At 51.0% G+C, this 132,455-nt stretch overlaps 4 protein-coding genes and 1 non-coding gene across 10 annotated transcripts; 1 reads left to right on the top strand and 4 right to left on the bottom strand.

Annotated features, from left to right (window-relative positions):
- The first annotated feature begins 22,608 nt into the window (after positions 1–22,608).
- DMBX1 (diencephalon/mesencephalon homeobox 1) lies at positions 22,609–44,604 on the top strand. Its single transcript, XM_044945052.2, has 5 exons — positions 22,609–22,643; positions 38,245–38,410; positions 41,731–41,909; positions 42,165–42,513; positions 43,444–44,604. The coding sequence occupies exons 2-5, from the start codon at positions 38,257–38,259 to the stop codon at positions 43,884–43,886; spliced, it is 1,125 nt and encodes a 374-aa protein (XP_044800987.1). The 5' UTR covers positions 22,609–22,643; positions 38,245–38,256; the 3' UTR covers positions 43,887–44,604.
- On the bottom strand, positions 40,588–40,659 carry TRNAF-GAA. The gene has a single exon. It is a non-coding gene; the product is annotated as a tRNA-Phe (tRNA).
- A 16,952-nt stretch (positions 44,605–61,556) lies between the features above and the next one.
- On the bottom strand, positions 61,557–74,741 carry TMEM275 (transmembrane protein 275). Its single transcript, XM_025288808.3, has 3 exons — positions 74,288–74,741; positions 73,451–73,604; positions 61,557–63,308 (listed from the first exon to the last, which is right to left on the bottom strand). Exon 3 carries the CDS (start codon positions 63,218–63,220, stop codon positions 62,687–62,689), a length of 534 nt encoding a protein of 177 aa, XP_025144593.1. The 5' UTR covers positions 63,221–63,308; positions 73,451–73,604; positions 74,288–74,741; the 3' UTR covers positions 61,557–62,686.
- Positions 74,742–78,171: 3,430 nt separating this feature from the next.
- KNCN (kinocilin) lies at positions 78,172–82,435 on the bottom strand. Its single transcript, XM_006052523.3, has 3 exons — positions 82,108–82,435; positions 80,232–80,306; positions 78,172–78,251 (listed from the first exon to the last, which is right to left on the bottom strand). The coding sequence occupies exons 1-3, from the start codon at positions 82,256–82,258 to the stop codon at positions 78,172–78,174; spliced, it is 306 nt and encodes a 101-aa protein (XP_006052585.1). The 5' UTR covers positions 82,259–82,435.
- A 5,911-nt stretch (positions 82,436–88,346) lies between these two features.
- On the bottom strand, positions 88,347–132,239 carry MKNK1 (MAPK interacting serine/threonine kinase 1). Of its 6 annotated transcripts, none has more exons than XM_006052520.4 (14): positions 132,082–132,239; positions 122,605–122,785; positions 114,379–114,485; positions 112,107–112,208; positions 109,540–109,637; positions 106,759–106,838; positions 104,749–104,822; positions 102,575–102,679; positions 99,206–99,261; positions 94,751–94,846; positions 93,048–93,242; positions 92,228–92,392; positions 90,996–91,039; positions 88,347–89,674 (listed from the first exon to the last, which is right to left on the bottom strand). In XM_006052520.4, the coding sequence occupies exons 3-14, from the start codon at positions 114,392–114,394 to the stop codon at positions 89,425–89,427; spliced, it is 1,281 nt and encodes a 426-aa protein (XP_006052582.1). In that variant the 5' UTR covers positions 114,395–114,485; positions 122,605–122,785; positions 132,082–132,239; the 3' UTR covers positions 88,347–89,424. The 6 variants fall into 6 exon arrangements, with proteins under 6 accessions (XP_006052582.1, XP_006052581.1, XP_025144591.1 ...); XM_006052519.4 differs by lacking the exon at positions 114,379–114,485 and adding an exon at positions 112,533–112,693; XM_025288806.3 differs by lacking the exons at positions 114,379–114,485; positions 132,082–132,239 and adding exons at positions 112,533–112,693; positions 131,739–132,047.
- Between the last annotated feature and the right edge of the window lie 216 nt (positions 132,240–132,455).

Here is a 132,455-nt window from a genome sequence, read left to right as displayed (position 1 = left end):
TCTATATAAAGGAGATGTAAAGCATGTGGCAGAGTGGCTAGCAGAGTGTAGGTGCTCAAGCTGTGGGAACTTCTACTATTGTTATTATTATAATTAGTTTAGAAGAGGCAGACCACAGAAAAATCCAGCAGCCAATGAAATCTCACATCCCTCCTCCAAAGGAGGGAGGCTGGGGAGAAGGGGGACCCCTTGGGACCCACTACAATTTCCCTCCCCCATTCAGGTTTATTACCTAGGAGAGCACAGAGAGGATGGGGAGCCAGTCTGGGCAGTCTGCCCTTAGGGGAGGGGAGCCCAAACCCCCTCCCTCCAGCCCCCAAGTACATGTATATGAGGAGTGAGTGGGGAGAGGGAGACCGATCTGAAGTGGCTCAGCGGCTCAGTTGTTTCAGGCCAGAAGCCATTACCTTCCTGGAGAGAGAAGCCCATGGCCCATCTGAGGCTGGGGGCAGGGGCGAGTGGGATAAAGATTGGAATGAGACCCCACATCTGCCTGGGGCCTCCTAGATATCTTTTCTTTGATCAGATGAAGAGACGAAGTCCAACTCAGTCTTCTCCAGTTTGGGCATGTTCCATGCTGGCCCTGGGGGAGAAGGTGGGGACGGACCAGCAAAGAGGAAGGGGTCCCTGCCCACAGTGCCTTGATAATTGATTGCACCTACTGTGTGCAAGTCCCCCAAGCATCTCATGTTTACTTTGTACCCTCGACACAGCTGGAAACCAGCAGGGATCTTTTCAAGAAAGGCATCCAATTATCTAGCCTGGGGGGCAAGACTTGGCGGCAGGAATCAGAGGATTTCCATATAGGGATAGCAGGGGCGGCCAACCAGAGGGAAAGGGATCGCTCAGGACACTGCCTGCTGAGTTTCCACTGCAAGTGTGCTGTTTTGGGAAGATTGCTTGCCTGTGTGGGGTGACTCGGTGCGGATGATGGAGGAGAGCGCTGAAACATCAAGCTCAGGGAACGCATTCATCTACCAGATTCCATGCCTGGAGCCCACTTGAGCTCAATGTGCCAATCTCTTGATCACCCACAAGGTGGTAAAGGGGGACAGAGATAGGCATAAACCATGGGCTTGGGCTATGTGCCCAAGGAATGGGGTAGTGTCCAGCAGATTCTTTCATTCCTGTATCCAGAGCATCCTGGGAAGGCCTATTTAATAGGAGCCTCCCCCACCTTTTCCAGGTGCTATGGACCCTCTGAGTGGGGCCTGAAGAGGTGCTCCTGCAGACTGATGCCCTGAGCCCTGCCCCATGTCATGCCCTCCCAGCTCCTACCCACTGTCTCTGCCACTCCTGGGCTCTCTGTTTCTCAGGAGTCTCCCTGTGTCTGATTTTGTCTATCTGTCTCTGTGACTCTGTCTCTGACTTGTCTATCTCTCTGAATCTTGATGGTTCTCATTCTGTGTCTCTCTGTCTCTAGGGCTTGTCTCTCACCCTGGACAAGCCTCTCTGTGGCTCTCTGATGTCTTCATGCTCAGATTTGAAGGCCATGGGAGCTTCAGAACTGGGTGGAGAGAGGAAACTGGCCTGTGCCAAGGTGGGGAGACAGGATGTCCTAGATGCTCAGTGGACTGCTCGGTCCCCTCTTGGACTCAGTCTGCATCAGGCTAGGGGCACTCAAAGGAAAGCTTTCAAAGGCCTACCTCCCCCTTATGACTGTTTCAAACGCAGGGCATTGTCTATTTTTCAAACAGGTAGCCGGCCTCTCTGGACCCTCTCACCACCTTTTCCCTCCATTTTACCCCATGAAAAGCAGGAGAGATGGTTTTTGGAGACAAACAAATCCAGGTTCAAGTTCCAGGCCTATTAACAAATTCTATGGTGATGGGTAAGTTATTTAATGTCTCCTAGCCAGGGACATCCTCCTTATCTCTCTGGACTATAGTTAAGATAAAATGAGATCATGACTATATATCACTTAACACAGAGCCTGATTCCAGGACAATTGTATCATGCCATTTATTTGTTTACAGAGCCCAACACAGACCTAGGCCCATAGGAGTGTTGTTAAATTAACACAGATTTCTCTGTTGTTCATTTCCTTTCTTTCCTTTTGACTCCCTTTCCTTCTGTCTTTCTCTGACTCTACACTTGGGGAGGATGGATCATAAGAGCTGCTTGAGCACCCTGTGTATACTCTGCCTTGACCTTGGCTCTGCAGATGGTGACAGGTCTGTAAACCATGAGATCTAAATGTGGGGTTTGGCTCAACAAATAAGGATGTTGTTGTTCAGTTGCTCAGCTGCATCCAACTCTCCGTGACCCCATGGACTGCAGCATGCCAGGCTTCCCTGTCCTTCACTATCTCCTGGAGTTTGCTCAAATTCTTGTGCATTGAATCAGTAATGCTATCTATCACACCGTCTGCTGTCCCCTTCTTTTGCCTTCAATCTTTCCCAGCATCAGGGTCTTTTCCAATGAGTCAGTTCTTTGCAACAGGTGGCCAATGTATCGGAGCTTCAACTTCATCCATCGGTCCCAATGAATATTCAAGGTAAATTTTCTTTAGGATGGACTGCTTTGATCTCCTTGCAGTCCATGGGACTCTCAAGAGCCTTCTTTAGCACCGCAATTCGAAAGCATCAATTCTTTAGTACTCAGCCTTCTTTATGGTCCAACTCTCACATCACATGACTACTGGAAAAACTATAGCTTTGACTATATGGACCTTTGTCAGCAAAGTGATGTCTTTGCTTTTTAAAATGCTGTCTAGGTTTGTCACAGCTTTCCTTCCAAGGAGCAAGCTTCTTTTAATTTCATGGCTGCAGGCACTGTCCATATCAATTTTGGAGCCCAAGAAAATAAAATCTGTCACTGCTTCCACTTTTTACCCTTCTATTTGGCATGAAATGATGGGACCAGAAGGGGCTTCCCAGATGGCACTATCAGTAAAGAACTTGCCTGCCAATGCAGGAGAGACAGGAAACACGGGTTCAATCCCTGGGTCGGGAAGATCCCCTGGAGGAGGGCATGGCAACCCACCCCAGTATTCTTGCCTGGAGAATCCCATGGACAGAGGAGCCTGGGAAACTGCAGTCCATGGAGTCACAAGAGTTGGACATAATGGAAGCAACCTAATATGCATGCACTATGGGACCGGATGCCATGATCTTAGTTTTTTGAATACTGAATTTTAAGCCAGCTTTTTCACTCTCCTCTTTCACCTTCATCAAGAGGCTCTTTAGTTCCTCTTCACTTTCTGCCATTAGACTGGTATCATCTGCATACCTGAAATCATTGATATTTCTTCCTGCTATCTTGATTCTGGCTTGTGATTCATCCACCCTGGCATTTCCATATGATATACTCTGCATATAAGTTAAATAAACAGAGTGACAATATACAGCTTTGTCATACTTTCCCAATTTGGAACTAGTTAGTTGTTCTATGTAAGGTTCTAACTGTTGCTTTTTGACCCACATACAAGTTTCTCAGGAGACAGGTAAGACGGTCTGGTATTCCCATCTCTTGAGGAATTTTCCACAGTCTGTTGTGATCCACACAGTCAAAGGCTTTAGTGTAGTCAATGAAACAGAAGTAGATATTTTTTATGGAATTCCCTGATTTCTTTATGATCCAACAAATGTTGGCAATTTGATCATGGTTCCTCTGTCTTTGAAAGTTCTCCATTCACATATTGCTGAAGCCTGTCTTAAAGGCTACCTTTAAGGCTACCTTAGCACTACCTTGCTAGCATGTGAAGTGAGAGCAACCGTGCGGTAGTTTGAGCTTTCTTTGACATTGCTTTTCTTCGGGATTGGAATGAAAACTGACCTTTTCCAGTTCTGTGGCCACTGCTGAGTTTTCCAAATTTGCTGACATACTGAGTGCAGAACTTCAACAGCATTATCTTTTAGGATTTTAAATAGCTCAGCTGGAATTCCATCACCTCCACTATCTTTGTAGTAATGCTTCCCAAACCCCACTTGACTTCACACTCCAGGATGTCTGGCTCTAGGTGAGTGACCATACCATCATGGTTATCCTGGTTATTATGACCTTTTTTGTATAGTTCTTCTGTGTATTCTTGTATTTTTAATCTCTTCTGCTTCTGTTAGGTCCTTACATTTCTGTCCTTTATTGTGCCCATCCTTGCATGAAATATTCCCTATTATCTCCAATTTTCTTGAAAAGATCTCTAGTCTTTCCCACTCTGCTGTTTTCCTCTACTTCTTTGCATTGTTCATTTAAGAAGGCTTTCTTATCTCTTCTTGCTGTTCTCTGAAATTCTGGATTCAGTTGGGTATATCTTTCCCTTTATCTCTTGCTTTTCACTTCTATTCTTTCCTCAACTATTTGTAAAGCCTCCTCAGACAACCATTCTGCCTTCTTGCATTTCTTTTTCTTTGAGATGGTTTTGGTCACTGCCTCCTGTACAATGTTATGAACCTCTGCTCATAGTTCTTCAGCACTCTGTCTACCAGATATAATCCCTTGAATCTATTCCTCACCTCCACTGTATAATCATAAAGGATTTTATTTAGGTCATACCTGAATGGGCTAGTGGTTTTCCCTGTTTTCTTCAATTTAGTCTGAATTTCGCAATAAGGAGCCCATAATGTGAGCCACAGTCAGCTCCAGGTCTTGTTTTTGCTGACTGTACAAAACTTTTCCATCTTCAGCTGCAAACAATATAATCAATCTGGTTTTGGTATTGACCATTTGGTGATATCCATGTGTACAGCTGTCTCTTGGGTTATTGGAAAATGGTGTTTGCTATGACCAATGTTTTCTCTTGACAAAACTGTTAGCCTTTTCCCTGCTTCATTTTGTTCTCCAAGACCAAACTTGTCTGTTACTCTGGGTATCTCTTGACTTGCTACTTTTGCATTCCAATCCCCTATGATGAAAAGTAAGTACATTTTTTTTTTGGTGTTAGTTCTAAAAGATCTTGTAGGTCTTCATAGAACTGGTCAACTTCAGCTTCTTCAGCATCAATGGTTTGGCATAGACTTGATTACTGTGATGCTGAATGGTTTGCCTTGGAAATGAAGAGATCCTTCTATTGTTTTTGAGACTGCACTCCAGTACTACATTTCAGACTCTTTTGTTAAATATGAGGGCTACTCCATTTCTTCCAAAGGATTCTTGTCCACAGTAGTAAATACAATGGTCATCTGAATTAAATTCACCCATTCCCATCCATTTTAGTTCACTGATTCCTAAGACATCTATGTTCACTCTTGTCATCCCCTGCTTGATAACATCCAATTTACCTTGATTCATAAACCTAACATTCCAGGTTCCTATGCAATATTGTTTTTTACAGCATTGGACTTTACTTTTACCACCAGACACATCCACAATGGAGCGTCGTTCCTGCTTTGGCCTAGCTGCTTCATTCTTTCTGGTGCTATTAGTAATTGCCCTCTGCTCTTCCCCATAGGAGCATATTGGACACCTTCTGACCTGGGGGTTTCATTGTCTGGTGTCATATCTTTTTGCCTTTTCATACTGTTCATGGGGTTCTTGTGGCAAGAATGATGGAGTGGTTTGCCATTCCCTCCTCCAGTGGACCATGTTTTGTCAGAACTCTCATGACCCATCTGTCTTGCAGGGTGGCCCTGTAAGGCATGACTCATAGCTTCATTGAGTTGTGCAAGCCCCTTCTCCACAACAAGGCTCTGATCCATGAAGGGGAAATAGGATGGTCTTTGTGAATTCTTGAACTCTAAAACCAGTAACATACCTTGCAAATTATGATGGGATCTGTAACAGTGACACTCTCAGGAATCAGTGATGGGATGTGCTCTGCAGATGGTGATGAGCTCTGCAAACACTGATGAACTTGGTACATAATTAAGGCTCTGCAAATAGTGATAGGCTCAGCAAATAATAATGGGCCTTGTAAATAGGGATAGGCTCAGGGAATGGTGGTGGGAGTGGCAACTTGTGATGGGCCCTGGAAAAATGACAGACTGGTTTTTATCTGTAAAGGATAAGAGGGAACTTGTGTCCCTAAGGGCTTCCCTGGTAGCTCAGTGGTAAATAATCTGCCTGCAATGTAGGAGACACAGGAGACATGGGTTTGATCCCTAGGTCAGGAAGATCCTCTGTAGGAGGGAATGGCAACCCACTCCAGTATTTTTCTGGAAAAGTCCCATGGATAGAGGAACTTGGCAGGCTGCAGTCGATGGAGTTGCAGAGTTGGATATGACAGCACACATGCATGCCCCTGTATCCCTAAAGAGCAAGGCTGTCTCAGGACCATGGACAGCAAGATCTTTCCTCCCCTTCCAGCCCCAAGGGGAGCTCCTCTGTCCATTTATTCATGGGCACTGGGTGTGTGTTGTGGAGTGGAGGTGGGAGGTGAAGGATGTACTGGAGAAGAAATGGGACAAGCAGAGGAATGCAGCTGTGCCCCCCGCTCACTTCCAGAGTTTCAGTAGGTTGAGAAGACAGACTTCTAAGTAGCCTAATGGGGTGGGGGTTGTGTCTGTGTAGATAAATCTGTTCTCAGCCCACCTATTTGTGAGGTAGAAGGTGTCTTTTAACATCAGAGGCTCTCAGAATGCTAAAAGGGTGTTTAAACCATACTGGGCCTCCTGGGGGGAACTGAGAAGTCAGCATTGCAAAACGCATCTTGCAGGCTCCAGCCAACCTTAAATTCTAGCTGGCACCTGAATAGCTCTGTAGCAATTTAAATTTCTTTGTCCTTTCCAGATCTGACCACATGAACAGGTCTGTATCACTGGGAACATTCACACCTCTTAGGGCACGGAGCCTGGGGAGGACAGAAGCAAGACTGGATTCTGGGTAGGCTGTGCGTAAGAGGGCTGAGAAGCTGGTGGTGGTTCAGATTGGCATAGAGTTGATGATCATGGAGATGGAGATGGTCATGGAGGGAGTGGCGGTGGTGGTACTAAGGAAAGAGCTAGGGTGCTGATAATGAGGGAGGTGGTAGGGAAGCATTGGCAGCAGTCAAAAGGCAGCAATCCCATAGGTAAAGAAGCAGGCCCTAGTGGGAGACAGCTTGGCATAGCAGATCAGACCTCGGCCTGGATTTGACTTCTGCTTCTGACATTTGTGAACCATGTGGGCTTAGGCAAGTTATTTTATAACTTTTCTGTGGTTCAGTTTCCTCATCTGATAATAATAGTGTCTACCTCATAGAGTTGTCATAAGGATGAAATGAGTTAATATATGTAAAGTACTTAGAACAGTGTCTGGAACCTGGTGAATACTATGTACATGATAGCTGCTGCTATTAAAGCAGGCAGTGGAGGTGGGGAAGATGAGCATGGAGATGGTGGTAATAAAATTGATCATGGTGAGAAGAGGAATTATAATAACAACAACACAGAGTATTATGTGCCCTGTGCTAGTCTAAGCTCTTTGTATGTAGTAACTTGTTTAATCATTTTAACCCAATGAGCCAGCTAATATTATGCCCATTTAAAAGATGATGAAGGTAACGCAGCTAGTAATTGGAGGAGCTCCAGAGTCTGTGCACTTAACCACTTGCTGAGGGGCAACAGTGATGGAGTTGGGGACAGAGATAGTGAGGCTGTGTACTGTGGGGATGGTCATGGAGGGGGCTGGGCAGTGGCAGTGCCGGAGGAGTGCAGGGGCAGCAATGTCCTCTATAACAACATCCACTAGCCAAGCTCCCAGCAGGGCTTTGGCTCCTGAGAAGAGGCTCTGGCAGGTTTCCTTGGTGCTGGGTGTGTATGTGTATATGTGCGTGTGTGGGTGTGTGGGCATGTTCTTAGCCTTTTGTATGGTTCCGCTCTGAAGCAGGTAGCATAGCAAGGACCCCCCCTTCCCTTCCCTTCAGCATCAGAGACTTTGGGTCCCAGGCAGTGAAACGGGATGGGAGTAGGCTGACTCTCCAGGCACCATGAGGCAAAGCGGTGGGCTGGGCTTCCCGTTTGTCCTCCACCCACTTCCCTGGACTGGCGTCCTCTGACCCCATCACTGCCCAGACCTCAAGCTGCCTGCCAAGGGCCCGGCCTGCGCTAATGGAGCAGACAGCGGCAGAGGCAAGCTGCCCAGCCCATCACCGGACTCTCTCTGGCCTGCCTCCCACACTCGCTGCCTGCGCTGAGGGGGGAAGCCTTAATAGAGAATCCGCCTCTGCGCCGCCGCTCCCGCCCGCCAGCCGGTCCCTATTATCAGCACCATCAACGGCGGCAAATGACACTCTCGGAATCTTGACTCCAATCTGATGCCTGGTCCCCGGGGCCGCGGAGAGGCGCAGGCCAGCCAGGCTGGGGGGCTGAGGAGGGGCTGCTCGATAATAGGATGTGGCCGAGGATGGTCTATTAGCAGCCCCGCGACTGCTGATGAGCCCCCCTCCCCAGCCCCTTGGCACACCCATCCCCCACCTAGTCAGGCAGAGCAGGAGGCTTGTTGGAGGTGGGGGAGCTCGTGGAGGGGGTGGCTGCAGGGGTTGGGTTGGGCCATCTTTAAGCTCGGACTCCAGGCTCCCTGGGTGAACCTGGGGGTCGGGGGAGGGAAGTTGGAGAAATGAGGCCACTCAGACTCTTCTGACTATGCGCTGGGGATTGGGGAGCAAGGGGTCCCTACTTAGGGTGGGTGACTTCCCATTCCTACCCAGAATGTCGGGGGCTCCAGGACTGGAAGGACTTTTCAAGAGCATCCCATCCAGCCTCCTTCTCCAGCCTCTTCTTGAACTCTCTGAGACACGGGAAGCTCAGCACCATCCTGGCCATCTCATTGCTTTGTGCTTCCTCATCTGGGGTCCTGAGTAGCCGCTCTTGGTACCAGAGCCCTGAGACCCCTTAGGGGCATTCACTTTATGACTAAGACAACCTCACAGGACTTGGGGAGGGGGGTGGGTCTCAAGTCTGCTTCCCCAGGACCTTATCCCTCCTTATGGTCACAGATCTTTTGGCTTCTGTGAAATACGTGTCTGGAAAGGTTCCAAGAGGCTGGGGAGCAGATGGATGAACCCACCACAGGGCCCCGGATAGGGCAGGACACCCAGGTCCTAGTCCAGCGCATCTGCTGGGTGGCGATAGGAGAGCTACCCACTGCCCACCGTAGCCTGCCTCCCTCCTGCTCCCCAAAGGCCTTTGCTGAGAAAGGGAGATAATGAAGCTGGCTTTTCTCCTTCAGGGGACAGACTGGGTAAGTGCTTTGGGAGGCAGAAATCATGGATTTGGGGTGGGACAATCTGTATGTATGGTCTCCTTAACAACAACCCCCCCCCCCCCCACACACACACACAGACAAAACAGCAAGGATGTGGAGGAAGATGGGGCTGAGAGTAGAGCAGGAGCTTGCCCCTTCCCCTCTTTGGGCCTGGCTATCCCAGGTGGGACACTGTGTGTGTGTGTGTGTGTGTGTGTGTGTGTGTGTGTGTAGTGGGAGGAGGAGGTGGTGGTGGTGGTGAGAACACAGGGCTCTGTCCTTTCCTGAAGGGGGCCCAGCAGACTGGAAGCCTGAGCACTCTGGACCCCAGCCCAGCGGGACAGGCCTCCCCTCCGGGCTTTGTAACAGGAGAGAGGGGCTAGGCCTGCCTGTGTGAGGACCCCTGGGGCTTGGCTCACAACCATGGTCCCCTAAACCACCCCCAGCTCTGAATTCAATCTGTTCTGCCCACTGCCCCCACTGTGCCCCACAGTCCAGAGGCTACAGACATCCAAGCTGCTTGCCTTTCCTGAGTGCCTGCCCTCAGTGCCCCAGCGGGGGCCTGGCCATCAGTCACAGGGCTGGCTGGACACAAGGGCCGGGTGTGCACCAGTGGAAGGCAGGTGGAGGGGGGCACCGACTCCTGCCCGTGGACTCCCTGGTGGCCTCATTCACTCTATGCCCTCCCTGCCCCCTTCAGTCTTGCCAAGATCACTGGCGCCCTCACCTGTAGGCCTTTTGTCCTTCCATCACCTGTGCCTACCTCACCTGCCCTGCCCACTATGTCCTCTCACCTGTGCCCTTCTGCTCTGTTGCTGTCCCCCATCAGATTCCTTTTCCCTGTTCCCATCCCCTGGGTCACAGTCTTCCCCTTTTTAAGCCAATTTCCTGTGTTAGTCTCTCCACCCACACCCACTTGGCCTCATATTAAAAAAAAGCTAAGACAGCCTGTGAAACTCCATCTCCCCACCAACTGCTCCTACTTCAGCCGGGCCATCCCCTTTTCCAATCAGCTGCCAGTGGGGAATCCGGACCCCAAGGCGAGAGAGGTTCTCTGCGCCAACCAAGGGCATCTGGAGGTGGGGGTGGAAGGAGGAGGCCTTGTGTGATTGGGGGTTGGGGTGGGGTCGCTTGGCCAGGGAGCACCCTGGGGAGAGGGCGCAGTTCTGGAGGCCTGACAGCAGGGGGCGCCCAATCCTTTCTCTACTCAGGCCCCACAGCTGTACCTGCCCATAGGGGTGAGTGTTGAGTACACTGAGGGTTGGACCCCTAGCGGGCCCTCAGCAGAGAGTGAGCTTTGTCCCAGACTGCATTTGGTCTTGTACTGTTTGCATTTTAAAGAAACACTTACCTGTGTCCCAGAGTAACCTCTCTATTTGAACTCCTACGAGGGATGAATGAGCTTGGCCTTGGACCTCCGGGGAACAGGGAGGTCGGAGGGTTGCTGTCGTTCCTCTGCTGGGGGATGGCCACCTCCACTGTCCTCAGCTCGCATGGATACTGGCATTCTACCTTGTAAACCGTCCCACTTGGGGGAGGCAAGGAGTAACGGGTCTCCCCTTGGCCCCCTTAAGAGCTCTCCCTTCCCACCCACGGGCAGTGTTCTCCCTCCACTGGACTCCCCTGAATCAGCGGAGGAGGGCACACACCCAAGCTAACCCCAAGGGACCAGGCTGGACCCTCCACGGAGGAGGGGAAGGTTGGGCCTTCCCTGTGTGATGGTGTGCCCGTGTCTGTGACACACTAATAAAAAGTGAATGCGTGTGTGTGCACAGGTGTGTGTATGTGAGAGAGAGGGAGAGAAAGAGAGAAGGTGAAAACAAGGCTTGTTCTGTTCTTTTCTCAGCAAATCTGAGACAGGTGCTACCGGGCACACCGCCCCCACCCCCCCCCCGCCCCCAACACACACACACACACACACACACACACACACACAAACACACACACACACACACACTTCGGGAAGGGGTTGAGCCTGGGTGTGAGGTCAGAGCAAGTATGTGACATTGACTCCAATTAGGCAGAGCAGCCCCGTGGGGCCTGCCACCACCCTCCTAGTCCTCAGTGCCCAAAAGCTCACCACTCAAGTTTCTACCTTTAGGAAGGAAGGCACTGCCCCAGGATCGCATAGCATCACAGTAATCATGGTTCTGGGATGGAACAGCATGAGGGACCCAGAAGTGACTTGGAGACAGACAGTGGCAGGGGACACTTACTGAAGAAGGTTAAACTTGACGGGAAGGGGGGTCTCAGATAGCACTGTGACCTCAGGCAGGCAGGAGGGAGGGCCTGGTATAGTCATTGCAGGCCCACTAACACATTTCCGGGCCTCCCATTTTGCTGGGAACTGGAACTGAGATCCTCAGTATAACACCCCCCCACCCCCAGCTTGGCCCCAAGCAGGCCATGGGAGGTTGGTAAATATCGTAATCAGATTAGTGAGTGGAGACGGCAGAGGCTATGGTGGGAAAATGCTCTGGGCTAGCCTGGCCCCCACCCCTCTCCTGGGAATCCAACCTTCGTGCCCTGCCCAAGCCCTCCCCTGTGGGCCCCAAAGCCATCTTGGCTCTGCAGTGGCCTCTGCTGGCCTGAGCGATCCCACCTTTCACTTGGCTTTCTGTGGTCTGGTGGAGAGTTCTGCATCCTGGGTCTCCTTACCCTGGGGGATGGAGATGGGACAGCAGAAAGCCCAGCCCTGCTGACACCCCTTCCCCTCCTCTGGGCTTCTTTTCTCAGACAAGTGAGCCCAGCAGGACTCCAGCCCCTTCCTCTGGACATGATATGCTTACCTGTGAGGCTGGGATGAAGCATCGGATTCCAGGGTGATCACAGCTGGTGGGAGGCATGGGTTTAATCAGGGTTGAGTCAGAATCACTCCCCTCCTCAGTCTTCTTCATGAGGAGCTGAGTACAGGTCTGGGCACAAGGGGTGCAGGACGCCTGGCCAGGTGGGAGGGAAAGGGGCAGTGATAGCCAGGTATACCCCAAGAACAGGAGGAATGTCAGGTCAGACGGGGAGGGGAGGGGCTGGGAGAACAGGAGTTGGTGTGCTACGGAGGTTGGAGGCAGGACAGGTTATGAGAGCTGGAGGGCTGGGAGATTGGAGAATTAAGGATTGGAGGCTGAGAATCTAGAAGAGAGGAGATTGGGAAGCTGAGAGTCTGGGGGCCAGGTGCTGGAACTGGGGTTGAGAAATGAGGAGACAGGAGCCTGAGAGCTAAAGGATTGGGGTCTGAGATACTGAGGATCAGGATATTGGGGGGCTGAGGACTTGAGTTATTGGAGAATTTAGAGACTAAAGGTTAAGAGCTGGGGTGTTGGGGGGACTAGAGATGTTGAGATGTTCAGGGCTGAGGCACCAGGGGGCCATGGAGACAAAGGCAGTAGAGAAACATCCTCTCTTAGGCAGGGAGAGGGCTCTGTGGCTGGGTGGGAGGACATGCTGAAGGTCCCAGGCCAGGCCCCCTCAGCCTCTAAGTCCGAGCTGGGGCCACTGGGGCGGGCAGTGGGCCTCTCCTTTTCGGGCTGTCAGAGCGGGTTAGGCTCCAGGAATTGGTTCTCTGGATCATCTCCTGGGAGCCAGCCCCTCCTGGCAGCTTTGTTTGGCGAAAGCGCGCAGGGATTAGTGGGGCTGCCCCCACACCACCTCCCGGCCGCCAGCTCCTGGCTCTTTCATCCCTGAAGGTCGCTAAAGCCGCAGTGCTTTGAGATTAGGCCCCACAAAGGGGCCCCTTGTGCTCCAGCCAAGCCTTGGGGGCAGGGACAGGAGGGGGTCCCGAGAACTCAGCACAAACCGAGCCCCTGAGACAAATCCTTCTCTCCCTCCCTGGTGCATCACGAAGGTCTCCCTGGCCAAAGGCCGAAGACCCCTCCCGTCTCCCTGCCCCCAGCTCAGAGAATGAGTCTCCAGTGGACCCGGTGAAGGGCATTTCAGGGCAGTTAGAGGTGACTTCCAGGACTTGCCTGCCGCCCCCAGTACATCAGCATCCACCTGTGGTTGTCTCAGGGTGAGGAGGGCTGGGGCGCGCAGGGTAGAGGCCAGAGCTGGTCTAGACCACCTGTGCAACAGGCTCATTGAATGGGTGGGGAGACCAACCAGGGCTGGAGAGAGGAAGGGCCATGTCCTGGGTCACACCACTTTGCTGGTCCAGCTGGGTCAGGAATGTGGAGAGAGCCCCCTTTCACCCAGGCTAGTGGTCAGCAGGCCTTCTTGATGAGGTGGGAGACAATTTTGTGCTTCCTGCAGGGAAGACAGAAACATTTAAAAAATGGAGGTTCTAGCATAAAGTTGCCAGCTATTAATTTGCCCATATAAGGACACTGAGAAAAACTACAAACTGCGGTCAGAATCATTTCATAAAAGAAAGGATACTTTAGTGTCAAGAGAAGTGAAGTCAAGTGAAAAGATATAATCCCAAATAGAGAGGTTAGAGCCTCATATTGAATAGATGTAGCTTTAGGAACAATGTCCTACAAAATCCTTATTTTCTCTCTTCTTGATGTTTGGGTGAAATGTCTTGGGATTCCTAGACCAGGTGACCCTGCGGGGAGTGCCTGCCACAAGAGGCTGAGATCTTATGTATCCAGGTCCCCAGGATCTGGGTCTTCCCACCCCTCATGCCAGGGGTTGGGGGGGCCATAGTTGCTTCAGGTCTGGCCCTGGGGTGACTGGGGGAAGAGGCCCTGAGGTTGGGCTGCTCCTCAGGGGCTATGCTGAAAGGGCCATCTTTGCCTTGTCCCCCTCATTGCCAAGGAGACGCATGAAGAGGAGGGGGAGGGAGCAGGCCTGATTGTGGGTCGATAGAGGGAAATTTCTTCCTGTCCTCTCGCTCATAAAATGTTTGTGGCCAACATATTGCACAACATTCCCAGAGAGGCCACAAAAGGCAGTGCTGGGCTGGCGGGGTCAAATGGAGCTCACGGAGCCCGGCGACCTGCCCAGCCTCCCTCTGGGCCAGCCTGTGGGGCTGGGGCTACAGAGGGGCCCAGGGTAATTGGGGTCATGGGGGGCGGGTGTATGGCGTCAGTCTGAGGAACACTCAAGGTGCTTGATAAATCCCTTGTGAGAAAGAACCCACAGGCTGCCAGGGAGGTAGGAACTGACAGTATTAGCCAATGCTTATGTGTTATTTACCACTTGTTAGGTTCTACACTAAATGTTAACTCATTTAATCCTCACAACAGTCCTAGGGGTAAGGACTAGTAATTTCCTCATTTTATAAGTAAGAAGAAGAAGCATGGAGTTAAGTGACTTGCTCAGGGTCACAGAGCTTGTCAGTGGCTGAGGCTGGATTTGAACCCAGATGGCCTGGTTTCAGGGTCCATGCACTTCATTACTGCTCTACTGTGGTCCTGAGCAAGGATTACCTCTGAGTCCCTACCACCATCTGGCCATGCCCTCCCCATATTAGAATGCCCCACTGCTTTTCTAGGATTTGGAGCTGTCAAGAGGTGTTTGTCATTTTGCAGATGCTGGGTAGAATGCAAGTGTCCCCTGGCCTAGTCATGGTAATTTAAAAAATATGTCCACAAATTCTTTGATAACTTCCTCCTTTGAGTGCATGTTGCCTGCTTAGTCTTTCAGTTGTGTCTGACCCTTTGAGTCCCCAAGGACTGTAACCTGCCAGGCTCTTCAGTCCATGGAATTTTTCAGGAAAGAGTACTGGAGTGGGTTGCCATTTCCTACTCCAGGGGGATCTTTCCAACCCGAGATTGAATCCATGTCTCTTGCATCTCCTGCATTGGCAGGCAAATTCTTTACCACTGCCACCTGAGAAGTGGTGGGGCTTAATTCTACTCTCTTTGAGTATGGGTTAGACATAGTGATGTGCTTATAATGACTAGAATTTAGCAGAAGTGATGAGATGTCACTTTTAAGGTTAGGTTACAAAAGACTACAGCTTCTATTAATACTCTGACCCTTCTCTCTCTCTCTCTTTTGGATATCAGCCACCATATAAAGAAGTCCAGGCTATGCTGCTGAAGAGACCACAGGGAGGAGAACTGAGACATCGTAGCGGACAGCCAGCACCAACCACCAGCCCTGTGAATGAGCCATTTTGGAAGAGGACGCTTCAGCTCTAATAAGACTTCAGATGATGTAGCCCTAACCAGTGTAACTGCAACCCATGAGAGATCCCAGGCCAGATCCCACCCAGCTAAGCTGCTCTTGGATTCCTGATGCTTAGAAACTATGATATAATCAACATCGGTTTTAAGCCACTTAAGTTTAGGGTAATATGTTTCTCTTCCTTTTTTTTTTTTTTTTGCCATGCTATTTGGTTCATGGGATCTTAATTCCCTGATCAAGGATTGAATCTGGGCCCTGGCAATGAAAGCACTGAGTCCTAACCTCAGACTGCCAGGAAATTCCCAAGGGGTAATTAGTTATGCAGCCAAAGATAACTGATACACTTGGGCATCCTCATGGTCTGGAATCTCACCATCAGAGCTTCACCTATGGATAGGTTAAGTCACTGTCTCCTCCATGTCTCTCCCCAACCCTGAGATGAATAATAACTGGCTGATGCCGAGGTAACAAGCTAAAGGACACATTCAGTCTGGTTAGGGGGATGTCATTTTGGGAATGGTATGTGGCCACTTCATCGTTCTGAACCCACCCAGGCCAGGGGTGGTTACCAATGAGCAGTTTTGACACAATTGATTGACTTCACAGCTTTCCTATATAGTGGCTTCCAGAAAAACCACCCCCTGCTTTGTGTGTGTGTGTGTGTATGAGTTGCTTAGTCATTTCCAACTCTTTGTGACCCCAAGGACTGTAGCCTGCCAGGGTCCTCTGTCCATGGGATTCTCCAGGCAAGAATACTGGAGTGGGTTGCCATTTCCTTCTCTGGGGGATCTTCCCAACAGAGGGACCAAACTCAGGTCTCCTGCATTGGCAGGCAGATTCTTTACCAGCTGAGCTGCCAGGGAAGCCCACCCCATGCTTTAATTGACAACAGAGGCGCAGGGCTGTCATGGGGATGAGGACTTGAGGACAGCTGGGCTCTGACAGGATAAGGCCATGGTTCCACAGATCCCTGACATTCCTGGGCTGTCTCCATTCCTTGCTCAGGAGTTCCCAGAGCTGCATTCACGAGGCTCTGCCTGAGCACCTTCCAACCCCTGTTTCAGAATCTCCACCCTTGTCTGGCCACTGGTCAGAAGTTAGCACAATGCGACTGCACATCTTAGTGTCATGGTGTGTACGTGTGAGTGTGTGCTGGTGACTTTCTTGCAGCATGCATTTGTGCCTGTGTGCATTTGATTTGTGGGTTTCTGGGTAGGAAGGTGTGTGTATACTGCTATATTTTTGTGTGTACCTGGGAGACTTTTTGTAAACATGTATAAGAATCAGTGTATCTGCAAGACAGATACCCTGGGAGTGGGGGCCTATGCACTTCAGTCTGTGTGCCTGTGTTTGCTTCAATTGGGATGCGTGTCTGTGTCTGGCTTTCCAGAGGCAGGTACCAGAGCTAGGAGCACCTAGGCTGTGGACCTTCAAGGGTTAAGAGAAACAGGCACCGCCATAACTCTTAATCATAGCTTTGCAAGCTTAGCCAGTGCCCCTGTTGAAAAATGTTTCAAAAAGCAAAATAAATGATCTTTTAGTTACAGAAGTATTGATTTTGCCCACATCTAGTAATAAAGAGCAAGTCACCTGTAGCTAAAACTCTTGTAAAATATATTTTATACTCTAATAGTCTGCAGATAGAGTCACCCGCTGAGCACAGATGACAAATCTCCCCAGCGCGGCCTGCGCCCCCATATTTCACATCAGGGACGCAGTGGTGGCGCAGGCAGCGACAGAGCTGGGCCTCCCCGCGGGTGAAGGCTTGGCGGCCTGGTTGGCCAAAGAAAAAGAAAAAAGCCAGGTTCCGGGTACAGGGTCCATTCCCCTGCCCCCACTTACACGCTAAGCACCAACCTGGCTTATGGTGGAGGTTCCCGACTACCTGCCCTAAAGAAAGAGCACCCCTCCTAGATTCAGGACCTGCAGAAGCAGCTCCTCCAGACTCATAAAACAGGGCTCTGTCTCTCCTCACTGCCCAGCTGCAGAGGCTGACAGTTTGGGAGCACTGAGGCTGGATCTAAGAGAAGAGGGAGCAAGGGGCTGGGGGCGCCTTCCTGGTTTGAAGTCCAGTTACCCTAATTGTGCACAGACACATTCGTACAGTCACACGGCTGCCACACACTGGCCTCTCCCAGACCCCCATGTACATACAAAGGGACATACTTAGCCCCCAGTGTACCCATACACAGAGACACCCTCCATACATTCAGAGAGACACACTTAACAGATCCCCACCTGTGCAAGCAGGTGGATACTTGGTTTTATCCATGTACCCAGACACACACCCAGGAGCTCATCCAGTGTACGTCCAGTCTCCCCACGCAAATCCACCATGTATCTAAAGAACCAGGCTGCTTCCACTCTACCTAGAGAATTCTTTTAAGAAATAGACTTGTCTGAAATGACCACATAGTTACTTCACTTTGGAGATCTGAATGTATGATTCGGTCCTCTCCCATGTTATCTATGTTATCCACTGATAATTCTGGCCCAACACACCCCCACTCACAAATATAGCTCTCCTTACCCTTCTCTGCAAGTGGGAGGTGAGTTGCTTAGTAAGGGCACCCTGGTCTCTTGGCCTCTATTACTTCCCAGAGCTGTGCAGCCAGGAATGCAGCCCAGGCCTGGGAGGCCACACACTTTGGTTCCAATCCCTCTTCTGCTCTGACCTGCTGTGTGACTCTCAGCAAGTTTCTGCATCTCTCTGAGCATCTGTTTGGATGGGGCCCAAACTGTTCCCCCCAGCATTCGTGGCCTCCCCTCAGAGGAAGTGCACCAAACTTATCCCTGGTCAGGGGACCCTTGGAGAAGCCCCAGTGTCCTCCCCCCTCCATAGCCACCCAGCCGGTCTTGGGCCACCTCACCCCCACAAGGTTACCTAGGGGCAAAAGTGGTCAGAGGAGACTCAAAGGCATGGTAGGAGAACTCCTCCCTGAAAAGCTGGGAATAAATAGAGTTTTCCAATCCCTGAATGCAATGGGATGGGTAGAGGAGGTGAGGAGGGAGCCTCGGGGAGTGAGAAAGTGAGGAGCTAAGTCAGTGCAGGCGGAAAGGCTGAGAGATGGTGGGAAGGGGCCAGGAGCTTGTAGGGGATTTGGGGAGCGGTTGGAGGCAGGAACTGGTGGGAGGAAGGGGGCCCCCAACAGGTAGCGACTCCAGCTAGGGGGAAGGACCCAGGCGCACGGCAGCTAAGTGGGTGGGGGGGGGCACTTTGGGGTGGTCGGGGATGGCCAGGAATCCACAAGGGTATCTTAGGCCGTGAGGGGGCAGTAGCCGGTCGTAGGGAGGGAGCAGAGCAGGTAGTTGCCCCGCGCTGGGGTAGGGGCGGGGAGTAGGGCTCTTTAAGCGGCGGCCGCGCTAATAACCTGTCCAGGAGATGGCTCGTGGCAAATTGCTTTGTTAGTCTTGTCAGCGCGGCCGGGGCCGCCGTCAGCGCGCGCCATGGATCAAGATGATGAATCGCCGCGGACCGCGCAGATGCGGGCGGCCCGCGGCCCTGCCCGGGGCTGGGGGTGGGAGTGGGAGGGCGATGGAGGGGGCCGCGGGGGGCCGGGCCGCAGCCATTAGCTCTCGCATTAACTCTAAGCCGCCCCCCACCTAGCCACTGCCCCCGGGGAGAGCCAGCCGTGGGGGTGGGAGCGGGCCAGGACGGGGAGTGGCACCGGCGCCCCCACTCTTCCTCCCCAACCCCAAACCGGGATCAGGCCTCCGACTCCCGGCAGGTCCGGAACGTAGACAGTGAACCTCCGGGAACGAGCGCGAGGCGGCTGGGTCTCCAGTCTCCGGGCCGAGCCTCCGACATCCCGGTCGGGTGTTACCGAAATTCAAGGGTCTCCTCTGCCCGTCTGGGGAGCTCAGAGGGTGGCCGCACCCGGCATCTGCCCCCTCCCCTCTGGTGCTGTGAGTGGGGCTTCTCTTTCAGAATGTGTACACTTGCGGGGGCGGGGGAGTTGGGGGGGTTGGGTTTGGCATCGCTACTCTAAACCGAGCCCAGAAAAGGCAGGGCTGGGGTATGACCTGGAACTTCAGGGGAACCTCGGATGCAGATCTTTGTCCACAGGCGTCTGGCACCCCGGGGGTGTCGGAGTTTCCAGGCCTCCCAGAAGCCCTGTGAGCACCCGCTTTTCCAAAGTTCTCAAGTTAACCCATCCCTGGCCTACCCATCACCATTGTCCAATTTAGGAACATCTCCCAGAACACCCATGCTCATGGCTCACAAAGGCGCAGTCTGCATCCATGTATTACATATTAATATTTAAAAGTGTACACACATGTTACACACACATATAGGATTATGTAATGTAACCACAACATACATGTAACTCACAGGATAATGAACACACAGAAACATACAAGCCTATCCTGAAAAGCCCTTGCTGCCTCCTCTCTCAAGCCCCTGCACCCCAGGAAAGTCTATTAGGGGCGGGTCCCCAGTCAGTCTGGGACGCCTTCCTTTTAAGCCCTTTGAAGGTGTCAGCCACAGCCCTAGGGCGGGTGGGTGGGGAGGCTCCAGGAACAGGCTAGAAAGGGAGGCCTTGAATCATTTCCACTTCTTAGCTCCTGTCTAGACGGTGGCACCTTAGGAATCATTTTGGTAAATCAGTAAAACCCACCCACACTGTGGCATGCTGAGCTCTCCATTGCCCCAGGCCTCCCCAGGGACATCTTCCCTTTAGCCCTCCTACCCTGTTTTCCTCTCTGATTTTCTGTCCCGGCACAGGCCAGCTATTTTTGTGCTCCCCCTCGCCATAAGAATCCACCATCAACTCAGAGCCCAGCACTGTGTCACAGTGTCTCTGGAAGTGCACAGGGGTGGAGTGTGATTGAGTAGCCCACCTGTGTGTGGAGGCCCAGAGTGTGCCAGGAGACTCCAGGCATACTGGCCACCCCACCACCACCTCCAGACCTCAAGGACTGGGAGAACTGATGCTGGCAAGGGTCTGGGACAGGAGGCAAGCAAGGGATCCCCCCACTGGGCTCAGAGTCTGTGTGGCAGACAAGTCCCTTCAAAGAGCAGGCACCTAGGTGAGCCTTGTGACCCACCGGCTGGAGCCTTCCATAGCCCTCAGCTCACTAGCAGAACCTGTACTATCCTCAAAGTCTGCTCCAGGAGTCTGGGCTGAGCCCCGCTTCAGGCCCAGGCAGGGGTTGGGTTCTCAGCCCCAACCCAGTCTGCCCACCAAGCCCTCTCTAGTCTGGGGAGGGGACAAGGGAGGGATGGGTTGGAGTTGGGTCCCTGGGCAAAGAAAGATGATGCTCCTTCCTGCTGGAAGGGGAGCCCCAACTGAAACCAGGATTCCTTGGGGGGAGTGAGCTCAGCAACTCCCACCCGCCCCTGGACTACCAAGTAGGAATGACTAGGGGCAGGGAGGGACTCCACATCTGGCTTACCGCTGGAGAGACTTTGGTGACCCCCTCCCCTTCATTTGTGTGTCTTTAAATGTGACTCTCTATGTGGGCACCTGTATCCAGGTCTGTGAGTGTAACTGACTGGTGTGCGTTGAGGTTGATCTGTGTGTGTGTCTGTGTGTGGAGGGCAGCCAGGTGGGGGCACGGTGTCCTTCCCACCACTTCTCCAGCCTGAGAAGCATGCCCCTGGCCGCTGTCCCAATCCCTTAAGCCAAAAAGTCAGCCTGTGGTACCCTTCCTTTCCCTTCCCTTCCCTCTTTTCTCCTCTCCCTCACAGGGCCAGATCCCTGAAGGGAAATTAAAAGGTTATTTAAAGCCCCCGCCTCCACCTTTCTTGTCCCTTTAAATGGAGCCTAAACGGTTTTGCTTTGGCAGAAGAAATCTTTTCTGGAGCTTGGGGGTGGGGGTGGGGGATCCTGGTGGGAGAGAAGGGTCTAAGCGGCCTAATCCTCTTACCGCCCCCTCCTCTCCCCTCTCTTCTGAGGCCCACTGCTCCCCGCCCCACTCTGAGGCGCTCAGTCCCTAACTCTGCCTGGGGATCGACCCTCAAATCAGTCTGTGCCCCGTTCTGGCCCACCCAGGCCAAAATTCCTGACCTCTTCCACCCAGGCCAGAACTCTAAAATCTACTGGCAGCATCAGCCAGTCAATACCTCCTGCATCTCCATGCCTTTGCCCCCAAGGAAGCAACCAGCTCCCAGGAGCGAGACTCAGAAGTGTCACTCACAGACCAGAGGGAATGCCAGAGTCAGGGTCCAGCTGCCCTGCCCTGAGTGTCAGACCCTGGGCTTGCCCTGTGTCCATCCTGCACTCAGCCATTCACAACCATGCTTGAACTCACATCTGCACGAGGATTGGTGATACCCACACAAGGACTTAGAGCTGTATGAGGCTCCATGGTTACTCCACGGTGGACTTGTGGTCACAGGGCACAGGTCACAAGGACACAGTCCACGTGTGACTCACAGTCGCTGCCACTGTGCCCAAAGGCAGCCCACACAGAATTCACTATACAGGGGCACACGCAGCATACCCCCCACCCTACCCACCCTTGGCCAAGCACTCGACAGTCACCTTCACATAGAGCAGCCACACACACAGTCTTAGTGCAGGCCCTTGCCACTCCAACAGCACCAGCAGTGTGGGCGTTAACCTGCCCCTCTGGCACACCTTTCAGGAGGCCGGCCTTGCTCACTGCCAGGCCAGAACATGTCTTCCTGTGAACTGGTCCTGCCTGGAGGGAGTGAGGCGCTAGTAGGCACGGGAGGATCCCAGGCCCAAGGCGTTCCCCATGTAGGCCAGGCACCGGGTGTCCCTTGCCCTTGAGACAGGTGGGTGAACTTCGTGTGAAGCTGAGTCTCAGGCCAGCAGCCTCTCTAAAAGGCCTCCAACTGACAGACAGGTGACCAGTTGCTAGGAACGCAGTCCTGTGTATGGGCTGAGAGTGTGGGCGGTGAGCTCTGATCGCTGTTGTGGGGTGGCGTGATGGCATGGCAGCACGGTGGTGACAAGGCTGCGGGTAGTGCGAGGCTGATAGGGGGAGAGAGAAGTGTGTGTGGTGTGTGCGCATGCATAGCTCGGGACCGATCCTGGAGAGACGGTGAGCGTGTGAGTCAGTCAGGGCACCCCCAGGCCATCACTTGCTGACCCTGTCTGGTGCTAAGCGTCCAGCCGCGGGGTTAGGCTTTTAAAGGGGAAGGTTTCTCAAGATTCCTCCTCGCCCTAGGGATTGGCCTACGGCTTCTGAAGACCCGAGAGAGGCAGAGATCCGGGGACCGGGAGACGGAGATTCGGAGATTCGAAGGAGGTGACCGACGCGGCTGGAGCCCACCGACCCACGGACGGTCGGACCCTGGCAGTCTAGGCCGAGAGCCGCTCTGCAGCACCAGCGGGGCGGGGCGGGGGCGGGGGCGGGAGCGGCGCGTGATTGGCAGCCACCCGGGCCATTGGGGAGCGCGTGGGCCCGCGCGGGGCGCCCGGGAAACGCCGTTTAAAACTCCAGCCCCGGCCGAGGCGCGCGTAGATGGCAGCGGCGACGGCGGCGCGGGCCTGGGAGACCAGGTGCGAGCGGGTACGGCCGGCGGGGCCGAGCTGGGCGGGGGCGCCGGGACGGGGAGGACGCGGGGGAACTCTGGGGACCGCCACCACTCTAGTGGTCCTGCAGTTCCCGATCCGCCGGGAGGACCGGAAAGTTTGCTTGGGGCCAGGGACTTGGAGACGGACAAACAGACTGCGAAGGGACAGAGAGGAAGGAGGGACAGGCCAGGGAGACAGAGGCAGGGAGAGATCGGGAGACGCGTAGGGTGAAACGAAGGGAGTGATACCTAGGGCTGACGACGGAGGCAGAGAGAGGGAACAGCCCAAGGAGCCGGACCGAAAGCAGAATTCGAAATTCCGAGGCAGAAAGAGGGAAAAGAGAGAGCCGTGGGCAGAAACGCGCGGAGGCCCAGACGGAAGCCTCGGCCCGCGGAGACGCAGGCACCCGCAGAGAACGCTTCGGATCGGTCACGGTTTTGCCTCATTTGGAAGATATTACTTCGCCCCTGAAAAAAAATAAATACAAAAAAGGTTTGGATATTAAGCGGAGACAAATCCTTCTCAGTTTGGAGGGGGGCGGGGAGGAGGTGGCTGGGGGTAATGTGGAGCAGATGCGGCCTCGGGGCGTCGCGGAGCCCGGGGCCAGGACTGGGGAGGGGGCACGGCCCGCAGCCCAGGTCCCCGCTGGGGTAGCACAGGGGTCGCCCCCACACCTCCCCAGCTTCCGCATCCACGCCGCCCAGCGAACCGCCCGATGCCCCGGGCATTGCCCGGGATCCTGCATCGGTCCGGGCTGCGCGTCCCTGGTTCACACTCCACCCGCGGCGAGTGAGCCTTTTCTCTCCGGACTGCGATTCTGCGAGAATTCTCCGGTTGGGGGTGGTTCAGCGCTCAGCCAGCTTCTGTCCTCGTAAATGCAGCCTAGGGCTGGAGTCCCCCAGGTGGGTGTTTGGGGCGCAGCGGGCCTAGTCCCCTGGAATTCGTTTTGCCTCCGCGGCCTCGACTGGCGTGCGTCCGGTGAGCTACGTGTGGAACGGCAGGCTGGGGCCAGCACCCGGAGCCTCTTCGTGGTGCTTCGGGTGAAGCTGTCAAGGGGCAGGGGGCATTGCCAGGGACTCTCCTCCTTGGGCCTCCCATGGCGGGTAGCTGTGACCCAGTTCTGGACGGGGACAGGCGGTGTCCCGGACTCTGCCGGCTGAACTTTCTCGTCCATCAGGAGTTTCCGGGCTCTCCGCAGGGGCCGCTGCGGCCCTGGTGGTGCGCTTAGGGGCCGAGCGGAACCTCTCCTCCTCTAAATTCGCCCCAGATATGGGGCCTGAACTTGCCCTGATTCTGGTGGTGGTGGTGGTGGTGTGTGTGTGTGTTCCTCAGGTTCGTTGTTTGTCCGATGAGGGAGTCCCGCATTGGGGAGTGGGAGGAGGCGGGAATCGGCGCCCTTTCCACCCTTTGCTCCTGTTTCGAATCCCCCAAAGTAGTGAACCCGTGGAGCCTCGAGCGCTGGTCCGCCCAGGGCATGGGACTATCTTTTTCGTTTTAGAAAATTCTGCAAAGGCACGGAGTCGATCGGGCTAGGGCTGGTTTTCTGAGGTGGCCCTGGGTTAAGGACGTCGGGGAGAGCAGAGGGCTTTACTGCCTGGATCGGCCTTGCGAGCTGGCCGGAGGAGTGGCCCGGTTGGCATCCTGGAGGCTGTTTGCGCCGCAGCTGCGAAATTGCATAGGTTCCCAGTTTGCAGTCCCGACGGCTGGGTGGCCCGGTGTCTTTCTTAATGCAGCTCTGGAACCTATGCACTGCAGGCGGGTTGGCCGGACCCAGCATCTTCTAGGAGGTCTTGTTGCCTATTAGTTTTAGGTGGAGTGGGCTGAAGAGTTGTTTTCAATTTTGCAGGGATTTGCGTTTCACTTCTCTTCATCCTCAGTCTTCCCCCAAAGGAGAAGACAGTCTGACCAAAGGGTCGGTGAATTTGGTTCCTACGTCCTCTCTCTGCAAACCAGCTGTGCTCATGTGCGTGTAGGAGGTCAGAAAAAAAATTAAATTTGTTGCCCAGTGAGAGCAAATTATCCGAATAATTGGTTCAAATTTCCGTGGCTGGGGCAGATACAGTCTCTGGACAAGAGGCAGGGATTCACTACTCAGGATGGGGGTAAACAGCTTCCGCCACCCCCTCAGATGTTATGGGCATGAATCCTGCTGGGAAGCGGGAACCATGCAGCCACACAGACTCTGCGGAGAAAGTGGAACAGAGAGCAAAAGTGCATAGGAAAGGAAACCCGCCCTGGGCGAAGGTGGCTTCAAAGGTGAGCACCCGGGCCTCCACATGGGCCCCACCGGACCTCGGGCTGGCCAGTCAGCTTCAAGGGTGAAGGGTGAGTTTTGGGAGAATCCCTGCACTGGTGCCCACCACTTTCACATGCAGAGTCCTGTGTAGTCTTGAAACTGGAGCCGTTTCTCTGATCCGATGCGAACAGAACTGGCTCTGGAGACCTGGCCCCATACATCCCATCACAAGCCGCTTAGTGAATCTTTCAGAAACAAAAGCTTCCAGAGGACCCTGAACTGACAATACTCTGGCCCTGTCAGGTCTGAAATGGAGGATGAGCCTACCACCCTTAAACCTGGGTTCCGAAAAAATACCCAATTGAGTTTGGTGGTTAGAGCACTCGGACGTGCCTATAGGTTGCAGAATCTGAAGGAGGGGAAGAAACTCCCCCTCAATCTCTGAGCTAGTCCTGTACACACACATTTTGTAGCCATCCAGATGGACAGACACACAGGGACACACACACATGTACAGCTGACCACCACCCAGAGTCAAAGGCATGGGTTAGTGTTACCTGAACTATGGGTGGCTAACAAGGACACACCCAGGTGAGAAGTCACATAGGTAGAGAACCATACACATAGGGGCACACAGGTAAATCTGCTGGACACACACTCACAAAACTCCTTAGACAGACACTGCTGTACATATACAGGTTGAACTCATACGAACACTCAGGCATATCACACAAGACACTCCCAGGGCACCCATCTGAGGCCCAACAGCTCCACTTCTCTCCTCAACCGTTTCAGCCCATGGGCTTCAGTCCATAACTCCTGCCCTCGCTTCTGCTCCCCCCACCCCCATTCCCACTGCTAGCCTGGGGAATCGCCACTCACGGCCTCTCACCCCTTCCAGGAAGTCTCTGGTCTTGGTGGAGCCAACCCCCACTTTCCCCAAGTTCCCAGTCCTCTCCCCCTCCTTTCCCCTCCCCTTCTCACAGTCCCGCTCGGCCGCCCTGCGGTGCCCATGTAAATGACAGCAATAAATATCTAATCAAGGCCCCGGGCGACGCCGCCCGCGGCCCGCCAAAGCCCATTACTGAGTAGGCGGGCGGTTTAGGGAGGGGTACTGGGGGGGACGGTGAGTGGCGAGCTAAGCGTGTGGTCTGGTCTGGACCTTCGTCCTGCAGTGAGTACCCTAATCTCTGACCTCAGGCGGGTCATTGCTCCTCCCTCCGCCTCAGTTTCCCCTTGGGTAAGACGGGTGAGCTGGGCTCTCCGTTATCCTGTTCTGTTCCCCACCCCCACTCCCCCTCCCCCGCCATCCAGTGAGCTGTCCTTCCACTTAGTCACCCCTCTGCTCTTCCAACAACTTATTTGACTCGGCCCAGTGCTGCCGGATGGGTGGACATCCCAGCTCACACAGTCCCAGGATCACAGCTCTGGCCCGTCTGTTCTTCCAACTTAAGCTGGGTTTCTGGCAGTGGCAGGGAAGAGTCCCCTGGATCTGCCGTCACTTGGCCAGAGTGCATTTTCCCAGACGGAGTTACTACTTGCAAATGGTTTACCGCTGCCGCAGGCGCTGCTTCGGTGTGTCCCTAGGTCATTGGAGCCCACGGGGTCTGGAGGCCCCTTCCAGCTCCCACAGCTCTATGCATCAGGGTTGTCTGAGTCCCTGTGGCTGCGTGGCCCTTTACCTACTTATCCATAGGTCTGTCTGTGCACAAAGTAGGATCCGGGGTCTCCAAGTCAGCAAGACACCCCACCAGCTGCCGGAGGCCCAGACCTGACCCTGGAGCTGTGGCTCTGCGGAGACTCTGCAGTCTCTGTTTCCGGGCTGGCCAGGCCTGGGTCTCGATGATCCTGGAGCGGCCCAACTCGTCCCTGCGGGCCTCCGGACCCGGGGCAAACCAGGCGAGTAGGGCCGGCTCCTCCAGGCAGGTGAGACGCGGAAACGTGCTGGCGGCCGACTGGTGCGCCGCTCCACTCCGGGTCCGTCCAGGTCTCCTGCGTCTTCTCTGGCTTTCCAGCTGCATCTTTGCTGGAAAGGAAGCGGAGAATCAAGCGATTATCCTGCCAGTTCGATTCCCAGGGCCTGCGGTCAGACCTCCCCTGAGCCAGCCTGTGCTCCAGATCACACGCTGGATGGGATTCGAGGAGAAACAAAAATCGGCCCTTTTCATCTTCCCGTTCTTCCCCTGACGCATTTTGCTGCCTTAAAACAAAACAAAACAAAACTCCAGCCGCCTGATTTCTTTGCGCCGCACCCCACCCCCAACATTAAGCTCCTCAGAAAATCCGAGAATAGTAGGTGGAGGGGCCTCTCTCAGTCTCGGCCCATTAGCCTGCAGGGGGCTAATTACCCCAATTAGCGGCTGATTTATAATTAATGGCTCGGACCGAGGGATAATTGGATGTTAATGGATAACAGTTTGTGTAGGGAACTAAGCCCTGGGCTCTTCCAGAGGGCCCTGGGGGTGGGGTCTGCCCTGAGACCCACCCAGAACTCGGGGGCTGTCCCTGATGACGTTCTTTCCCTCCCCTCTCTGTCAACATCCCAAACCCCGAGGCTAGGTGAGCATCTCCTTTGAGAAACTGAAGGGCTCTAGGGCTTGGAGATCTGACCCTGGCAAAGCCACACAGCCTGAAGCTCACCGTCTGAGGTCCTTGGCTCTAACTTTGGGGCCACTTTGGGGTCCCTCAGCTGAACTGGAAGGAGGATGCTGGAGATTTTGGACCCCAACAGCCTGTTCCCTCAGCACATGGATCAAGCAGTGAGGGTTAATGGTAGCAGTGTGCAAGTCATGGTGTTGGTATCAAATGCCACTTGGGGAAGGGGGCCATGGTCAGGATGGGAGCAATGGCCAGGGCTTGGTGTGGGACAGGATCAGGGCTCAGTCTGTGGCAAAATCAGGGCTGAAGCTATGGCCAGGAGGTGGCTTGGCTTCTGGTGGGGTCATGAGGTCGTCCATGGGAGTAGGGCAGTGCAGGCAGGTGAGAAGGAGACTGGGGGCCTTGGCTCACTCAGTTCTGCATTCTGCTGGCCTTCTCACATCTCCCAGAGCTGGTCTCCCCTCACCCAGGACTTTAGACCATCTGACCATTATGCTAGAATTGGAGCCTCTGGAGCTGGTGCTCCTTATATTACCCCAGAGTTTATACCGGACAAAGACTGGCTCTATCTTTACTTGTGGGATGAATGCCTAACATTTTCCTTGCTGGGTACCGAGTCTTGGCTCTGGATCCAGACCCTACCTTGCAGGAGCCCCAGACTGGTGAGGTTAAGGGCTATTGGTGAGCACGGAGTTCATGCTTTGGAGTTAGACTCCCTGGATTCCATCTTGGCTAAGCTGATTAGCTGTGTGGCTTTGGGCAAGTGACTTTATCTCTCTGGGTTCCTTGTCAGTCAAATGGGATGAGATTGTTGTGAGAAATAAATGAGATGCTGCCTGTCGGGTCTCTCTCAGGATGGCTGGTGAAAAATAGTCATTATTATATCTTGGGTGAAGGACAGGCAAATGGGCAACTACATTTTGGTGAGGTAATGCTACCATGGGAGTTCCAAGAAGTCACCTGCCCCAACCTGGCCCATCACGGGGGGTGTCCTGGAGAAGATGGTGAATATGAGGGATCAAGCCTAGTATGAGGGATCAGGAATTCTCCAGGTAATGCTGGTGGAGGGACAGTGTTCCCAGAGGGGAAGGCAGTCACATGGTGACTTTGGGGGTGACTTTGTGTCTCAGCGGGTGAGAGGGTGCTGGTACAGTGGGTTAGGAGGAAGCAAGAGTGGGGGATTGGAAATGATGAATATGTGTCTAGACTGTGTCCTTGACTGTTTTCTGTGGTCTTGCTTTCAGTATCTAATCACTGAATTGTTGGTGCCCAGGCTTACCCTCCTGGGAAGGGTGGGGCATAGCTGGGGAGAATCTGCTGCCTGGCAAGGGGAGAGAGGCTGGTTCCTGGACTTTCTGCACCATTGTGTGCCTGATACTGACAGTGAAGATTCGAGAGGTTGGGGGTTTTGACAGTGACCTGAGAATGGATCTTAAAAATAAATAGCATCTAAGAGGGAGCAGCTGGGGGTATCCTCATCTCGGGTCTGCCCTTAGCCCTGGCACCTGCAGAGTCCCTGGTCAGAGTAAGGCCAGGGTCTCGATGCTGTCTTATAGGATATGCTCCCGTTGCTGATTCCTGGCAACTCAGAAGAGATGTGGGAATAGGGGTGCTTACTGGGATGGCAGCTCATCCTTTCCAGTTCCCAAACAGATAAACCAAGAGTGACTTGGCTTCTTAGAGCCTCAATTCCTCATCTGTAAAGTGGGAATAATAATAGTGTTCCCTCACAGAATTGGGATAAGAAATTCATGAGATTACCAGTATTGAGTATCTGGCATGTTCTGGGCAGAGAGTTTCTCTTAAAATCCTATAAACTAACTTAGTATTGTAAAGCAACTGTAATTAATTAGCTTTTTTGGCTGTGGGGCGGCTTGCAGGAACATCTTAGTTCCCTGACCAAGTATTGAACCAGACCCTGGCAGTGAATGGCACCCCACTCCAGTACTCTTGCCTGGAAAGTCCCATGGATGGAGGAGCCTGGTGGGCTGCAGTCCATGGGGTCGCGAAGAGTTGGACTCAACTGAGAGACTTCACTTTCACTTTTCACTTTCATGCATTGGAGAAGGAAATGGCAACCCACTCCAGTGTTCTTGCCTGGAGAATCCCAGGGACAGGGGAGTCTGCTGGGCTGCCATCTCTGGGGTCACACGGAGTTGGACACGACTGAAGCGACTTAGCAGCAGCAGCAGCTGGCAGTGAAAGCGTTGAGTCCTAACCACTGGACCACCAGGGAATTCCCAACTATGCTTTAAAAACACTTAAAAGAATTATGTATGTGTTTGGCTGCATGGGTTTTAGTTGCAGCACACAGAATCTTCATCACGGAGCATGGACTCTCTAGGTGAGGCGTGCAGGCTTAGTTGCTCCTTGGCATGTGGGATCTTAGTTCCCTGACCAGGGATCGAACCCACGTCCCCTGCATTGCCAGGCAGATTCTTAACCTCTGGACCATCAAGGGAATCCCTAAAAAAATGTTTTGAATAAAAAAATAATCCTGGACCCACCAGCTCAGAGCTGGACAACTTCTAGGTCATCTTGATCAGCTACCCCCACCTCAACACATACACATTCATGTGTGTGCATGTGCACACACACACAAAGGACTCTCCCCCTCAGTGTCCTCAGGTGGCTGGATGGCCTTGAACTACACACTTCACCTGACCAAGATTTTGGTCAGTGTTGTGTCAGAAGAGGTCAGAGATGGCAGGTTCCTAGCCAAGGTTGCACAGCAGCCTGGGGTTGGGGCAGGAGCCCTGGTTTGGACCTCCTGAACTTATGTATTCATGTTCTTCTACCTGCCAAACCAGAGTCCTTTTGGTTTCCCAACTACTCAGCAGCGGGGACGGCTGCAGGGGCCTCTTCCCCAGAGGGTCCTGGGCAAGCCTCTGGTGGTGAAGGGGAGGCAGCATTTCTCAGGGCAGAAAGTCCAGGGCAGTAGGCCCCCTGCAGCCCCTCCCACTGCCCTTGGCACCAGGGCTAGTCCTCACCAGGGCCTAGGTCTTGGCTACACTCTGGAAATCAGTACAGGTAGATCCTCTGCCACCTGGGGTTCCCGTCCTGTCTCTATCCCGTTAGTCACTATAGAGCCTCGGGCAGGTGATTTTACCTCCCTCAGTCTCAGTTTTCTCATTCATACAGTGGTGATAATAAGTCCTATCTGGTAGGGTTGTGCTGAAGCTTGTTAATGTGAGCAGAAGAGGGTTTAGCTCAAGGTGAATGTTCAGTAAAAGGTAGCTGTCATGGGTAGTGAGATAATGTGTCTGACCACACTTGGAACAGAGGAGACAAGTCACTCAGAGTGTTGGTTCCTCCCCTCCTGCTTTCTTCCTTTTCCTTTAAAGACAGTTGTTCTGCTTGGTTCTTCACTGTATGTGGGAATGAGAAGAAATGGAGAGGGAATGAAAAGTTCAGAAAAAGAGGAAAGGTGAAAAGAGAAGGGACAGGCCTGTGGAGTGGCTGAGCTGGGTGCAGCTGAAGGGAGGGTCCACTTTGCTTTTAATCAAAGACGCCTTACGTGTGGTTTTTTAGCAGTGCTGCTGTTAATTTATAAAAAAAAAAATGCCCCCTAATAAAATTCTGCTTGATTCTTCGATTGGCTGGGCATTAGGCTGCAGCCAGCAGCGACGCGGGGACATAACGGATGCATTTGCAGATTTGGAAAATTAAAGCCATCTATATGGCGCCTGTGGCGGGAGATCCGCCGATCTGCTTGCTTAATGAAATATAAAGATTCTTTTAACCAATGTAAGCACAATTCGACAGCTTGTGAAACACGGCCGCGCCATGATGGATGGCTCTCCTGGCTCGCCAGGAATTGCGGGGCGGCACCTTTTAAATATATAATTGATTCTGTTTGGAGTGTGCAGTGGGCTGAGCCCACGCAGGGCCTGGCCTGGGGCCAGAGGTGCTGGGCCCCCTTTCGAGGCTCCAACTGGCCCTGCCGGACTCCAGCCTGGGCGGCTCTTGGCTTCCCCTTAGGACCCACAGCTCTCAGAACTGGGTGTGGATGGAGCTCCAGTTGCTGGGTCTGGCTGAGGACCCCAGGGGGGCAGGTCTGGGCTGCCCTATTGCTGGAAAAGTGCCTGCTGCACAGGGCTCCTCCAGTCCCAGACTCAGAGTCCTGGGGAGAGAGGAGGTGGTGGTACCAGGACCCCGAGGACCATACTGGGCTGTGCGGGCCCTGCCTCCCCTACCGTCTCTTAGGCTGTGCGTCTTTCTCCTCCATGCAAGATTTATTCTTTACTAAGCATTGACTGTTTACCAGGCTCTGTGCTAGGTGCTGCGGAAACCCAAAATGGGTAAGGGAGATCTGTTTATTTTCTCTGTGTTGATCTGTCTTGCCATCTGCATCAATTCCATCTCTGCTTTTATTTCTTTCTCTTTGTTTTTCTGTCTCATTCAGACCCTGTCCAGGGCCACATGACTTCTGAGAGTACCATTTAGTGTATGTTCTTCTGGTCACACACACACGTTCACACACACCGGCCCACAGATGTGCACACCCGTACGAACATGTACATAAGCACAGATGCCCACCTAAACACAGATGCCTGTGGTCAACATGCCCGGTCACAGCCAGGCTATGTACAAGCATGATCAATGTGATGAGCTGTAAGCATGTGGCCGGGTGGTCCCACGTGTGTGCAGCTTGGATGGTAAGCAGCATCGTGTGGCCTCAGAGGAGACCTGAGGCTCTGATGTCCACCTGGAGAAGGAAGAGAGCATGAAGGTGGGGAGAGAGGAACTCAGCTGGGAGGATTCAGGCTGGCACTGCCTATCTTACAACATATACGCACGCTCACGTGGGCACACACGTGAGTGTATGAGAAACACCAGGGGAGGTGCTTTTTCTCTGCTGTTGTCCTATTGCCATGGACCAAACCAGAGATGCTAGGAGTCAGGGAATGGAACATGCTGGAGTAAGAGCCTGTGACTGGGGTTAGGAAATACTAGCTGGTGGGAAGAGCCTCACCTCACCTGTGGAAACCTGTTCCACCACCTCCTAGCTGCATGGCCTTTAACAAATTATCCGATCATTCTCACCTTCCATTTCCACATCTGTGAGATGGGGGTAATAACAGTCCTTACTTCCTAGGGCATTGGGAGGATTGATGGGGATGTCTGATGTATTTGAGGCACTTAATAAATAGTTGTTGTTATTAATTCATTCATCGGATCCTCGTCTCCTGAGCTCTGCCTCTGTGCCAGAGCCTGTGAGTGGGCCGAGGTGGGGAATCTAGAAAGGCGTGAGCTATACTTTCTGCCCTCAAGGAGCTCAGCCTTGTGGGGGAAATGGAAGTGGCACACTGCTCTGGTGCAGGCTACAACTGAGAAAACCCACATAAAGGCTGTGTGGGCCTGCTCAGTGCGCCCAGAAAAGGGCAGCTGCTGCTGTTTCTGTTACTGTTCTTTCTAGGATCGGAGAGTAGTTATGTGGAACCTGAAGAGGAGAGAGATACCTTCTCAGGGGCAGGTGGGGAAGGCCCGGTTTCTGAAGAGTAGGTGTCGCTGGGGCTTTATCAGGTCCCAGGGCAGGAAGGGCAGTGCCATCTCAGGTGGAGGCCCAGTGGGAGCAAAGGCACGGAGGTGACAAGCCGGGGAAGGGGAGGGCATCAGGCTGGAGGGGAGAGGGAGGGTAGATGTCAGACTGGGAAGCTTCTGGAGGCCTTCAGAGGGCCAGCGGTTGAGATTGGAGAGAGGCACTGCTCCTGGGTTCTGTTAATCAAGACTTGTCGTCCATCAAAAAATGTGAGATCAGCAATAATTAAGTCAATTAAAATGTCACTTACCACGTTAACAGCAGCTAGTTTTAAGGCAACATAGCCCCTGAGTTTGGTTGGGGGGGGCGGCATTCCAGCCCAGCAGGGGGATGGGGGATGAATAAAATCACTTCTAAATCCTTCTTCCTCTTTCCCACCTGGCCCTTGTGACACCTTTTGGAGATCGGCTCTGTTTCCACATCCCTGGAAACACAAAGATAACCTTCCCCCATCCCCACTCTCAAAAAAAAGAGAGAAAGGGGACTTCCCTGGGATCCAGTGGTTAAGAATCCACCTTGGAATGCAGGGGACTTGGCTTCTATCCCTGGTTGGGGAACTGACATCCCACAGGCTATGGGGCAACTAAGTCCGAGAGCCACAGCCAACGCAGTCAAATAAATAATTTTTTTTTTTTTTTAAAGAAAGAAGGAAAGAATTTGAGTGTTGAAGATCACCTGTAATCCCATCTGCTGACTCCCAGAGATAACCTCTGTTAGTTCTGTGTTACTTCTATATTTCTTTCCTCTGCATATTTATACATACATACATTACCCAAATGGGATCACCTCATGCATATTGTTACCTGTTTCTTTCAGTCACCAGTATACTGTGAGCATCAGCATATGCAGATACACATCATTGTTTTAAACCGTGGCACTGTCTTCCATGGCGCTCATGACTGTTTCCTCATGTACTGAACTAATCCTCTCTCTATGGACAGTGAGGATTCCAGTTGTTTGCCATCATAAGCAGAACCATCATAAATATTCTTATATCCATATCTCTGCGTCGTTGAAGGATAAATTTCTGGAAATGGAATTGTTGAGTCCAGAGATGCTCTCTCTAAAGACTTTTGATGCAGGGACGAAAGAGCTCTTTTGCCAGTGAGGTAGGAAAAGGACCATTTCTCGCTCCCCTCAATAACCCTGTGTAATCGTTTTTCTTCGTATTTGCTAAACTGGTAAAAATTCTTATTTTATTGTTTCTGTTTTTATTTCTTTGGTTACAAGGAAGGCTGAGCTTTTTTTGTCATATATCAGACAGCTATTTTTCTCCCTTAATAAGTTGTCTCCTCATTTACTTAGCCCGTGTTTTATTTTTATTTTGGTCATGCTGGGTCTTTGTTGTGGTGTGTGGGCTTCTCTTATTTCAGAGCGTGGGCTCCAGAGCGTGTAGGCTCTGTAATTGCAGTGTAATTGAGGTGTGTGAGTTTAGTTTCCCCAAAGCATATGGGATCTTAGTTCCCCAACCAGGGATGGAACCTGAGTCCCCTACATCAGCAGGTGGATTCTTAACCACTGGACCGCCAGGGAAGGTCTTAGCTCATCTTTTATTAAGGTGACCATCTTTTTGTTTCTATATAAGAGCTCTTTATATCTTATGGGCATTCTGTTTTGTTTTTATTTGTGCTATTTATTTTTTGGTCAGTTTTGCTATGTCACGTACAGCAAGTTCTTGCCCAGGTTTGTTGTTTGCCTTTTAGCTTTGTTTACGATATATTCTGTTACACAAATGGTTAAACATTTTATTCTGTCCCATCATTCTCTTCTCCTATATCTCTGCCTTTGGGGTCATGTTTATGGTGCATGGAGTGGGATTCTGTGAGTAAGTGTTGTTGGTAGGTGTCTTGGGTGAGTGTCCACTCAGAAACCTGTAAACCCAAACCTCAGCTCCTGATCTGTAAATCCAGCTACCGGTTTAACATTCTTTTTTCTTTTCTAGTGGTGCTGCGTGGTTTGTGAGATCTTAGTTCCCCAACTAGGGGTTGAACCATGCCCCCTGCAATGGAAGCAACAGTCCTAACCACTGGACCACTAGGGAACTGCCCCCATCTTAACATTCTTACTTGGAAGTCAGCCATATTTTATACCTATCATGTCCCCAAAAGGCTTCCAAGGTGGCTCAGTGGTAAAGAATCCACCTGCCAATGCAGGAGACATGCATTCTATCCCTGGGTCAGGAAGATTCCCCTGGAGAAGGAAACGTCAACTCACTAAAGTACTCTTGCCTGGGAAATCCCATGGACAGAGGGGCCTGGCATGCTACAGTCTATGGGGTCACAAAAGAGTCGGACATGACTTGGCGACTAAACAGCAGCAACAACAATGTCCCCCCAAAGCCTGGTTTCATTCTCCTCCACTCCTTCCCAGGCCTGCTTCTCCCCAAGAGCTTGCAATTCGGGAAAAGATCCATCTTCACTCAGTTGTTCAGTTGCTCAGACGTGTCCGACTCTTTGCCACCCCATGGACTGCAGCACACCAGGCTTCCCTGTCCTTCACCAACTCCCAGAGCTTGCTCAAACTCATGTCCATTGAGTCGGTGATGTCATCCAACCATCCAATCCTCTGTTGTCCCCCTGTTCTCCGCCTTCAATCTTTCCCAGTATCAGAATCTTTTCTAGAGAGTTGGCTGTTTTCATCAGGTGGCCAAAGTATTGGAGTTTCAGCTTCAGCAACAGTCCTTCCAATGAATATTCAGGACTGATTTCCTTTAGGATGGACTGGTTTGATCTTCTTGCAGTCCAAGGGACTCTCAGGAGTCTTCTCCAACACCACAGTTAAAAAGCTTCAATTCTTCGGTGCTCAGCCTTTTTTATGGTCCAACTTTCATATCCATACATGACTACTGGAAAAACCATAGCTTTGACTATTCAGACCTTTGTTGGCAAATTAATGCCTCTGCTTTTTAATATGTTGTCTGGGTTTGTCATAGCTTTTCCAAGGAGCAAGTGTCTTAATTTCATCTTCACTCAATAGCCCAGTCCACTTGTCATCTTTTTTGCCCTCTTTTCCTCACATCTTAAAACTAACCTATCAGCAGTCATGTCAATTCTGCCTTCATACCATGTCCTGACTCTGACCACTTCTCCCCACCTCCACCCATCCTGCCTGAGTGGAAAGCCCTTTGGTCCCTGGGCTGGATTCTTCAGTAAATCCAGTCCAGGGATTCTTGACCCTCTGCAGTCTGATCTCTTCTTGACCCTCTGCAGTCTGATCTCCATACAACAGCAAAGTGAGGTTTTAACAACAAATCATGTTATTCAAGGCCATCCAGGAGCTTCCCATCACAGTCAGGATAAAATTCAAACTCTTTACATGGGCCGTGAAGCCCTCTGGGATCTGGCCCCTTCTCTCCCTCCCACCTTGTCTCATCCACTTGCCCCTCTCCCGCTCTGAGCTCCAGCTACCCTGATTTCCTTGCCGTTCCGCACACACACCAAGTTGTTCATGCCTCAGGGACTTTGTCCTTGCTGTTCCTTTTACCTGGAAAGTCTCCCCCCACCCCAGTAAAATTCACATGGCTTATTTTGAATATCAGAGAGCCCTTTCCTGACCATATGTTCTAAAACAGCCTCACCTTTCCTCTTGATATGCTCTTCCTCTGCTCTGTTTTTCTTCAGAGTACTTATTCCTGTCTGACTTTATTATATAGGTTTATTGGTTTTATAGCCTTCCCTGCTTGGGAGGTAAATTCCATGAAGGTAGGACTTCCTTGGTGATCCAGTGTTAAGACTCTGCAATTCCACTGCAGAGGGCATGGATTCAATCCCTGGTTGGGGAACTAAGATACTGTATGCCTCTCAGTGTGGCCAAAAAAATTCCACAAAGGCAAGGACTTTGGTACTTAGTAGGCGGGTGCTTAATGAGTCTCTGCTGAATGAATATGTGTAATATATGAAAGTGTATGAGTGTCAGGTTTGTGTGTAGATACATCTGCTGTGTGGATAGGTATCTGTGAGAATGTGTATGTGTGGAACTGTGGGAATAATGACATTGCATTTGTGATTGTTGATGAATTTGTGTGTATGACTGCTTATGTGAAGAGTGTCTGTATATGTGTCTGTGCATGAACTATGTGTGTGCATGTGTGCGTGTGTGTGTGCTATGGATGTTTGGTGATATGTCCACTTCAGTGAGGGTAGGGAGCTGAGACACCTGGACATGGTCTTTCTCTTGTCAAATGGTCCACATTCCAAAACTGACATTTCAGGGCAACACTTGGTGGGCAGAAGGACTGGGAGGGTCCGGAGGAGCCCTGGGGCTGGTGGGGCCCCGGCAGCCTTGTGCTGATCCGAGCCACCTCAGCAGAAGGGATGTGCTCTCCGATGCATTGGCCGCCAAAGAATGAGGCTGAAGTGCTATGGGGTGGAGGAGGCCCTGCATGGGCTGTGTGGTCTCAACATGTCACTGCTCTTTCTCCAAGCCTCAGTAGACTCATCTGTAAATGGAGTTCATTTGCTCTTGGCCTGCTTGCTTCTTGGACCTATGGTGAGAATAGAGGGAGGCAATGGCAGTCTGTGTATGGCAGTCATAGTAACAGTGTTCTTAAAGCTGTGTGGTGCATGAGGGTTGTAGTCCACTATCTCAGCAGAGCAAATGCCTCAGTGTTCCCAGTCCAGCTCTGGACTTGGTCCCCTGTGAGCCTCCTTGGCTTTTCGTTGAACAAATAATATGTGTGTGAGGTGCAAATGAGTAGGTGCCTGGGTGATTAATGAAGAGATGACAGAATGAAGCAGCAAACAGATTGTTGAATCCCAATGATTAATGTGTTCGAGCATACCCTACATACCAGACCCTATTTATTGTAAAGGCTTCTCTTAATCCTTGCAATAACCCCATGAAATAAGTACTGTCACCCCATTTTGCAGATGGAGAAACTGAAGGTCAGGGAAGTTAAGTGACGTACTCAAAGCCAGAAAGCCTGCAGGTGGTTGAGAGTCCAGCTCAGGCAATCTGACTCCAGGGCCCAGAGCATTAAGCCCTACACAAGTCCTGCTGTGTGAATCAATGAATGACAGGCTGATTGAATAAATAAATAGAGTCAGGAGCCCTTTGGCTCTTGGCTGTGGGCAAGGCGGGCCTCTTTTTCATGAGATGGCAGAAGCTCAAGGGTGAGGTGGGCATCCAAGGTCTGGGCCAGGGGTGGTGTCTTCCCCAGGGTAGAGTGTGACTGCATGGCCTCACGTCCCTTCCCTTTCGCCCGTCTGCAGGCACATGCCGCGATGCAGCACTATGGGGTGAATGGCTACTCGCTGCATGCCATGAACTCGCTCAGCGCCATGTACAACCTGCACCAGCAGGCGGCCCAGCAGGCCCAGCACGCCCCCGACTACCGGCCCTCAGTGCATGCACTCACGCTGGCCGAGCGCCTGGCTGGTAAGGGCCGTTTGTGGGGATGGCGGCTGCAGGGTGGAGGAGAGATCTGGGGGACAAGGCTCTGTCTGGAAGGTGAAGGCAGGAGGGAGCACTGGGAATGAAACTCAGGAAGACCCAGGTCACTTATGGCACAGGGAGATGTCAATTCAAAATCTGTGTGCGTATCCAGACTACCCATGTTTGCCGGGGCCTGAACCCTGGAGCTGCCTGTGCCTTCCTTCACATTTCCCTAACAGCCCTCTGCGGGAGGGGCCCAGTAGCCTCTCACAGGTGGAGAGACCGAGGTAGGAGGTAAGGGACTAGCCCAGAGCCTTCCAGCTGGGAAATGGCCAGAATGCCCCGGGAGCCACTTCTGTAACAGCGCCCACATTTTGATCACTGATTGTGTGGCCAGGCACCGCGTGAGTTGCTTTTTGTCTCTCCGTGCATCAAACCATTCAACTCCAGTAAAGGGAGGTTATTATCTTCATTGTATGGACAAGGAAACGGAGGCTCAGTGAGGCTAAATCTAGGCAGGGCTGGGGTGGGAGATTAGAATGGGACCTTATGGCTAAAGATCTGAGCTTTGAAGTTGCAGACTTGCCATCATTGTAGGGTCTGCCCACTCTCCTCTCTTCTCTGAACCTCAGCTTCCCCTTTATAAACAGGGAACATGGTAGGGCCCATTCCATAGGATGGTGGGGACATTACTTGAGATAACACATGTAGGGTATTAAGCAGGGACTAGTAGGTGCTCAGAGGAAATTATTATCCAGGTCCTATGGGAAGCACCCATGAGGGAGCTACAGCCTGGTCCCCCCTACTCTTGTTCACCCATGGTTGCTCTGCCGTGAGAGTCCCTCAGTGAACATGGGAAGGATTTGATGGCTTGGGTGGGGAACGTAAGTTCCTGAGAGGTGAAGCCACCCACCCCATCCTGTCCCAGGCCAAACCTCAAGCAGCAGATGAACTGCTTTGGGCCTGTGCCAGATGGTCCTGGGAGGGCTTTAGGGTACTTCCAGGGAGGCCAGGTGCCCATATACCCATGAGAGGGCACAGCAGAAAGAATGCGGCCAGGATCAAGTGGTGGGGCAGACCAGAGAAGCATGATCAGCAAGTGCGGTCAGGGAGGGCTTCCTGGAGGGCATGCGGCAGGAGCCCAGCCTTAAAAGGGTAAGGAAGGGGGACTAGCATGAGAAAGGCAGAGAACTAGGATGAGCTGTGAGGCCTGGGCAGGGGATCTGGCCTGACAAGGAGGGTGGGGCAGCTACCCTGCAAGGCTCTGGGAAGGGCTCAGAGGATGAAACCGAGCCCCTGGTCACAGCCCCTCATCTGTGGATGAGCATCAGTCTCCAGTGTGGGAATGTGTGTGCAGGCCTGCCCGGCTATGGCTGCTTATCTGGTTTGGAGTGAGTTCCCTGTGCCTGGCCTGGTGGTGACATTATAGATCCTGACCATGTTCTGGGGCTCAGAGAGGAAAGGTCAGGGACAGAGGAAGTGGAGTATTCAGTGCTCCCACCACAACTCTAACCTTAAAGAAGAGGCACACGAGCTCCAGGCGGGCCCTCGTATGGAGGCCTTGCCTTCCAGCAGGAGGTTTTGCTGATGTTGCAGACAGCCTGGTCTCCCAGGCGGCAACCCCCTGCCCTCACCTACAGCCCCTGGAGCCAGCAGCAGGATGCTGAGCTGTTGCTCCTGCACCCAGGGTTCCACTGAGAGGGGTTCTCTCCTTCCTCTTCCCTAGTGTAACCAGCATGAGCTTGGGGCTCAGTCCAGGTTGGAATTAGTGCTGGTTTGTGTGGAGTTCAGGGCTCCCTCTTTACATTGAAGAAGGAGCAGCCCAAAGTCTGAGGCCTTCTGGAGACCCAGCTGCCTCCTTCCTCGTTTAGAGTGTTGTGTTGACTTCCCAGTCCCTGAAGTGCAGGCGACCCTGTGCAAAAGCTGACGCAGCTTGGGTTCCCTTCAGCATAGATAGTCCAGGGCCCACTTACGAGTGATGGGAGGCCGGGAAAGAGAAGTTGACTGTCCATCATCCCAGGACTAGTCAAGCAGAAGAGCAGGAGTGTGAAAGTGAAAGTCACTCAGTCGTGTCCGACTCTTTGTGACCCCATGGACAGTAGCCCACCAGGCTCCTCTGTCCATGGGATTCTCCAGGCAAGAATACTGGAGTGGGTTGCCATTCCCTTCTCCAGGGGATCTTCCCTACCTAGGGATCGAACCCAGGTCTCCTGCACTTCAGGCAGATACTTTACCAACTGAGCTATCAGGGAAGAGCAGGAGGGTAGATAGCAACCCCAGGCAGATATATATGCTGGGAGGTTCACGTTCTCAGCACATGGGCAGGACCGTGGAATCAGTGGTCTACCAGGCCTGTCTCCTCTCCTAGCCTGTGGTGGTGGTTAGTACCTGCTCTCTTTGTCCTTACCTCTTGGAGAAAGCAGCTAGAAGGGCCAAGACTGAATGCAACTAGCCTTTCTGAGGTTGCCAGCCCTGCCAGAACCAGCCTTTCTGTTGAGGAGATATAAAACCAAGGCCTCAGGTCCTACCATCAGAGATTCATAGGCTGGGATGATGAAATTCATAGCCAGAGGACATAGGATCAAGAGCCAGTGAATTCCATCTACTTAGTCAGACTCCTCCTAACAAGACCTTGCAGATAGGTCCCAAGCTCACGGCCTGGCTTCTCATGGTCAGGGTGGTATTCTGTTGGTATCCAGAATCTAAGGGTCATTGGCTCTTAGAACCTTTGTGACATGGACTTCCAAATTGCCAGCATCTTGTACTCTCAGAATGTTATATCTTATTATCGTAGGAATTTATGGATTTTAGGGTAAAGCCAACCCACCCACCTACCCACCTCAAACCAAATAAGGAAGATCCCCCTCAGGCATATTCCTAATAGCCATTCTTAGAGATGAATTAAAGCTCATTGGGCCTGATAGTAACTTCCTACTAAATTGCTCAGATGGTAAAGCGTCTGCCTGCAATGTGGGAGACCCGGGTTCGATCCCTGGGTTGGGAAGAGCCTCTGGAGAAGGAAATGGCAACCCACTCCAGTACCTTTGCCTGGAAAATCCCATGGACAGAGGAGCCTGGTATGCTACAATCCATGGGGTCACAAAGAGTCGGACACAACTGAGTGGCCTGATAGTGAATGATAGTGTGGAGTGATCTTGAAAATCCAGCTACATGGAGAGGAAATGGGTGATTTCCATGGGGAAGAGACCAGGGTCTAGCTCTGGCAGGACCACAATGGGTCAGAGCAGGGTAAGATTTAAAACCTATTTCCCATAATTAAATGGGCCCCCTCTCCTTGCCCTCCAACGGCTGTACATTTCAAGACATCATCTTGGAGGCCCGCTATGGCTCACAGCACCGCAAACAGCGTCGCAGCCGCACCGCGTTCACAGCTCAGCAGCTCGAGGCCCTGGAAAAGACCTTCCAGAAGACTCACTACCCGGACGTGGTGATGCGTGAGAGGCTGGCCATGTGCACCAACCTGCCTGAGGCCCGGGTGCAGGTAAGGCCCAGCTAGACCTTGCAGACAAGCACCAGCCCACTGGCTGGTTTCCCACTGCCCAGGAGCCAGCATTTCAAACTGCACCCGGTGTCTCCATGAATGGCTGCGGTGACAGGAGGGGAGGGAAGGGATTGTGGGTGCGTGTTTCCCAGAGGGCGGGTGCGACTTTATCCTGCACATTCCCTTGGGGAGTACCCTGCTCCATGACACCGCTGCATCCCCTCCCATTCCTGCGACCCCTCTCCCGGTCCCCAGGTGTGGTTCAAGAACCGCAGGGCCAAGTTCCGGAAGAAGCAGCGCAGCCTGCAGAAAGAGCAGCTCCAGAAGCAGAAGGAGGCTGAGGGCTCCCACGGGGAAGGCAAGACCGAGGCCCCGACCCCAGACACCCAGCTGGAGACTGACCAGCCCCCCAACCTGCCCAGTGGCGACCCCCCTGCTGAGCTTCACCTGAGCCTGTCTGAGCAGTCAGCCAGTGAGTCGGCCCCCGAAGACCAGCCTGACCGGGAGGAAGACCCCCAGGCAGGGGCTGAGGATCCCAAGACTGAGAAGAGCCCTGGGGCTGAGAGCAAGGGGCTGGGCTGCAAGAGGGGCAGCCCCAAGGCAGGTGAGGCTTGGCAGGGGCTATGGGTGGTCTGGGGCCCCGCCTAGGGAGAATGGCCAGGTCTAGCTGCCCAGGGGCCTGGCTCTGCCAGCGGTGTCAGAGCAGAGATAGAGTTAACCCTGGACACGTGGCACTGGCCCTGACCCAGAGAAAGGACACGGCCAAGCAGGTCCATGCCAGGTGATCCCCCTTTAGTTGCTGAATCATGGCAAGGTCAAGGGAATTTTGGGGGGAGGGGCTATGTGGCAGGGGAGGGATACTTGAGGAGCTCAGGGTAGAAGCTATTTATCAGTGCAGTATGTTAACAACAGCACAGATGTACCAGTGCATACTGAGTGAGTGCTATACGAGTACCAGAGATCCCCACATGTAGCAGAGACTCTGGGCTCTGCTTTTTGAAGGAGCAGAGCTCTGGCAGGAAGCATAACCTCAGTCACAAACCCTGCATCCAGGCAGGGAGGGGACGGGGCTGTGAGTTGAGAGCTGGAGGGGAAGGGGAACCACAGACAGGCGAGGGAAAGGGGAGGCACAGCCTTGGAAAGAACAAGAGTCTTGGGGCAGGACACCTCGGTACCACCCAATTTGCTTATGGCTCAGCCATTCCCTTTGTCAGTCTGATTCTGTTGTAGCAATTTTGAGAGTCAATAGAACTCTTTTGTCCCACCAAACCCAACAAACAGCAAAAACCAAAACAAGAAAAGGAGACTCCCTAAGACGTCAGACATGAGGGCCCTGGCAGAGTCCGTGCCATGAGGAAGCTTGGGTCCCTCCCTCCCAGGATTCTGGGGACACCCTGGCTGAGATGGGTGGATATGATTTCAGCCACAGCCCGTCTTGTCTACAGCGCCAAGTGGGAGGCGAGGCCGGGGGAGCCCCTCTTGGCAGACTAGTGCCCTTGTCCTGAGTCCCCGGTTCTTGATTCTCTGCTTGCAGACTCCCCGGGCAGCCTGGCCCTGACGCCTGCAGCCCCGGGGGCCGGCCTGCTGGGCCCCTCCCACTCCTACTCCTCCTCCCCGCTGAGCCTCTTCCGTCTGCAGGAGCAGTTCCGCCAGCACATGGCCGCCACCAGCAATCTGGTGCACTACTCGTCCTTCGAAGTGGGGGCCCCGGCCCCCGCCGCCGCGGCCGCCGTGCCCTACCTAGGCGTCAACGTGGCCCCGCTGGGCTCACTGCACTGCCAGTCGTACTACCAGTCGCTGTCCGCGGCCGCCGCTGCCCACCAGGGAGTGTGGGGGTCCCCGCTGCTGCCTGCGCCCCCTGCAGGCCTGGCGCCTGCCTCAGCCGCCCTGAACAGTAAAACCACAAGCATTGAGAACCTGCGGCTGCGGGCCAAGCAGCACGCAGCATCCCTGGGACTTGATACGCTGCCTAACTGACTGCTGGCCGCCCCCTGCAGCCAGGGCTCTTGGGCGCCCCCAGCCCAGCCCCAGGGTCATCCCAACATGGCTCTCAAGGAGCTACCTCATGAGCCCAGGGATCCTGGGGCCTTGGAGTCCTGCCTCCTGCCCCCCCATCTCCCCAAGCTCCAGCCCTCGGTGAAGCCCACACCTGCACCCTCTGCATGGCCCTGCTTGGATCCCATGGAGGCCGAATGGGGAGGAGGTGAGAGGCTAGTGCCCCCAGCTTTCCCCAGTGAGAGGTTCTAGCTGGCCAGACCCCTGCCTCAGGGTCGCCTCCTCCTATCCCCTGCTTCCTCCCCTAGTAAGTTGCTGTGTGGAATGTGAGATATAAATATAAATATATAAAGCTATATTTTCAGGCATCTGCCTGCCCCAGGCCCCCTGCCCCGCTCCAGCTCCATCGCTTCTCCACTGCCTCCCCCCAGCTCTGCCTACAGCTTCTGCTCTCCCTCTGGCCTTCCCTCCTCTCTCTGTCTCCGCTTTCCTCCTTCTCCTTTCCCCACCCTCTGTCTTCCCCTCTCTGGATCTCCCCACCCTGTCTCTTCTTCCTGCCCCTGCTTTCTTTCTTCCGTGCTGGCTGTGTTGATGTAGACCGGTCCCAAATTACGTTTTGTTTGGGGATATGGCTTTTCAGTTTTAGTCATTTGGCTTCTTCCTGTTCCTCTCCTTTTGCTTCTTCCCAGCCTCCTGGCTCCTCCCTGCCTGCACCCTCTTGAGGCAGCTTCTCCTTCCAGTAGAGGTGATACGGCCCTCGCTGGAGACCCCATAGCCACTGGAGCGGCAGGCAGGAGGGGGCCCTAGTTCCCACCCCTGACCCGGGCCTGTGTCCAGAAAGGCATGTTCTTTGTCTTTTCTAGCTTTGAGACGCCCCTTCCCCATCCCCAGCCCAGATTGAGAAGGAGGGGAGTGGAGGCAGGAGTCAGGCTGGAGCAGACAGTAGAAGGGCAGCATCTCTGGCTATAAAACCTCCAGAACTGGAGCCTGGGGCCAGCATTCATCCAGGGCTGACCACAGGGTTCTAGACCTCTCTCTCTGGTGTGACTTCCCTAGTTGGAGGGAGGCAGTAGGGCACAGGTGCTTTCAGAGAAGTGTCTTCGAGGAATAAGTTCTTCTGCCCCCCAGCCTGAGGTTCCGCAGTTGGTGTCCGTGGCAGGGTGTGACTGAGCCAGGAGGGAGGGTCCTCCACCTCCGGATCACGCCATGCGGCAATGCAGAGTCTCAGGGCTTCAGCTGGCATCCTGTCTCAGAGCCCACTGTCGAAGTAAGGGCTTCTGTCCAGCGAGTCGCTGGCACGGAAAGGTGTGTTCCTATTTGTGGCCAGGAACCCAGCTCAGCAAACTCCCTTTCAAAGCAGTATGACCTTGAGCTAGCCCATGGCCTCTGTGCCCACTCCCCACCTGGATTAGAGGGCCTGTAACATCCTATCCCAGAGAAGGCAATGGCAGCCCACTCCAGTACTCTTGCCTGGCAAATCCCATGGACCGAGGAGCCTGGTAGGCTGCAGTTCATTGGGTTGCTAAGAGTCGGACACTTACTGAGCAACTTCACTTTCACTTTTCACTTTCATGCATTGGAGAAGGAAATGGCAACCCACTCCAGTGTTCTTGCCTGGAGAATCCCAGGGACAGCGGAGCCTGGTGGGCTGCCGTCTATGGGGTTGCACAGAGTTGGACATGACTGAAGCAACTTAGCAGCGGCAGTAGCAACATCCTATCCAGCTCTAACATTCCACACATCTGTGCTTTCAGCCTTGCAGGGCAGAGGTTTTTAGTTAAACTAACAACCACCACAAAAAGGCTCTCACAAAGCACAGTGTTTAAATTAGAAAATGATTGTTGCACTGCTGTGTAGCAAAAGGTATTGCAGGCACAAGCCTCTCCCTGGGCATGGCCACAGTCTCTGGGCCTCAGTTTTCCCAGTAAGTGTAATGGGTCCCTTTGAGTTGAGACAATCTGGATTTGATCCTGCTTTTCTTGAGTGTTAGTCCAGCCTCTGTGGGCACCCCATCTCCAAACCTTCATGTAGGCTCAGGGCTCAGGGCAAGAGGAGAGAAATGGCTTGCACAGATTCTGGGTCATGATCCCCAGACCCAGCACTTTGTGGCTCACCACTAAGCTTCCTCCCCCTGCTTAGAGAAGCTGCATCTGAAAACCAGGGTAAAGATACCTAAGGCTTGACTCCTCTCCCAGTGGGAGGAGGGGGGGGGGTCCACGAGTAGGACTGGTTTGCAGAGTAGTCGATGCCCATGATCCGTGGGGAGTTCTGGGCCAGGGCAAATGGAGAAGGCTTTGGATGGGGAAAAAGTGAGGGGGATGGTAGCTTGGGCCAGGAAAGCTATTTCAACAAAGCAATGGAGTGAGACTACATGGATGATGGGGAAATGGTGGCTGGCTTCATGAGAGGTGGGGCCGAGGTTCTTGAATCCAGGTTAAAGTCCTCACCTCGATGTGGCAGGGACCAAGGCAGGCAGGTGAGGGTTTATGAACAGGGGGTTAATTGAACCAGGATTGGGTATCTGAGATTTGGAAGGTAAATCCAGCAGCCACTGGAGATCAGAGGAGAGACTTGGTCAGGGAGACAGGAAGGCAGAGAGAGCAACTCTAGGGACAGGAGAGATTTCTGTTTTATCCTCTGGGATCAGGAAGTTCTGTTTCTGAAACGAAAGAGATCTCATCTAGCCCAGGCCTGGGGACTGAAGCTTTTTTCCTGTCCCTGGAGGCAAATGACTATCACTGGACCTTGGAATCTAGTAGCTCTAGACATGCCCACTTCCCCCAAGAAGCCTCCCCAGATTTCCCAAGGAGCAAGTCCACCCCGGAGTCATGTTCTGGCTCAGCCTAGCTTCCCTCAGCGCTTTTTCAAGGTGTCCTCATTCAATCCCGCCAGCCCAGAGAAGGCAAAGAAAGTGTATGTGGTCCCCTTCCCCGGGCAGATCTCAACCTAGTTTAGGGGACCAGCCTCAGTGAATGAAAGCAGTTAGAGAGCAAGAGGGGAGCTTATGTGTAAGCAGCACCTGTACCTCCTATGAGCTTGGGACTGTCCCACCTCACCGGAGACTGAGGCCGAAGCCTCTCCCAGGGCAGCCTGGTCACCTGCAGGTTGAGTCAGGCTCTGACTGTCCTTCCCAGGAAGGTCTTGTTCCTCTCCTCTCCCTCCCACTTGAGGCCTCTGTGTTCCACCTCCTCACCTCCCCAGAGCATGGTCCACGGGCCTGGGTCCCCCACCCCCACTCCGCAGTAGCAGGCTGTACAGACTGCTTTCCAAACCAGCTGTTTTGTGACCTTTTGTGCTTAGAGGTCGTGCCAGCCCGTGGCAAAACCACTGTGTACCGTATTTATTTATTCTGTTAGTTGAGAAAACAAGACTCAAGTGCCCCCTCCCCTGCTCCACCCCCTGCGTAGTGCAGCATGACACTCTGTCCCGTGTACCCCTCCGTCTGTCTGTCTGACTTCCTGTGACGTTGTGACCTGTTCTTTGTCCTACTTGGCTAATAAACGAGAATCTGGCAGCACAGCCCTCAGTCCAGTTCATTTCCAGAGGGGCCCGCGGTGGACTGAGCAGGTGGTTCTGCGCTGTGACCTGCAGGGGAGGGAGGCAGACCTGCCTCATGATTGGCCACTTCCTCCAGGGCCCTCACCTGTCTGGGGCTGGAGTGCCCTCTGGGGAGGTCTCAGGGAGCAGAGGGACAAGGGCAGGGAAGGATTCCATCTCCTCTGGGTTGTTGATCCTCGTCCAAGCACCTGTGATAGGGCAGCGGCGGGTGGGGGGCCAGGGCCACTAGGAGGGTTTCGGGGTGGTCTGGGGAATGGGTCTGTAGGATGGAGCGGATAGAGGTTCTGTGGGAACTACAGGAAGGTACACTAGATCTAAAGCCAGGCTGTTCTCCAATGAGATGGGCAGCCTGTGCAGGTAGGGAGCTCTTTAGTCCTTGGAGGTGAGCAAGCAGAGGAGGAAGAAGGATCTGCTGTGGTGGCTGGATGGACTGGAGATTTGTGAAGGTCCTTCTTCAGCCGTCACGGCCCCTCCCCGAGTGTCGGCACCGGGGCCCTGAGCCAGAAGCGGTGCTGCAAGCTCAAGGTTGGGCTTGGGGGTGAGAGTCCCCTCTGGGAGTTTCCTGGGAGGAGAACCTCAGCAGGCCTGAATGGTGTGCAGGAAGCTGCTTGCTGGGCTCCGTAGGGGTGGGGGGGTGTAGGCCCTTCAGGCCACAGGGACCCACGGGCCCCTGGCCAGCCCCACCCCCCATTTCCCAGGTCACTGCTGGACCCTAGGAGGCACATTCCTCTCTCCCCAGTGGGGCTGAGGATTAGGGCGGGGATCACCCCCTTCACCTTGTCTTCCTACCTCCCTGGGAGGGGCTGGTGGATCAAATGTCTGCCCCAAATCTCCCACCGCCCCTCCCAGACCCGAGCCTTGCCTGACCCTACATATCTCCACCCCAGGTACACACCTTCCCTGGCGGGGAGGGTGCCCCTGGACCTCTGCAGTTCAAATCACTCATGTACTCAGCATTTACTGAGCACCTGCTGTATGCCTGGCCCTGTGCTGGGTATATAGAAACAAGTAAGGAAAAGTCCTCTCTCTCAAGACAGTACAAAAGAGGGCAATTTGGGGTTCAAAAAATAGAAAGTTATGGGAGCACAGGGTTCCAGGAAGCAGGGTTCCTGGCTTACTTAGCCCAGGGAGATCAGGAAGGCCCCTTGGGAGGGAGACTTTTGGGCTGAGTCCCATAGGTCCAGTGTTCACCAGGAGAGCAAGAGAGAAGAGAATCCTGGGAGGTATAGCACCCACAGAGCTGCAGGACCTGTGGCTGGTGAGTCCCAAGTTCTGGGGGATCAAGGGCAAGGATGGGGTGGGTGCTGTCAGGAGCTGAGGAGGGAAAGGGAAGCTGGGAGCTTGAACTCAAGCTCCAGGGAGATTAGAAGCTGGGGGAGTTGGGAGGGGGGGATCAGACTTGCATTTTAGGAAATTCTGCCCTCCCATACCTTTGCTGAATGGTGGTTCTGGAGGAGGCAGGGAGACCAGAGAGGAGGCCATTGTCACATCCTGATGAGAGCAGGGTGGCATCTGTGTGGACTAGGGGAGGAGGGGTAGGAGAAGGGGTCAGACTGATGAGAGATTTAGGAAGTAGAATTACCATGGGGACTACAGGCTTGGGAGGGATCAGGGGTGCTCGGAGTCTCTGGTTTGGTGCAGGGGGAAACTTGGGCTGGGTTGAGGGGAATGAGCCTGAGCTCAGGCTGGTCTTTGGGGTGTCTTTAATTTGTTCAAGGGAAGATATTGGGATGTACTGGATCAAGGTGCAAGAGAGGGACCTGTCTATACTGTTTTAGATTTTAATCTATTTAATAATTACTCACATGGCACTTTCTCTGTGACTGGTACCTCACAGATATTAAGTCACTTAATCCTCACATAACGCTATGTGGTAGGTATTACTGTTATCCCCATTTAATAGATAAAGAAACTGAAGCACAGAGAGGTTAAATAATTTGCCCATGACCACACAGCTAGTGATGGGCCAACCAAGGTGTGAAAACCCGGCTAATCTCAGAATCCACGCGCTTCACCTTGGCGGTTGTCAACAGAGATGGAGAACGAAGCCACGTCACTAAGTGAGCTCACACAGGGGACGCCGAGGATGGGGCCTCAGGGAAACTGACTACAGAGCCAAAAAGATTCTGTTACGGAGCTGGGACAAGCTGCTCTCAGCTGCTTTTGCCTTTGGTCTTCTATTGACTGGGTATCATTAACCGCGTCCAGCCTGCTTCCCGGGAGGCTTGGATGAGACGAAGGGAAGATGAAGAGAGGGTCTGGAGGAGGTTGAGGGGCTGAGTGATCTGTGCCCAGCACGCAGTACGTGCTCAGCAGCCCCACAGCGGGCAAGATGGGAAAGGCAGGAGACTCCCTGGAGCATCTCCCCGAATCCTTATTTCCTTAGACCTTGGCCCGTCTCCCTTCAGTCCAGGGTTCCCCCGCGGGCCTGTGGAAGGGGCATCATCTGAGAGGGTCCCAGAGGGTTGGGCCCGCCCACCCCTCCCCCATTTCCCACAGAGCTGCTGGACCTGGAGCCTCCCCCCACCCATCCCTCATTCCCCTCTCCCTTCTGGGAAAGCCGATTAGGAGGCGGCCTCCTGCCCGCCCCCCTGACAAGTTTGTCTGAACTTCCAACAAAGGCCCTCAGAGGGCTGCAGAGGGAGGGCCCGCCACCAGGAACCTGACACCACTGGCCCAGCAACACCCCGGCAGCCTGGGAGGCGGCTGTGTGACTCTGCACAACCCCCCTACCCCCATGCAGACAGGAATGTCTCCAGAGGGGACCCGGCTTCTCCAAGGCCTGGGGGCTGGGGGACATCGCCACCTGGGACCCCCTCACAACGGGGACAGGGCCAACCCCAGGAGGGCAGGTGGGGCTCTTGCACACATTCTCACCCACAGTCCCACACTCCCCATGACACATGTACCGCCCCCCCCACTCCCCGCCATAACCACACACATGGGACGTGCTGACTTCTGCATTGCATCAATCTCAGGGTGTCTGTCTGTCTGTCTCTCCACCCCATACAAGTCCTTAGCCTCACCAGGAGGCTGTACACCTGCCCCGCCCTGAAACGTTCATGCTTCCTGGCTCACTCACACTCCAGACAGCATCCCCCCAACACTGGGACAGTGGCTCCAACTCCCCCCACCAACACACAGGCCTCCCAGCTACGCTGCCAGCTTGGTGCCCGAGATTCTCCATGAGCTCTGGCCCAGGCCTGCTGAAGACACGAGAGTCTGGGCATCAGCTGCCCAGATGCCCACACGAGAGTCAGATCAGGGCCCGAGATGCCATTCAACACCCACTTTCCCTGATCCCATACACCCATCCTCACACAACATCTCCTCTTTGGGGGACACACAGGTCCCTGAGTTCAAGCCCTGTATTGTTCTGATGTCTCCATTTCAAAATCTTTAACTTTTAAACAAAGGACTCTGAATTTTCATTTTGCCCTGGACTCAGTCCACAGAGTCACAAAGAGCCGGACACGGCTGAGCACGCACACACACCACCAGCCATGTAGCTGCTCTCACGCCCTCATCGCAATCTCCCTGAGTTCTGACTCACCCGGCCCTTCTGTGGCTTTGGAAACTCAAGAGTCTCTGGAAAGATCTCAACTTCTCCCACCTGCCTGAATGCCTCTACTTGGTCTTACAGCCGAGTCTTCCGTGTCCACCCCATTCTGCATCAGGCAGTTGGGTGTGATGAGTGAAGGGAGCTGCTGGGAGCATACTACGCTTCTATGCACCTCTTCCTAGTGCCATCTCGGGGGTCAGTGTCCTCGTCTGTAAATGGCCTAATGAGAACAGTGACTTCAAAAGACTTAAAAGAAACAGCATCTGTGAAACACTGAGCACAAAGCCTGCTGCTGCTGCTGCTGCTAAGTCGCTTCAGTAGTGTCCGACTCTGTGTGACCCCATAGACGGCAGCCCACCAGGCTCCCCCGTCCCTGGGATTCTCCAGGCAAGAACACTGGAGTGGGTTGCCATTTCCTTCTCCAATGCATGAAAGTGAAAAGTGAAAGTGAAGTCGCTCAGTCTTGTCCAACTCCTAGCGACCCCATGAACTGCAGCCCACCAGGCTCCTCTGTGCATGGGATTTTCAAGGCAAGAGTACTGGAGTGGGCTGCCATTGCCTTCTCCATTATTATTGCTAAGATTACACTATTATAAGTGCTGGTGAACAAAACTAGATCCAGCCTCCCTGGGCCTCTGAGGGTCTAGTGGGTAAAATAGAGATTACTTGAATAATCACACATACACAAAGGTAAAGTGGACAAGGAGCACAGGTCCCTAGTCTCATGGGGCTTACAGCTAAAAGGAGAGGCAATCTGAGGCAAGAATCAGGACTTGGTTTGGAACAAGGCCAGGAGTCTGAGGTTAGAATCAGGGATCAGCCTGGGGCACATCAGTTAGGAGCCAGAGCTAAGGCTCAGAATGGGGCCAGGCTCAAAGCTTTGTGTTTGGCTGGGGTCAGGGACCATTCAGGGCAAGGGGTAGGGCTTGGTCCAGGGCAAGACAGCTAGCTCAATTAGAGGTCAGAGTTGGGGCTCAGATTGGGGCCAGGGCAGAGCTTAATTTGGGGCAGGCTGACTTGAGACTGGGACTGGTACCAAGTCAGACAGACACTTCTAGCAGTCAGTCACTGTGTGGCTGTTTATTGAGCTGCTAGGCTTCTGCGAACCTTTGTTTTATCATCTGTAAAATGGGGAGATCTCCATCTGCCCCCTGGCTCATGGGAATCGAGTGAGCTCATAATGGAAGCCAAGGATTACACCGATGCCATGGCTGCTGATGACTCTAAGCCTGCTCCCCTGGGGCGCTCCTCCCCCTGCCAAGCCAGGGAGGCTGTGCCACCCTCACCCATGTCCCCAGCTGTGGGGAAACCACCACCCCAGCCTGGGATCCTTTCCAAGAGGAGTCTGGATATTTCATAAAGCCCTTTGAACAACAAAGGCCACAGGAGCGATATTTCCTCCTGGGGGCTGACCGCCCAATGGCTCCTTTATCTTGGCAACCAGGCTTGAAGAGCCATTCTTGGAAAGAGCTCGTGTGGGGCGTGTGCGAGTGCGTGTGAGTGTGAGCCTGTGCTCACAAAGCTGCTCTTTGTTGCCGTCCCCACCTGAGCGGCTGCAGACCTGGAAGCCTGGGTCCTTCAGAGGTCAACCTGTCCATCCCTCACCTCTACACAGATGTGCTGGACAGCCAGGTGGGTGGGAACACTTTCTTTTTCGCCTTAAGATTCTCCCGGAGGCGAGAACTCCAGGAAACAGGAGCCCTAGTGCCTCAGGAAGAAGGCAGGTTAGGGTGGGACGGATGCTTGACAACATGGGAGAGGTGAACGGGAGTTTTGGTTCTTTTATCAGGTCCAGTGCTTCCTTCGCCCTGGGGTCCGCGCCCAGCATACATAGCCCCTCTGGAGGCAGGGCCAACAAGACGCCCAGGAGGCTTGCCTAATTCAGACTTACCTTCAGTAGGCTCTTGGTGAGCCACCTAGAGAAAGACTGTCAGCCAGCAAGCCCCGACCTGCCTCTCAGACTGTGGGGTATGAGAGAAGTCCCTCTCTGGGCCTCAGTCCCTATGATGGCTTGGACTGCAGCCCCTGGACGGACTGGGTAGAAGCTCCAGGTACACAGGCAGGACCTGGAGTAGCCGGATCCGCAAAAGGAGTCTGTCTATCATCTCCTCTCCCTCTCTGCCGTTCCAGCTGCTAGGATCCTGCCAAGCCCAAGTGAATGGATAAGGATAGGGTGGGGGTTGCTTACTGTAGGACCCGCTGTGTGAATGGTCTGGGGATTCCTGCAACAGGTTCTCAGAAGAGACATCCTCAGGGTCCCTCCAATCTAGTCCCCATTCGGGCAGGAGTCGCTAACACCCAGCCCCTGCCCACAAACCTGCAAGGACGAGGAGCTCATTACCTTGCAGGGCAGCCTGCTCCAGGTCTGACTGGGAAGTTCATCCTCATTTGAGCTGAAGCCTGCCTCCTCCTCAGGCCTGGCCTGGGGGAGGGTGGGAGAGGGGCACACAGAACACATCTGTTCATAGTGTTCTGGGACGTCTGGCCAAATTGGACTGTGTAGTACCTCGCACACTCATGGGGCCCTTTCCCACCTGTCTGCTCTTGCTGTGAAAGTCTATTCACTCTTCAGAACCCACCACATGCACCCTCTCTGGGAAGGCTTGTGGGGTCACTCCTTGCCCCCTCCCTCTCTTGACCTCTCTGGAGCACCAGGTAAATCCAGATGGAGCTCCCTGAGCAGGACCCGGGGGCATGGTAAGAACCAGACGCAGAGTTGTTGTGGAACCAATACTGCACTGGAGGGGCAGCCAGAGGGGTGGGCTCTGCCTGGGATTCTGGGGGTCCGGTTTCTGTCTGGACTTGCTCTGGGGCCTTGGGCAAGCCCTGGCTTTTTCTGGGCCTCGGTTTCCTGTGCAGAGGTTGGAGGGTAGTCTCTTCAGGCCACCTGCCTGCCTTGGAAGGCCTTGCTTCTGAATGTCCTGCTGAGTGATATTCATAGCCCAGTTTCCTCAGCTGTTCCATCCAGGGCCTCTTCCCAGCCTGGACCACATACCCAGCTGTGGGTGCAGATGGTGTGTCAAGGCACTCATTCGGCAAAGGCCCAGCAGATGCCCAAGGAAGTGGGATGTGTCCAGGGATGGCACCAAGGAGGAGTAAGCACCCTTGGCCCATGCAGGACCTCAAACTTCTTCTCCATTTTTTAAAAAATACATCTTTCTTTTCTTTCTTTATTTTTGACTGCACTGGGCCTTTGTTGCTGCATGCTGGCTTTCTCTAGTTGCGGAGAGCAGGGGTTACTCTTCATTGCGGTGGCTTCTCTTGTTGCAGGGCACAGGCTCTACCCACACGGATTTCAGTTGTTGCGGCTCGCAGGTTCTAGAGTGTGGGCTCCGTAGTTGTGGCACATGGGCTTCGTGGCTCCGCAGCATGTAGGATCTTCCTGGACCAGGACTGAACCCATGTCCCCTGCATTGGCAGGCAGATTTTTAACCATTGGACCACCAGGGATGTTCCTTTCCTTCTTTAGAGATGAGATTGGCCCTGAGGCTGAGGCCATAGCCCAGCCTGGTCTCTTCCCGAGGATGTGGCTCTTGTCTTGGCACAAGCTTTAGTTCTCTCCTCTCAGTCTTGAGCCTCAGTGTCCAGACTTTAGGGGCTATCCACTCCCTAGTCTTTGTGAGGAGGATGGGAGGATCTTCAGTCAACTAATGTTTATTGAGCACCATCTATGTGCCAGACACAGCTTTGGGAACTGGAAATGCAGTGCTGAACAAGACAGTCCCTGCTTCCAAGGCACTCAGTGCTGGAGACAGACAACAAATAGATAAGCACTGCAACAAATACGTTTGGGGTGCTGATGAAAGGTCAAGAAAGACTCAAATAGGGAGTGGGATCAGGGTGCAATGGAGGAGAGAGATGGAAGGATCAGACGACGGGTGAGGCCAGAGAGGACCAGACACGTCAGATCAACATCCAGGTGGACAGCCGGTGAGGAAAGAGGCTGGTGCAGGCCTGGAGGCTCCAGTGAAGGCTCTGGGGGAGAAGGGGTGGGAGGGGGGTGGGATCTATTAAATAGCTGATGACTCCAGGCCCTAATCCTGTGCCAGGCCTAGGCGGGTAGTGTGTGTTGGGGGAGGGGAGCACCCCCGCTGGGGTGTAATTTCACGCTGAAGGGCCTGATGGGGCGTCCCAGGGACTGATCCTTTCTGGATCAGAAAACTCACTTCCCTTTGTCACACGCAGGGCGATTAATGCCTTAACCCTTTGTGGGCTGGCCCAGGGCCAGCCCCGCCCCACAGCACTTCCAGCCCCTGGGGACCTACCTAGCCCAGAGCCCTTGCCTCCCTCCCTGCCAGCGCTGGGACCTGGTCCTGTCTGCGGGGAGCAAGACGCTGTGACTGAGGAAAGCCAGGGGACAGATTCCCAAGCAGCTCGTCCACATCCCCGTTCCTTCTAGGGCAGCTCACCAGGCCCAGCGCCCCCAGAGAAGTGAACTCTCCACCTCTATCTGCAGGTTCTCTTATAGCTCAGTTCCAGTCCAGTCTCCCTCAGGAACCCAGGGTCTAGTCCACCCACCACCACAACCGTTGCACGTGTCACAAACAGGGGCGCTCACTGTCTCCAAGGGGGCCTCCCCACTGGCAATAGGCAATACAGCCATAACTGCCTAGTACCACAGATCTCTGAGTGAGGCATGAAGACCCCCACCCCCGCTCCCCACCCCCTGACCCTGAGGTTCCCTGACCCTCACAGTCCATGAATCCAGTAGCACCTCAGACATAACCCTGGCCAGGTCGCCACGGTCAGCCCCTGCCTTTCTGCCCTCTCTAGGCCCTCTTTTAACCTCATCTGGGTTCAAAGACCCACCAAGGAAGCTGTTGCACCTTCTTAGGCCCCTCCCCTCGCTCCTCCCAGCCTAACTGCCCCGCCTCCCATCTCGGGGCCGCTCTGGCAGGTGGCCCCTCCCAAGCTCCCCTGGAGTGGGCGAGAGGGCCAGGGACGGGGGCTAGGCCTCGCCTAAGCTCCTGGGGTCTCTAAAACCCCAGCCCCATTAAAAGAAAGACCCTAAATGTTATTTACACTTCGGAGTCTTAAAAACCATTAACAAAAGCCACTTAATTCAATTATCTTCCTGGCTGGCTCGGTTCTCAGCGCTGAGCCCGGGCCTCCCCTGGCCGCCCCCTCCCTCGCCCTCCCCCTCACTGTCATTGTGTCGGGCTAATGAGGTAAACTGAAGCGAGCCCTGTCCCCCCTGACAGGTTTATGAGAATTTAATAAAGCGTGGCCGGGACCAAATGAGTTGCCTCAGCCTCGGAGAGCTCATTGTCTTCGGCGTCAGCGTTTTTTGACTCGAGCCGCCCCCTCCCCCGCCCCCGCTCCTGCCTGGCTCGGCCCCCAGCGCCCCCCACCCCTCCCCGCCCCAGTGCCTCCCCAGGTGAGCCGGGGGAGGGCCTGGCTGATGCCAGCTCGGCCTGCCCCGGGGCCCAGCCCTGACCTGGGCAGTGTGCCCAGGGGAGGACCTGCCTCCCCTCACACACACCGGGCCCCCAGAGTGCACAGGGATCGCTGGGACTCCTACTTCCTGCCTCCCTGCGCTTGTCTGACTGCCACTGCCCACCTGAGGCTGAGGCCTGGCGAGTGCCACCGTGAGCACAATTCACTTTTTCTTGCTTGTCTGCAGGGATTGACCAGAGTAAGGGGGCTTTTCTTCCTGCCAGGGCACATGGTAGGGACATGGGACCCTCAGGCATGACCTGGTCACCTTCTCCCCTTTGTCCCTGAAAGGTAACCAGGGGTGGAGCACAGCCCAGTGAGTGGAAGGGACTTGCCCAGTGTTCTGCAGGAATCAGAAGTACAGATGGAAGGGGCACCCAGGCTGGAGGCCCCCAGACACAAAGGCAGGCAGGCAGGCCCTACCTGGAGCTCCAGGGGTACCTGGAGAAGGCCCAGCTGTCCTTACCCCCTCACATCCCTGACAGCCTAGAGCCAGCCTTTCTCTGGCCTCTCAGGGATGCAATGTCTAGGAGTTTCTGGACCACTCAGAGACCCAGAATTTCTTCTCTCCCCCTCAAAAGTGTTTCCAGAAATTACTGCCTTCTGGGGCTAAAGCCTGGTCTGAGAGCCTTATCTGGAAAGTCCTGAAGTCCATTGGGTATTTGGGAGCAAGTCCTAGAGATCAAGGCTCAGTCTGTGACCACGACGAAAGCTCAGTCTCAGTTCAGGGTCAGCATTCAGTTTGGGACCAGATTCAGGACTCTGTGACTAGCATCAGGTTCAGCTTGATACTAGAATCGGGCTTAGTTCGTGGATCAAAGTCAGGGCTCAGTCTGTGACCGAATAAGAGCTTACTGTTTGTCCACGATTAAGGCTTAGTCTGTACCCAGGTCAGGGTGCAAACTTTGATACAGGTCAGCATTGATCAGGATCAGTGTTCACTGTATAGATCAGTCAGGATCAAGACTCACAATGTGATCAGGATCAAGTTCAGGTCAGGACCTCATATGGACCCGGGCAGGGGCTCAGTCGAAGGTCAGAGTGAGGACTCAGTCTAGGACCAGACCCAGGACTTAACCTGTGTCCTTGATAAAGCATAAGTCTGTGTCCAGTATCAGGCCTCCCTCTGTGATAAGGGCAGAATCCAGAGTTGGAGATGTCACTTAGTAAATTTGGGTGACTTTATCACCCACTTCTTCATGCCCTCCTAACTCCCTGCTCTCCATCTCCTCAGGCCTGGCCCCTCAGAAAAGGAAATGGGGGAAGTTGTGCAGTCTGGCGGGACTGTCACCTCTATCCCCTGTCATGTGCCCAGGGTGCCCTCTGGTGGCACTCCCTAGCAGCGCTGATTTCCTCAGTCAGCCCTCCTATCTGGCCGCCTCCTACTTAAGGGAGCCTGGCCCTCAGGTGCATCCATCAGTGTCTATCTGCTGCTGCTAAGTCGCTTCAGTCGTGTCCAACTCTGTGAGACCCCACAGACGGCAGCCCACCAGGCTCCCCTGTCCCTGGGATTCTCCAGGCAAGAACACTGGAGTGGGTTGCCATTTCCTTCTCCAATGCATGAAAGTGAAAAGTGAAAGTGAAGTCACTCAGGCATGTCCAACTCTTCTCAACCTCATGGACTTCAGCCTACCAGGCTCCTCCGTCCATGGGATTTTCTAGGCAAGAGTACTGGAGTGGGGTGCCATTGTCTTCTCCGCAGTGTCTATCTAGCCAGCTCTATATTCCAGCCTCACTCCACCTCCTCACAATGCAGAAAACAGGAATTGGCCAGGGGAATCCCCACACTCATAAGAACTTTTCTCCCTTCCTGTTCAGAATTGGGTATCTTGATAATTCGCTATTGCAGGAGGCCCAGAATCTTAGCTGTGTGATAACATTCACACCTTTTTACTCATTCAGCTGTTTGACAGATATTTATCAGGCACCTGCCTCGTGCCAGGTGGGCACTGAGGGCATAGCTGTGAACAAGCCAGGAGTCCCAGCCTCTTGAACCTCACCTTCTACTCCCTTCTCCCTAATTCCCAACTCCTAGTACACAGACCTCATTGGAAAGGCACTGGCAGAAGGTGAGATTCAGAACTAGGCAACTTCAAGTCCCTACTCTGCCCTAGAGTCAGAGGTTGGACTACTCTAGGTTCTGGTCCTGTCTTCATCTCCCCTCACCCACCTCATCGGGATGCATGGCTTCACCAGCACCCACAGGTTAACAGCTTCTTCATCTGCATCACTAGGGCTCTCCATCTGGAACTCAGGGGTGTGGCTCCAGCTCCTATGGGACAGCTCCACTGGGTTAGCTGACCTTTCATCTGACCATAGCCCTTGCTTTGTCCTCCACCATAGGCCCAGCTGTGCAAGCCAAAATTCTAGAACTTCCTTCCAGATTCCTCTCTTACTCCCTTAAAGACTGATAGGGAGACTTCAAAAATGGATGTAGGATCTGACCAGCTCACAGCCACCACTCTGGTCCCCATCCCCAGCATTTCCCACTGCAGTGAGCTTCTAACCCAGCCCCTCTTTTCCCTCATGTCCCTCAACACTCTGTTTTCCACACAGCAGGCAGACTGAGCGGTGCAGTCATAAATCAGATCATATCATGTCCCTGTTTAAAACCCACCTGTGGTTCCCATCTCACAGAGATTAAAATCCCAGCTCCTCACCTTGGCTTCCTAGCTTTATAGGAGCAGAACAATAACCCACTCCCCACCTTCTCCAGCTTCATCTCCCACCCTTGTCTCCACATCCCTTCTTTCGTGGTCTGACACACGGACACAAATAAACACAAGTTTATTCTCACCTTAGGGTTGCACCGGCCACTTCCTGAGCTTGAAATGGTCTTGCTCTAGACTTCTGTGTGGCTTTCAGAGCTCAACTTAAATGTTACCTCTCTGAGGAGTCCTCTCCAGCCATCCAAGTCCCTCTGTCACTTCTTCCTATTGTGATTTGCTGCACAGCACTATTCACTAGCTAACGTGTTTGGTCTTGTGTGCTTATGTATTTAATTCTTTAATTCCCCCCTAAGTAGAACGTGAGCTCCCCCAGAGCTTGCTCACTATGGGTCCATAGTGTGTACGTGCTAAGTCACTTCAGTCATGTCCAACTCTATGACCTTATGGACTGTAGCCCACCAGGCTCCTCTGTCTATGGGATTCTCCAGGCAAGAATGCTGGCGTGGGTTGCCATGCACTTCTCCAGAGGATCTTCCCGACCCAGGGGAGACATCTCCTGCATTGGCAGGCAGATTCTTTACCACTAGCGCCACCTGGGAAGCCCATAGGTCCATAGTAAGACTCAGGAATTATTTGTTGAATTAATTAGTGAAAAAAAAAAAATGGTCCTAAGTGGCTGCCTTCATTTCTTCTAGTGGGAGGAGAGGGAGAGGATCTGAGTTTTCAGCCCTTAGTAGGCTCCTCTGGCTTGGCCAGCAGTGGTTCTCTCTGTGGGCGGGAGGGGGGCAGTGCCTTCATCCTAGGACCCCTGGGCAGCGTCCCTTTGGGAGATGCCAGTCCCTGCTCAGATTCCTCAAGGTCAGGGAGCTTGCTGTCTCCGTGCTGTCAGAATCGCCTTCTCTCCTTCCGCAGAAACATGCCCCCTACTGCCCTCCCCTGGAGCCCCTCTCTGCCTTCAGGGCCTGGAATCTGACCCTTCTGAGGGTCCTGCAGGGGTGTGGCTCCTTGGTGGACATTCTGCCCCAGAGGGCCCTGAAGAGATATCAGGGTAGGAGTCCCAGGGTGCAGCAGGCCTGGAGAGACACTGGGGGGTTTTGGTGTAGGGCTGGCTGATTGTAGAGTGGGTCCTGGGGTGTGCAGATATCTCCTGGTGTGCCTGGGGAAGGGGAGGAGGTGCAGATGGGACAAAGCATGACCTTCAGTTGGGCGTGGCAATGGAAGCGAGACTCTCCAGGAGCCAGAGCTCTTCTCTGAGGCCACCCTCCTCCTGCTCTGTTATCATAGACCTGTGGCCCGCTGCTCTGAAACTTAGCGCATGAACCTTACCTGCTCTGAACCTTAACCTCACCCTCCTCCCTAGCAGCCAGGCTCCCAGACAGGATCAGGAAGTCTTCCTGTAGAAGAGGAAGAAGCCCTGATGGTGTAACTCCAGGCCTCCACCAGCAGGAGGGAGAGGGCTTTGGGCAGGGCCTGGCATTCCAGGGCTAGAATCTTGGGTGCCTCTTCCTAAGAAGGGGGCAGGAGAAGGGTGGGCCAAACCACACCCAAAGGCGGCATCGGCAGTGGCCCCACTCACCGCCCACTCTCCCAAGGCAGCAGGTGGAGTCTGAGGCTGCCAGTGGACCAGAAGAGACAGGCCTGGAGCTGGGGAGGTAGTCTTCTCACACACACACACACACACACACACACACACTTAGGTAGAAGGAAGTGCTCTGAGAAGGGTTATCAGTTCCAGGGATAGATGATTCAAAGGTTAGGGCCATCAGCCCACGCTAATGAACAGAGATGATCTGCTCAGCACCCACTGAGAGGGATTCTTCTCTCTTCTCTGGGTTTGTGGGAGGGGAGTCAGCAGGAGAGGCCGAGGCAGCAAGGAGGTCAGAGAAAGAGAGCAAAGCCCCAGAGCTGATGGGCAGTGCCTAGGTGGGGGCAGAAGAGCATCAGGCCCCAGTCTGGAAAGAGAAAGGGAAGCTGATGAGGCCGATGGTGGCGGGGCAGGGAGTCATGGCCAGCCAGAGATGGTGGGCCGCTGTGTGCCACGGTCACTGGGCACTGCTTGCCTGGATCCCTGCAGTGAGAGGGGCTGGCCCAGAGTTGCTGGGTCTTCCTCCCCGCCCCCAGCCCCCTTGTTTCTCTTGCAAGGCAGCCTGCATTCCTACGCCAGATGCTCTCACCCACCTAGACAGCTCAGATTCTGCAAGCCCAGCAGAGGCCATGAGAAAGGTGTAGGCTTTGCAAGACCTGGGAAGCCCTTCTTCCCTCACCATCTCTGCTGGGTGACCCAGCCCTCAACAACACCCCCTCCACACACACACACACACACACACACACACTCCCACACAGGTGTGATGTCAGACAGTGCCACCCAAAATACTCCCACGCTCCCCATTTCATCCACATAGCCAGGCCGTCTCACCCACAGTCACACTCATATATTCATCCAGCGCCCCCCCGCCCAATCTGACACTCTGCTTCCACAGTTGTTCACAGGCACACACAATCTCAGACAGTCTTTTGTTCACAGTCACACACTCCTGGGGCTCTCTTCTAGGTCTCCAAGAGGAGCTGGTGTTGAGATGATGAAGCACCAGGCACTGGCTGGGAGGACTGCAGACTCCAGGGTTCAGGATCAGAAGTCTTGCAGTCAGAACTTGACTCCAAAGGTGCTTTATTAAGGAGCAGAGCGAGGCATAGGGGGAATGCACAGTGAGGTTCGGGTGGAGACCAGGGTGGGAGGAGCCTCCTGACCACTCCTCCCTATCTCCCCCTGCACCCCCTGCTCTGTGTTTGTAGCTCAGCTCACTCAGGCTCCTCTTTCCATGGAATTCTCCGGGCAAAAATACTGGAGTGGGTAGCCAGTCCCTTCTCCAGGGAATCTTACCTACCCGAGGATGGAACCTGGGTCTCCTGCATTGCAGGGTTCTTTACCATCTGTGCCACCAGCAGAAAGGATGGGAATGTGCTCAACCCAGCTCTACCTTATGGATGATCTGGCTCAGATCAGATCCTCCCCGGCATTAATCCCAAACGGTCAGGTTGGGGTAGAGACAAGGAGGTCAGGGAGGAGCGGGAGGGAGCTCGCAGCCTTTCACAGCAGGCGGGCATAGGAGACCGCCCAGGCCGAGACGGGTCGTGTCTCCCAGCTTCCTCTCACCCCTCCAGGGCCTTGCTGAGTTAACCCCCTCAGAGTGGCTCTGTTCACAGTGCCCAAATGCCATGGGTGGCGGGTGGGAGGCGGGGAAGGTGCAGCAGCCCAGTTCGGGACGTCTGGGGAATGAGATCAACTAGAACCCAGCAGACCGCCCTCAAAGGGCCAAGGCATTGCTCCCTCCTTTGAGGGCTGTCAGTACCGGGCACCAGGCACCGTCATCACATTCCCCTCCCCACCGCGCACCCTGGAAGTTCCAGAGATGGGACAGAAGAGGCCACCTATGCCCAGCCCCGGACCCGTAAAAAAATTCCTTTTTCTTTTCTTTCTCCTCCTCCCTATTTTTTCTTCAATGGCACTGATGGGAGGGAACCGGGACAGGGGAAGTCAGGGCCGGGAACCCAGTTCACTAGGGGGCGACGCGCTCCCGGGGCAGGTCGAGCCGGACCCCGTCGTCGGCGCGTGGTGCGTAGACGGCAGCGGGCGCCGGGGCGTCCAGGGCGAAGGGGCCGGGGCCCGGGCTGGAGCGGCCGGACGACGCGTCCGAGGCGGCGGGGCTAAGCTGCACGGCCGTGGTGTCCTGCGCCGTGCGCTCGCTGCTCTCCATCTCCAGCGCCACGCGCCCGCCGCCGCCCTGTCCGGAACTCCCAGCCCCCGCCGAGCGCGAACGGGGCGCGCGGCCGCGGCGGCGGCTACACACACAGCAGGCCGCGAAGAAGCCGAGCGCCAGCACGAGCAGCGCCGGCCCCACGACGAGGGGCGCGTTGTGTCCGGGGAGGAAGGAGGCGAAGGCGCCCACCAGCGTCACGTTCACGCCCGCCAGCAGCAAGCACAGGCCGCAGGCGCACAACAGCGCCTGCGACGCCGGGCCGGGAAGCCGGTCCTGAGCGCGGCCCGCGGGCGCCCGGGCCGGAGGCCCCTGGCTCTTCTCTGGGGGCGGCATCGACCTGGGGACCCCGGGCACTCATTCAGCTTCCTCCTGCCGCCGGCCGCGGCCAGCCCACATGTCAGGGGCTCAGCTCACAGTCGTCCTGTGGGCAGAGAGCCACGGAGAGGTCAGCCGGGCATCTGGGCTTTCCACCCCACCCTCGGTTCTGTGGCTCCGTTCAGTGCCTGGGAGCGCAGAGGTCATGCCATCTTGGCTAGCCCCTGCCTCTGCCTCTGTGAGACTTTTTTTTTTTTTTTTTTTGCCGTACCTCGAGGGCATGCGGAGCTTCCCTGACCAGGGCTCGGGCCCCTTGCAGTGGAAGCCAGGAGTCTTAACCTCTGGAGTGCCAGGGAAGTTCCCGCCTCTGCCTCTGGGAAGCAACAGCTCACCCCACATGGGAAGAGTGGCTTCTCCACCACGTCCCTGGATTTCCTTGTGGCAGTTCTTGCTATCTTCCTCCCTCCCCACTCCCTCTTGTCCTCCAGACAGACAAAGACCCTCCACCTCTTCTCCTCCAGGAAGCCTTCTTGGGCTAATTAAGTGAGTGCTGTGCTTAGTCCCTCAGTTGTGTCCAACTCTTTGTGACCCCGTGGACTGTTGCCTACAGGCTCCCCTGTCCATGGGGATTCACCAGGCAAGAATACTGGAGTGGGTTGTCATGCCCTCCTCCAAGGGAATATTCCCAACCCAGGGAACGAACCCAGACCTCCTGCATAGTGGGTGGATTCTTTACTGTCTGAGCCACCAGGGAAACAATTAAATGAGTAAATAGCTATAAAGTGCTCAGCTCAGTGCCTAGGTGCTCATTACCTGATGATCATGATCAGTAGTCCTAATCAGACGGCAGGGGCAGCTCTTGGGATTTAGACAACTTCCTCCCCTGAGCAATAGAGGCCCTAGAAACCACCTGGTCTAGCCCCAGCTTGTCCAGAGGAGAAACTGAAGCTCATAGAGATCTATGGATTTACCCAATATCCAAGGCCAGGACCTCGTGACCTGCTGCCTGGCCAGTGAGTGACCTTGTGACAGTGAGGAGCTCCTGAGGTTCTAGATGGCAAGTGAGAAGGGACAGTCCTTACATGGGTTGGGCTGGAGCAGACCCAAGGCCCCAGGTCCTTCTAGACTGGACATTCTATTAGATACCAATCCTACCCCCATCAGTTCCCCAAGATTATACTGTTGAATCTAGACTTAAAAGCCCAATCACTGGGTACTAGGATCCCCTTCTAGAATTTTCTTGTTGTAACTGGTTGTGGGATCTATCATCGGATTCTAGAATTCTGGGAATGCATACAGAAGCATCAGAGTCTGGGGAATTTAAGACATCTATTTTGAGAATTCTGTTCTATAACATGGAATCACAGGTATTAAGGCCCTTGGAGGATGAGATCATTGCCATGGAGCTGTGCTAGAATTGTGAAAAGGTGTCAGAAAAGGGCTCTGAGTTGGAGTGGGAGGGGTGTAATCAGAACCATGCTCCACTGGGATGAGCTTGCAAGATGAGTAACAGAGCGTGACCTGGACACAGGGCCTCTCTGTGCTTCAGTGTTAACACCTATTGTTGTTGGTTAGTCGCTAAATCATGTCTGAATCTTTTGTGACCCCATGGACGATAGCCTGCCAGGCTTCTCTGTCCATGGGATTTTCCAGGCAAGAATACTGGAGTAAGTTGCCATTTCCTTCTCCAGGGGATCTTCCCGACCCAGGAATAGAACCTGTGTGTCCTGCATTGGCAGGTGGGTTCTTTACCGCTGATCCACCAGGGAAGCCCTGTGAGTGAAGTTGCTCAGTTGTGTCCAACTCTTTGCGACCCCGTGGACTGTAGCCTGCCAGGCTCCTCCGTCCATGGAATTTTCCAGGCAAGGATACTGGAGTGGGTTGCCACTTCCTTCTCCAGTTCACACCTGTAATTGGGTCTATTATAAGAACTTACCTGATGGGATGTGGTGATGATTAAATGCTTTAAGCTTAATCCGTGCTTAGAACAATGAAGAACATAGTGAGAATTCCATATTAGTCACGTTGTTGTAGTGGTGACTGATAGAGAAGGGGCTCTCAGGCCTCAGATCTGGGGGGTTGGTCATATTGAGTTTGGAATCAGAACAGTTTCCACCCTTCAGGTGGAAGGGCCTCAGGGACAGGCCCTGAATTGTCCTTCCTGAGTCCAAAGCCTATATTCAGTGGAGTTGGAGAGAATTTGATGACAGGGTGTGCAAAGGTGAGGCCAGTTTGCATTGTCACTCTGGACCCAGGTGGGAATCAGCTTGGCCCAAGCAGCTTAGAGGGCTTGGAGGCCATTTCCAGGTCTGCTCAACCTGGTGACTCCAGGGCACCCTCCCCTGGCCCATGCTGGGAAGTGGCACCAGGGAAAGTAGCAGCTTTCCTGGGACTCCAGCCAGAAGCTCCTGGCTGACACACTACACTGGCAGGAATTCAGAACCCCCAAAATCCTGGCAAAGAAAGTGTATGTTGACCCTTGAGGGCATCTACCAACCACAGATTCCTTGGGAAGCTCCCTGTTTGCACGAACCATCTGCTGTCTTTAATCTGCAGCTGTTGGTTCTGCCAGGCGGCAGTAGAAACCACTGAAGGGGTACAACAATTTACAGTTTGCAAAGCATTTTCACATCCACGACATCACTGAATGATACACTTGCTTGATACTTATTAACAGCCACATCTTACAAATGAGGAAATGGAGGCTCAGAGAGGGAAGTCGATTTGGGTCTAGTGGCTAGACTAAAAGGGAGATCAGAATCAGAGAACATGTGGTCTGGTTCACACAGTAGGTAATCTTGTTTCTTTCTTTTTTTTTTTTGACCTTGGGGTTGATGTGGAGGTAAATCCCCAAAGTTTCTTCCTGTTGCCCTCAGAGGGTGCTGTGAAATTCCCAAATTTCACCCCTTCTGCACCTCATCATTTTCTGACATTGTCCTTCCTGTGGGAAAGGCCTGTCTGAGGCTGATGCAGGGAGCCCCTGAGGGAGGGATGGAGTCTAGCCCTTCAGCTCGTCTCACAACAGACTCTTGAAAGCTGACATTGGACAAAGGTAGGGGAGCCTGGGTGGCTAGAGGGTCCAAGGCTCTTTTTTCTTTTACAGAGAAGACTCTTTATCTTTGGGTTTTGGCAGTTTTACTATGATGTGCCAAGGTGAGATTTTCTTTGTCTTTATCCTCTGTGGTCTTCCTGATGCTTCTACAGTCTGCCTTGATTTCTGCCCGTTTTGGAAAAATTTCAGCCATTATCTTTTCCTCTATTCTTTCTCGCCTCTCCTCTGGAACCCTAATTGTGTACATGTTCAACCTTTTGGCATTGTCCCACACGTCTCTTACACACTACTCTATATTTTCTAGTGTTCCGCCTCCCCCGCACCCCATTCTCTCTGGCTATTAATTCTACTCATCTGTCATCCAGTTCACTAATCCTGTCTTCACTTGCATCTTCTCTGCTGTAAAATCCATCTATTCAGTTCTTAATTTCAATTGTTATAACTTTGTAGTTCTAGAATTGCCACTTGATTCTATTTCATAAATTCCAGTATTCTACTAAAAAACTTCCTCTTATGTATTTTCTTGAACGTATTAAACTCTTTGAAGTCCGTGTCTGAAAACTCCAACATCTGGCTCTCTTGTTTCTATTGTCTGTTTTATCGCTCTTGGTTTTGGGTCATTAAGTCTTGTCTCCTGTAATGCTAGATAATTTTTTAATTAAATGCCCAACATTGTAGAGATAGCTTGAGCCCTGGATAATATTATCTCCTTTTAGAGAAGATTTACTTTTGCTTCTGACAGACAGCTGAAGAAGGGACAGGCCACCCTAACCCAATCTGTTATTGCATTGACTTCGAGCTATGGTTCAGTCTTCCTGAGTCTGGTCTATATCTGTTTAACCAGTATTCCTAGAAGATAGTCTTTTGGGCTCCCAATTAAAAACTGGAGGTGTTTAACAGGGCCTTTCACCTTTTTCAGCCCTAAATCCCAATTCTGACTTCCCAACTCCATGGTCACCATTGCCCCCTACAAACCGGAAAATGCCTTAAGGAAAAAAGTGAAATAAAATACTACTTCTCTTTTCTTCAAGATCTTGGCCCCTCAAGCCCTTACTTTACTTGGTGAAGCCCGAGGCCTTTACCAATTGCCTTGGTAGCTCTCCCATGCCTTTGAACAGATTTCTTAAATGTTTAATCCAGCCTTTTTAGTTATCCTCATTGAGTGAGTTGGTCTGATACAGGCTAGTCTTTCTTAGCCATAGAAAAGTCTAGATGAGAATCTGAAATTAGCATTTTTAAATTGCTGACTAAGTTAGTTGTGTTATGTTGAGCACTTTGTAATAACATGTAATTTAATTTTCACAGAATGTGATTAAGCATTATTGTCATATCCCCATTTTATATATGAGGATTTTAAGGTACAGAAAGATTCAAGTTTCCCAAGGCCAAGAGTATCAGTGGTGGTGCCAGGATTTGAAGACTGGTGTCCTGATCCCCAAGCACAAGTTCTCAACCCAGGACACTGCTAGGTTTGCTAAGTGCTTATTGAATGACTGAAGCACAGGGCACAGGCTTTGTAAATAAGCTCCTGTAATTAGCATGCCAGCAGCGACAGGGTGTGCTTTGTGTATCTCTTAAGGAAGGTAAACTCACTTTGCTCTTTCCTTGGCTTAGTACACTAAGTTCAGCTCAGTCACTCGGTCGTGTCCGACTCTTTGTGACTCCATGAACCGCAGCACTCCTGGCCTCCCTGTCCATCACCAACTCCCAGAGTCCACCCAAACCCATGTCCATTGAGTCGGTGATGCCATCCAACCATCTCATCCTCTGTCATCCCCTTCTCCTCCTGCCCTCAATCTTTCCCAGCATCAGGGTCTTTTCCAATGAGTCAGCTCTTCGCATCAGGTGGCCAAAGTATTGGAGTTTCAGCTTCAACATCAGTCCTTCCAATGAACACCCAGGACTGATCTCCTTTAAGATGGACTGGTTGGCTCTCCTTGCAGTCCAAGGGACTCTCAAGAGTCTTCTCCAACACCACAGTTCAAAAACATCAATTCTTCGGTGCTCAGCTTTCTTTATAGTCCAACTCTCACATCCATACATGACTACTGGAAAAACCACAGCCTTGACTAGACGGACCTTTGTTGGCAAACTAATGTCTCTGCTTTTTAACATGCTGTCTAGGTTGGTCATGACTTTCCTTCTAAGGAGTAAGCATCTTTTAATTTCATGGCTCAGTCCAACTAAAGCAAATACCTGCCCAAGAGCTAAGCTTCCAGGGGCTAATTGCCAAGAAGTGATTCTTATCTGCTCCTAGGAGGCAGCACTAACTCTGGAAGACAGACTACTCCCAGAGTCTCCACCCTAGGCAGAGAATAGGCTAAGGGCAGATGGGTGCTGGGCTGATTCCTGAAATTGCCTGTGCTGTGCTGTGCTTAGTTGCTCAGTCCTGTCCAACTCTTTGCGACCCTATGGACTGTAGCCCGCCAGGCTCCTCTGACCATGGGGATTCTCCAGGCAGGAATACTGGAGGGGGTTACCATGCCCTCCTCCAGGGGATCTTCTTCTCAACCAAGGATTGAACCCAGGTCTCCTGTATTGCAGGCGGATTCTTTACCATCTGAGCCACCAGGGAAGCCCCCTGAAGCTGCCTCCACCCTGGCTAATTGGGATCTAGGGCACACAGGGGCGGTGTTGCAGTTGTTCAGCTGTTGCAATTCCGTCTGCACTACCCTTTCTGTCTGGTGGACTGTAGCCCTCCAGGTGGGGCTGTTGGGTGCTGTTTTGCGGTGGGTGCTCTGGCTTGCTCTGCTGTGGGTGTCACTGGTGCTATCCACTAAATCGTTTTGGTACTCTCCCCTCTGAACACATGTTATGATTGCATTTCCTGGCCAATTTGTGATTTCCTGGCCAATGTGTGATTGTCACATTCATCACTTCTAGGATTGAGCTCAGTTGCTCAGTCGTGTCTGACTCTTTGTGGCCCCATGGATTATAGCCCAGTAGGCTCCTCTGTCCATGCTATTTTTTAGGCAAGAATACTGGAGTGGGTTACCATTCCCTTCTCTATGGAGTCTTTAAATTCAGAAGCAGGGTCCTCCGAGTTTGCACCATTGCTATCGCTTCAAATATCCCTTCAAACTCTGTTTCATCCTGAGTCCAGTCCTCAACCCCATTGCCTGAGCAGGAGGGAAGGTCATTGCTCTGAATCTTGAATTTTAGTGAGCACCCAAGCTGCTGAACCTGTAGAAATCATCTTGTTCAATTCCATCATCAGTGGTGATACTGAAATTTGGAGTGAGGAAGGTCATGGAGGGAGCCTGTGGCCAAGCCAGACCCGACCCTGGCCTTTTCCCACAAAGTCAGGGCTCTGACCCCTGCTGTTTGCTGTGCCTGACTGACCCTGGTTAGGCAGCCAGACTGCCCCCTGCCTCACCTCAGCCTGGGAGACCATGTGGACTCTATTTGGGAGTCCAGGCCATAAACTCTATTTGGGGCAGAGGCAGACACGAGGGACTGTGTCTCAGATGACCAGGGTTCTTGACTTTGGTCTGCTGGGGCAACGCGGGCGGGCCAGGGCCCCTCTCTGGGCCTCTGCTGTCTGAATGTAAAGGGAAAGGTTGAACTGGGTGATTGTCTCTGAATCCGTCCTCCTGCTGCTAGTGGTTTGTGAGGGTGGGCATGAAACCTCTTCAGAAATTACTGCCAATATATTAAAAGATCTCAAAAAATGGTATATCCATCTGAAATATGGCTATTCTTTGCTTTGGGATGTGATTAAGTCATTGCCGCTACCCTGCCCTGCAGAAGCAACCTGCTGCTTGACTGCTTGATTCGGGGGTGGGGATGGGGGGGTTCTGATTTTGGGGGAGGGGCACTCACATTGAATAGCGACTCTGTGCTAAGCCCTTTCCCAGCACTAACATGTTTAATCGTTACTATGACCCTGTGAGGCTTCCCTGGTGGCTCAGATGGTAAAGAATCAGCCCGAAATACAGGGTTCAAGCCCTGAGTTGGGAAGAACCCCTGGAGAAGGGAATGGCAGCCCACTCCAGTATTTTATCCTGGAGAATTCCATGGACAGAGGAGCCTGGTGGGCCACAGTCCATGGGGTCACTAAGAGTTGGACATGACTGAGCGACTGAGCGACTAAGTGACTAACACTACCATGACCCTATGAGCTGTTGCAGTCCTGAACCCAGTTCACCCAGTGAGAAACTGAGGCTGGGAGAGGAGAAGAACATGGTTTACTCAGCTGTAACAGGTAAAACTGGGATTTGAACCCAGCTCTGTCAGATTGAAAGTCATGTTGTTTTGCTATAGCAGACTTTCTGCTTACTGGAAGGTACAGAGGTGTTGGATTATTTTAAAAATTAGCAATCGATTATTACTATCCAGCCAACAAGCTTGGTGCCCAAGGAGGGTAGTCCTCTGTTACGTGGATGCAGAGCTCCTAGGGTTGGGGGCTCTGCCTGAAACCCCTTCAGGTCGGCCTCCCCCACCCAGTCCCTGAATCTGGGATGTCTGTGTTGTTCTAGAGCAGCTGCTTAACTGGGGGCAGCTGCCAGGTCTCCTGGTTCCAGATTCCTGCTGCAAGGGCCCCAGAGCTTCCGGGCGAGGGTGAGGGGGCTGGGGCTTTGGTCGAAGCATCAGGCACTGGACTATGCCCGCTGTCCTCCATGTGAAACCAAGTGCCTCATTTGCTCAGTCTGAACCCCTCACTGTGAACCCTTCTATTTCCCTGAGCTTTGGCCCTTCTGTTCCCCTTCAATCCCAGAAAGTCTGGGCCAGCCCCCTCCCCTGGCCTCCCCATTGTCCCCCTCCATCCCACCTCCATCCTCAGGGAACCTCCCACATCACCATTACTCATTGCCGGCTTATTCACTACCCTGGAAACTCTCATCTTCTGCCAACTGAAGTCTGCCTCCTGGGAGCCCCCAGAGCTGTCACCACCCGCTCCCTAGCCAATCCTAGAGCTCCCCTACACCCTGTCCAGGCAATAGACTCATGTGTGCGTGGACACACACACACACACACAGGCTCACACTGATTCTCTGGAAACAAGAGAACAGAGAGAATGAAGTCTGGAGGTGTGGTTTCCCAGCTCCTATGTCAGACACCTGCAGCCTTGATCCTCATCCCTGAGTGCTTGTGCACGCATATACACACATACATCACATGTGTACACTCAGTGGCTGGATACACCCAGAAACACACACAGAGGTGCATTACACACTGAGAGCTGAAGACACAGGCCAACACATAGCCAGCCAGCCAGCCAATCTCTGTTGCCTGCCTATCTGGTGAGAGGAAGCTGCTGCCCAGCAGAAGCACCCTGGAGACCTGTCTGCCTGGAAGCAGGGAGATGGACGGCAGACTGTCTGCAGAGGACTGCCCTTCCTGCCCACCTCCTTCCAAGGCTTTGGGATGTACGCTTGCTCCTCCAGTGCAAATCCCCTGAGGGGCTTTGGCAACCTTTGCACAACTGCCTCACCCTGCACCCTCCTAGTGCCTTGGCTCCTCCTCTCCAATTCCCAATTCCTCCCTTCCACCCCACGTACCCTTCCCTTCATCACCTTTGTCATCTTCCTGAAACCCTTTCACCTCTGAGAAACCCAGCCATCCCACTCTTGACTAAACTGTTGCTACCACTATAGAAACACCTGTACAGCGCTGCCATGTGCCAAACACTGGTTTAAGTCTTTTATATCGTTGTTGTTGTTCAGTTGCCCAGTCATGTCCAGTTCTTTGCAGCCCCGTGGACTGCAGCATGCCAGGCCTTTTATATCATTAACTCATTTAAGCCCTGTGACAACCCTATAGATAGATGCTATTGCCATCTTCAGCTTTGGATGGGGACAAAGAGGCTCAGAGAGGTTGAGTCACTTGCCCAAGGTCACAGACATGGTGATAATAAGTGGCAGTTTTGGGACTCAAACCTAGGCTGTGTGGGGCTTCCCTGGTGGCTCAGTGGTAAAGAATCTGCTTGCCACTGCAGGAGACACAGGTTTGAGCCCTGATCCAGGAAGATCCCACATGCCAATCAAGCCCATGCACCACAGCTATTGAGCTCCAGAGCCACACCAAAACTACTGAAGCCCTGTGTTCTGCGACAAGAGAGGCTGCCACAACAAGAAGTCTGCACGCTGCACCTAGAGAAAGCCTGCGCAGCAAGGACAACCCAGCACAGCCAGAAATAATAAATAAAATTATATTAAAAAAATCTTAGGCTGTGTGTTTTCTATACCTGTGCTCCTCACCATGACTGCACAGCCTCCAGCTGTAACTGTGCTCTGATCTAAGGCCATCCTGGAACTCTGCTTTTTCTCCATGAGCCTCTTGTCTCTGCTTCTCTATGCATCCACCCGAGAACCCACATTGCCTCACTTTGCTTAATCTCTTGCAGTTTACCGTGTCTTGCAACTTGTTCCTTTGTCCTTCTGTCAAAGCTGCCAGAGATGCCTCAACTCTGCATGGGTCCAGCTTTCTGCCTCCTCCACATTTGTGCCCAAACTGCGAAGCTTTGTAGGTGAAAAGAAGATCAGCTCCTAGGTGGCAGGGCCTTTGTGCATCCCTGTCTTTGGTTTGACTCTGGCAGCCCTCAAGGCTCCCAGGGATGACATCCCCCATCACCCCCTCACCACACCTGCGTCTCCTCCTGGAGGCACTCAAGCCTCTTCCTCTTGAAACCAAACAAAGCCCCCATCTCCCCCACATCTGCCTCCATTTAACCTCGCCCACCCCCTTCTTGGGAGCGCTGGCTACACCCCTACTTTACCTCCTTCTCAAAGATCAATCCACTCCCATATGGCTTCTGCGCCACCACACTTGACTGCTGGCTCCAAGGCCACCAGCTGCCTCCTCGTTGCTGAATCCAGTGAAGATTGTTCGTGACCTCTCCACAGCTCTGGACCTGCTGGACCCTCCTCCCTGGAAACATTCTCCTCCTCTTGGAAACAGGCCTCTTAAACTTCATACTCTCCCACAAAGCCCAGACTGACAGCCAGAGACCCAGCTTCATTCTTGCTCCTCCTCCCCTGGATTGTCCTCCACACATTTCCCCTCTTGTCCGACACCAGCCCTGTAGGCGCTTCCCTCCAGGGGTCTCTAGAGCCCATCTCTTCCTCTCTAGTCTCACTGCTACCCCACGAAGCTCTCCTCCCCTCCCCCTCCCGAGGGAACCCCTCCTGGGCTTTCCCAGCCCTGGCTCCCTCTAGGCCACCCTCTCGATTTTGATGGAGTGGAGCTGAACTCACCAGGTGTGGCTGGGTGACCATGCTGCTCCTGCTGCTTTACCTGGCTGACTCCAGTTCAGAGCGCAGCTGGGACGTCACTTCCTCCAGGAAGACTTCCTTTGCCTCGGTGATGGGGAACTACTGTGTCCAGGTCTGCATTCCCCCACTGGTCTACCTTGAGGATCAGAGTTATATCCTCCTTCTTCACTGCCACATCCCCCTGGTCTCCCCAGGTGCCCAGGGAATGTTGGTTAAACAAATGGTTAAGGTCAGAGGGACCACTGTCACCTGCCTTTATCTGTCTCCTGATTTGGAGGTTGCTCTGTGCCCACTTCTCTCTGATTCCCTCCTTACTTTCTTGGGAGGGTGCGGTGTGCAGGTGGGTGGGGACTGGAGGTGGATTCTAGGGCAGTTTCTTACTGAGTTAAAGAGTAGGAGGGGTTAGGGCAGAGCAGAGGGGCCCAAGGCAGCCTCTCCATGCTGTGCGTCCCCCTTCTCCTGTTTACCCTCTCTGTTGTTCTCATCTCTTTCCAGAGGACTGTGCTCAAGGTACAGGTCCTTGCCGTCTTGTCTGCTGCTACTCAGTTCCTCTGGGGTTTAGGACTGGCTGGAATACCCCCTCTAGTTCTAAAGCTACCCTCCTCATCTTCTCCCCTCTCCTGCCCTCCTCTTGCCTTCTCTCCAGCCTCCCCCAACACCTGTAGCTTGCACTTGCCTGAGCCAGTTCAATGAACACTTCTTGGTTTGTTTTGCCTGGGGCCCTTCAAGGGAGGAAGGATCCCTAGAGAGCAGGGCAGCCAAGGGGCGCCCACTTGATGGGGCTGGATAGGGCAGTGGCCGCTGGTCCCCCTCACTCACCTGGTTGACTGCTTGCAGATCCCGGGCTTAGCGGGTGGGCGGGGGAAGGAGGGCGCCAGGGAGCAGCCCCCAGGGACTGGGAGGGGCCAGTGGCAGGCTGCGGGCTGCGCAGGTTCTGAGCGTCCCTCTCAGCGTCGTGGCGGCTCCTCTGCTCCCTTTGAGCCCCCACGGATCATCGTGCGCACCGTCTCCTCTCCTCTCTGGCTCCAGCTCCGCGCCGCCCTTCTCCCTTCCCCGTTTCTAGGTTTCACGCTTTTCAAGCGCCTGGCAGTGAACTCCCAGCCGCCCACACGCTCTCCAGTCTGGACTTCTGGAGTCGGAGTCCGGGATGGATACCTTGCCATTCACTCTGGAGTGAGAGGTGTAGCTGGCATTGGCTCTGTCTTCAGTCTGCGGAAGATTCCCCACCCTGGGCGGGGGAGGGGGATGGAACTGTGGGAGCAGGAAGATTTTTCCAGACATGAGTCTTCTTTTCAGCACACTTTCTCCAATCACCCTCCACCAATCCTGCACCGTAGAAAGAGCTGTGGTCGTGAGCCCCTTATAGAGCTCCTGGTGGGATTTGTAAGGGTTTCTTAGAGGGTGGAGGAGGGAGTGGGAGGAGGGAGTGCTGGGCACCAGCGCCTCCAGGCTGGACTGTGTTGGAAAGGACTGTGGGAGTCTGAGGTGCTGATTTTCCAGGATCTGGGGAGTTCAGCTGGAGGAGCATCTCCAACCCCCTCTTCATTCATTCACTTATCCATTCATAAATCCGCCCTGTTGTGAATCACATGCCAGGCAACCTTCCTCCTGATAGTGGTCTGGGAGGGGCCACTACCCTTCCATATGTGGATGAAGAAACTGTGGCTCCAGGTTTCAGTCTCTGGTTCACCTCCTCTGCCCCTCACCTGGTGAGGGGTTGCACAGAACCAGGACATGAGTCTTATCACAGGCACAGACTCCAGTCCTCAGGGTTGACCCAATGGGGATGTGACTTCCAAGGGGCTGCCTGGACCCAGCACCCCCCACCTTTGGTATATTCTCAGCACTCAGTCCAAGACTGGCCAGCACAGCCACAGCTGAGGTGAGTGAGGCTACTGGACAGAACTAATTTCATTTATTGAATAGACTGCTGAAAGAGCTGGGTCCAAAGACCTCTCTCTGTCCCCTCACTCCCATGCTGAATGGAGGGTTCTGGATCTGTTCAGAGGGGAAGGGGCGCTTTCCCATCACACTGCCCACCACACCATCCCTGCCTGCTAGGCCCAACCTCACCTCCTTCCAAAGCATGCATGGGGAGAAGGCAGTGACTCCATGTGGCCACTCGTGACCAGGTTGAGGAGGTGGGGGAGGTCAGGGGTGGGGGGTTGTCAGTTGGGAAGGAGGTATGCAGACACTCACCTGGACTGGGGGGAAGGGAGGACTCAGGAAGCCCGGGGCAGGGAAAGAGAAGAAACAGGCCCAGGCCTGGAGAACTCCCAGAGCTTCAAGAGTCCTTTGAGCCCCCACACAGTTCTTCCTCAATGGACGTAGCTCTAGCCTTTTCATGTGTTCATTTCTTAATTTATTGCACTCTGATCCCCAGCACTGCTCTGTATCTGGCCCTGTCAGGCATCTGGGATACCATAGGCCAGCCTGGGGGAGATCATGTCTGGGAAGGGTTGATGGTGGGCGAGGTGGGGACCACAATCCCCATGGCTCAGGATCCCCCTTCCCCACTTCTATCCCATCCACCCCTGGGCATCTCTTTGGGGCGTTGCTGGTGAAGACTGAAGATGGACCGGAGGAAGGGTTTCCTTATTGATCAAAGAAACCAGATCTGAATTATTGTTCATGATGATGATGTTGAGGGGAAGGAGAAGGGGCATGGGGCAGGCAGGAGGGACGTGAAAAGGAGGGAAATGGAAGGAGGGGAATGTTGACTTCCCTTGGGCTGGAGGAACCAAACACTCCCCAGCCCACCAGCATTTGGGCAACTGATTCTATCCATGGAGCTCTATCCCACTGTGGTCAGGGCATTGGTCCCTGGGGCCTGTGCAGAGGGCAGCAGAGGGTAGAGCTTTCGGAGGTAGAGAGAAGGATCCTGAATGCGAGGTCTGGCTCCACAATCTCTCACTGTGGGACTTGATTCTTTTTCCTGCAGAGCCTCAACTTTCCCATCTGTACAATTGGATGGTCTCTGCTACTTTTGGTGTAATTTTCCAACATCCACTGGGAACTTTCCATGTGTCTGGCTGTCAGCTCCCTACTTTAATGAAGGGGGGAAATAGAGGCCACTCAGAGTGCTGTGGGCTGTGATGGAGCACAGAGAATCAGGGGAGGCTTCCAAGAGGAGGCGTCATTTGCAGTGATCCTTGGAGAATGAGACTCTTCATACCTTGTCTTCGGCTCACCAACCAGTACAGGAGCCACATGGAGCAGAAGTCTGCTCAGAGGTCACTTTGAGGGCACAGGCGTGTGAGGAGCAGTGGGGAGGGAGGAGCAATGTTTTCTGCACAGTCACGTACTGGTCAGGTCTGCGGCCCCAAACCCTGTGAATACGTGGAGCCTGAAGTGGCTTTCCAGGGATAGCCTAGGGAATTGTTTCTCCATCAAACTGAAGCCATTTAACATTTACAGAGAAGGCCATGGCATCCCACTCCAGTACTCTTGCCTGGAAACTCCCATGGGCGGAGGAGCCTGGAGGGCTCCATGGGGTCAGTCCATGGGGTCGCAAGGAGTCGACACAACTGAGCGACTTCACTTTCACTTTTCACTTTCATGCATTGGAGAAGGAAATGGCAACCCACTTCAGTGTTCTTGCCTGGAGAATCCCAGGGACGGGGGAGCCTGGTGGGCTGCCGTCTCTGGGGTCGCACAGAGTCGGACACGACTGAAGCAACTTAGCAGCAGAAGCAGCAGCGACATTTATCGAGCATTTACTGTCTACGCTTATGCTAACTGGAAAAGGGCAATAGGCAGTAGGTTTAAACAAAATTAGTAATTGTTTTGTGAAAAAGGAGATTTCAACCTGTCTGGAGAGTGTTGAGAGAGGGAGACGGGCTGGTGGAAGAGGACGTGGAGGGCATTGTGGTTGAGGGACACTTGGAAGGGGGCCTTCAGAGGTGGAGGTTTGATAGGCAGAGAGGCACGAGTAGGGGGCATCCAGAACACGGGCCAGGGCTTCGCAGCGCCAGGGCTTGGAAGCTCGGATGCATTTAGGTTGCTCAGGAGCAGTGAGAGGGTAGGGAGGAGAGGAAGGCTTGGAGGTCTTATCTGCAGTCTGATCTTGAAAAGCCTTAAACAGTGGAGTCAGACCCCAGGAGTCTCAGCACAGGGGTCAGCTCAGGAGCCGCCTCCTCCTAAAAGCCTCCCGGCCTTGCCTCCTGGGCTCCTGTCAAGGCAGTGGCCATTTCGTTTTTCCAAGCTCTGCCCCTTGTCTGGTTCACTGCTGCTCGGGGCCTGTCCCTGAGGAGTGGTTCAGAGCTTCTGATATTCAGAAGAGTCTGGTCCGGCCCCTCCATCCAGCCAGTGAATTCTTGAGGCCCAGGGCCAGGCCTTCGGGGCTGAGGGCTCAAAGCCCGGCTGTGGTTCCTGAGGGCTTGTAGCTCACTTCCCTGGCCAGGCTGGAGCAAGGGACTGGGGCATCACTGGGCCCCACATTCTAGAGACGCCAGTCAGGAGATCAGAAAGGGAAGAAAGCTGAGCTGCCGTCCAGAGAGAAGATCCAGGTCAAGAGCCTTCTGAAACTAGAGACACCTTGGTCCCAGCCCCGCCCATCACAGGAATCCATTTCCAATGGCTTTTGCGGATGCAGGTCTGGCGTCTCCAGAAGCTCTTCTCAGGTTCGGATCCAGGCAGGCTCTGAGACTGGGGGAGCAGGGGGAAGAGAGTGCAGGGCAGGGGGCAACCCCTCAGCCCCTGCCTCAGCCCTCCCCAGTCCCCCGGCCCCCAGCCTTCAGCTTCTCCAGGGTTCTGCTCACGGTGGACAGGCTGCTACGGGCTCCTGTGGGAGAGACCAGGACAGAGTGGCTGAGTGGACAGATTCTGGGTCAGAACCTCCCAGAGGGACCTGGGGTCAGAGAGGATAGAATGGGGAGGGAGGGAGTCTTGGGGGGGCAGCCTGGTTTAAAGAGACATGGATGGTCAGAGTAGCCCTTCAACAGGACAGCAACATAGTGTGGGAGTTAGAGGCAGGACTGGGGGCTGACGGCCTGGTTTCTGGCCCCACCACTTCCCGGTTGAGTCTCATAACCTCCCTGGGCCTCAGTCAGTTCAGTTCAGTCGCTCAGTCATGTCAGACTCTTTGCGACCCCATGGACTGCAGCACACCAGGCTTCCCTGTCCATCACCAACTCCTGGAGCTTGCTCAAACTCATGGCCATCGAGTCAGTGATGCCATCCAGCCATCTCATCCTCTGTTGTCCCCTTCTCCTCCTGCCTTCAATCTTTCCCAGCATCAGGGTCTTTTCCAATGAGTCAGTTCTTTGCATCAGGTGGCCAAAGGATTAGAGTTTCAGCTTCAACATCAGTCCTTCCAATATTCAGGACTGAATATTCAGGACTGATTTCCTTTAGGATGGACTGGTTTGATCTTCTTGCAGTCCAAGGGACTCTCAAGAGTTTTCTCCAAAACCACAGTTCAAAAGTATCAATTCTTCGGCACTCAGCTTTCTTTATAGTTCAGCTCTCACATCCATACATGACTACTGGAAAAACCATAGCTTTGACTAGATGGACCTTTGTCAGCAAAGTAATGTCTTTGGCTTTTTAATATGCTGTCTAGGTTGGTCATAACTTTTCTTCCAAGGAGTAAGCGTCTTTTAATTTCATGGCTGCAGTCACCATCTGCAGTGATTTTGGAGGCCCCCAAAATAAAGTCTCTCACTATTTCCATTGTTTTCCAATCTATTTGCCATGAAGTGATGGGACTGAGTGCCATGATCTTAGTTTTTTGAATGTTGAGTTTTAAGCCAACTTTTTCACTCTCCTCTTTCACTTTCATCAAGAGGCTCTTTAGTTCTTCTTCACTTTCTGCCATAAGGGTGGTGTCATCTGCATATCTGAGGTATTGATATTTCTCCCAGCAATCTTGATTCCAGTTTGTGCTTCATTCAGCCCAGCATTTCTCATGATGTACTCTGCATAGAAGTTAAACAAGCAGAGTGACAATATACAGCCTTGATGTACTCCTTTCACAATTTGGAACCAGTCTGTTGTTCCATGTCCAGTTCTAACTGTTGCTTCTTGACCTGCATACAGATATCTCAGGAGGCAGGTAAGGTGGTCTGGTATTTCCATTTCTTTAAGAGTTTTCCACAGTTTGTTATGATCCACACAGTCAAAGTCTTTGGCATAGTCAATAAAACAGAAGTAAATGTTTTTGTGGAACTTTCTTGCTTTTTCAATGGTCCAACAGATGTTGGCAATTTGGGCCTCAGTTGCCCCATTGTATAAAGTGGGGCTAATTATAGGACCTGCCTCATATGGCTGTTCTGAGAATGAAGCAAATCAACATATGGAAAGTGCCTGGAACAGTGTCTGGGATGGAACCTTTTGCTGAGTGCTCAGCATCCTACCGTGGGCGGCAGACACTGGGGGCGGGGGCACCTTTGAGAAACTCTTGCCCTGGAATTTTCCAGTGTGGTGGGATGGAGGAGGAAGGAGATGCCCAGTTTCGGGTACCAGCTCTGAGAGTTGGATTCCACTATGGGAGAGGAGAGTGAGAAGATGACCGGATATTGGGCTGGGGGAGGGAGGGTGGCGTGGTGCTGTACTGGGCCTGACAGAGAAATCTTGGGGACCAGAGGGGCTGAACTCGCTGGGAGCAAGAAGCATCTTGACTAAGCTTGTGGAAGAACTATGCAACACTTCTGCCTCCCTGTGATTGGAGAAGCCCTCTTTGCACTTCCATCATGGTGGCTTCTCTGGGCTGTGTATCCAGAGGGGAAGGTGGAAGGTAGACTCTGGAATTTCTGGAACTTACCCTCTTTATTTCCATTGGTGCTGGATCTTCCCTCCCCATGGTCAGCCCCTGGCTGGGGGTGGATTCTCAGGCTCCCTGTAGGATGAGAGCACCCCAAGCCCTGTGGTTACTAAGCCATTCTCAAATCAAGTCCAGCTACAGGAAGGGAAGTCCTTCCGGTTGTCTACTCCCCATCCTGGCTGCTGTCTTTGCTCCACTACTTCCTTTACATCTCCCACATGATCTGCGCAGATTTGGGGAGGGGAACAAAGGTGGAAGAAATGGGCCCTTGAAGGAGAAGACAGCAGATACTTAAGGAGGTGGGGGGTCTTAGGGAGAACTGGGGATGAATGTGTAGGGCTGACGAAGATGGGAGCACCTATGTGGGGAGCTGAATGAGGTGAGGAGCTATCCAGGGTCCTGAGGTCTCAAGGGAGCTAGAGGGTCTTCATGGAAGCTCAGGGATGAAGTAGGGTTATCTGGAGATCTCGGAGGCTTTGGGGAAGAAGAAGAACTTATCAGGGGAGATGGGGGTTCCAGGTGTTCTGAGCCGGTTCAGGGACTTAGTGGAAGGCTGGAGTCTGTGTGCAGTCACAACAATGCCTACACCACACACACACACACACACACAGCATCTCTAACACACGCAGCCAGTACAGTCACACATGTGGGCTTGGCTGCACTGCACAGTGGGCTGCAGACTTACACACAGAGGGTCTCACGCAGTTCTTGGCGGAGGTGGGGATGGGGGAGAGGACTCACCTATCGTGGGCAGGATGTGGTCCAGGTTGAACCGAGACTTCAGGAAAGGGTAGGCCAAGATGAGGAGCCCTAAGAAGAGAGACATGGAAGGGTTCCATGGTGAGGAGGGAGCCTGTTTAGGGCAAGCTGTATGAAGCTGGGGCTGGGCTATGGGTGTGCATGGGAGCAGCATGAGTGAGCAGGGTTGGGACTGTGGGTGTGTGAATGTAGCCTGTGAGTGTGTGCGCCAGTGGGGGGCATTCCCCAACATCCAGCCCCAGGAGGGGGTGGGGAGCAGCGCCTTTGGGGGAAGGGGCTACTGGCTGTGAAGGCCCAGGCTCCTGGCTCCACCCTGCCCGGGCGATGGCAGGTTGGTTTCTTCCTTCCTCTGCAGCTGGAAATGGGCCCATTGGCACCCCCCAGCTCTGGTTCCCCACCCTCCCCTAGGGCTCCCAAGGGCAGGACTGGAGGCTCCTCAGTGAGCTGGGGAGGGGGTCGTGGAAGAATGGGTCCTGCTCTGTCACTCCCAAGGTTTTGGCCCCTGGCCTGAATTCACAGGTGCAGATGCCAGAGCCCACTGACCTGGTGCTTCTGGTTCTGCCCATGCCCCGGATGGTGGAGGGGATGTGGGATTTACCTAGCACCACTGTGGGGATATCAGTGGGCCTGGCTCGGACAGACAGACAGATGCCTGGATAGACAGATCTGCTATGGCAACATTCCAGGAAAGAAAAGGAAACCCTTTGTCTGAGCTGGATCCTGTCAGGGCTCAAGGGGGGTCCCACAGAGACCTCTGTCCTTCTCTACCCACCCCCCACCAACTCATCCGGAACAAGCTTATGAGTCCTAACACTAACTCAAGAGCCCAGGGCTTGGGACTGGGGAACCGGAGCAGGAGTGGCCCGAGAGCAGTGTTCACCAGCTCCTGCTCCACGCCTCCTCACCCCTGCAGTGTGCTGTGGGAATCTCACCCCAGCCTCCCTCTCCCTCCCTGTACCCCTGATGGCTGCCTTGCTCACACCTCCAACTTCTATCCTCCCCAACTGATTCCTGATGACCCAGCTCTTCCCTCCATTTCTTGTTCACCTGGCTGTGGTCCCCTCACCCACCCCCCACCCCCGCCCCAGCTCCCTCTCTGAGCCCAGCACCTTCTCACCCAGACCAGCAGCGCCAATAAAGATCCCGCCCACGGCAGCTGCAGCTTTGGAGATGGAGACGCCGATGATGATGCTGCCAGCCACGAGGCCGAGGGCCACACAGGCCAGCTGCAGGCAGCGGAAGTCTCTGCTGCTGATGGGGATGTCCATGCAGGCCTACCCAGGGCACTGCCTCCACCAGCCGAGCCTGTCCCCGAAACAGCTCTGGAGGTCTCGGTCCTCTTGGATGTCTCCTTGCTGGAGCTTCACTTGCAGGAAGAGAGTCTCTGGGCAGTAAGATTCTGGGCTGCTAACGTTTGGGTTTATCTGCAACCCTATCCCACCACAGTCTCAGGGTCCCCACCTTGAGCGAGGATCTCTCCCAGGTCACCCCAGCTTACTCTTCCTCCCCTATAGGCCCCTGAAGCTGGAAGCCACTCTCAGGATTCCTGCCTGACCACATCCGGCCTTGGCTGCCAGAACTCTGGAGAGCTGGGCCTGCGCCCCGGGGGTTCGCCTGCCAGCCTCCTCTCAGGAGAGCTCCGCCTGAGCTCCCCTGCCCAGGACATCCTGCCCCAGGTCCCTGGAGCCTGCTTGGCTGCCACTGAGCTTCAGCCTATTAAAGTTTAAAGCAATGGTTGCAAGGGGGAGGGGGCCCAGAGGACCAGGCTTCCTCAGAGATGTAGGCAGCAGGAGGTGCTGAGTTATTCATGAGGTTGCAATGTGAGTTGCTGCCCACAGGCCCATGAGGGCAGTCAGCCCAGGTTCCACTGTGGGTCCTGGAAGGGGCCGGATGAGCCGGTGGCTTCATATGGGGCTCGGCAGCCAGAGATGTGAGGACTCCTGGCCGCATGCTCAGGACCCACTCTGCTGCTCCTTTGGTTGGAGGTGAACCCAAGGCCCCTGCTTGGGGACTTGGAGATGGGGACCTGGAAGGAGACCTGGGTGAGGAACAGCGACAGGGCCAGGAGGAGGAGAGGGGGAGGGTCCTTCCATGTCCACTCTTTACCCTCACCTTGGCCCTCTCTGGGCCCCAGGCAGGGTGAGGACGGTCTCTTCTCAAGTAGGTTCCCTTTTAGTTGCAGAGGGCTGAGAAGGGGAGCCCCTCCAGCTCCCCTTGGGGTCCTTGGCGGGGAGGCTAACAGGAAGGAGCAGTGGTGGGGGCAGGGTGGGAGGAGGGGTTGGCAGGGGCTGGGTTATCAGCAGCCGGGATCTGGAGATTGGCACGAGGCTGGCGCCTCCTGGCCTCCAGGCTGAGCTCTGTCCGGCCTGTCTGACCTACTTGCAGGGTCCACCAAGTGAAGGTCGGGCAGCGGTAACCCACTGCAGCCCGGCCCAGCCCTGTCCTGTACCCTGGGCCAGCCCTCAGCACTAGCTGCATTCTCTGGCCCTTTATGGATCACCACAGTTCCCGGGGTCCCATCACCAGCCCCAGTGGCCTCTCTTTGGATCGCCTGTCTCTCCCCTCCATGTCTACCACCTGACATAGCCAGACCCAAGGTCTCTGGCCTCCTCCTGCCTCCACAGCCCCTGGCCGCCTTCTCCTCTGTGGCCCTTCTGCTGAGTGTATGCATGGCTCCTGCCGCCTGGAGACCCCTCATCCTGCAGGACCCTGCTTGGGCAGCCCCGGCTCTGAGGAGCCATTCCTGACGGCAGCTGGGTGGTCACGTCACCATCAGTGAGGGCCACCTGTCCCTATTCTCTGCCTCTTCTGTAGACTGTGAGCCCCTTGAGGGCAGGTTCAGGGACTGAGCGCCATTGAATGGCTAGAGGGCACCTGGTGTGGGCTTCCGGACACAAGGACATTGCTCAGGGAGGTCTCAGACCTGCACAAACATCTCGGATTGATCGCAGGCACCATGGGAGCTCTGTCTTTAACTGGAGGCTTTCCTGGTGGGGATAGAAGCCTGGGAAGACCAAGGTCATCTGACTGAGCTTCAGCAGAGGGAAGGCCCCGCGAGGAAGCTGGAGTGAGACCTCGGCAGGGCAGGTGTGAACTCAAAGGTGTGGAGAAAGGAGGGTTGACCACAGAACACCGAGGGGCCCCTGAGCCATGCTCCTGGCCCTCGTTTGGGGAAGCCCCTGGGGGTGGGCATCTCCAGCCACAGCTGCAGCTGCCAGCAACCCCTCTGCCTCTCACCAGGATGAGGTCTGATTACTCCTCTAATTAGGCATCAAATGACGGCCCTGTCTCGTCACACGTAACTGATCCCCCACTGACTAGTTTTAGAAAGAGCCATCAAAATAATTGTCCATGGAAATGTGTTCCTGAGACATCAAGCTCTGGGAACCCGAGCACCCCCTACAACGCCCTTGGCCCCCATTAAGTGTTTTCATAACTCTGGCTGGACGAGGCCTGTCCAGCTCTTCTCCCGTTGTCAGGCTGAGGGTGATGCGTGCACGCCATCAGCAAGACTGCGCTTTGGTTCCACGTCTCTGAGGTGGGAGCCTCGCACTGTGGGCCTCGCCTTGCTCATCTGGTGAATGGGGATGGGGATGGCAGGGGAGTTGGGGGTGCCTGTGCATTGCGATTTTCTGATTCCAGAACACTCTGGTCTATAAAAACTGGAGACAAGTTCTAAATTAGAGATTTTCTTTGACACTGTAAATCCCTCCGGGCAGAGAGGCAGAGCAGAGACTGTGGAGGAGTGACACATAGAGCCATCCTCAGCGACAAGATCACAGAACCTCCCAGCTCCTCTCCAGAACAGATGGGGACGAGACACGGGGAGGTGGACGGACAGCCCAAGTCCACAATGGATTCTGGTGTCCAGCTTCCCTGCTCAGTTGGGAAGGGGGCCAGCACATCTCTAAATTGTTTTCTCTGAGGTGGGACGAATTGGCAACCCCACCATCAGCGGGAGACATTGTGTTCAGAAGACTCAGGCCAAGTCCTGCATGGTTCCCTCGTGACAGGAGTGTCACTAAAGGCCACTGCAAATTTATGACATCTCCTATTTATTCACATTGTTCCTGGGGTTCTCAAGGCAAGAATGCTGAAATGGTTTGCCATTCCCTTCTCCAGGACTGATTACAAATGGAGAGATGGGAGACTTGCTAATTTTTTCCTGCAGCAATTTTGGCCGTACCAGCTCTGAAAAAGCAAATGTATGCTTGCCCTTGGGTGATGCACTTGCTATCGCAGGTAAATAAGATGGAAGCCCAAGGCTCTAGAGCCTGACCACCCCACATTTCCTCACCCCTAAGCTCAGAACCGCCCCCCACCCCCCGAGCCTGGGTCCTCCAGGCCCCTGGATCCAGAGTGCGGCTGGGCCTTGGGTTACCACTGAATTCTGTCAGAAAATCTCTTTTTCTCATGGGGAGGGTTGGACGGGGCCTGCCTGTGCTCTTTCCTTCCCAGAAGCATGAAGTCCAAGAGTGGCATGGGGTGGGGAGGAAGGGTGGGTGAAAGACGTCAGCTTGGTTTAGTTCTGTTTATTTTCCTTGAGGGCTAAGGACCCTGGAAAGGAGTGTGATTAATTCACTGATCCCCTGGGGGATGGGCAGCTTTCCTGGACTGTTCAGAGACTGAAGTCAGGGAAGCGGCTTCCAAGGCAACTGCTACCATGACAACAAGTGCCAACTGTTGGGGGGGGGGACCTTGCTTCTCACTGCTCCCCTCAGACCTCAGCAGCTGCAGCAGCTGGCATGGGACCAAGGCACCGCTGATCACTGAGCTGGATCTGGCGAGGGGCAGTCAGCCAGGAGGGAGGAGGGGCCCTCAGAGCTCAGGCAGGTGGACCCTCAGAGGGAGAAAGACTCCAGCACTATCCCCGACCCCCCATGGAGCTCAGACAGGAGTGCTCAGTGTCCTTGAGAATCAGGACGGGCTGGGGCTGAGTCTGGGGCATTGCCACCCTCTCCTAAGGGCAGCCAGTGCGTGAGCATAGAGCTGGGACACTGGCTGCCACAGTTCCAGGTTCCAGAGCCTCACTTAGCATGTCCGCCTTGCCCCAGCACAGCCAGGCACAGGGCCTAGTCCCTGAAAGGGCAGGAGACTTCCCAAGGTCACCAGTGAAGTGACAAAGGAAGGACTAGAACGCAGGGCCCCTGACCCCCAACCTGGCTCTTCCCCTGGCGTGGCAGCTGCCCTTGGGGGACAGGGACCCTGGCTCAGAGGGACAGAGCAGAGTGTCAGCAGGAGAATTCCACAAAGGGCCAGAGTCAGCCCCATGTGGAAAGCCCAGACCCATCTCCACCCACACAAGAAGCTTTCCTCATATTTATCACTGGGGTCCAGTTGAGCAATTCTGGCCCAGGAGACAGTAATAACTACAACTATCACAGCTAACAGGCTTCCCTGGTGGCTCAGAGGTAAAGAATCTGCCTGCCAATGCAGGAGACGTGGGTTCAACCCCTGCATTGGGAAAATCCCCTGGAGAAGGGAAATGGCAACCCACTCCAGTATTCCTGCCTGGGAAATCCATGGAGAGAGGAGCCTGGTGGGCTACAGTCCATGAGGTTGCAAAAGAGTTGAACACGACTTAGCGACTAAACAACAGTCACAGCTAATATTTACTGAGCACTTACTATGTGTGCTTGGAACTGCTCTAAATACTTTACATTTATTAATTTGTAACTTCACAACAGCACCATGAGATAAGCATTAGCTTCCTCAGTTTCTTTCTGGTTTAAGGAACTGAGACCCTTGGAGAATTAAGTAACTTGCCCAAGGCCAGTAAGTGAAACACCTGGGATTTGAACCCAGGCAGCACAGCTCTGGGCATCAGGTCTGTGGGAAAAATTCCACTTCTACCTTCCTAGCTCTACAGCTGTGGGCAAGCTGGGTTTTTTTTCCCCTTGCTCTGCTTGGTTTTTCATGTTAAGTGCCATAAAATAGCACTTTAACTCATGACTGCTGAGAATTAAATGAGATGCCTGTGAGCTTCTCAGAAAGTACTCAGTAAGTGCATGAGAATGCCAGCAAAACCAAAGTAGGCACAGTGGTTGGGAGAGCAGAGCCATGGACAAGAGAGACCTTGCCAGGTGCACCCAGTGGGTAGGATGGGGGAATACTTGGTCCAGGAAGCTCCCGTAAGTCACACCCTGCTGGGCCAACCTGGAGAACTGACCAGAGAGGGGTTGGAGTCTAGAGACAAGACTCACACCCTGGTTCCCAGTCTCCAGGGGCAGGGAGACTTAGGGTCAAAAGGCTCAGAGTCTGTAGGCCTGTTTATCCAGCCCATCCCACGTTGGGTAGATGAAGGGATGCAAGGACGGCAAGGGTTCCTGCAAAGAAATGACCATCATCAGAAAGTACGTCCTCGTCACCACGGAGGGTTCACAGTGCAGAACAGCTGGCAGCCTGGCCCATGACTCGCCCCCACAGCAAAGAGCCCTGCACCCCATCTCAGCTTCCCGCTCTCCCAGGGAGAAGAGCTAGCAGCAGAGCCCAGTCGACTGCCCGACACTCGGACCTCCCTCTGCCACCTCCTTGGGAATTTTTTTTTGAAAATTTATATCTTTAAATGTTTAAAAAATTTTTGATTATTTATTTGGCTGGGTCAGTTTCTCATCGCATCATGCAGGCCTTTTGCTGTGGCACATGGACTTGCTAGCTGCGGCACATGGTCAGGAGCGCCTGGGCTCAGTTGTGGCAGGTAGGCTTGGTTGCTCTTCAGCATGTGGGATCTTAGTTCCCTGACTAGGGATCAAATTCACATCCTCCTTGGGAATTTCTAAAGGCCCTTCCCAAACAGCCCTCTGAGTCTGGTTCTGAGGATTACTAGGGCAACGGGCACAGAAGCCCTCTGCTAGACAAACACATGGATGGAGGTGCCGTTTTTCTTTGTTGCCAACTCTGGGAGGACAAACACAGTCCTGGGCACACAATGGAGCCTCGAGGAAGGCTCAGTGCTGCTTCAGACAGAGGGGACTCTGCTCTGCTTGGGTGGGTGGGCTGGGCTGGGGACAGGGTATACCTGTCGAAGTGCTCTTTGAGGTTAGCTTGCGTGAAGGCTGCTGACACAGCCTCTTCTACCCGATGGGAGATCCTAAAAGGCAGAGGCTGCTTCCTACTTCTCTCTGGGTCCTGGCACAGAGTGAGAGACTGACAGATGGTAGGTGAATTTCATTTCCTCACTTAAAAAAGAGAAGCAGTGATCTCTCCTTCACCTTGTGTCATGGATCCAATGAAGTGCTGTATTTAGACGTCTTGACAAGAGGCACCCCACCCCCTCGGCTAGACTCAGCCCCTCTCCAGAAGGCCTGTCTCCTCTTCAGGACTGCAGGTGAAGAAAGGACCACCAGGAAGACACCAGAATTGAAAACAGTTTTATTAAAATAAGTGCAATGTGTCCTTGCACCATATAAACATGACATATGCAAATCAATTTTCTTGGGTAACTAAGCAGCTCAGCTATCTGATGCTGGATATGCCTCTGTGCTCACCAGCAGCAGACACCACATGGCTCCAACCAGGGTGGCTGGGCAGCCTCCAAACTCGCACCACATCAGGCACAGAGCTCCTCACTGCCCCAGACCTGCACTGCCGTCTGCAACAGGCCTGAGGGAGGAAGCAGCAGACAAACTGGTCTCTAAGTCACTCATTGTCTGAACAGCTTAAAACCAGTTAAGAGTAACAGAAATAGCTGATTAACATCTTCCAAATGCATGGACATTCAGGAGAGAAGTGTGAGTGCCAAGAGCTCTGGAAAGTCCATGGGCTCATAGGGGGAGTTAAAAGTCTCATCTCTGCTGGAAGAGTGTGGTTAAAAACAAACAAACAAAAAACCCCGCATCTTTAAAAACAAAATAATACTGACTTTAGCAGCAACCCCAAACAAGGAAGAGGATGATAAATGAGGGACACATTTTGGTCACAGCAAAGAAAGATTATGTGCTTCTCTGCGCCATCGACTGGAAGACTGATCTGGCTTCCTGAATTGAGGGGATGGCTTCGCTTAGCCATGGGGGAGGACGTCCGGAGGACACATGAAGGTGGAAGGACCGCCAGAGCGGGTGACAGTGCGGCGAGAGGGAAGAGCCTCTGTCAATGGACGCTTCTCAAGGCTGGCTCCCCGAAGGCCGCAGCCCCAGCCCTACAGCTGCCTGGCGGTGAGAGTGGGCTGGATCCTCCATCCACAGCGGGTGAGCAGGTGGGCAGAAGCCCAGTAAAGAGATGTCCCTGCCGCAGGCCATTATGCAAAGTGACAAGTGATTGCTTTCCTTTTCAAAGACGACCCTCCCCCGCTTTGGAAAAAGCTTTTTCCTTGAGGACTCTGGGGACAGGAGGATGAGAGCCTTCGTGGAGGAAAAGGCCTGGACGGAGCTGCACAGCAGGCCTCTCACAGGTTTCCAGGGTGGCAGGGCCTGGCAGGCCTGGGGCCCAGAGTGGGTCAGGGCGCTGGCATTGTGGGTGTCGGGCTGGGTGGCGCATCTCCACTGCGACCTGCCTGGGCCAGCGCCCTCCGTCGGGCCAGGCGGGACTTGGAGGGAGGGGAGAGCTTCACAGAGCAGAGGCCCTCAGCCAGCGCCTCACACTCCTCGGCCAGCTTGTTCTGCTCGTTCTCCTCGTGCTGAGACAGCTGGCGGTTAAGGGCGATGGCCTCAGCCGCGAAGAGCGTCAGGTCCATTGTGCTGCTATTCCTGCAGGGATGGGGGAGAGGAGCACGGAAGAGAGGGAGGCAGGGTTCAGCAGGGTCCACTGGCCAGCTCCTTGACACCCGCCCCAGCTGCTGCGGTTCTGTGCTCCCACTGGACTTTTCCGAGCTGGCACAGGTTGCTCTTCCCAAAGAGATTCTTGCTTGGGTTTGGAATCTGACTCACTGGGGCTAGAGAGGCTTTGAGCCTCAAGGACAGTAAAGAGCTGGGACAAACGCTCCCTTCTATCCAGAGCCCCCTCTTCTGAGCTCTCAGGGCTCTGCACACAGCTCTATCAGAGGAAGGGCCACGGCACATGAAACTCACCCACATACATCCCTCTCCGTCAGGATAGGGGGCTCCAAGAGCAGGGGCTATGCCTTTACGTCTGAGTCCCAGAACCTGGCTCTGGGTTTGCTGAATCAGTATTCTAAGCTGGACCTGAGGTTTGGAGCCTCAAAGATTCTGGATGCAGCTCTACAGAGTCAGGGAGGAACCCAAGTTGGACTCAAATGATTTGTGACTATAAAGTGAAAGACTTCCCTGTTTAGTTCTGAGAAACTGGCCAGGAGGTTGACTCCCAGAGTCTTTAGCCCTGGCTCTTGAGGAATAGGGAGTGCTCATTGGGAACATGATCTGGTGTTAAAAGGCACTAGCGTCAAACGGATCTGATTCAAAGTCTCACTCCCTAGGCTACTGGGTGTATGCGTGTGTGCTCAGTCATGTCTGACTCTTTGCAGCCCTATGGACTGCACCCTTAAGTTAACTTCTATTCCTCAGTTTTCTCATCTATAAAATGGGAGCAATAGGAACATCCCTCTTTTAAATTTATTGTAAAGCTTATGGGATACAACACATGCAAAGCCCTTAGTACAAAACCTGGTGGGTGGTATTTCTTATACAGTGGCTGTTATTATTGTCTGTCTAGTAGTGTATATGACTCTTGGTCCCTCTGCCTTACCCGGCCCCGGATTTCTGCTACTTTTAACAACCCCCTGCAGTAGAAGGAAACCTTGGTGTGCTTTGGGCTGTAAATAGTGATTTCCAGTTATGAATCATGAGGATCCACAAAACAGGTTTTTCTTCTGCAAACAGCCTAGGGAGGGATCTTAAAGACGTTGGGGCAGGGGAAACCAGGTGGAAGAGAAGAGAGGGAGCAGATTTACTGTAGAGGGAGACAAGGAAGAGAAGCGGGAAGAGGGAGGCCAGACATCTGAGCTTAGAGATGGACTCCACGTCCCCCACCTTGGCCCCAGCATGGCTGAGAGCTTGAAGGAAAAGTTAAAGCCAAATGAGGAAGGGAGTTGAGTGTGACAGGAGCATTTACCTCTGGAGGACTTGCGGCGTGGGGAGTCCCCTTTCTGGAGCTTGCTAGAACGGGAAGGACAGATGTGTGGGTAAGCACTGCCCCCTCTTTCAAGTGCGGCCCCTACCCAAGCCAGCAGAGGGGGCAGCTTACTAGAGCTTCGGGCCCAGAACAGGGACTTGCCCAGGCATGCAGGCAGTCAGACCTTCCAAGGAGACAGCAAGCAAGATACAGCACCCAACCCAGCTGCCTCTGCATGGAGAGCCCTCTCTCTCCCTGGTGAAGTCCTAACCACCCTCAGAGACCCCAGCTCCAGGTCACATCCCCGTGAGGCATTCCCCTTGTCCTACTGCCCCCCAACCCCTGTCCCAAGCAGAGGTGGGTCTTTGTCCTGTGGTGCCCTGAGCACTTTAGATAAGCATCTGCCATTCTATCCTCATGTCCCCTTGGTTCCCTCTCCCCATCAGAACATGAAGATAGGACCCTGGTCCTGCTCCTCCCACTACTGCCAGAGCCTGTCATGTGGCAGATGCTCAGTATAGACAGCAGCTCTTGGGTGGCTGGAATTAGTCACTTGGAGACCCATGAATTGGGTCCCCACTTGTAACTGGGGCTGGCAACCAGCCCCAGGGTCAAGGGCCTGGCAGACCAACGAGACAGTAAGATCACAGGAGGTCTGGCAGACCCCTTGGAGGGACAGGGTCTGCTATCATGATTAACTGAGGAGGATGCTTAACAATGTTTTTGAGTGAAAACTTGGATCCTTCCTTGGGGAAAACAGCAGCATGTGCCTCTCAGGAAAGCTGCAGCCAGACCCCAGCACCAGGAGGAGAAGTTATGAGCCCCCAGTGCAGCCGCACAGCAAGCAGGGTGGCTAGGCCCTGCTTCTGCACACTCTCAGGTAGTGGCACTTCTGTGTAAGTGGCGGTGCCCCCAGCCAGGCTGCTCCCTGGACTGTGTGCCTCTGCCAAGGGTGGGAAGCATGTGGCGAATCTCCCAGAGGCTTCTGTCCATTCCAGAGACACATGGGTCACCTAGGGGCTTAGTGTGTGGCCAAGGTTAGATCCAAGTCAGTGATATCTGTAAGGGGTCAGCATGGGGTGAGGTCAGAGGTCAGTTCAGTTCTCTATGCACAGGGGATGAAGCTGCCATCTGACTCCCCTCAGCTGAGGTCAGCCACTGGGATGTGAGAGCTTCCTCATGGTTTTGCTGCAGGCCTGAAGAGGTGAATGCCCTCTCCTTGGGTAACTCACCCCCTGCACCCATGGGTGCTGAAGAACTTGGGCAGCGCTCAGTCTCTGCTTTGCATCTCGGACCAGGAGCTTGGAGATGAGGTCTTTGGCCTCGCTGGAGATGTGAGCCCAGTCCTTGTCAGGAAACTCATACTTGCCTTTCTGGATGCTCTCAAACAGCTTGTTCTAGGTAAAGAAGATTCCTCCTGAGGCCACACCAGCCAGGGGATGGGCAGGGTGTACCTGTCATGATCTGATCACATGGATCCAATCGCCCTCAGCTGCAGGTGCAGCTGGTGGCCTGGGTAATTCCCACCAGGGCTCCTTCCCCAATCCCTCCCCTCCCCTGAATTGTCAAACTGCACAGAAGACCCTGGGTGGTTACAATGGCTATTCTTCTTGGGTGGCCAGGTGGGCGGCTAGTGAGGAACGAGCAACCAGAGAATGGCGCCCAATTCCTTAGCCCTCCATCCAGATGCCTGGGCTCCTCTCCCCTCACCATCATCCTTATCCATCCTCCTCCTCCCTCGACATACGCAGCTGTTACAAACCTCCTGTCTTCAATCGTCTTGTTCCTTCTACTTGCATTTTGTGCCTCTCCTCCCCTGGGTCCAGACTCTGCCCCTAAGACTCACTCAGCTCAGGAGTGATCTTCTCTAACAACCTCCCCTGAACTCCTCAGTGGCCAAGGGCCTGATTATCTCCATCTCACCTGGTGGCTGCCCTTGGCCAGAGAGGGACAGGGCACGATCCACCTGCTTCCGGATCTGGCACAAGCACCGAGCCCTGTCCTGCTTGGCCTCCCACAACCCCCTGACCCCGCAGCGGGCCCTGGGCTCACCTGGCACACTGTGCAGACCTCTCCCCGGTCCCAGCCACAGTCGGCCCCACAGTGACCCACAAAGGGCGGGTAGCCGCTCAGCATGATGTAGAGGACCACGCCCAGGCTCCACAGGTCACAGCGCTTGTCATAAAAAGTGGCCTCGTCCGTGAAGACCTCCACCACTTCGGGGGCCATGTATTCTGCAGAGCCGCACTGTGGGGGCCAGACATGGGGAAGGGGGAATGGCAGAGAAGAGACGGGCTCAGTCCAGGAAGAAGACTGTGATGGGACTTGAGCGAGAGGATGGAGTTGCAGAGGAAGAAGCTGTCAGGAAAGTCAGCCAGAGAGCTTGCTAGGTGCCACCAAGGCACTTAGAAAAGCTGGGTCACTGGACATTTGACACCTGAGTCCTAGCATTCTCTATGATCCACAGCCCGGTTAGTTCCAGGTCACCCCTCTGATCTTCTCAGGTCCTTCTGCAGTATGCAGAGACCCCTGGTCAAGAAGCTCCAGGCATCTCTCCCTGCACTGGCTCTCCGCACACAGTCACACAGTGAGCAGGTACTTCCATGTCCCAGGAGCACAGCTCTCGGAGGACAGCCAATTCCATAAAGCAAGGATTTCTTAAAGTGAAGTCCTGCCAAACCTCCCTGCTAGCTTTGAGCATTCTATAAGAATTTAGAATTAAGACACCATCAAAGCTAGGAGAGCTCTTAGAACAAAGCCAATCTCCTCAGGTCTCCCATTTATGGAGGTGAAACCAAGGACTAGAATGGGACGGGGGTTTGTTCAAGCACATCGGTAGCAAACTAGGACAAGAAACCAGGACTCCTTCCTCCCATCCTTGCACAGAAAGCTGCTGATAAAAACAAAATAAATTCCTTTTACTCCCCTCTTCATTATTGCAGGCTCACTGGGAGACAACCCTCCTCCCAACTCCCAACATACAAAACTAATTTGGTGGGAAGATGGCGAGTGCAGAAAGGACATTTTCTTTGTTATTGGCAATTAGAGTTAATGACTTTGAAAACAGGGTACCTCAGTGTGGTAGAAGCTAATACAGAAACATCTCTAATAATGTTGCTTAGGATGAGACACGGGCATATTTAATCACAAGTCTTAAAAAAACATTATTAGGAAAACTCACTTATGAAGCATGCAGATCTCAAAAGAACTATATAATAATTAGAGTATAGCCAGTATGTACAAGACATGTCTGAGGAAGAAATAGCTTCCAGCAGCCCATCTGGGGAGGAAATGGGAAGTGAGAGAAGCAACAGGATAACTTGGCCAGGCTTACGTGCAGACAGCCTGGACCTCTCAGTTCTCACCACACCACAGAGACATTCCCCATCCTCACCACAAAGTGGACGTGCCCCAACTCTGCGGTGGGAATGGGAGCTGTCCACACGCCATGAGCAAAAGGGTGGGCCTGGGAGTAGTGCCTGTCACCTGGGACGGGGTCAGGACTCAGCCAGTTCTTATAGATACAACTTGTCTCCTCATTAGCAGTGGACCCACCCCAAACTAAAAGCTCCAACGTCAGTTTCATCGAGTAGGAGAGGGGTGGGGGATTGGGGGTGGTTATCAAGACAAGAAGTCAGGCTAAGCAACTCAGGTAGCAGTAGATACACTTGGTTTCCCTTCCCCAGCCCTCAGTCTTCTCCAGAGCTTTGGGGACAGGAGCTCAGGAGACGGCACAAGTGCCCGGCCATACATACTGGAGTAGTCAGCTCTGGTGTGGTTATGGGGGTGCAGGAGTTGTTCAATTTCACCCCACTGCCCAAGTCAAAGTCACAGATCTTCACTGGAGACACCTGAAAAGGAGAGCAGGAAGCAAAGTTACAAAGAGGAGCAATAGAAGGGCATGAGGAGACAGCATGTGTGGGTACACAGTCATGCGGCTGCCACGCTGGAGCCCAGCTTTACCTGCGGTCATTTTCCCCTCCTTGAGTGAACCAGAGATCACCTGAGCATCTGTCCTAAGGTGTCCTCTTCCCCGTGCTCTTTCCTTATTTCCTGACTAGGGGAAAATGTGTGTACCACCTGGGGTCAGACTGTTGTGGACTTAGTAGAAGACAGGAGCAAACCTATGGACTTCCTGCCAACAGTGCCGGCTGCAACTCAGGAGTTAAGAGAACTTAGTATGTATCCCCTAAGTAGGAACTATTCCTTGTAGCTCATTCACCGCAGGGCAAAGGAGTTTTGCACAAAACCCTCGACCACTTCAGGTGGCTTGGGGTGACTGAACAGGTTTTGCTTGCTTGGGGCTTTGTCGATTTAAGCACTGAAAGTTCTATGTTCCAGGAAACCCCTCAGGCTGGGAGGGCTCGTCATTCTGGGCAGCAGCAATGTAGCAGCCCAGCTCCCCCAGACTGGACACTGCACCTGAGATGGCAAACAGCACAGATCATCTCTGCAGCCACGTGAGGCTGCTGTGCACACACGTGGTGTGGGAATGGTCTGCGAGGTGGAAGTAGCACAGTGGGTGAGTCAAAGTGCCAGTCCTCACTCACTATTTGCCTGCTGCGCCTTCCTCCCTCCTTTCCTTGGCTCTCCCTTATAGTCTACCCTTCCTCTTTTCCTTTTCACTTAGCTTCTCTTGTGGTTAAAATACTGGGTTGGCCACGAAGTTCATTTAACCCAAATGAACTTTGTGGCCAACCCAATATATATAACATAAATTTTAACTATTTTTAAGTTTACAATTCAGTAGCATTAATTATACTCATACTGTTGTGCAACCATTACCAGTGTCTTTCCAAAACCCTCACATCACTTCAAACTGAAACTCTGTATACATTAAGCAATAACTTATTCCCCCTCTCTCCAGCCCTAGTAACATCTAACCTACTTTCTGTCTCTATGAATTTGCCTATTCCAGATATTTCATTAAATGGAATCACACAAAATTTGTCCTTTTGTGTCCAGATGGTTCATCCAAGTGGTAGCACGTGTCAGGGTATCGTTCCATTTTACAGGTGAACAATATTCCAATTGTATGGATATACCACATTTTGTTCACCCATTCATCTGTTGATGGGCACTTGGATTGTTTCCAGCTCTGGCTATTGTGATTAGTGCTGCTATGAACACTGGTGCTCAAGTCTCTGTTCTCAACCCTTTTAGGTATATATGCAGCTGTGAAATTGCTGAGTGTTACGGTAATGCTATGCTTAGCTTTTTGAGGAACTGCCAAACTTTTTCACAGTGGTTGCACCATTTTACACTCTCACCAGCAATGGGCAAGAGTTCCAATTTCCCTATATCCTCATCAATATCAGGTAAAGCTTTATGGGCGTCCTTACTGCAGCAAGGGGGAGCAAAAACAAGCAATAAATTCCCTTGTTTACTCGCCCCCAAGGGCATGGTGAGCTTGTTCCCTAACGGGGTGAAGGTAGGGGTGTGTCCAGGAGTCAGGCAAGAGAGGTGGCTTAAGTGGTTTTGTTTACCTCTTAGGTGGCATCTCATCAACACTTTTCATTTTCTGTTTTCTGTATTATAACCATCCTAGTAGATGTGAGGTGGTATCTCACTGTGGTTTTGATTTGCATTTCCCTGATGACTAAGGGTTAGAAGAAGCACAAGCTAGAATCAAGATTGCCAGGAGAAATATCAATAACCTCAGATATGCAGATGACACCACCCTTATGGCAGAAAGTGAAGAGGAACTAAAAAGCCTCTTGATGAAAGTGAAAGAGGAGAGTGAAAAAGTTGGCTTAAAGCTCAACATTCAGAAAACGAAGATCATGGCATCCGGTCCCATCACTTCATGGGAAATAGATGGGGAAACAGTGGAAACAGTGTCAGTCTTTATTTTTGGGGGCTCCAAAATCACTGCAGATGGTGATTGCAGCCATGAAATTAAAAGACGCTTACTCCTTGGAAGGACAGTTATGACCAACCTAGATAACATATTGAAAAGCAGAGATATTACTTTGCCAACGAAGGTCCATCTAGTCAAGGCTATGGTTTTTCCAGTGGTCATGAATGGATGTGAGAGTTGGACTGTGAAGAAAGCTGAGTGCCGAAGAATTGATGCTTTTGAACTGTGCTGTTGGAGAAGACTCTTGAGTGTCCTTTGGACTGCAAGGATCCAAACAGTCCATCCTAAAGGAGATCAGGCCTGGGTGTTCATTGGAAGGACTGATGCTGAAGCTGAAACTCCAATACTTTGGCCACCTCATGGGAAGAGTTGACTCATTGGAAAAGACCCTGATGCTGGGAGGGATTGGGGGCAGGAGGAGAAGGGGACAACAGAGGATGAGATGGCTGGATGGCATCACCGACTCGATGGACATGAATCTGAGTGAACTCTGGGAGTTGGTGATGGACAGGGAGGCCTGGCGTGCTGCGATTCACGGGGTTGCAAAGAGCTGGACACAACTGAGCGACTGAACTGAACTGATGACTAAGGATGTTGAACATCTTTTCTTACTGGCCATTTGTATACCTTCTTTGGAGAAATGTCTTTTCAAGTTCTTTGCTCATTTTTTAATTACATTGTCTTTTTGATGTTGAGTTTTAGAAGTTCTTTACATATTTTGGATATTAAATCCTTATCAGATATGTGATTTGCAATACTTTCTCCCATTTGTGGGTTGCTTTTTCACTTTCTTGGTGATGTCATTTGACACTTAGTCTCTTTTAATTTTCATTTTTCAACCATAAAAAGGGGCAACAAACCTGTGTTATGAAGATCAAATGAAACAAAGGATATGAAAGTACACTATAAATCAGAGATGCTATGACAGAGTGGTTCAGAGCACCAGTGGAGTCCGGGATCAGACTACCTTAGCTTTAATATCTGAAAGTGTTAGTTGCTTAGTCATGTCTGACTCTTTGTGACCCCATGGACTGTAGCCCACTAGGCTTCTCTGTTCATTGAATTTTCCAGGCAAGAATATTGGAGTGGGTTGCCATTCCCTTCTTCAAGTTTTAATTTCTGCTACTTATCAACTGAGTGACTGGGCAATTTCTTACTCTATCTAAACTTCAGTTTCCTCATCTCCATAAAATGAAAATAATAGTTATCTACCTCATGAGATTTTATAAAAACTAGATGAAATAAATGTAAGTGCCTGGCACAATGTAAGTGCTCAAACAATGTTAAATGTAATTATTAATATTAACCATAATGATAATCATGATAAATTATAGTTTTATGCCAGAGCTATGGACAGGAAGCCACAAGCTCTTATTTGAGTGACTATATTTCTATCTCCCACAAAAGCATTCTAGTAGCAGGCTGATTCACATGTTCCCTCACAGTCATTCCTTATTTATGAGCTCTCTCCGAATCCATTCCAAAACACGTGTATCATGAATATGTACATGTATACACACAGAGCTAGGAATGTGGGCCATCAAAATAACCTATGCTTAAACTCTCCTAACAAAGAATCTGTCAAATTCACATATGCTTATGGAAATGCAAACACTTCCATTTAGTAACAGCTTAAGATAAAGATTAAAATAGATTGCATCTGGGGACTTTCTTGGTGGTCCAGTGGTTAAGAATCTGCCTGCAAATGAACATGGGTTCAATCCCTGGTCCAGAAACTAAGATCCCATATGCAGTGGGGCAACTAAGCCCACACACAGCAAACTACCAAGGCCGTGAGCCAGCACAGCCAAAAATAGGTAAAGAAATCCAATAGCTTAAAAAAAATAGGTTGCATTTGTTCAACACCAAGTATAAATGTCTTCTTTTTAATCGGGACCTTTGGAAATAAAAATGGAAGCAGAAACCCTTTTTAAGAACTTGCTTCCTAACTATAGCTTGTAGTGGTAGACGATAGCAGGCATACATTCTGTAACATAAACATCATTTTCACAAGCCGAGATTTGCTTGATTTAAGATTGAACTGTTGTTTGACTCCCATCTACTGTTCTAAATGTAGGTGCAGTGGACTAGAAAACAATCACTGTGTGCAGGTCTCATATATTTTACAAATTCTTAGGTTTACGACAATCTGCTCATAAAGAACACAGAAGGGCCCAGGACTAGCCCTGCCTGGGACGTAGAAACACTACACATTAGGATAAGACTTTCACGTGTCTGTAACAGTCAGTTCAACTGAGGCTGAGAGAGCCGCTGATGATTTACACCGAAAGTAAGGATGGCTTCCCTGCGTCTGTGTCAACTGTGACACCCTGAATCAGGCCCCAGGTACCTTTTCTGGAGATTCACACAGTATATTTTCTGGCTTCAGATCGCGATGAGCAATGCCTGAAATGACAAAGAACAAAGAAATGGTTAACATATACACACAATTATCAAACATTCCATACACAATTAATTTTTTCCAAATGCTGCTGTTCGCAGATTAATTCCCAATTATGGTACATTAAAAAATCAACGAGCTACAGGAGGCAGAAGTAACCAGAGACACAAACAGAAAGCCCAGTTGATTCTGCAAGTTCTTCTGAAGCAGAAGCTTTAGAAGTCTGGTAGGGATAAGAAGGGCTAAATGAATCCCAGCTAGCCCACCTCTCAGCACTGCACTGCCAACCCTGAGTAAGCAGCCTAATACGAACCAGAGTAAAGAGCCCTCCAAACAGCCCTGCTTGGAACAGCAGTGAAGAAATAATTAGTGTCTTGTTTAAGAGCATCTCAGGGGGCTGGAACTACTTTACCTCATTTCTTCTTGTGTGGCCAACTTAAAAAAAAAAAAGATTCCTTCAGTAGGACTCCCTGAATATTCAGAGGATAGAGAGTTAGTTAACAAATCTCCCAAAGCTTGTCTGACTCCCTTCTTACTTGCTCTGCATGTATAAGACAGTTCTATCAGAAGGTCAGCAAGGACTGCTCTGGCCCAAGGGTGCTGTTCTTAAGAACCTCCCCTGTATTTTGGGCTTCCCTGGTGGCTCAGTGGAAAGAATCTGCCTGCCAATGCAGCAGACATGGGTTCAATCCCTGGATTGGGAAGATTTCCCCTGGAGAGGAAACAACAACCCACTCCAGTATTCCTGCCTGAATAAGACCATGGACAAAGGAGCCTGGTGGGCTAGTCCCCATGGGGTCAAAAAGGAGTAGGATGCGACTTAGGGACTAAACAACAACAATCCCTGCATTTTGGTTAGACGTCCTTGAAGGAGACTGCAGGTAGCAGCTTACAGGAGGCATTAAAAGCTGCTGACTTGGCCAACAAGGCATCTGGGGGTAAACCATATTCTAACCAAAGACACTGACAAAGACTCATGGCCATGGTATTCTAGTGGTGGACTAAGAAACCTCCCATTCCTTTTTCCTCCTGCAGAGTATATGGTGCAGAGATAGAAGAGCTGTAAAATAGAGTAAAAGCCCAACAGCTACTGCTTGGAAGTACTGGGAAGCAGCAGAGGATTCATGGAATAATGGAGAACAGCAGACTCTGCTTCACTATACCCCCCTTGCTGATCAACTTCGCCGGCAGCCCTCTGGCTCACTGGCAGGAGGCAGAGGCCCAGCCCGCCGGACGCTCTTCACTAGGGAGGAAGAACCTGAGCTCCAGCAGGCTAAGTAACTTCATCAGTCACCTAATTGAATGAGAACCCAGAGCAACTCAGTCCAGGCTGCACAAATTGAGCCAGGCTGCAGCTTGCTGCACTAAAAGTGAAAGATATTTTCCATTACAGCAAGTGCTCCCACAGAAGGATCACAAGCCACACATGGAGCCTTACCCTTCAAATAGATGCCCGTGGCCCCATCATCCCCCGGCCTGAGAACTAAGAGTCAGGCCATAATAATGGGCCTGCCTCGGTGAGCACACCGGCCATCGAGCTGCTTCAGTTCATTTCCCAGAGGTTGAGCTGCACTGTGTCCAGTATTTAAAAGTATGGAACTTGTTTCAGGCTGACCCATTCTAGCCCAATTCATCTTTCAGGTGTGAAGTTATTTAGAAAACAGCCAAGTTCAGCTGCAAATCGTTTTTCATCCCCTCCAACTTCTAGTCACATGGGCAGCTGGCCATCTAGATGTTAACCAGCTCACTTCAGAACTCCTAAGACACCACCAGCCTCTGGTCCCTGTAGTGCATTCTGGTGAAAATAAATAAATAAATAAGAAATAAAACCACCTTTACCCCCCTCCAAGGTATGGATCTTGTAAAAAGCGTGACCCAGTTTTGCAATCTACCGAGGCTGCTTGGAGAGCAGTTGTAAATCTCTGTCAGGCAGGTGTTACGTACATGCATCCCAGCTTTCAGAAACAGAACTACTGCTATTCATCATGTTGTGCAAAGTACCGATGCCCCCTTCTAGGAATTTTCATCCCATGTGCAAGTCAGGCCCCTAGTGTGGGCACGGAGCAGTTTCCTCAGGCCCCAGAGGAAGTGAGGTGGATCAGTGAGCCTCCCCTCCTGCACACGCCTCACCAGCTGCACTGTATCACTGGCACAAAGCAGGATGCAGGAGCACCATGGCTGCAAGTGGACCTAAGCACTCCTGACCAACGAGCCTGGCCACTGTCACAGAAGTGAAAGGAGCAGAACTGAGCCTCAAAGTATGCGCTCCACCCCACCCCCAGAAGGCAGGATACTTTTCTTTAAGGGAATTAGTATAAGGAAGAAAAATGCTGCCTGCCTGGTGGGGGTGGGGGGTAGAGGAAATATTTTTGAAGAACTACTATGTGCCAGGCACTGTGCTCCACTGTTACATGTGTACAACACACACACAAGAGACATACAATTATGTAAGCGCATCGATATATATATAAAAGACCTAGGACAGTGCCTGGCACATAACAAGTGCTACGTAAGTGTTAGCTACTGTTGATGATGTCATTATGATCTCTTATTTCTCACCACAGCTCTAGGAGGGAGCCACTGTTACTGCGAGAGAACATAGTTGGTAAAAAAAAAAAGGTGAAGCCAGAATTCATTTTTGCCATGGTACTGCTGTTAGGCAAATTTTAAAATGTATGTGATAGTAAATATATTTCCAGAAATGTGGAAAGATACATTGTACAAAAATATTTAATTGACTACAAAAGTTCTAGATAAGGAACCATACACTGAAGTGTAATTCAAACAATAGTAGCCTGCTATTTACCATCACAATCAATGTTCAACAGATACCTCCAACTTACCATGTTAATAGAAAAATGCATTTCTCATTTATTGTGAACAAGATATAAAACTACACATATACTACCATGCCAATTTTGAAAAGAGAGATACAGGTGATATATTTTAAAACACTAGATTGAAAAATACCCAAATATTCAGCCTAGAATCTAGGTTGTATTATGCATGATTTTTGTATTCTTCATTAGTAAAGGAAAAGATCATTCACATATACACACTCAGACATCCCTTGTTCAACATGAAATCTAGTTTTTCCCCTGCTTGCTCTTTCTCCTGTATCCCTAGCCTGTGTAATAGCTCCACAACCACCTGCCATCCCCCTCAGAAGTGTAGGAGCCACCCTGGCCTGCCCCCTCAACGTCCTGGGTGTGCCTGCTAGCTGCACCAGCTCCCAGCCTTCTACCTGGCCTGCCCCTCTCCCTTGGCCCTCAGAGGCAACCAGCCCAACCCACCCACTAAGGCCAAGGCCCGGCTCACCCTTGGTGTGCAGGAAGTCAAGGGCGGCGGCGACATCCCGCACCACTCGGCTGGCTTCTCGCTCATTGAAGTGCTTCTGCTTCTGGATGTGGGCCAGGATGGAGCCTGAAGAGCAGAGAAGGCAGAGAGGACCGTCTTTTCAGGCTCTAGTAAGAGTAGTACCTTCTCAGAGGCCAAGTTTTCAAAAGTTTCAGGTGGGGACACAGGCTTACTCATCACTGAATGTCCAGCACCAGTGTGGTATCTGGCACAGACCAGGTACCAGCACAAAACTGGACTGAACAGAACCGGACAGCTATCTTCTGCACCTGTCTATGATGAGTGCAGAAGGGCAGATGTGGGGCAGATCTGGCTTCTGAAATCGACAAGAACTAAAAGTGACTCCACCTGGGGCTGGGGGCCTCTCTAGAGGAACTTTTCCTCCCTTGCATCTGAGCTCAGGTCCAAACAAGAGCACAGGACTTCAGGTGGAAATGCCACACCTCTACTGGTTGTGTAAAGGTCTAGAAAAAGGGAAAAAACTGCTTTCTCTCCTGAAATTTCCCATTTATTATTATTATTGTTGCTGTTATTTTGTTGGCAATGGCTAATATTTATTGAGTAGTTGCTCTGTACCAAGCATTATGTGATATTTTTTAAATAGATTATCTTATCCTCACTGCAACTGGACATAAATGTACAAAACAGAGCAATCCTCACTAACCTGAAGCCAAGGAAGGTTAAGCAACTTGTTCCAGATCACGTGTCAGTAAATGGTGGCGTCATCAGGACTCGAGCCCAGTAAGTCTGGCCCCGGAGCCTGGGCAGACCTCTCCTCAGCAGGACTTGTGGTTTGACTGCTTGGGGGATAGGATTTCCTGAGCCAACCAATCACTCTTTTTTACCCACTGAGTCTGGCCTCAGTAGAGCTGTGCTCTGAGTGATATGGCTACAGATGAAGCCGGCTGCATCAAGCATCTCACAACAGGTGACTCACAGCGCTAGTGTCGCTGGGTGAAGCGGGGCACACACAGGCATGAGCATATGGCTTGGTTCCATGTGGTCTGTGCTCACCACTGGAAGCCAGAATTTCTGGCCTGAAGGTGCTCTGTGTCCTACAAATGGCACATGTTTACTTATTATCTCTGGCTTTTGACGTGGGAAGAGGATGAAAGATCTTTCACTTGCCAGAGTAATCAAAGGATCCCAATACACTGTGGAACATTCTGAGAAAACTGGCTTTAGGTTAAGTCTTGAGCTTGCTCAAGTCTTGTTTCCAAATTTGTTAAAAGGGAAGGTGAAGAGTACATGTCTACAATAGCCCTCAGTACACCCAATTGTTTTAATAATATTAACAGCTGACATTTATTAAACCTTTACTGCCCACTGGGCACTGAGCTAAGCATTTCACACGAATTATCTCATTTAATCTTGACAGTGTTCCAAGGAGGTAAGAGCTGTCATTTCCCCTATTTACAGATTACAGAGAGTACCATTTGGAAAGGTTAGATGACTTGCTCAAGGTCACATAGCTAGTAAGTGACGGAGCTCCCTTAACCACCTAGCCCCTCCCCGTGTAGACCTCCATTCCACTCCAGACATCCTCCTTAACCTTTTTGCAAATGTAACCTAGGGATGGGCGAGTGATAGGGAGGGAAGGGGCTTCTCTATGTCAGAAAAGCAACTTATATATTCCAGCGATCACGTGTGTGGGTGATGGCAGTAGCAGCGGTGGTCAAGAGTGGCATCTTTCCATCTGCAGGACGGCACTTCTCAGGCCTCCTTTCTGTCCTGGTCTGTGTCCTAAACAATGTGTCCCTCCTCTCCTCCGGTGAGCCTTTTTGGACTTCGCAGTAGATGTAAAAGCTTCTGCCCATAATTAATTCCATTAAATAGTGAATATGTCAAAACAATGGATTGATAAATTGATGATGAAATATATCTATATATGAGCCCTATTATAATGAGAAGGCATAGGCATTTATAGAATGTACATACCAATGACATTCTAACTCCTGCAAAATGCTAATTATCATCCTTCCCTCCGGCCTCCCTTCTCCCAAATCAAGGGCAGTTTTAAGTCCTTCATCCTTTTTATTAGCTTGACTCATTTTAGAAGTCTCTGGGATTCATGATGGATGATCACTACCCTGGGTCTTAATCAGAAGTCCAAACACACGCTCAACAGTAAGTACCTCCTTGCAGTTTCTCAAAGACCAAGTAAAACCTTGTGTCGTCTTCAAAGAACTCAATCAGCTCCAAAATGTGCCTTAAATAGGGAAAAATAGGAGGAAAAGAAAAAAGGGAAAATGGTGTTATAGATTGAAGCTCACTTTTAAATAGACAAAAAAAAAAAAAACCAACAACAGATGCTCTGTAATGGGCAGAAATCAACTTGAAATCAGAATGCTTATTAAAGACCCAGGTTTAAGAAGTAGCCAATGGTGTGAGCAAGATTCAGGTCACCTTATCTTTCCATAATGTTTAGTCTCTGGTGTTTTCACCAAGTCTGTGCTGTCAAACCCCAACCCTAAAACCCACTAGGTAGAGTTATAAAAAAAAGTCCCGGTCACATTAAACTGAATAAAATCTGCAGCCGACTGGAAGCAATTGCGGCTAATAACACTGAATAGTAGGTGTGTGTCCTGGAGGCAAGCAGCAAATAATTACTTGCCCTCCCTCTTGCCCATAAATCACGGGGCAGTATTTACATTGCCTGGAGAAAATGGAAACATCTGTCAAATAGACTTGGGGCCTAACGTGGGCACCGCTAGACCCTAACTGCTAAGCGCTACTTAATGAAACGGCCGCGTTCCCCGCCACCATAGCACTTGTGGCCTTCCCCGGTGAGCACTCTCTGTCTGCCTGAGCATTACTGCGCTCTGCCAACAAGGTCGTCTTGTAACTCAGTAGGGAAGCCACCAGCCTGGATATCAGAGGTGTTGGGGGCTTTTTTTCTTTTAAAGAATGAAATAAACCAAGTAGAGTCTGTAATGCTGAACTCAGAAGCTGCAGGGCTGAAAATAAAAATCTGTCTCTCATAAAAAAATGCTGACCACTTTGGGACAGACATCGGGCTTTTACTAGCAAAAAGGCATCTGAATAAGATGGCCAAAATGGTCTAATTTGAAAGAAGATTGTAGAGGCTGTGCCTGGAGTTAAATCAACAGCAGCCCCCTTCTTCCAAGCTTAATGACAAAGCCATCAATACCGGCCACTGGCTCCCTGCTGACTCTGCCATGACAGGAGAGAGTGGGAAGCGGAGTCTTAGAGGTGACCCTGATTTAAAGCCACAGTGGCAGAGCCACTCATTCGGAGCTGGTGGTGAGCAGAATAAGATGGGGCTAGAGACCACCTTGGCCCAGTTATCAAGCAAAGAGTGTTAAACAAGGTTTCAGGACCCTTAGTAGTAGCTGAAAGTCAAAGTTGCTCAGTCATGTCCAACTCTTTGCAACCTCATGGATTATACAGTCCACGGAATTCTCTAGGCCAGAATACTGGAGTGGTTAACTTTTCCCTTCTCCAGGGGATCTTCTCAACCCAGGGATTGAACCCAGGTCTCCTGCATTGCGAGTGGATTCTTTACCAGCTGAACCACAAGGAAAGCCCAAGAATACTGTAGTGGGTAGCCTATCCCTTCTCCAGCGGATCTTCCTGACCCAGGTATTGAACCAGGGTCTCCTGCATTGTAGGTGGATTCTTTACCAACTGAGCTATGAGGGAAGCCCTAGTAGTAGCTGCACATATGTAAATATGCCAGAAAAAGAAAACAAAAAAAAAAGAAAAAGAAAACAGCACAAATAGTCTCCATAGTTATCATCATCCTCATCTATTTACTAAAGCAGGTCCCTATAGATTTCTACTAGGCAACACTCAACCTACTTTCTACAGGTGCTTTCAAGAAATAAAACCTATTTTTTTCCCAAGCAGCCACTGATGCAGATTGCTCGCTCTTCTAACTTGCCTAAATTCCTGGTATGTACAGTACTTCAGCCTACACAGAAGACAGCTTCTTTGCTGCTGCTGCTTCTCTCTGTCTCTCTCTCTCTCTTTTAAAAATTGTAAGATGGAAGGAATTATATACAGTTGTGGGGGAAGGAGCAAGAGCTAACTGCTGGGGTTGGGAGATGGTGAGAAATAACCTCCTTTTCTGCAGCCAACCATCCCCCACAGAGAAGCAGCAAGTCACCCAACACTATACTCACTTGTTTCCTTGACACTGATAGAGCGTCTCCACCTCCCGAAATACCCTACTCCGACTGTGTCCTGCGTGTTTTTCGATGATCTGGGTGAAAAATAAAACTTGTCATATACACCCACCTGGTCAAAACACTCCCAACAGGTGCCCTCTGGCAGAGTGCAAGGCCAAATTCAGCCCAAATTCAGTGTCAAGCACAAGTCTGGAGTAGGCCACGGCGATGCAGGCACTGTGGTTCTGTCAGCAAAGCAACAGACTGGCCCCAGGACCTTCTAGCCCACCTGTTTGACTCTGGCCAAGTACATCGCCATCGAAGCCTTATGAGGGTGCTACCCCAGCAGCCCAGGGGAGACTGAGGCAGCCAGCAAGACAAAGAACCAGCTCTCTCAAGCTCCTATTCTGAAGGCATCTCTCTCTGCCTTAAGGCTAAGAACTTACAAGCTCTACTGAAGGATCTTCTAGTGCTGGAGGAAGAGCAAGGGGAAATAAAGCTCCAACACCCAGCTCAGATGCCGCTTCTGCAATTCTTCTGAGAACTTACCCTTTGGCATGCATCGTATGAAGTCATTTAGGTACATAATCTCAGTTAATCCTTACAACACAATCCCGAAAGAACAGGCAGAGGTAAAGCATTTTGCCCACAGCTCTGCTAAGTGGCGGCGCTGCCACTCAAGCCCAGAACTGCTTCTAAAGCCCTCGCTGTCCAACATCCGCTTATATCCTACACAACTTTGCTCAGAGGACCTGGAGGCTCTGTCTCTCCAATGATGCTGTGAGCTGCTCCCCCTCCCCACCTATACCTGGAGATGCCTGGCAAGTACTGACTGAAGGAATGGGCCAGCCAACAGATGAGCAGGGGGTTTATGTGGGGACTGGCTTACTCTGCACATCTCACAGACCCATCCAGAGCCCCAGACCACTGCAGGTAGAGCCTATGAGCAAGTCTTCCACAGAGCTGGCACTGGCTGACAGTCCCATGTGTGGGGTGGGTAGACACTGGGTCCTTCATCTCAAGACTGTCACCAAAGACACTTCAAGTGTCTCCAATATGTAGCAGCACACACATCTACAACCAAGTGTAATTTTCTAAATAAGTCCAAGTTGGTTAGTAGACCAATGGACTCCAGTTCTGAGCTGTCAGAGACGTGTGATTCTGGGGCACAGAAGCTATTCAGCTTGTTTGTTCATCAAGCAGATCACAGTTAGGAAGAAATTCCCAGCAGGCAACTATCCAGCATAGCTGGATGGCATGATTTTCTCTGAGGAGGTAAATAGCTCTTGCTACCAGAGATCGTAGGGGTGTGCAAAACATGGAAAACTATGAGGAGTTACAAGCGAGGCTCAGGACCAGAATATCTTGAAATTCCATTCCAAGAGTAAGACTCTAGGATTCATCAGTTGGATGGCTGTTATGCAAAGCCCTAATAAAATCAAGTATAGTGGAGCCAGGCTGGAGAAGTAGCCCACATCTGGGGCACTTTCAAAGAACAGGAGAGACGTGAGACATGGGCAGCATTGCTGAAACTGAAGCATTGCCATGCCCAGGTCTGGTATTTGCCCAAAGATGCCAGGGAGCATGGAGGAAGGGCAGCCTTAAAGAAGTAGTTCTGTCATCCACAAATGTATTAAATATTTGACAATCCATTTACATTTACCCACTTAGGCATATTTTTTAAAATTATTTGAAATTTATACTGATCTGTTTAGAACAAGGAATCAAGATAATGCTTTTGCTACCACATGAAGCAACACTCCAGCAAAAAGGGCTGTGGCTTAGCAAAAGTGTTCTCCTTTATAAATCCATCTGGGACTATGACCATTTGGTTAAAAGGAGAAACATATCTTTCAGAAGCCAGTTTGGCTGGGTTTACCCATTTGAAGCAGCAATGAAAGCTGCTGGCTCAGGTAGATGTCTTGAAAACTTTGGTGGGTACCTGGATGGTTCAAATTAACGTTGCTGGGGCCTGCCCCAAGTTTCTGCTTCAGCAGGTCTAGGATAGAGTCAAATAATTTCTGTCTCTAACAAGTTCCCAGATCATCAAGTTGCGCTGATGCTCATAATGCGGGGACCATACTTTGAGAACCACTGCTTTAGATCCAACCCTTCTTTCATGTAGCATCAGCAAACAGAAGAGCAGAGGGGCAAGGTGAGCCACTCTGAGGTCATGTAGCTGGAAAATACTTCTCCTGCCCCAAAGCTGAGCACTTAGTCCTTGTCAACACACTGTTGTACATCACTTGTACAGCATCTTGTAAACTGTGAAATGTTTCTGCTTCTACCAGTTCATTTTTGTTTCCATCTTCATAACCACTCCATGAGATTGGAAGGGTTGGTATAATTAGCTTCCTTCTAGAAATGTGAGAACTCAGACTCAAAGAGGTTCAGTGACTTGTCCCAAGTTAAACAGTAGTAGTTTGTCAAAAAAGAGATTCAGATAGGCCTTCTAATTCCAAATCTGACTGTTTTCTGAAGCTGACTTCATTCACCAGAGGCACTGCCCTAAGCACTTTACATATATTAACTTATTTAAACCTCACAACAACACCATATAGGTTCTATTATTACACTCATTATACAGATGAAGAAACTGAAGGACAGAAAGGTTAAGAACTTGTCCAATGTCACACAGCAAGTAAGTAGAGAAATCACCGAATCCAGTGAGTACAGCTTTGGAGGTCCCATTCTTATTAAGCCACTATGCTGTGAAATGTAAAATGTATCTGGTTTAGGACAAGCTGGGACTCACTATCTGTAAAGTAAAGCCTGGCATCTAGATGAGACACTCACTTTGACAGCATACTCGTTGCCATTCTGCAGGCTCACGGCAACTTGAACTTTGGCATTGGCTCCCTCTCCCAGCAGTTCAGAGGTCAGCTTGTACACATCTAGAGGTGAAATGGAGGAGAAGCATAACAAGATGAGTCACCCCTTTGCAGAGAAGGAAAGAAGAGCCGTGTCACTTGGCTTCCCCTGTCTGACAGCGCAGGTGCTCAAGGACCCGGCAGTGCTCATTGATGAGAAAGGCCACTAGTGCTGCCGGCTGCCTTGGGACTCAGCTTCATGACAAGCAGGTCTCATCACAGGATCTTGTTCCTCATTTTAGAGATGAGGTCAGTGAAGGGGGTTCAATTCAGCACATGCTTCCCAAGCACCTACTGTGTGCCAGACAACTTGTCAGACTCACAATAGGCACAGAGTGAGGAATAAAATATAGTCCCTGGCCTTTGAGAGTCACAGTCTGCTGGGGAAGACAGACAGGTAAGTACACAAGTGACCCCAGAATAAACCAGAGAGGGACAAAACACAGTAAGAAAAAAAAGAGCAGGGGAAGGTTAAATCTGCTCAGTGGATCTAGGGGATCCTCACAGAAGGGATGCGATCTGAATGGACATCATTCATTCACTCACTCATTCGTTGAGCACCTACCACATGACCAGTGCTAGGAACTGGTGATACAAAGGGGAATAAAGCACTGCTTTATTTTATACCACACATAGTGGAAGTCACTGGAGATTTCTGAGAAGTTTCCAGCAGTTGCCCACAGGAAACAGGAGAGAAGTAAGATGCAAACGGATGCCTCGAGGTTTTTAGAGTGCTGAGTCAGAGCGATTCTAACACAGCAATAGCTCTGGGTCAAAAGTATATTTAGGTGATCTCCCAGGCCCACAAAGAGCACAAGCTCTTTGAACCCCTTCCAAAGGAAGCCACAGCTCCATCAAGGTCTCTGCTGAGCTGACCTCTTCCTCCCTTGGCTACTGTTCTTCAGCTTTTTCCTCTAAAGGTAGCCCAGCATTAAAACCCGCAGAATACTGTTAACCATGAAATCAGATTTTATCACTTAGTTATGAGAAACTCCATAATTGCTCAAGTCATCTGTGAATAACAGGAAATATTCTCTTGTTCATTGAAAGAGAAAGACCTGTTGATTTGGAAACTATTCTAAAACCCTTGGGACTTGTGTTCATTCCCCACCCTCACCCCCTCTGCCATACACACACTATTGTTAAACACAAACAGACAAAACCTTACACTAAGCACCTTCTTGGTTCCATCACTGTTTGGTTTTACAGCTGTTTGTATTTTAAATGACATGCTTCTCTCACAATGGATACTTGGATAGTAGCCCCTGCACACGTGAGGACAGGCTGGTGGCTGGAAGTCCAATATTCCTGACTTATAAAGGGTTTGTTGTAGGACCACGCTACAAAACAATCAATTCACTAGTTACGTCTGCAGTGCTGGAAAGAGGGACCATACAGGGAAGCTATTTCAAGTCTCACAATGAAAGAAACAAAAGTAGATGCTGGGGGTCACTCCGTCATTCCTTGGTTACTCCTAGGAATAGCAACTGAGACTTGCAGGTGTGTCCAATGAGTCACTTCATCCCGTCCAGTGCCCAGTGATAAAAGGACCAGCTCTGAGCCTGGTGCCTCACACACAGTGTTCAAAATGTTTGATGACCTGATCATGTCCCCTGAACACAACATGCACTCTTCCAATGGAGTCAGAGTCATCCAGCACAAATAGCAGCAATCTCTAGCAGCTGAATTCTCTATTGATAGGTTTAACTTTCTTTTTTTTTTGTCTGGCCATGCCACATGGCTTGCAGGATCTTAGTTCCCCAACTAGGGACCAGGCCATAGTAGTGAAAGTGTGGAGTCCTAACCACTGGACTGCCAGGGAACTGCCTAGAAGATTTAAGTTTCATTTGCAGTCACAGCCTTTGATGTTTCATTTACCTCTGCCATGGCTATTCCACCTCTCAGCAGCTCCTCCAAGACTAGCTGAGGGAAAGATTACATCTGAAAAGGGGCTGAAACATACCAGGTGACCTTGCTCCATATGCGACTGTGACAGGCTGCCTTTCTGTTTCCTGATGAAGCGCTCAGCATTCAGAGGAGGCCTGTGCATCACCTGGGAGCTTTTCCCATCCTGGTGCTCTCTCTCTGTCACCCCCTTTCTATAAACCATCTCATCTTTGCCTTTTTTTTTTTTTTTTTTTTTAATTTTCTCAGCTTAAAAATGTATTAAGTCAGCTAGCGCTGCCATATCTAGATACCACTGACTGGGTGGCTTAAACCATAGAAATGTATTTTCGCACAGTTCTGGAGGCCATAAGTCCAAGATTCGAGGTGCTGTCAGATTTGGGGTCTATGAGGCTTACAGATGCCACCTTCTTGCTGTGTCTTCACATGGCTTTTTCTCTATGCTCATGTCTCTCACTCTTACCCTTCATGCCTATCACACGGAGAAACATGAAGCTGGCTCTAAGATCTATACTCAGGGCTACCAGGATGCTGGCATACTTGGGGAGTCAACGACCCAGGTCTAAGAGATCAAAGAGAGTGACCAACCTTCAAACTTTCCTGGCAAGGAATCAGTGGCCCGGGCCTTCCGCTTCTTCTTCCTCCTCTTGTCACTTTCTGCAATGGGAACGGGTTCACTGCTACCCATCTCTGGGAGAAGAGAGGAGATGGAAGGGAAATATCACTGGACTAATCAAGCTATAAGTAAATTCACTAAGAAGAAAGAGGAGCAGGGAGACCCAGGAGCTTTACACTCGTGGCTTTTAAATATCTATGAGGACTATTGATCTGTTTTGACCCAGGAGGCAAAACTAAAGGCGAACCATTATAGGAGATCATTAACTGTGGAAAGGAATTCAGACAGATGGGCTAGATTAAAAGAGGATAGCAGAAGCCTGCTGTAACCAAGCTCATTAGCACATGGATTTAGACGTGCCCCCAAACTGAGCAATGAATCCATAAGCAGAATCCTACCTGTAACATCTTCCAGCCTCAGCACCAGAAAGGTAGGACCCATGGAGCTAAGCAGAAAGGGAGATGGGTTTGGGAGGGCAGTCCATACATTGAAATGACATGCTCAGTAACACTCCTGTGGATGTGCAAAGGATTCAAAAGGCCCTCAGTGGAGACTGCTTCTGTGAAGGTACAACAGGGCAGGGGTTTGGTTTGAGTGTGGCCCTAAATTCCTTCATGTCCAAGAGCATAGGCTGGAGGGCCTGTGAGGCCCGGGGCACACTCTCCCTCCTTAGCTCCTTATTTCAGAGGATGCAGGTAGGGTCCATTCAGAAGTCTGCTGTTAACAGGTCTACGCTGTGTTGCTGGATTCAGTCATTTTACAAAAACATTATTATCTCTCCCTGGAAGGCACCTGGCTCCCCACCTTAAAGGGAGGATTTGTGAGGCAGACATTTAGACATTGGACAGAAAAGGGTAGGGCCAGAGAAAATAAAGCAGGAGACTGAGAGGGGGAAAGAGAAAAGGAGGAATAATGAACCAGTGGCCAATCATAGTCCTGTTTCTAAGACACTCTAGTAAGGGCCTTCCCCTGTTAAAGATAAATTACTTATAGAACATGTCATGCCCTTGATCCAGAGTGGAGCCTTAATACTGTTTGCCTGCAGTTAGAAATAATAAGATTTCTCTGAAGTCTCTGGGTCTAAATCCCCACCAGGGTGATTAAACCTTTACATCCTTCTAAAATAGAGGCGCTCGAGTGCTGATGGGGTATACAATGTGAGAGACTTTTAGACCAACCTTCAATAAACACAGGCCTGGGTTGCTGGATTTTTTTTTTTTTTCCCTGAGATTTTGAAATGGAAGCTGGCTCTTTGCCCACTGAGGGGAAAGACCCACTCTCTTCTCAGAGGACCCCAGCTGAACACGATCAGAAAATTGGCAAGTCTGCTCAGGAAGACCGATTAGAGCCCAGGCATAGCTACTGTACACTGTTCTCAAGCAAGTATGCAACAGCCATTAGGAGAAAGCACATAGAACAATGGCACGTTTCAATAGCACAATCCAGGAAAACCTGGCTAAGCAGCCAAGTGTCTGACAGCTCAATGGAGGTGCATTCTTCCTTCCTTTTTAGGATCTGCTGACAGCAGACTTTCATATACATTTTAGAGTACAGATAAACACGTGAAGAAAAGGAATCCACAGAGGATCGCCACTACTCTAGCTGAGAGCTTCAAGCACAGGATGTATCTGGAGACTGCAACATGCTATGAATTTCAAAGAACTGAACTTAAATATTAGCACCCCAAGATCCATCCTCCCAAAGGGAGACTAAAAGGAAAAGAGATGCCCAACATAGTGAGAAATTCTACAGAAATAAAACACAGGGTCACTTATCTTCAGGACCCCAGGAAGGGGGCGCTGGCCAATGGGACAGCAGGCTGAGGAGGGACCACTGTCCCTCTTGCCCTGCCCTTGTGTGCAGTCCAGTGGCAAGCCCCCTCCCACCCCACCCCACATCTATTTTCTCACTAGCACTGCGAGCCAAGTGCAGAGTGGACAGATCTCGGATTCACTTCTCTCTTTGCTTCCCCTGTCCACGCTCTGAAGGAGGGCTGAAGGACAAGCAAAACAGCCCAAAGGCAGCAATGGAGAGGCGCAGCAGGAGAGCTGGTGGCGTTATAGTTCACGGGGGACGCTCAGACATACTTATGACTCTAGCTAGAAAACCCCGTTAGTCGCAATTTATACTTGGTTTTCACCACAGCAGGGCTGAGGGAGCCGCTCGTGGAAGCAGCATACCTCTGAGCACTGCCACACATGCGATATAAGATTTTATGGCTTCGCACACAAAAAGATAGAGTACCTGGTCTATTCTGCATGGAATCCAATGGAAGAGGGTATGCCAGAAGGGACAGATGGTTAAGACTTTCCTTGGAAACAGAACTTGTTGAAGGAGAGTTGTTTTTGAAACTAGGAAGAAAAAAAATGTAGGAAGGCAGTGCAGTGAAAAAACATATTTAACTTCCCTGTTTACAGTGGGGGGTGGGTGGGGCAGGAAGTGGGATGGAGACGGGTCATCATCTGACCAAAGGGCTGAAAGCTCTTTACCTGGAGCCTGTCCATACACTCTCTTGGGACCTTAGTTTATTATGTGTGTAATCATTTGATAAAGGCTTCCTCAGGGTGCGAGGCTCCACGATCAAGCTGGTCCTTGGCTCACCTCCTTTCCTTGGCCTAAGAACTCCTCTCAGCCATCAAAGCCCAGCTCAAAAGTCTCCCCTCTCTTATAATAAGTTAAGGTTTTCACAAATACTTTGGAAATCTATGCAAATAGATTACTGTACTGTACTGTGTTACTGTACAGAACTCAAATAGGGTCCTCCATCCACTGCTTCCAAATACCCTGCTAGCAGCTAATACTAGAGCACTGGTTCTATTTGGCCTTAAGCTCTCTCCAACGTCCTAAAGGCCAGGGCTGTCTTCACCTGCTCACCCCCTGTGTCTTCTAAGTAAATCATGGTGCAGTGTCAGATGCATACCAGGCATCAGAAAATGTGCACTGAAATAAAAATGATACGAGAGGACACACATCCTTGGGCTTAGGTGCAGGCCTGTCACCAGGCCCTCTAAGTACCAAGTGCACACACTGAAAGAAATACAGGGACACCTTTGCCCTGTAGGCAGCACAGAGAATTCATTCACTGAATTCCCTGAAACATTCCCTCTCAACAAAGCCCCCTGACTGAAAGGTCCTTAACTTTCTAGCAAGAAGCCTGTCTCTGCTATAGGATCAGCTGATGTGTCTGCTATTTCAGAGGGAGTGAGCACTTCCTTCACGTCTGAAGACAGACCTCAGCTAGCACTTCACTGCCTCCAGCCCTTGCTTTCCTCTTGCGCAAGGCTTAGGGGTCCCACTGCTCGTGTACCAGTGGAGGTGAAGCTCGAGAGGAAGCACACTGCTGACAGGAAACGCGTGTGGGCTTGGCGTTGGGAGACCTAATGACAGTTCAGTTCAGATATTACCAGATGTAGCACCAAGACCAAGTTACTTTGCCTCTTCAAAGTACCAGTTTCCTCATCTACAGATTAGGTTTAAAAATAATACCTGCCCTTTCCAGCAAGCTGTGAAGACCCAGTGTTTTGCATAATATAAAAGTGTTTCAAAAAACATGTGTATGCATAAGTCTGTATGCACATATACAGAGGAGAAAGACTAGACAGAAGTACATAAAAATATTAAACCATTACAATCAGAAAGAGTGTTGATTATGCACCAAGCACAGGTATTTTACATGCATTACCTCTAACTCTCACAATAATCGCCAAAGGTAAGTACTTCACCATATTTCAAGTGAGGAAACTGAGGCTCAGAGGTTAAATTATCTGTGCGTGTTAGTTGCTCGGTTGTGTCCGATTCTCTGCGACTTCATGAGCCTGCCAGGCTCCTCTGCCCATGGGATTCTCCAGACAAGAATACTGGAGTGGGTTGCCATTCTCTTCTCCAGGAGATCTTCTCAACCTAGGGTTTGAACCCAGCTCTCCTGCATTGTGGGCAGATTCTTTACCATCTGAGTCATTGAGGGAAGCTAAATTATCTACTGAATGCCAAACATCTAGTTAGTTGTTTAACTGGAATTCAAACTCAATGCTGCCTTTTCAAGTCCAGGTTATGTCTGGTCTATAGCAGTTTTCTCTGTGTGATGGGGTGATTTTTATTTTCTTTATATTTTTCAGTATTCTCCAAATGGTACCAATGATGTTTATTATTTTATTTAGTGCTATTACTGTTTCAGTCAAGTTTTTATTTTTCAACAAAATATACAGTAATAGTCTCTAACGTACATTTGAATTTAGTCTGTACAGCTTTACAAATTATACATCGATTTCTTTCTATCAAAATTCAACATTAGGTGGAGAAAAAAACATTTCATGAATTCCGGTGCCTTGAATATATAATTTTTATAATTAGGAAAAACAACAAATACCATTTTAATTTTTATTTTTATAAATACTATTTTTTAAAAGGAAGAACTTTGTGGAAAAAAAAAAAAAAAAAAAAAAACCTCTAAAATAATGCATTGAAAACTTGTGTCTGAGATACACCCTTTTAAGTCCTGGCTCTTCACACTGTGTGAGCTTTGGTAAATTGCTTAGCTTCTCTGAGGATCAGTTTCTTCATATACAAAACAAGGTCAGAGTAAGGCCCCCGGCTCTCTACATCAACAAGAATTTTGTGAGGATCAAATGAAAAACGAGAAGTGAAAGCACTGCTGACTTACTCATTCAACAAACACTATATTTATTGGGCATCTACTGGCTGTCCAGTGCTAGACACTGAGAACACAAGAGAAGACACAGTTTCCACCCTGATGGAATTTAAATCCACTGGAATTTAAAACCATTTCAATTCAGTGGGATAAGTACTATGACAGGGGAGCACCAGGTGCTGTGGAGCAAAAGACAGGCATTTAACTCAGTTTGGTCACTAGAGGAAGGGACAGCTAAGCTGACACCTGAAGGATGATGCTGAAGGAAGCAGCCAGGTGGGGGCTAGGGAGAGAGAGAGAGGAGGTACACAGCCTGCAGAAGAGGCCGTGTGGCCAGCTAGTGCCACAGCAAGTCATTCAGGCTGGCTGGAGTGCAGAGGACGTGGGGAAGTGGTGATAAGTTAGTTGAAGGGGTGAACAGATGCAGATCATATGCAGTCTCACCATCATAGTATCATCACCATCACCAGTTTATGTGTTTCTATGCCTCAGCTTAAGTTTATCTTGCTTTCTCCATTAAAATAAGAGGAGGGATGCATAGTCTCCTTTCTTTGTAAAACACATTATCAAGTGGAAGTGTAGTACGTGTTAAAGATATGATCCAACCACCAACCTAGTTCCTGCATGTGGAGAGGGCTCAGAGAACTCACAGAGCGCAAATGCGGTTGAGGGGGCTTATCCCGTAGGACTACAAGAGCCACAGATACTCCTGACATCCAAGTACCCATCCACTGTTCAGCCCACAAGCTGACCTTGAGGCCCAGCTTCTGACAGAACTATGTCATTTCTCCACGAAGTCTTAGGAGCCACACTGCCCCCAAAGGCACCAGATCTGTTCTCCACCTTTCGGTACAGCTTAGAGAGAACTAACCAGCACAAACGTCTGGTATGTGACACCAAAGATGATCATTCTTTTCCAAGAACAAGACTTTGCTAGCTAAGTCGGCTTGGCAAACTTAGTTCATGCTCCTCTCCCATCTACCCTAGAATTCTTGTTAAGGTCTATAATTCACTTTCCAACCTGTGAGAGTAGTTCCCTTAGTCACTGGAGCTTTCTAGAGAATGAACAGTGGTGACAGTAAGCTGCTGAGGATAATTATTCATTCAGCTGTCTTCCCAGTCATCAGCTGGCTAAGGGCCCCCAAACAAATGGAGAACTAAGAAAATGAAAGGAAACTGAGGAAATGAAAGGAAGGGCGATGGACACTCCTAAGGAAGAGGCTGAGACTAAGGAATGTGGGCAGAGGATGAGGCAGGGAGGAGGAACTGGGGAGCCTGGCCTGGAACATTTACTTCTCTGAAGTAGCAGTAACAGCAGCAGTAGCAGCACACACACCACGCTGACTTGACGCTTACCACACGCCAGGCAAAGTTCTGAGCATTTTACAAATGCCACAGTTTACATAAACTGACTTACTCAATCGTTAGAACCCTATGAGGTAAGTATAATTATTATACACATTTTACAGATGAAAAAGTGGGTACAAACAGATTAAGTAATCTGCCACAATTATACTGCTAGTAAGTGGCAGAGCTGGGATTTAAATCTAGAGAGTCTGGCTCAGAATTCAAGCTTTTAACTATTACAGTATATTTAAACATGAATGCTGAAAGGCAGAAGGGGACAGGCAGCCAGAGTTAGCCAGGTGCCAGACAAGAATGCTTTTATCTAGAAACCTTAGCATGGAGCCTCCCCTCCGATGTGCTGTGAGCTACTGATCCTCTCACCAGCTGAACAACATCACTTTTTCTTGTACTATGATGTCAGAAACATTGGGCGGCTCTAGCTTACATAAAACAAGGTCATGACTTACCACATTATCACTATTAATCTAAAATCGAATTACCCCAGAAGTTTCCTCTCCCTTGCTCTCACTGAGGCAGTTTTGTATTTTGTGTTTTGGCCTGTTACAGGATGAGTTACCAGCCAGTCCAACTACATTATTCCATGGCAGTTCTGATATCAGGACAAGGCTACTGTATTCTTCTGACTGATTAGTTGCTTGATTTGGTTTCTGGTGGTATCATTACTATTTAGGGGACAAGATCAAGGAAAGGGCACACTCAAATGGAAGTCAAATTTAACACATGATGGATGAAAGGAGCACCTTGTGAAATCAGCTTGTCCTGATCAAAGGACAGCCTGTGAATGTGATTCCAAGGGTCTTCAGTATTTCACAGGTTTGCCCCAGAGTCCAGGGTGCAGCGAGGCTGGGCAGCATTATGCAGACTGCAGCCTACCACTCAACTACAGTGAGGCCCACTAAGGCGCCAGTGGGGTGATGATTCACAACAGGCCTCAACAGGGTGGGGATGATAAGATTCCCAGGGGCAAAAGGTCTAGTTTCAGGGCCATGTTCTTCCTCTGTTCTGACTCTGGGCTCATGTGTAGCCTTCGGAGCTGTCACTGCATCATCTGGTAAAATGAATGAGAACAGGAAAGGTGGAGGGGGTAAAGGGAATATGTACTTAAGAGATGGTAAACAGGAAAACAGAACTACCATATGACCATACCTGGGTATTTTTCTGAAGAAAATGAGAACATTAACCTGAAAAGATACCTGCTCCCTCATGCCCACAGCAGCATTATTGACAATAGCCAAGATATGGAAACAATCTAAGTATCCACTGATGGATAGGCAGATAAAAGAGTGTGAGATACACACACACATAAATATATACACACAATGGAATAGTATTAAGCCACAAAAAATGACATCTTTCAATCTGCAATGATACAGATGGTCCTTGTGGGTATTAGGCTAAGTGAAATAAGTCAGACAGAGAAAGACAAATACTATGTGATCAGTGAATGTAACTTATATGTGAAATCTTAAAAAAGAGAACAGATTGCTCATTGCTAGAGGTGGCAAGTAAAGGGTGGGTGACATTGGGGGTACAAGGAGTCAAAAGGTACAAAATTCTAGTTGTAAAATATATAAGTCATGAGATAGAATGTGCAGCATGGCAATTATAAGGGCTTCCCTGGTGGTTCAGTCGGTAAAGAGTCTGCCTGCAATGCTGAAGAGCCAAGTTCGATCCCTGGGTTGGGAAGATCCCCTGGAGAAGGAAATGGCAACCCATTCCAGTATTCTTGCCTGGAGAATTCCATGGACAGAGGAGCCTGGCAGGCTACAGTACATGGGGTCACAAAGAGTCAGACATGACTGAGCGACTAACAGACGTCTAACACAGGACAACTACACTTAATAATACTGTATGGTCTATTTGAAAGTTGCTAAGAGTAGGCATTTAAAATTCTCATCACACATAAACGTTCTGTAACTGTGTACAGTGATAGATGTTAATGAGACTTACTGTGGCGGTTGTTTCACAAATATCAAATCATTATGTTGTACATCTGAAACTAATAAAATGTTGTATGTTGATTATGCCTCAGTTTAAAAAAAAAATAGCAAGCAGCAGTAAAGGACTGGATTTGTGTGAGCAGGACAGTATAAAGAGCCGAAGTCAGCTCACCCAAACTTATTAATACAGCCCACAGGGCCCTTCAACATCTGGTGCCCATCTACTTTCCAGCCTCACCAACCTTTAGTCATTTATTCTTTCAAGGAAAAATGAAGAATGGCTAGTTCAGCTTGCAATTCACAAACAATCTCACAAGTGCTTTTCCTCAATACAAGTGCTGTGCTTTGATATAGAGCAGGAGTGCTTTGAACATTTTCACTGTGTCACATGGAATATTAAAAAGTTGTGTACTCAAGGAGATTCAGTAAAATTAATGATTTCTATTGCCTCATCAAGGACAGATTTAAGTGAACATGGTATTAAAAAAAAACCAACTCTAAGTGTGTAGTGGTAAAGAATACAATGACTGCGAGTACAGTTCAGTGCCACTGCCAGGGTTTGTGCTAAGGCACCAGCAGTTTGCCTGTTGTTGCTCTGCAACAACAAACAGCATCTTGGCACTATTATGAAAACAGCTTTGACCTTGTAGATACCCTCAAAGGTTTCCAAGGCTCCCCAGGGTCTGCAGAGCACATTTGTGAACCACTGTTCTAGGCAATGGGGAGGGATTGGCCACCCCTGGAGCTGTGCTTTAGGGCAGGGGTCCCCAGGCTCCAGGCCTTCTGTTAGGTCAGTGGCAGCATTAGATTAGAAATGAAGTGCACAGCAGATGTGTAATGCACCTGAATCATCGCTAAACCACCCCCAACCCCCCGTCCACGGAAAAACTATCTCCCAAGAAATCAGTCCCTGGTGCCCAAAAGGTTGGGGACCACTGCTTTAGGGCCATCAAACTGGCTGTGATGGCAGAACAAACTGTAGGCTGGAGGGGGACTGGAGGGCAGAGTGTGGCTGTGGCAACCCAGAGGAAAGCAGGGAAGGAGTGTAGCTGAGGTGGGTACAGAAAGGAAGAAAAAGAGGTGAGGGGTGTTATGGGGAGAGGGAATGAAGCCACAGAGGCAAAGCTGGTCCTGATCCTGCCCAGTGACTGGAGATGGAGGAGGAGTCAAAGACCACTACCCTCCTCAAAGGAAGGCATGGGGCCTAATTTCTCTCCGTCCCCACTGCCTTGTATGGAATCAGGCACAGAGGGTTACCTCAATATATGTAACCTAATCAAAGTCAGGTAATGTAAGAACAGCAGTACCATCAAAGAAGGGGAGAATCCACCAAGGGCAGCTCGTTGGGGATGGGAAGCAAGGGAAGTCTGTGTCCCTGGCAAGCTTCAGCCAAAGGAGGGTGACATAGCAGCAAAGTAGGAAAACTCACAGGTCAGGCTAAAGCCAGTCTCACCTAGCCCACAGCTAAACCAATCAGCAAATGAGGCACTGTTATAACTGTGAGGCATAATGAGACCTCAGGTCAGCATGTCATACAGAAGCCTTCAAAAAGTCCTCAGATACGTTAAAAAAAGTCCTCAGATATTTTAAAATAGGGTTATTTTAAAAACCTGAAAAGATACATTTCAAGACATTATTAACAGCAGTTACTTGGGGAGAATGAAATTAAGTGGGTTCAGAATTTTATTTTTTATAGTTCTGTCGTATTTGATTTCGTTTTGTTATGATACAGTTGTTTTACCTTTAGGGAATAAATGTTTTATTTACTGCATGGTTTTCCTTATGACCCTCTCTGCCATTTTCTTCTTGTGCTTCTCCCTGCTTAGTAACTGTCTTAGGCGTGCCAAGGAGCCCAGCTAATCCCAGTTGCCCAACCGAACACTGAAGTCTCTGACTTACTGCTTCCTCTGGCAATATCAGATACAGATCTACACTGCTTATGGAAAAGTTCGCTTTATGCCACTTTGCTTTTATGAAAGACCTTTGTTAGTATGTATACATTTTCAAGAAATACTAAGAGGGTTTTCCTTTTTATGAGAAAGGATGAAAAGTGAAAATGGAGTTCAGCACATCTTGAATGTTATAGTGGCAGCATGCACCGTGAGCAGTGAGAGTGGCACCACTGAATTCCTTCCCTAGGAACGACACTCAGCATCTAGCTGATGGAGCTTGGAACTCTCTCTGTGAGCATCTTTGCTTGATCTCCATTTATTTTGTGCATCCATTAGGAAGATGTGGCCTAACATAATTGCTTTACACCATTTCGGCTTAAGAAAGGTTTCACCAGAAGGTTCTACTTTCAGATAGACGGGAAATCTGTAATTTCAACCTGACGCAATCTAAAGCGTTAAGTAGGGACTTCCCTGGAGGCCCAGTGGTTAAGACTGAGTTTCCAATGCAAGGGATACAGGTTCGATCATTGGTTGGGGAACTAAGATCCAATGAACCATCCGGTGTGGCCAAAAGGTAACAAACTTTTTTCTAAAGTTATGTAAAATGGGCATCCAATCTTACCTATAGGTCAGCCCAACTCTGCGAAGCGAATCCTCTGTAAACTTGAAACTTCAAATGCAATAATGCTTCTGTCAGGGGCTGCTGTTTTCCAGCTACAGGAAAGGTTTCAATGGCCTCTGTGCACAGCAGACATTATTCAGTTCTCCATCAGCCTCTGCTTCATCACATCTGGCATGAAAATCTTCAGAAAGCAGAAACGGAAAGGATGTAAAAATACTGACTTAATGACCAGAGAAGATAAAGATCAACCTGTATTCCCTAAATCTGTGTTATACCAGTAAGTAGGTAATCACAAGGCAATCAGATTTCCCCAGTCTTTAAAATCAGGCACTGGAGCATTTAAAATGCTGACACAAAGCTTTGACTTAACAAATGTCTGGTTTAAGTTTTCAAATTATGCTTCCACTGTGGCATTCCAGACCCAGAAAGAAGTAATTGGACCCAGATAACAGATATGGACACGTCTGTTCCCTGAAGAGCCTCGCGCAGAAGGTAAAGGCTGTCACTGCTCTGTTGTCCACTTATTTAGAGATGAATGAACTCTGGGTCCATCTCCCAGTGGTCAGGTCTAAGACTCACAGTGGGAAGGCAAGAGTCAGAAAGGAAAAGTAGATGCTGAGAACAGCAGGTGGCACGAACAGGAACAAGGTTTTCTGCCAAATGCCTAACTATTGCTGATTTTCCATCTGATGACTTCATTTTCCAAATGTCCACTGCTATTTTTAATCTCATGGTTCCACTTATCAGCTGCCAAGGTTGATTTGTCAATTTCTCTATGCAATGAGTATGTACTTCCCCTTTTCCCAACAGAAAAGCTCTGAAAATGTAGTTTAAATCCAAATTCTAGGCCCTCGTGCTAACATTTCTAAAGTGTTTTCCTAACTGGAAGCCGGATGTGTTTCATCATTACCTCAAATCACATGTCCCAAACTGGACTTGTCCCTAACCCCCAGCTACCACCTCCTTCCTCCTTTCCCTTTTTCTCTATCACATTATCACCCTGCCAGTCACTCAGCCACAGAACCTTTAAATCATTTCTAATGTTGCTTTCTCTTCCAGCCTCATAAGCTCCAACTATTACTACGGTCAGGCTCTCCTTCAGCCTGGTATGTAGTTCCTTGAAAAATAACACCCATTCATCCTTCCAGGCCCATTATAAATTACTGAGAGCAGTCCCACAAATTACAGGAATAGTCCCTGACTTTTTTTCTACTTCATCCAACATTGAATTGAAAGCACATCTACTATTGTAATACTTAGAGTTGGCTCCCCTAATGCACACGTGGCTCTCCCATGAGGCTGTAAGCTCCTCAAAGGCAAGGACGTATCTTTTTCATCTTTGTATTTCCAGCATCTAATGTAGTATATGGCACAAAAAGGGGCTCCAGTTAATATCTGAATGAATTATTTCATCCATAAAATATTTCTTTATTGTTCAGAAGAGAACATTAACACACAGAATAATCCTTCCTATTGTGCATTTTATTCCCAAACAAATCTCTGTGGCCCAAGGAAACTATTTCCAAGGTCCACGAAAGCTCAGGTTATGTTCCCTCTCCCTGTGGCCACAATGCTTCCAGGGACAACCGCGAACACCCTTGACTTTTAACCCTTTGCTTTCAGACTTGCCATAGGTTTGAATCTCTTGGCCCCTTCTTGTTGCCTATAGTAGGGGTTGGCAATTGTTCTCTGTAAAGGGCCAGAGTCAGTATTTTATACTTTGTGTGTCACATGGCCTTTGTCATAACAACTACTCAATTTTGCCTTTGCAGAGCAAAAGCAGCCAGAGATGATATGAAAATGAGTGAGTGCGGCTATATTTCAGTAAGACTTTATTTATGGATGCTGAAGTTTTAATTTTATATGATTTTTGTGTCACAAAATATTAATTTTCTCTTGAACTTTCCCCCAGCCATTTAAAAATGTAAATGGCTTGCAGTCCAGACAAAAACAAGTGGTGAGCCAGATATGGACTGTAGGCCATAGTTTGCCAATCCAGGTTTCCTTTCCTCACCAACTCCATCCTTCTACACACACACACACACACACACACATTTCTGTTCATTTCCACCTCTAGTAGAACTAAGTAAAAACAGTCTTCACAATTCCTTTATGGACTTTCATGTTACTCTGTTTGGAGCCACTCCAGGGCTGGGGAGAGAGAAAGTGAGTGGGCTTTTGAGTCATTAAGGCTTAGATTCAGAGTCTAGCCTTATCGTGTAATAATGAGGTAACCCTGGACATAATATTTAACCTCTCTTGTGTTTCACTGTCATCATCTATCAAAAGGGAGCAATAACATCTACGTGACAGGGATTTTGTGAGAATGAGCTAATCTGTATCAAGTTCATGGCACAATGCCTGGCTTATAGTATGCACTCAATAAATAGTAATTGTTACTCTAGCTTGGGATATAGCTTCCTCAAATCAGCTGTGACTCTGGAAAGCAATCCAGCCACTTTGTAAACCACAACTGGGCAGCAGAGAGAACAAACTGAGAGCAGAGTACAAAGGCAGAGACAGAATTTGGAGGTTTTCAGACACGTGACCCAGGATTCTGAGTGCCTGGTTGGCCCCGATTCCTCCTGATACCATTCCAAATTCCAGTGGGCCTCTTTTCCTCCTCAGAAATAACTTCTGACTCTCACACTACCTGAATCTTCCTAGCATTCCATATGAAATATCCAGAAGAGCCCTGGAACCCTCTCCTCATTCCCACACCTCTTCCTGGTGGGAAGGGCGGGAAAGGGTGAAATGTGACCGGGCCAAATCTCACAGACTGGTCTGCCACCGGATCTTACACAGGTCAAGCACCCAAGTCTCTCTCAATTATTCACGAATTTTCTGCTGTACAGGGAATGAATTTTTTTCAGAGTTCAAAAACTCTATAGAAGCTTTAGAGAAAAAAAACCAAGTACACAAATAAGACATTTCCCCCCATAAAACATCAGTCGGGGTGCAGATAAGACAGATACAGCTTGCAGTATCTTTGTCCTTGATCCGAAAAGCCAGATTTCAGCCTGGCACTTTCCTGTTCCGACACTTCTAATGGGTATCTACTGCCTCTGGAATGACCAAGCTCCCATGCTGTCACTCAGGGCCTCCACAATCTTGCCCTAGCCCACCCCTCCGGCATTATATCTTACCACTCATCTACAGAAGTCCTCACCTATAGCCCAGGCAAAATGGATAGTTTCTACCTAACTTCACTGAACAGTTTCCAACTTCCCACACTTGTGCATAACTCAGTCACAGTACCTGTAGCATTTTATTGCACATCTCCCCCTAGACTGTGAGCTAGCTGCAGGGCAGACTGTCTGATTCACCTCTGGGTCCCCTACCCCTAGCACAGTGCCTGACATGGGGCAAACATTCAATAAATGTTAATGAATGAATGAAAACACCTGAAGTTATTCTGCCCTTAAACTGCTTTAGTTGGACTCCTATTAGCAGACTAAGCACAGTCTGGGTTATTGTTGAGAAGGAGAAAGACCTAAGAGAAAGAAAAGCATGACCGATGTGATCCAAGCAACAGAAAATATGTTTTAATACTGAACTAAAAGAAAACATGGCTGTTTAGCCTCCAGAAGAGAAGATGAGGCCCAATTTGATTCTGGTTTTAAGTCTACAAAAGGTTCTCATGAGAAAATCTTGATCTCATCCTCCCTTATAATCAAAGGGAATTTTTCCATATTCATGGAAAGTGGAAAAAGAAAAAAACAGCTTAAGTTCAGGCTAGAGGGGCTTAAATTGGAGAGAAAGAAGAACCAAATCAGGCAGCACTTTTCAAAAGACACTGTTACTGTACTTTTTGGCAAGTGAATTGAAGGGGTTTGGCTGAGTACTATTTTTCTGGGCTATGCTACGCAATTTGTGGGATTTTAGTAATCTGACCAGGGATTGAACCCTGGTCCTCAGCAGTGAGAACACAGAGTCTTCTGGACTGCCAGGGAATTCCTGGTAGGCACTTTTGTTAAAGGCTGTGCAAAAGGAAATAAACATGCAGCTCTGTTCCTATTTGCTGTGGAGACCAGGTGGGTGAAACAAAAGTTAGGTAAGACTTTTCTAATGAGTCACTGACTCTTTTTTTTTAGCCACTGACTTTTAATTGACCCTTTTCCTACTGGCACTTTTTGTCATATCATCCTTTGCAGTCCTGTGATGGAACAATCTAGTACAGGCATACCTCAGAGATATTGCATGTTTGGTTCCAGATCACTACAATAAATCAAATCACATAAATTCTTTGGTTTTTTGGTGCATGAAAAAGTTATATCTATACTATATGGTAGTCTATTTAGTATGCAATAGCATTATGTCTTAAAAAAAACAATGTACATACCTTAATTAAAATTAATCATTACATTAAATCAATTTAATATTAAAATTAATTAAAAATAATAAAATACACTTATTGCTAAAAAATGTTAACCATCATCTGACAATACATAGTTGCCACAAACCTTTAATATGTAAGAAATACAATATTTTCAAAGTGCAATAAAATGAGGTATGACTATGTTTCAAATTTTCTTGATGGGACAATGGAAAGAAAGAGAAGGCAATGATATCAGAGTAAGACAGTAGGGAAATGGTCATAAAAATATACCTTCTATAAAACCAATACCTAATTGGATATCAATAATAATTATCAATAGTATTACTGTTGGGACTTTCCTGGTGGTCCAATGGCTAAGACTCCATGCTCCCAATGCACGGGGTCCTGGTTCCATTCCTGGTCAGGGAAGTAGATCCTGCATGCCACAACTAAAGAGCTCGTGTGCTAAAACAAAATGTTCCCATTCTCCAACTTTCTTTACCTCCTTTCTGAAGACAGAATAAAGAGCCCCAGTCTCGGCATTTGAAGTCTTGCAGTATAGTGAAAAGAACACAGGTCTCTGAATCCAACACTAACAGGTTTGAACCAAGCTCTGTCACTTATGAGCTACCTGACTTTGGGCAAATCACTCTAATCTTTCTGAGGTCCAGTTTCTTCATCTTTAAATTGGGGTTAAATATCCCCATGTTATATAGGATTCTGAGGATTAAATAAATTATTGTGTGTAATACATCTAATATACTCAGCCACAAAGCAGAGTAGAGACTAGATAAACGTCAGTGTTCTTCTCTTCACACCTCTATACATTATGGCCACAATTCATCATTTCAGTTTATTTCCCTTTCTCACCAAATCCATTCCTCTCCCTCTACCTCACCCCCACCTCTAGACCACTGCCCAGGCTGTTCCTTCTCACTGGAATGAACTTCCTTCAAGGCCTAGCATAAATTTTCCAACCTTCAGGAATCCTTGCTGAATCCCCTTTGGTCATGTTGGGATTGATTTCTCCTACTTTGTTTACATTCTTTATTAGATTTACTAGAGTCAACCTGATTTCAGTTATTTATGTACTTATCAGTCTTGCCAACTACACTGGAGGGAGAAGGCTCTGAAAAGACAATTACTTATAGGAGAGCAGGAAATATGTTGCTCTCTTCTGTGTATATTTCTCAATACCAGGGTCCTGTATGTAGAAAGAGCTCAATATGTGTTTTTGTTTTGTTTTTTTTTTAAATTTTATTTTATGTTAAAATTTTACATAATTGTATTAGTTTTGCCAAATATCAAAATGTTTTTAAATTGAATCTTGCCACCATGGTTTTTCCAGTAGTCATGTATGGATGTAAGAGCTGGACTACAGAGAAAGCTGAGCGCCGAAGAATTGATGCTTTTGAACTGTGGTATTGGAGAAGACTCTTGAGAGTCCCTTGGACTGCAAGGAGATCCAACCAGTCCATCCTAAAGGAGATCAGTCCTGGGTGTTCATTGGAAGGACTGATGCTGAAGCTGAACTCTAATACTTTGGTCACCTAATGCGAAGAATTGACTCGTTTGAGAAGACCCTGATGCTGGGAAAAACTGAAGGCAGAAAGAGAAGGGGACAACAGAGGATGAGATGGTTGGATGACATCACCGACTCAATGGACATGAGTTTGAGTAAACTCCGGGAGTCGGTGATGGGACAGGGAGGCCTGGCATGCTGCAGTCCATGGGGTTGCAAAGAGTCGGACATGACTGAGCGACTGAACTGAACTGAATCACTGACTGAGAAACTCTACAGAAAGCTCCTGGACTGAATTTCTAAAATTCTGCTTTCACTGCCTGACTTGTTTAACACACAATTTTTAAAGTATAGTGATATTCCTAAACTAAGAGCCACCAAAACTCATGCAGTTTGCTTCATTCTATCACCCACTCTTTCAACACACTCTGGACTTGTCTAAAGACATTTCTTCAGGATATAGGAAGACATGGCTGGGAGGACATCACTCCCTCATGGAGGTAGGTGACCCTGAAGAACTGTTCTACCCCACCGGTTAGAACGACAGCCACTGAAACCATATTAAAAAGCAAACAGTATTCCAGGCCAGAATACTGGAGTGGGTAGCCTTTCCCTTCTCCAGGGGATCTTCTCAACCCAGGGATTGAACCCAGGTCTCCCACATTGTGGGCAGATTCTTTACCAGCTGAGCCACAAGGGAAGCCCAAGAATACTGGAGTGGGTAGCCTATGCCTTCTCCAGCGGATCTTCCTGCCCCAGGAATCGAACCAGGGTCTCCTCCATTGTAGGCAGATTCTTTACCAATTGAGCTATCAGGGAAGCCCATAAAGCAAACATGTAGAACCCAAAAGTAGATCTGGATGATTTCTAGCTGCCTCTGTTTCCAAGTCTATAGAATACATAGTTTTGACATGTCACATGTAAAGCACTTAAAACAGTATATGCCACATAATAAGTACTCAATAAATGTTCAATATTTTCTTATAAAGTAGCAGACTGGAAGAAAACAGAGTCAGAATCTTTCACTTTTCATATTATCTCTACCACTGACTCATGTCTTGTCCAGTCTTGTCCCTTCCCCTGTCTGGGCCTCTTCCCATCTGTAAAATCGAAGAAGAACCAGATGTTGCCCAAGCTCCCTATACCTTCAATGAGGTATATTTCTCTACAATCACCAAAGAGCCTTCCTGTTACAGATGGTGAAGCTGCTGGCAAGGAAAAATGGTAGCTGCTGGTTCCCAGAGGAGAGGGGCCATGGCAAGGTCAGAACAATTGATTGGTAAACCACCTGTGCACCTTCCCCTGTGTGAACTATAACACATTCAGTGCAGGTTCCTGAACAGAACATCACCTCCTTGCCAACAGAATTCACAGCAAAGGCAAGGCAAGAGGCTGAAAACAACAGTAGCAATGACGGATTCTGCCTTGTGCAGGATTCCTGCACTTTCTTACCTTTGATGCCTATAATTAGGGCACCATCAATCTAAACTAGGACTCTCCTTAGGCACAAAAAGAAGGAAGAACACAAAGGCCCACTCTGAACCTGAAAGCTCATAAAACAAAGACCAAAGCGAATATATAAAAATGTCACTGAGTCATCTGACTGCACACACTGCAGAGGCCTACTATGTGCCAGGCAGAGGAGGGATGAAACAGACATGGTCCCTTTCCACCAATGTACTCAGAGCACATCCTGGGGGACTTATCCCAAGGTATACTGTAATCAGAGCTATATTCAAGGTGTAGTTTCTGCTACAGAAGATGGGAAGGGGGCAACTAATCCAGTAGTGGGAATCAGAGAAGCTTCAATGACAGGTTACAGGAGACACAGGCCTTGAAAGATGAAGGTGGGGACTCTAGGAAGAGTGAATAAAGGAACATGCAAGGGAGTACTTGAGGGAAATTTAAAAGAAAAAAGTTTATTTTGCCTGGGCCATAGGGTGCAGGTTTGAGAGAACAAAGAGAAACAGGGCAGGAGAGTGATTTGGGAACAGATTATGGAGGGGCTTTTCCATGAGGCCAAGGAGTCCAAACTCCATAAGGCAGGCAACAATGCCAACCAAGGTTTCTGAGCAGAGATATGTTGAGAACATTTCTCAGGAAGATCACATGGGCACCCATGAAAAGGAAAAAGGAACCAAGTTACTAAATTACTATGGGATCTTCGTAAGTTTGTGCCAGAACCCAACAGCTCCTGTTCAAAGAACTTACTTCTCAGGTTCAGCTTCATGCAATCCAAGTTTAAGAGGTGCTCCCTTGCTAGGCCCTATAACCATCAAAATCTGCCAGCATAATAGGCCTCCCAAAGTCAAGAACTCAAGTAGCACTATGGATCACAGAAAAGGAAGAGCCGATGTGGGAGAAGTTGGGGAGAGATCACCAAAGTCTCCAGCTGCCCCAGCTCCACATTAAAAAACAAAACAAAACACCAACCCTCTTTACATTACTTCCAGCCAAGCCTTCTTTACAGGGGCTGAAGCTAAGGATAGTGAGGCTGAAAGCACTTGGGTCAATGGCTGAAGATCCAGTGAAATAACAGACATGAATTGTCCAGCACAGTGCTGGGCATATGAGGACTGGTCAAAAAGCACTGACCCAACCTGTAAAGTTGGCTCCACCTGTAAACCCCACTGAGGCTTCAAAACCTAGGTCACCTTAACTCTTCCCCCAAGGCCTTTCTAACGTCCAAAACGACCTAATTCCTAGAAATCACACTCATTTCACGTACCAAATATTCAGCACCCAATTCATGACAGGTGCCACATTAGGGGACTGCAACTCGCCTTCACAATGACCCTCCTGTTCCTTTTTAATAGAAGAGAAGCTAAAGCTCTGGGTGGGAAAACAACTTGCACAGCTACCAAGTGGCAGATACAGTCTGTCTCCTTAGGGAGTTAGTTTCCAGGCTACCTGTCAGATGGTCAATGGCAGATCAAAGGCCAGCGTGGTGAAGGCACACAGCTAGTTAGGTGGCAGAGGTGAGATCTGAACCCAGGACTGCCTGACCCAAACTCGAGCATTTCCAACATTTCAATCCTGTCACCCACGCTGGCCTCTGATCTGCCACTGACCATCTGACAAGGTAGCCTGGAAACTCCCTAAGGAGACATTGTATCTCACACTATTCTCTCTCCTCACAGGACAGCGACCCACACACGTCAGGAACTTTTAAGTGAAAACAGTTCACTTTAAAATAATGGAGTGCACAGATAATGAAACATTCCTCACATGAAAAACTATTCATGACGTTGGACTGCCTGAGCCTCGGGCCCAGCCATACAGCCTGATACGTACCGAGTCTCAAACCCGCCCCTGGCTAAACTCCGACGTCGGACACCTGTCACAAGCCAAGCCCCGAACCCAGGCGCCGGCTGAGCCTGGATTGGAGACACACGATGCGCCCAGAGCTCGTTCCGGACGGAGCCTCAAGGAGAGTCTTAATGAAGCTGCTCCTTCAGCTGTCCGCCCCCGCCTGCCCAGCCGGCCGGCAACAGAAGAGAATCTGGTCGTGACCTCGGGCCGTTCCGAAAGCCTTGACAGCTCCTTCCCAGGAACAGGACTCATTCACGGGCCGCCCCTCCCTCCCCCGTGGGCACCCCATTTTACTCGCAGAGATATCTCGCTGTCTGGGCTTTACCTCAGCTGACTCTTGGCGGAATAGGTCACTCGCGCTCCACCTACAAAACGCTCCCCCGAGAACGCGGAAGCGGCAGTACTAGCCCCGAGGGGCGGGCCCGACCCAAGACAGGCGTGAGGGGCGGAGCTGCGCCTGCGCCCTGTTGGCTACGCGCTGGAAAGGGTGGGGACGTACTAAGTAAACTGCGCAGGCGTGCTGGAAGAGGGGCGGGGCGATTGCTGGGGTAGGGGGCGGGGCTTGGCGTTTTCGGACGCTACCTTTTCGGACTGGAGGTCAGGAGTCCTGGGAAGCGCCTGGAAGCAGGAGACCGGGCAAGGAGCAGGTATAATTATATTTACCGAGCGCTTCTGCATGCTCGGAAGGAAAGTTATGAC

Source organism: Bubalus bubalis, chromosome 6 (genome assembly GCF_019923935.1).
Source record: "Bubalus bubalis isolate 160015118507 breed Murrah chromosome 6, NDDB_SH_1, whole genome shotgun sequence".
Lineage (NCBI taxonomy): Eukaryota > Metazoa > Chordata > Mammalia > Artiodactyla > Bovidae > Bubalus > Bubalus bubalis.
This window is presented reverse-complemented; position numbering and strand designations above follow the sequence as displayed.

Excerpts from the sequence above, each read along its gene's own strand:
- DMBX1 (XM_044945052.2), top strand. The coding sequence starts at position 38,257 with ATGCAGCACTATGGGGTGAATGGCTACTCGCTGCATGCCATGAACTCG. Across the intron at positions 38,411-41,730 it reads GCTGGCCGAGCGCCTGGCTG|ACATCATCTTGGAGGCCCGC; the intron begins GTAAGGGCCGTT and ends GTACATTTCAAG. Across the intron at positions 41,910-42,164 it reads TGCCTGAGGCCCGGGTGCAG|GTGTGGTTCAAGAACCGCAG; the intron begins GTAAGGCCCAGC and ends CCCGGTCCCCAG.
- TMEM275 (XM_025288808.3), bottom strand. The coding sequence starts at position 63,220 with ATGCCGCCCCCAGAGAAGAGCCAGGGGCCTCCGGCCCGGGCGCCCGCG.
- KNCN (XM_006052523.3), bottom strand. The coding sequence starts at position 82,258 with ATGGACATCCCCATCAGCAGCAGAGACTTCCGCTGCCTGCAGCTGGCC. Across the intron at positions 80,307-82,107 it reads TATTGGCGCTGCTGGTCTGG|GGAGCCTGAGAATCCACCCC; the intron begins GTGAGAAGGTGC and ends CTCATCCTACAG. Across the intron at positions 78,252-80,231 it reads CACCAATGGAAATAAAGAGG|GAGCCCGTAGCAGCCTGTCC; the intron begins GTAAGTTCCAGA and ends TCTCTCCCACAG.
- MKNK1 (XM_006052519.4), bottom strand. The coding sequence starts at position 112,575 with ATGGGTCCTACCTTTCTGGTGCTGAGGCTGGAAGATGTTACAG. Across the intron at positions 92,393-93,047 it reads AGGTCTGCACAGTGTGCCAG|AACAAGCTGTTTGAGAGCAT; the intron begins GTGAGCCCAGGG and ends TTCTTTACCTAG. Across the intron at positions 89,675-90,995 it reads ACGCCGCAAGTCCTCCAGAG|GAATAGCAGCACAATGGACC; the intron begins GTAAATGCTCCT and ends CCATCCCTGCAG.